Source organism: Haliotis rufescens, unplaced genomic scaffold (genome assembly GCF_023055435.1).
Source record: "Haliotis rufescens isolate VD_foot unplaced genomic scaffold, xgHalRufe1.0.p SCAF_12, whole genome shotgun sequence".
Lineage (NCBI taxonomy): Eukaryota > Metazoa > Mollusca > Gastropoda > Lepetellida > Haliotidae > Haliotis > Haliotis rufescens.
The window spans coordinates 12,483,275-12,609,554 of record NW_025963802.1 but is presented as its reverse complement, the minus strand read 5'-3'; the positions used below and the strand labels follow the sequence as shown (position 1 = coordinate 12,609,554).

At 38.6% G+C, this 126,280-nt stretch overlaps 1 protein-coding gene across 6 annotated transcripts; it reads right to left on the bottom strand.

Moving 5' to 3' along the window:
• Window positions 1-5,358: 5,358 nt before the first annotated feature.
• On the bottom strand, window positions 5,359-112,990 carry LOC124143390 (leucine zipper putative tumor suppressor 2 homolog). Of its 6 annotated transcripts, none has more exons than XM_046512358.2 (3): window positions 112,899-112,990; window positions 43,095-43,717; window positions 5,359-8,804 (listed from the first exon to the last, which is right to left on the bottom strand). In XM_046512358.2, the coding sequence occupies exons 2-3, from the start codon at window positions 43,695-43,697 to the stop codon at window positions 7,497-7,499; spliced, it is 1,911 nt and encodes a 636-aa protein (XP_046368314.1). In that variant the 5' UTR covers window positions 43,698-43,717; window positions 112,899-112,990; the 3' UTR covers window positions 5,359-7,496. The 6 variants fall into 6 exon arrangements, with proteins under 6 accessions (XP_046368314.1, XP_046368312.1, XP_046368311.1 ...); XM_046512356.2 differs by lacking the exon at window positions 112,899-112,990 and adding an exon at window positions 108,767-109,546; XM_046512355.2 differs by lacking the exon at window positions 112,899-112,990 and adding an exon at window positions 95,013-95,142.
• Between the last annotated feature and the right edge of the window lie 13,290 nt (window positions 112,991-126,280).

The following is a 126,280-nucleotide window of genomic DNA, read 5'->3' as shown; positions in this document are numbered from 1 at the left end:
GCACATAAACGGCACACAAACAGCACACAAACACGCTTATGGACCCAGTTTGGCCAACTTGAAGTTGAATTGACTAATTGTAGGAGCCCCTGGGAGCAATGTTGGGCAAAACAAGGTCACCGGTGTACCAAGTTGTAGTAAATAATGATTGTGTTTACTGTCCTTGTCCATTAATGGCATGACCTGTGGTATCAACCACTGGTTTTCTAGACAAGACTAATAAGTGCCGAAAAAACAGTATTATACTTGTTAAACAACATGCACACTCTTTTGTAAATCCAGTCTACCGAGACAAAACTAGCTGATTTCAGTTTTTCAAGACCAACTGTTATATGTCAGCGGGCTCATTCCAGTCTCTCCAGACCAACTGTTATATGTCAGCGGGCTCATTCCAGTCTCTCCAGACCAACTGTTATATGTCAGCGGGCTCATTCCAGTCTCTCCAGACCAACTGTTATACGTCACCGGGCTCATTCCAGTCTCTCCAGACCAACTGTTATATGTCAGCGGGCTCATTCCAGTCTCTCCAGACCAACTGTTATATGTCACCGGGCTCATTCCAGTCTCTCCAGACCAACTGTTATATGTCAGCGGGCACATTCCAGTCTCTCCAGACCAACTGTTATATGTCACCGGGCTCATTCCAGTCTCTCCAGACCAACTGTTAACCGTGATGGATGATACAGAGATGTGATTGTTACAGTTAATGCTAGAAACAGGATACTTTTTGTCACTTCTAAGTATGCAATTATTTGCTGTGAAGCCAATGTTTTCTGGATTTCAACTTGACGCTCAAGTCGAGTCCCTTCTAATATCGCATCAGCGACACTACGACTTAACATAACCTGCAAAAATAATGAATAACACACTGTTTCATGTTTCAATTATTGTCAGATGTTTTTACTGATGTTTTATTGTTATAATTAGGCCCCTTTCAAGATTGTTGAAGCAGAGCTATGATTCTACCATTGAGCCAAAATGGCAGAAATGCGATGCCATGATTCGGAGTGCGAAAACAATAAAATATTTATTTCAGAATGACATCTGAGAGGGCCATGCAGAGAGAATCAGATTACTATTCCCTTGACAAATTAATGAGCCTAGTGAAACGAGCAGTTATTGGAGATGGATCAAAGATTCATAGCAGGCGACAGAGCACAGCAAGGGAGGTAACTCTTGACACCATAATGTATAATTTTACCCAAGAATGAATCCATATATTCATATTTTTTTCATTTTGTGAAAATATAAATGTGTTGTGAGATTGGTCAAGAGCATTTATAAACGATTGCACATCAGAATGATGTCATGTTATACTGTGGCATGGTATCTCTGGGCTAGCAGTATAAAACCAGCACAAATCTGGACCAAGACGAGCAGCCACACACACACATGCAGGCTGCTATATGAGTGAAATTATCATGAACGCAACAACATTTCACTTGACCTGATGCTGATGCTGGAACAAGGTGTTTTCACTAATTATGCATATCCACGCAGTTCAGTTGTCTTCAGCAACCCTTGCTTGTCGTAAGAGGCGACTAATGGGATCAGGTGGTCATCTCATCCCAATTGCGTGGTCCAGACTATTATTTACAGACCGTAGTCAAATAGCTGGTATATTGCTGAGTGCGGCATTAAGATCAAACAAACAATTGTCAGGTTGCGATTGTGCTACGTTGTTTAACAGAAGCCCAGTTGTATTGCATACCCATACCTTCAGCCTGGTTGTATTGCATACCCAGGCATTTAGTGTGGTTGTATTGCATACCCATACCTTCAGCCTGGTTGTATTGCATACCCAGACCATTCTGGTTGTATTGCATACCCAGACCTTCAGCCTGGTTGTATTGCAAACCCGGACAGTGTCGGTTGAATTGCATACCTGGACCTTCGGTCTAGTTGTATTGCATACCCAGACCATTCTGGTAGTAATGCATAAACCTTCAGCCTGTTTGTATTGCAAACCCGGACAGTATCGGTTGAATTGCATACCTGGACCTTCGGTCTAGTTGTATTGCATACCCAGACCATTCTTGTAGTGATGCTAAACCCGACCTTCAGCCTGGTTGTATTGCATACACAGGCATTTAGTGTGGTTGTATTGCATACCTATACCTTCATTCTAGTTGTATTGCATACCCAGACCTTCATTCTAGTTGTATTGCATACCTAGACCTTCATTCTAGTTGTATTGCATACCCAGACCTTCATTCTAGTTGTATTGCATACCTAGACCTTCATTCTAGATGTATTGCATACCCAGACTTTCATTCTGGTCGTATTGCATACCTAGACCTTCATTCTAGTTGTATTGCATACCTAGACCTTCATTCTAGTTGTATTGCATACCCAGCCCTTAATCCTGGTTGTATTGCTTACCCAGACCTTTAGTGTGGTTGTATTGCATACCCAGACCTTCGGCTTGGTTGTATTGCATACCCAGATCTTAAGTGTGGTTGTATTGCATACCCAGACCTTCGGCTTGGTTGTATTGCATACCCAGATCTTAAGTGTGGTTGTATTGCATACCCAGATCTTAAGTGTGGTTGTATTGCATACCCAGACCTTCGGCTTGGTTGTATTGCATACCCAGATCTTAAGTGTGGTTGTATTGCATACCCAGACCTTCGGCTTGGTTGTATTGCATACCCAGATCTTAAGTGTGGTTGTAATGCATACCCAGACCTTCGGCTTGGTTGCATTGCATACCCAGACCTTCGGCTTGGTTGCATTGCATACCCAGACTGTGGTTGTATTGCATACCCAGACCTTTAGTGTGGTTCTATTGCATACCCAGATCTTAAGTGTGGTTGTATTGCATACCCAGACCTTCAGCTTGGTTGCATTTCATACCCAGACTGTGGTTGTATTGCTGTGGTTGTATTGCATACCCAGACCTTGTGTGACAGCTTGATGTGGGAGGAAAGCCCGAAGTGATGCAGGTCTCGGATATCTCGACTTGCAGGAGGTGGGTTAATCTGGGATTCAAACCCACCATTTGCACAGAAATCTGTGTGCAACTCGCATGATTTAAGATGGGATGGAAAGCACGAATCTGATAAAATCATGTAAAGGATAGAATTAAATCAGTGGTAATTCAACTGCATTCAATACCTTTGTACCAGCAGCCCTGAGACAAAGGGATAGTTTATACATCACTATATATAATAAGAAGACCTATATATAAAGGCTAAGGTTGACCGGAGGGAGTGTTTGTCAATTTCTGGCAGGGAGGCACCAAACTGACATGCACACAATATACCCATGTGGAGAACTGAACCAATACCATTAGTGTAATTGTGTAAACGCCTCAGCTCCCAGTCCCGTCCCCCCAGCCCAGTAGTGATGTTTTGTATGCAATTATTCCATATGCTATTGTACCACGGCGTGGAGTCATCCCAAAGCTTGCTGCCAGGGTCTATATCTCTGGGAGGGACGGTCGGGTAGCCTAGTGGTTAAAAGCGTTCAATTGTCACGCCGAAGACCTGTGTTCGAATCCCGACATGGGTACAATGTGTGAAGCCCATTTCTGCTGTCCCCCGCCGTGATATTGCTGGAATATTGCTAAAAGCGGCGTAAAACCATACTCACTCACTCACCACTTTTATGACCAGTGGAATCTCTTTCGTCAGATAGTCGAGAGTGACTATTCTCTGGCGTCAATATTTGATATTTGCTGTGCATCTCTGCTTCATTGCACAAGTCTCACTTGATTGTGTCGCGTCTGTATAGTGCGCGCATTCTTGAGCAGCTTCAGTCCAGAATTCACACACGCAGGTTACTGGGAAATACTAGACTGTTCCTTTCACTTGTGACTTGAGGTGATGTCTAATGAGGGTTAACATGTTAAAGATTATTGGGGCGGTGAGGTAGTCTGGTGGTTAAAGCGTCCACTCGTCAAGCAGAAGGCTCGGGTTTGATTTCTAACATGGGTGCAATGTGTGTAGCCCATTACTGGTGTCCCCCGCCGATTTTGCTGGAATATTGCTAAAAGCAGAGTAAAACCATACTCACTCATTCAAGATTATTGCACTTATATAGCAAAATGCATGCATGTGTGTGTGTGGTTGCTTGTACTAGTCTGAACTAATGCTGGTTTTATAGAGCTAGCCCACTGAGATACCATGCTACAGTTTAACATGGATACCCCACTCAGACACAGTGTACTGACTCCAAGCCGACCAATCCTTGTTTTAGCCACTTAATGCCTTATACAATTTTTCAGTCAGTCAAAACCGGTAGTGAAAGTCACTCACTCACTCACTATATCTCTGGTCATGTGGACAAGGTGTCCAACCTCGAATCAGAAGGTCCATTGTTCTAATCCCATCAACGTGGGGCTGAGCATGTTCATATTAAATCGGAGCAAAATAAGTCTCAGTAACCTACTATTGGCCCCGGGACGTGCCTTCTGTTGATGGGGAAGTATGTAGCAGGGCGTGGAGTGATCTCACAGATGACAATTTCACCTCCTCAGCTTGCTAGAGTTACCCTCTTGTCATGTGGACAAGGCATCCAAACCTCGGATCAGAAGGACCTGTGAAGATCCGGGTTAGAATAGGTCTTCGGCAACCCATGCTTGTCACAAGAGGCGCTTAATGGGCCCGGGTGGTCAGGCTCGCTGACTCGGTTGATGCATGTCACTTATCCCAATTGTGTGGATTGATGCTCATGGTATCAATCACTGGATTGTCTGGTCCAGACTTGAATATTTACTGACCACCGTCATATACATGTAGCTTGAATATTGCTGAGTGCGGCGTAAAACAACAAACATTGGATCAGAAGGTTTGAATCCCATCACAGGACTTGCAAATTTTGTGGCAGCGATACTATTTTCATCACATTTCCATTCTTTTATTCTTAGCTAGCAGACAGTTTTGAATTGACGGTGTGTCAAATTAATATTCATAATCTTGGCAATCAATGACATGCAACAACTGGGTATACCGTATTTGACGTAATAAGCGCCCAGGGCGCTCTCAAAATTAGAAATAGGGGGCTCTTATTATTATTTTGGTAAAAAAAAAAAAAACAGAGTTAAAAGATAAATTTCGTGGTTTATGCTGACAGCCTGAAATGTTTATATACGACAGGTATATTTTTCCAGAATTAAATTGCCCATAATTAAGGGTGCATATAACACATGAGTGCGTATTATACAAGAATAAATAAGTCTTGCGTACATTGATCAATTGGGATTTTCACTAGCCAATATATTAGCAAATGTTGCCGTGGGCGCTTATTACGTTGAATACGGTAATTCAAGTTATCCATACATATATACCAAAGTTGCAACAAACACTGTTCAATATTACTTGTGGTTCATACATTATCAAGAAACAAGACCAGTTCGATCGTAAATCTATTTTATTTTGTGTATGAAACTGTACATATCTGACTAGTATTTCTTTGGGAAATGCAAATGTACATTACATTGTGATACTAACCGCCGTCGTTGAATATCAATACACTGTACATGGCCTCTACAGGCGACATCTGCATCCAGCACACGGATGCTAAGGCACAAATCCAACATTAGGCATGTCTGGTCCACCTATTCTTGAAATGGATTAGCATCAATTGCAATCAATTTCAAAGGAAACTTTCCTTGTTAAAACCTGATGTACCTGTTAGTACAGCGACAAGCAAGCAGGGAATCTATTGTTAGTTGAATAAATATGGATAAACGTTAAATCTATTGACATTTAGTTGAGTCTTCTATACTTTTATATCTATAGCATATCTAAATGAAGGAAGATTCTGAATGTCGAAAATTCCCCATTTCTAGCAAAATTGTGAGTGACATCCAAAATTTTTCGAATTTTGAATTATTATTTTTACAAAATTTTAACCAAAACAAACAAGTCTCCAAGAATATAAATTTGAAAATGTACACCAGACATGCTTAATGTTTTCAGTCCAGGCCAATAGTTGCTAATCACAAAGTAATGTGACAGATAGACTTCACAGTACACATTACTGGTCATTTGAAAGCTGATTCATTTCATGAAATCAACATCGTCAATAGCGAAATCAACATTTCGTGACAAGATGTATTTCAAAATGCCTCAATACAAATCTATAATTTTATTATTATTATTTAAACACACTGACTGTTAGTCTAAATAATTGATAATATTTTTTGTAATATATAAACAATAATTAGACCCAAATAACAAATCTCCAAAAGACGAACTCTGTTGCCATTGTTGTGAATGCACCACAATGGACACAACATTACTACTCAAATTGTTTCTTTTAATTTTTAATTGTTTAATAAATGCCATTTATATGATAAAAGGCAATGTAACAAACTAACAGAGACTATAATCCTTAAGGAAAAAGACAATAATAACCCTTATCAAAATAATGATCCATGAAAACAGGCAATAAATGTTCAACTAAATACAAATATGATGAAGTTCACCAAATATGTCAAGTAACACCTGTATATATGTTTAATGTTTTTGAAATCTTTAACATTACATACTGAAGTACAATGAACCAAGGCACTTTATCAAGAATTCATAAACACATTTATAAAGAGCACTAAAAAGCCATGGATAAGAATATGAAAATGTAACAATTATTTAAGATCAAGTCAAAATGCGCAAGCAATAATCATTTAAAAATAATATACTTGCTACTTTCAATGATAAACAAAAACCAAATGTACATTTTTACTGAGAGATTCAAATATAAGGTTCTGCAAAACTCTTTTAAACAGCTTGACAACTGAAAGAAATACCTTATGAACAGAAGTAATTAAAAGTGATACTGAATCTAAAAAAGACATACAAATTTGAAAGGTCCATCAAAATTAAAATTTAGTGAAAAAATACATTAAATGTTTAAAATTTTGAATTAAATTTACTATTTGGTAGATTATACTGAGGCAGACTCCCAAAAGTCACATACAAACAGTATGCATTCACAGATTGTTGTCGATTGGCAACAACATAAATTACATTTCAAATCTTGATTAAAATACATTAAAATCAACTAATAGTAATAAGTTTCATCAATACACTAGGAATCAAGTGGGGTATTTATCATAAATGTGGAAATGTTAATGCAAGTTGTATTCCAGCAGTATGAGATGTGAGCACCACATATATGTCTATATATATATCGGTAGCCAATCTTGCACAAATCTAAAAAGTCACATCATTGTGGCAGTTCCTTTGAAATAAACAATGGTTGGATGAGGAAGATGAAAAAAAGGCACATTTCTACACTCTTTGCACGCAATGTTATTTTTCATCCATTTTTCTCTCTGAAATGATAATAGTTGTCTGTACAATATTACCTATTTTCCAATTTTGCCCAAATTGCTTAAATCCAGATTGTGAATATTCCGTACACATTTCACTTAACGTCATTCATATAAATGCATCTTCAATCATCTACAAATTCACTTTGGCACATTCGACAAGGGCGAATTCACATAGCACCCATAGACTTCAACACACAAATAGCGCACCTACGCTTCAACACACTGATTCCTCACCGTTCATAGCCATTAGTTTTAAATCTCGACTTTCGAGTTCTAGAGTTAGCTGTTCAACTTCAGCTTCGAGTGTTCGGTTTTTCCGGTACATCTGTACATAGTTGAGCTGTAATTGTTTCTGGTAGCGAATCACTTTGTTCTTCTCATCCAACCATGTTTCTTTGTCCTTTTCGAAATTTGAACGGTGTACGAGGATTTCGTCTCGTAACCTATCCACCTCGTCTTTCAATTCCGCTATTTTTCTGTCCCTGGCGGAAACGATGGAAGGTTTGAGCAATTCCGGCTCCGTGTCACACACTGTGTCATCCAAATCAGATTGCACACCGGCATCACAAAATTCCGGCTCTTCAGCCGATAATTTTCCAAGTTCATTTTTCAGAGATTTTAACTCTTCCGTCTTGGAGAGAATTTCTCGGAATTTTTCCGATAATTCTTTATTCTTCTTATCCATTTCCGACTCGTGTGAGTGAAGTTGAGTTCTTAGAGTAATCACCTCACGGCTCTTTTGAGTCACTTCCTGGTTCAAATCTCGAACTTGCTGTCGTAGTTCTGAAGTTTCGTTAATTTCCGTTGTAGGATGTCCATTAGTCTGCAGACCTCCCAGCCTCAGTTTCATATCTCGGACTTCGTCTTGGTAAGAGCTGCATTCTTTTCGAAGAATATCCTTCTCAAGGTACAGTTTGTCATATTCGTCCTTCAAAGATTTCTTCTCTTGTTGAAGTTTATATACCTGCAGCGACAACACTTGTTCTGTTTTGTAATTTTTACGCTGCTGAATTTTGAATTTGCGTTCATATTCCTCTCGCAGTTCACGCATTTCTTTCATCCACCCAGATTTCTTTTCCTCATAGACTTGAAATATTGCTCTTTCGTTTCTGTCCATGACATCGCGCAATGTATTCAACTCAGCATCCTTTTCTTTCAACATGGCTTCCAGTTCACCAACTCCGCTGTCGCTTGGTGAAGGCGTCTGAACAGGAAATACCTCCATGTTGTTTGAAGACACCCGGCTGACATTAAGGGATGGCAGCGACTCAGGTCTGTCAAGAGGTCGCGAGAAGTCACTTGAGAAACTTGTAGACCTCTCACTGCCATCATGATGAGAACTATGCGAGGAGTTCATCGTCTTGCTACTTGTCATACTGCCTGTCATGTGATTATAGTCATGTGACCCATACCCTTCATCCTGATTGGATAGTCGTCTCTTTGCTCCTTGGGGCGGACTAATGTGCTTCGCACTGTTCACAGGCTTAAAAGCGATTGGTCGCACAATGCTTCGGCCCACATTCTGAAAACAAAAGATGCAAAATCAGCACAAATTTTCTAAAAAAACAAACTTGGATAAAAAACACAATTATGTGTATAAACAGTAATCTGAAGTGATCAAATGATAAAAATAATTCTTAATTGGAAAAATAATAGGACACAAACAACAACCTTGTCAAACTCCAACAATAACTTTGAATACACCACTTTGTATGCAACATGGCCACAAAAGCACACAACATACCTATGTACCTAAATACCATGCTGCATACATTACACAGACAGTCGTGTAGGCACACATTGTGTGAAATGCCCTGGTGTGTGACAAGTTGCCTCATTAAGTTGCAGTGGTCTTAATAATTCAGACACTCCACAATATGGCTTCCCGTCAGACTCGCCACAGTGACGTTGGTTGGGATTATTATTACTTGCTTCCAAGTTCTCCTTCCGGACAAACATGACACTTGGGTGCCTAACAGCAATAGGCCAACTGTCTATAATAACCCTAGCTTAATTGCTTGTTGGAATTGACCAAGTGCCTGCCCACTGCACATGCACATATGCATTCACCATTGGTAACCTTTTTATAATTAGCTGCTTGTTGCTAGCAAAGCCAATGAAAAATGTTTATGAATAATTTGGATCACTCTTCATGAAAGTACACTATTCAACTGAGCTACACTATTCAACTGTAGCTACACTATTCAACTGGAGCTACACTATTCAACTGGAGCTACACTATTCAACTGTAGCTACACTATCCAACTGTAGCTACACTATCCAACTGGAGCTACATTATTCAACTGAAGCTACACTTTTCAACTAACTTTAATATCAACTGTAGCTACACTATTCAACTGTAGCTACACTATTCAACTGGAGCTACACTATTCAACTGGAGCTACACTATTCAACTAACTTTAATATCAACTGTAGCTACACTATTCAACTGTAGCTACACTATTCAACTGTAGCTACAATATCAACTGTAGCTACACTACTCAACTAGCTACACTATTCAACTGTAGCTACACTATTCAACTGTATCTACACTATTCAACTGTAGCTACATTATCCAACTGTAGCTACACTATTCAACATTTAGAAATAATCAGTATGGAGCATCATGGACATCAGAATTGTCCAGAAAAGTTTAGTTGTAAACTTAGTTGTAAACTTAGTTGTAAACAAGAACAAGTACATCATGTACTGTGCCATGTCAGAATCAAACCACATGTAACATTGTTAACTTTTAGGCCACATCAATTTTCACCCTTATTAACAGATTATGCTATTCAAATGCAGCAACGACTATCACAATGTTCATTTCAAACCCATATAGTCACATGTGGTTATGTTGTAACATTTCAGTGTAAGAGGTAACGGAATCAATTTCAAAATTACCCCAAAAATACTTCTTTTCTTGTCATAACCCTAATGGTAAAAAGTTGCAAGGGGCTAAAGACCCTAAGGGCCCACTTGCACAAAACGATCTTAGCGCTAAGACTAATGTAAGCCTATGCTAAAGTATGGGAGTTACGATCATCTTAGCGCTAAGAATGCTTTGTGCATGTGGGCCCAGATCTGCAGCAGAAAATCTCAAGGGTACCAGGCCTACCCTAAATTTCTGACCATATCCTATGTTATTAGCTATCCTATGTTATTATCCTATGTGAGATATCACAACACTAAGACCTGATAAGCAATAAAAAAAAAATTGCCTAGCCTTATTAAAAAAGACATTTAACAAGGCGTAAAGAGACCCTCACACAAAAGTATGTGGATGTTAAAGCCCTCAAGATCTGTAGTGTCACAAGCTGAGTCCAAGTTTGAAAAACAAGAACCACCTATCTAACACTTAAAGAAGAAAGCATGATTTAATTCCCTCTCCCAGACACTTTATATACACTCAAGATTCTGCACAACAAAGACATACTGTGCGCTTCTTTATGGGAGTAAACTAGGCTGACACGTCAGGCTCCGATGTCAGTCTAAACTGCCTTGTATATCTTTCTGGGGAGATGTGGGTTGGGTACCACTGGAGCTTGCAGTGTTTGATCCCTGAACCTGGCCACCTATCTTAAACCTCTTGGGCAAGGCTGTGTTACAGATAATTATTACATTGCCGACAGTGACAAAGCACAGGATGAAAATCAAAGAGGATTCCATTGGAAATTGTATACACTTGAATATTTTTGTGAGCAGAGCTTTAAGATTTCGGATACTGTTGGGAGATACTGACATCACGATGATGACAATGCTGATAACAGAGACAAGAGATGGAAAGAGTTTTTGGAAGCAAACAGGAAAAGCGTGAGCGAGTGAGTGAGTTGGGTTTAACGCCGCTTTTAACAGTATTCCAGTTATATCACGGCGTGTCAGCTTAATGTGGGAGGAAAGCCCAAAGTGATGCAGGTCTCAGACGTTTACCACTTCGGTGAAACCCACGAGCACGGGTATGGTGCTGACAAACCTAGAAACATAATCGGGGCGAGCCAGGATTTGAACCCACAATCATAGGTTTCTGGCATGCCCAAGGGATGCAACTCTGCACGGCGAATCGCGGCGCCTTAGACGACTGGGCCACCCAAACAGGAAAAGAAGCTCTGAAGATTAGGGCTGTTATGATTCACTTGTGTATTCGGTAAAATGAACCGTATCCATTCATGAATTGAATTTGTTAGTCGTGGCCACTAGAATCGAATATTTGTGTACATGCAAGCATGTGCATTTAAATAAAAATATCCATAAGAACATATGATATGCAAACATTTCTTCAAAAGACAACACTCTTATACTATTTAATTTGACAGTATTGTGGTCACAGGTCATTGTCACATTTGAGCAGATACTAGAAACTGGATAAGTGCAGTATATAAATGTATAATATATTAATAATTAACAAACCATGTCATATAATTTATGTTGTTATTGCTTCACTGAATATAACAAATTATACATCAGCTTCTGACTTGTTATTGTATTCATTAATTAATATTTGTATTCTTTACCCTATATAATGTGATACAAATCGTATTCGCCTCGTGTATTCATGGCAGCCCTACTGAAGATGATCCTTGAGTGAGTGAGTGAGTATTACATTACAGGTAGTCACAAAACACAGGAAGAAAATCAAAGGGCATTCAATCAGAAATTATATACACTTGAATATTTTTATGAGCAGAGCTTTTAAATACTAGAATGTGTAAGTGAGGGAGCTGGGTACAACCTTGACTGAACTTTAGCTTTAGCTACAGCTTAGGCTTTATCTTTGCGGTAGATCAACCTCACTGATATCATACAGCTACTTTCTGCATCAGTATATATTGTTTCATAACTTAATCATGTCCACAACAGATGCTCTACAAGCTGGCAGACCGCCTCCGTGGTCTTGTGGTAGAGCGTCCGCCCGGAGAGCGGAAGGTCCAGGGTTCGATCCCGGGCCGCGTCATACAAAAAGACGTTAAAAGATTGTACTTGTTGTTACCCTGTCTGGCGCTCGGCATTAAGGGGCTAAAACAAGGACTGGTCGGCTCGGAGTCAGTATACTGTGTCTGAGTGGGGTATTCATGTTAAACTGCGGCATGGTATCTCAGTGAGCTAGCACTATAAATCGGCATCAGTCCGGACTAGTACAAGCAGCCACACACACACATACACGTGCATGCACGTCGCCATATAAGTGCAATAATCTTTGACGCGACATTAAACCCAATTTCACCTCAACAAGCTGGCACTGACAAGTCATAGTCAAAATCTGATGCCTATATATAATCTGAACACAAAGTGCTGACTTGACACCTTTTATTACATATTGTATACATTTAATATCTCCCCCCCCCCCCCCCCCAGTATCTTGGCCACACAATGTAACAAGATATATGACATCATACACAATGTGAGTGAGTGAGTGAGTGAGTGACGGTCTTCACACATTGTACCCATATGAGGAATCAAACCCATGCCATGGGTATCATTAAGCACTGACTTAACCACTAGGCTACCCTACCTGCCAGAGCATAGCATTGCAAAGAGCATATATAATTAAGTCTTAAAAATATAGCATGTTGTCTATTAATGTCAAGTTCAAAACAAAAACGTAAATTTTTTAATGGTCATACCGACAAATATCTATAACACAACATCAAATATACCCAATCTACAAACTACCTCACCTGGATAATCTCATATAACCACAAACTTATGGTTAACATGAACTGAAAAATCCTCCATCTGTATTCCGAAATCACAAACCCCCACTAGGTGCCGATACACACGGTCTACATCTGTCATCAAAAGACGACTGGAAACCCAAATGACTCCGAATAATCAATCTAATCCTATACCTCGTGTCTATTTCCAGGTTCACAATAGGCGATAACAGAGCCTAATGATTGGAACAGCTTTACCACTGTTTGAACAGGCAAGTGCTGACTTGTAAAAAGACAATGCTTCGATCATAGCCAGGCTCCCTGCTTAGACATTCTCAAGACATAAGTCACACACAATAGTCGCGGAGGTATTTCAGATGAAAATTACAGATAAAGCCAAACTGACAGAAATCTGATACAAGATACCGCGTTAACTTGCAGACCAGTTTGTTTATCGTTCTTGGACATTAGGTTAAATACAAGTTAAGGACTTACTAATCTTTATTACGGTGATGATGAAATGGGATTTGCGTGTCTCCCCACCGATATCTTTATTCCTATATTTAGTTATGCAGTCTTTGTGTGCACTCTTTGTGGCTAGAAATGTTCACTGGGTGAATTACTGGTAGGGGATTACGTGGGTGTTACTTCATAATTGGGGATAACGATCGGGGTAAGTAGCGTTAAAGCTTTGTTGGAGTAGGAACAATTACTAGTCCATGTAAGTGGGGTTTCAACCAGGGGGGAATTTACACTTTATTCACTTTGTGACTGTGATTTCGTAAGAAAGAAGATCAATTCAAACATATGAGCAGGTGAGTGATTACTGCTTAACACGGAATCAGCAAAGCTATTTCTGGAAATAGAAACATTGATAAATTATGTTATTTAAGACTTCAAATTGAGCCAAACCATTTTATTTTGAGGGTTGATGGATTTTTTGTATCAATTTGCCAGAATACAAAAAGAAAAAAAGAGAGGTAATACTGTCAGGGTAGTTTTGATGCTTATTTCCTTGAAACTACTCTTGAAGGGAACATCTCAATATAAACCAAAATAAGCATATTTTAAATAACACACAGTATCATTCTGTACTGTTTATGTGTATAATCTTGTACTTTTCCAAACTTCAGAGCAGACTCTTCCCCGATATAATAAGAAAGTTACATAGTCTTATCATTAATATGTGTCAGCCATAGTTTAATTGCAATTTGTAAACCCCATATGCCATAAGCTATAAACAACAAACAACTACCATAAAAAACAGTGTAAATGCAATTGACACTGCTTGACCCCTTTGATCAATCAAGCCTTCCGCTGACACACATATTTCAAATATACCCTTATCTCTTAGATTGCTTGATAAGATTCCACTTGGTGACACCTACCTGTAATCTTATCCTTAAGGTAAAATATACACAACGCCTAAATATCAAGGCCACAGTGGAGTCATTGTCTTATGAGGATTAGTTGTATGAGTAATACTATCGGTGTATAACAGTATTTACCAACAGAGTCAAATTTACCTGAATATTTATGTGGGTGTAAGGTACAGTCATACACATGTGATGAACATATTATTACAATGAAAATAAGATAAACATCTGGCATATGAGATAAATACTTTCAAAGTCAGCTGATTAATCAAGTAATTATCCATATGGGTGGAGTAGTGAACAGATTCAACATAAATAAAGAATTGTTGAAAAATTCTAATAAACTAACCAAAAAATATTCAACTTCAATCACATCTAAGAAATTAAATATATGTATTCATGGGAAGTTTTTTCACCAATATTTATTAAAACTAAATTTAATATTCAATATATAGTATGTCATTTTAGTTAAAATCAAGTAAACCTGACATAAGAAATGCTCCTTGTATATATATATAATAAAACATATTGAAAAAAAATCCTAGATATATCAAGTAAAACTTGGGGAAAAATGATATTATTTTGTTCACAAATACACAGGAACACCATCACATTTATAGACAGGTACTGACAACAACACATACTTCCTCTAGGAGATAGGGGCGCTTTCTCAAGCACTACGCATAAATATACCTTATATTCTCATCAATCAGTGGGTGAACAGTCTACTTGTACATAACGTGTAATCAGGCGAAATGTATCTGACTTTTGTGACAATCAAATGCTGCTATTCCAATAGAATCATCAGTCGGTATAATCTAGTCGCAGACAGACTTACTGGTGTTGGTATTTTGGGTTTAACAGACTTTCCAAGTGTCAGAGCATTCATAATGAAATATGTGTGTCAATTGAAATGAAGTTCAGTGTGTCCAAATACCTTCAGGTCAGTGGGAGTCCATTGACGATGAAATGTACACTGATACATATTGTTCCTATTGACACTTTGAAATGGACATGTCATGTGGGATATACCATACAAAGTTCACTTATTTGGAATTCATGATCAAGGGAAGAAACCTAGACTGTCTTACAGTCCCTGAACCATATTATTTTCCCTTATGCCCAGACCTCACTGTAATGCAGGAGCCCTAAATGAAGCAAGTCTAGATTTTCTCACCTTTTGAATTTATCTCACTGGGGCTCTTTTTCAATTAAATGTAGTTGCTTGTTTCAATCAAAATTATATATTTCCAGAGACTAAGCGTTAGTCCAGGAATAGACCCTAACCTGTTTATTTCTTTTTTAATGCTGTAGTCATCAATAGTCCATCCATTTCAATCAGTTCGGAAATGACTGAACTAGAACCAGGCAAACTAGTGATTGATATTATGACCAACATCCTACATCGTCAAGGGACGATGACATACAATCAACCAAGTCACCATCATTGGCATCAAATCTCCAGCAATACTATGGAGGCCTGTGATAAATGAGTCTGGACAAGACAAACCAGTGATCTATATTATGAGCAATGATCAACGTTGTTAGGGTACAATCACACACAATCAACCAAGTCACCGAGCCTGACCACCCATGGTGTCGCCAGATCCCCCTAGGTTTGCTTTTTGTCACTTAAAACACACTCAGCAATATCCCAGCTGTATGACAGAGGCCTATAATAATCAAGACAGGACAAGACAATCCAGTGATTGATATTGTGAACAACCATCCATGCTGTTGGGGTACGTGAGTGAGTTTGGTCTAACGCCGCTTTTAACAGTATTCCAGTGATATCACGGCGTGTCAGCTTTATGTGGGAGGAAAGCCCGAAGTGATGCAGGTCTCAGACGTTTACCACTTAGGTCAAATCCATGAGCACGGGTATGGTGCTGACAAACCTAGAAACATAATCGGGGCGAACCGGGATTCCAACCAACAATCATAGGTTTCTGGTGTGCCCAAGGGACGTAACTCTGCACAGCGAATCATGGTGCCTTAGATGAATGGGCCACCCGTGCCCCCCTGTTGCAATCAAGAAAGTCACCAAGTCTGAACATCCGATCCATTTGGTGGCCTCTAACGATCAGCAAAGGTTGCTGGGGAACTATTTCAACCCAGAATCCCCACAGGGTCACAGGTTAGTGAGTCGTGCTACACATAAATTAAGAAACACACATTGATAACAACCTGTTAATATTATTCAAAACCCTCCTTCACTGTTAAACTAAAAAGTTTTTAAATGTTCATAAACAAATATGGAAGCAAATACCCACCGTCATGTATAAAGACGAAGTATATGTTTGTTTAGCCATTTTCTCTCCAAGTTCCATCAAAACTAATCATCTGGTAATCTAGTCACATCTAAAGGCGGAGTTCCATAAGTTCAGTCACGACTTCCTCAGTGATGTGAATGCGAAATGTGCAACAGTTTGGCAATACAGCACTCAGGCAAGAAATGAAATGTGCATCGTTTTCTGCATAATGCATGTCAATAGCACATGGACTCTCTAGTACCGCAATCAATTACACAACAATTCTGGTCCTAGGTTATGTGCATTTCATCTTGTATGACACAATCGAACAGCATCAAAGCAGTTGAGTCATCTCTCGTTGCTAATCTTACCACCACACATCACTGTTTATTGCTGTAGTGATGCTAATTTCACCAGTGTATCATCAAACCGAACATACTTCACCGACGACACACGCAAACTTCCTGCACGCTGATCCCTCTCCAGATACTGTTCCGCAAAGCACACATATATGATGCTCATGTTTTTATAGCAAAATTAAATCCAAATGTAATCAAATCTGAATGTTGCTGTGAAACGGAGATGCTCCAAACACCGAAATCAAATTACATCCTCTTTCACAGTTTTCCTTGTCAATCAAAATTTGGATCTTTGATAACGGTATCGCCACAGCAGAATACCACACCTTTGTTCAAATGGCAATCACGTCCATGTAGATGTCATGAAATTGACATTTATCTAATGAAATCGACGCGTGGTGTTCATTTCACGGCGTGACACGTTCCTACCAGGTGCACAAGTAATTACCATCAGATAATCCACAGTAAACAAGACATGACCTCACAACATGTATCGACTGTAAAGACTATTTGCATATGTTGGTAATACAACTTTGCTCTGGTGAAATGTTGGTGTACCTTGCGGTAAGTGACAAGCATGTGGGGCCTGTACACTTGGGAAACAGGCCAGTGGGAACAGATGTCTCCCCGGAGTGACAGGAATCAATAGCAGTATGTTGCTAATCAATATCCCATATACATCCCACGGTCATATTGAATTCTTTTGTCATCCGCAATCCTGGGAACAGTGTGGAGAGTACTTGTATACTCGTATTAATTTACGGAACAGATGCGTTGCTTATACAATGTCAGTTAGAGTTATTTCAACCGTAATTTGGTATTCAATGTTGTCTATATTGTCTATATTGTCAAAATGTACAAAATTTCTTTCTAGCTTAATTGTACTAAATAATTTGAGTTCATTAATATTTTCTTTTGTAATGCAAAAGTAGGTATTGGAGCATTGCAAAGATAATTTGAATATGAAACATAAATATCTGAATACATTCCAAACCATTCTATTAGTGGAATGGATGTTTGATTCAAGAACATTTCATATTATTCAATGTATCACTTTTATTATTATTATATTTTTTATTAATTCAAACTTACTTACAAATGCCATCATCATATTTCTACATATACTGATGAAACAGAAACAAAGATGACTTGGAGTGAGTGAGTGAGTGGGTGAGTGGGTGAGTGGGTGAGTGGGAGTGAGTGAGTGAGTGAGTGAGTGAGTGAGTGAGTGAGTAAGAACAGAAAAAAAAGAAACACATGGGAAACACTAAAATTTCTTTCTTACACTTTCTTCTGCCTTACTGCAATGCATTCCCTTATTTTATTTCATCAGTATATTGCACTACTACTACTACTACTACTACTACTACTACTACTAGTACTACTACTAAAGTACATTTATAAAGCTCCAAATTCCACCCACAAAGTGATTGCTCCTAGCACCACATGATGGCAAGGTAAGAAATAAAACCCAAGAAAATATTGAGAGAATTTCTCTACTGTTAGGCATACAGACATTTCGTCAAGGAAAAATGGTCAATTTCTAGTCCTAATCCTAATTCAACTGACCTACCTCCACCTTATCAGATAACAAAGTCTTTCATCACTTGTCAGCCTTGTCCAATATTTGACCACCAAGGTGCTAAAGGTTAATGCCATTACTGTAAATACTACTCCCAAGACAACTGTTTTCAGCATTGTAATGAAAGTCCCCAAATTGATTGTAAATTCGGACACCTGTGTTTGCTCAAAACAGCCCTTTTGTCTAAAAGTCACGGGCTAATCTTGTCCAGTTTAAGAACAATACATTCAACTCAAACTTCCATTGTTGAAATGAACCAATTGCACCCTAGTGACCCTTTTACCAACAGAATAATTCAACAAAGATAACAGTGAATCATGGAAGATTGTTCAACAATTAATGTGCATGAATTCCCGAATTAAAAAGATCCAAATCACTTGTGTTCAAATACTTTCAGTGACATATTTATGTCTAACCACCATATCTTGATTTGGAAATTAGCAACATCACTTTTTAATTTAAATATATCTGAAACTTAAGTCAAAGATAAATGTTTCACGCCTTATCTTTACCATTAGTTCAGCTTCATTAATTCAACAATCTTCTTCAAATGCAAAACCCAAAGGAACCGAACAAAAGATATAAGATATAAAATATTAAAACTATATAAAAAAGCTGCCTCAGCATTTCGAGGCCAGTTACCCCCCCTTAGCTACACATCCCAAACAAGCTGTGAGTGTTCATATAATTGCATCAGAAAACTATGATGACTGACAACTATTCACAATTAAGATATTATCACAGAAGTTCAACACAATATTTCTAGAGTGTTATTTCCCCAAATCCCATTTTTTCTTTTCCATTTAAGTATGTGAGTGAGTGAGTACGGTTTTACACCGCTTTTAGCAATATTCCAGCAATATCACAGTGGGGGACACCAGAAATGGGCTTCACACATCATACCCATGTCGGGAATCGAACCCGGGCCTTCGACGTGATGAGCGAACGCTTTAACCACCAGGCTACCCGGCCATCCCACCTTAGACTGTGTATCGTTGCACTAGGCAGTAAAACAAGACTAAACGCTAACACCTGTGTCTGAGGCCATACACCATAAAGTCTTTACACTAGAGGACAGAAGCCTGCTCTTAAAACAGTCCAACAAAACAGCTATCTCTACATGCCCTCATAAATAGGGAAAGACCAACTGGAAGATGTCTGTTTCATCTCCTTTCATGTCAATTTCATGCACAAGCTCAACCTCAAGTTCATCTAGTACTGTCATTGTCTATATCTTACAGTAAGGAATACTATTTCCTACACTCAACACAAAGCTGATTGATAATCAAAGACCTATTAATAAAACATATGTATATTTCAAACTTATTCATAGTGTATGAAGGCCTCAGCAGTATTGTCAATTCCTGTTAGAATTGCTTTCTAACCGTTTTTAAATCTTTATATTCCCTTTATAAAAATTACACCTCACTTTTTCATTTGCTGATACCATTATTACCCAAAGTTATACATATTTTTTCACAATACATCATAATAGATGGCCTCACTTTTCAATAATAGACGTTTTCCCTTTGAAAAACACAGAAAAATATTATCCCAATTTTCAATTGACAAATTGATTGACATCTACATAAACAATGCACTTATTACCTTTGCTATAGTTATTGATTGATCACAAACTGCTGACTTAACACAATCCCAAGATAAATGAACTGAGTTGTCATTAAGTGAATTAGGTCAGGCTCCGTACTTCAAGATGTAAGTTGTTGTAACAAAGGATCTATTTCCAGTGAACGGAGGATGTCGGGTGTTAGGTGTATGAACTTAGGGAAACTAATGGTACGCGGAATACTTTAATTGCTTACTTTTAATACAACATAAAACTATATAACTACAACAAATTCTGTACAATATATGGATATGGATACACATTCATCCACGAACAGATCTTGGAGAAACTTGGGAAAAGTTTCAGTATGATATAATTTGATCGCTGATGCAATACATATTTCAAAGTGAAATGTAAAGATATTCAATTCAAGCATACTTCAACAATATATAGTTATATGTTTGTATGCATTAATTCATCTGCAAAATTTTCATATATTTTTATATTTTTTTAATCAAATTTGTAACAAAGAGTGTCAGCTTTTTTGAGCCAATTGAACAAATTTACCAAAGAAATGTCTGAAATGCTTTTCAAGATTCATAAAACAAAATATCAATGACAATACACAGCATCTATGAGAATATAAGCAAATATCTCTCATGTACTAATCACATCAACCAACACTCACATGAAACTAACAGTTTTTGTCCACTTGTCCTTATAATGATAACATATAGCAAAACCCTTAAAATGGGCCAATTTCTACTAGTCCTTAGGATACCTTTACTATTGGGCAGTTTGGTAAGGACTGCAGGACTAGTGCCAATTTCTAACGCTGATGTACATTTCAGTGAATATACGACAGTGAAATCTCCTAATTACTCACATGGAAGTCCAGGGACATTGTTATCTTACATCCCACGGCCACCAACAAACACCTGTAACACTCTCATGACCCTCAGTTCTCCGTCAAAAACAAGGAAAAAGGGAATGTATCCATCGAGGCACAATGGCTGTGTAACACTTCGACAAGACGGCACAGAAATCCAAAAACAAACACTCCCAAAGTAATGCAAATGTCAGTCAAATTTCCTTTAAGAAATGAGGCAACCCACTCGGGAGATAATTATCAGGAAATGAACTTGACTAATGTACGCTACAAGCGTGTCGAGGGTTGCTTGTCAGAGCCGAGTGGGCCTACCTGTACACATATCTACCTGAGCTAACGAGAATTCAGCCAGCTATGTAGGTAAGAGATAGGTATACTATGACTGTGACCCCAACGTGACACATGGGTTATGGCTGGATCAAGCCGTGCTCATTGCAAAGAAGGCAACCGGAAAATGACTATAAATAATGGAATGTTTGAAATAAACATGCGTACATATACAATTGTGAAATGAACATGTGTATTTAAGAAATTGGCATTGTCTTACTTCTTTTTGCTTCAGGGGACAAGTAGGTCTGGGAATTAACTTATTTCAAAGGTATGTTCATTTGTTGTTTAACGCAACACTCAGCAATATTCCAGCTATATGACGGTGGTCTGTAAATAACTGAGTCTGGACCAGACAATCCAATGATTAACATCATGAGTTGAAAGACAGAAGCTGTCAAGGGGAGACAGGTGTATGAAATGTACACGGTGTACATCACATGGTTACACCCTGATGGAAACAACCCCAGGGGGTGGGGGCTGTAGGTTGGGGGTGGGGGCTGTAGGTTGGGGATGGGGGCTGTAGGTTGGGGGTGGGGGCTGTAGGTTGGGGGTGGGGGCTGTAGGTAGGGGGTGGGGGCTGTAGGTTGGGGGTGGGGGCTGTAGGTTGGGGATGGGGGCTGTAGGTTGGGGGTGGGGGCTGTAGGTTGGGGGTGGGGGCTGTAGGTAGGGGGTGGGGGCTGTAGGTTGGGGGTGGGGGCTGTAGGTTGGGGGTGGGGGCTGTAGGTTGGGGGTGGGGGCTGAAGGTTGGGGGTGGGGGCTGTAGGTTGGGGGTGGGGGCTGAAGGTTGGGAGGTAATGGATATGAGTAGGGGTGGGGAAAATCACCAGGGTCTTCTGAAACCTTTTGTAGTATATTTCATAGACACCTTTGTCAATTTCTGTATCAGGCTGGCAATTTGGAATGTAATAGAAATGGTTAGATATCCACTGTATGGTTTTAATATCATGTACTGAAATATACAATGGTCCCTTAATGACTTTCACTACCGGTTTTGTCTGAATGAAAAATTGTATGAGGCATTAAGGGAACAAAACAGGGACTGGTCGGCTTGGAGTCAGTACACTGTGTCTGAGTGGGGTATCCATGTTAAACTGTGACATGGTGTCTCAGTGGACTAGCTCTATAAAACCAGCATTAGTTCAGATTAGTTCAGACAAGTACAAGCAACCACACACACACACACATGCATTTTGCTATATAAGTGCAATAATCTTGAATGAATGAGTGAGTTTGGTTTTTCTCCGCTTTTAGCAATATTCCAGCAATGTCAGGGCAGGGGACACCTGAAATGAGCTTCACATATTGCACCCATGTGGGGAATCAAACCCAAGCCTTCTCCGTGACGAGTGGACGCTTTAACCACTAGACTACCAGACCGCCCCCATAATCTTTAACATGTTAACCCTCATTAGACATCACCTCAAGTCACAAGTGAAAGGAACAGTCTAGTATTTCCCAGTAACCTGCGTGTGTGAATTCTGGACTGAAGCTGCACAAGAATGCGCACACTATACAGACGCGACACAATCAAGTGAGACTTGTGCAATGAAGCAGAGATGCACAGCAAATATCAAATATTGACGCCAAGGAATAGTCACTCTCGAATATCTGACGAAAGAGATTCCACTGGTCATAAAAGGCAATAAAGTGGTGAGTGAGTGAGTATGGTTTTACGCCGCTTTTAGCAATATTCCAGCAATATCACGGCGGGGGACACCAGAAATGGGCTTCACACATTGTACCCATGTCGGGAATCAAACCCGGGTCTTCGGCGTGACGAGCGAACACTTTAACCACTAGGCTACCCGACCGCCCCCAATAAAGTGGTGAAAATTATATGAATGGATCACTGAAATTCAATGATGACATCAGGTGTTTCTCGAAAAGAGAAAGCAAGTCCTCCTCACCAGTAGCACCCGCCACTCACACCATTTGCACAAAAGGCTATGTGTTTGTTTGTTGTCTAAATCACAGCAGTGCTGCTTCCATATGAAGGCAGCCTGTAAACAATCAGGTCTTGACCAGACAATAGCGTGTCTACTGATTCTGTTGAAACTAAAAATGACATGTGAACTTTGAATTACCTATACCCTGTACAAGTGCAGAGATTCCGCTGCTTACAAGTAAAGAGAAACATTGAAGAGAATGTTCGTTTTGCAATACAGTTGGGGGCAGTCTGAATCTCTTGGACCAAACATATACTGGCCTAGTGACACACACCGTATTCAACAAAATAAGCACCCAGGTCGCTCTCAACATTAGAAATAGGATTAGAATATTATTCTGGTGAAAAACAACAGAGTTGAAAGATCGTAAATTTCATGGTTTATGCTTGAAATGTTTATATATACAGATATATTTTTCCAGAATTTAGTTTCCCATAACTAAGGATGCATATAACACATGTATTATACACGAATAAATAAGTCTTGTGTACATTGATCAACTGGAAGGGGTGCTAATTGGGATTGTTCACTAGCCAATATATTAGCAAATATCACTGTGGGCGCTTATTAAGTTGAATACGGTACGTACGTTTCCATTCCTCTGAATTTTTTCAGAAGACTCATCCAAACATTATCAACATTTTCTTTTTGACAAAATGTAAATTTAATGTGATGAATATTACTTTCAACCTTTCCAAACTTTCAATCTTCAGATTAATTTCATTATTAAGATAGTAGATATACCCCAGACAGCAATACATATTTAATCATCACTTATTTGGTTTATTGTCTGAATTGTTAGCATTTTGTGAAATATATCAGCAATGAAAAGGTTGTAGATAATCTTGATCTGTCTGAATGATATCGACATGTATAATTTGAAATGTACATCATCTCAAATGACTGATAAAGAAATATACAAATTGAAATCCATATTGTTTCAATTTCAAATTTTGATAAACCCACTGTTGCCTAATATGAAGGTCATGCCAGCTTTTGAAGTCAACCACTTTGGTTGGAAAGAAATATGATTTGTAACTGATAGGGCTGTTTCAAAGATGCTACTCAAGAAAAGTTGAAGACATTATCTATGGTAATATGAAAGAATTGGTCGGACCTTAATGTCTTTGAGTAGTGTACATCATAATCAACACATATCCTATTTTCGTTCTGAATAGAATCATTTCAAAAATACTTCGATTGTACATTTAATAAATACACAAATAAATGGAAACAAATCCAGTGAGTCACCTGAATCTTTTCACTTGACTTCCTGATCATGGCAATGAAAGGTCAAATATATCCCAAGTCACAACAGTGACCATAGTCCAGAAAGTGGTCAGTCACTCACACAATTATCCAAACCACACAGTGACCACCCATCTCCTGCATCGGTCAAGCCATGTAGGTATAAGCATGTCTAACACCACTCCCTGACCCAGGGTAAGGCATAATTGCCCTGTAATGTCCAGTCCGAGCATGGACAGGGCTAACTATGTACACCGGTCAGCTGATGGATTACCCCTACAGCCTTTAGTGGGTTAGGTAACGAGTCCATTATGACCGCTACAAGGACTAAGCCCCCAGATGACCGCTGTATGAGCAATGGAACAAGGGGGGGGGGTCAGTATGGCCTGTTGCCGGACTGTGGCATGTACCGTATTCGACGTATTAAGCGCCCTGGGCGCTCTCAAAATAAGAAAAAGGGGGCTCTTATTAGAATATTATTTTGGTGGAAAAAAGAGAGTTGAAAGATAAATTTCGTGGTTTATGCTGACACACTGAAATGTTATATGCGAGAGATACATTTTTCTAGAAATTTAATCGCCCATAATTAAGAATGCATATAACACACGAGTGCATATGATATGCGAATAAATAAGTCTTGCGTACATTGATCAATCGGAAGGGATGCCAATTGGGATTGTTCACTAGCCGATATATTAGCAAATATCGCCGTGGGAGCTTATTAGAGCGGGGCGCTTATTGCGTCGAATACGGTATTGCTGAAGTGATTGTGGTTTAGATTTCAATAATTCATGAAATATTTTGTCATAAAACTAAAATAACATTTTTTTCTGTTTTGTGCTCATTATTGAAGTACAATGATCAATGGGAACCACTTTCCTATTGACTTCTTACTATGTAGTTGTACACCAATGAGTTTTCTGTTTGTGTCATTTTAATTACCTTAATAAAATATACCACTCAAAACAAGTCAAGGAACGACCACCAGCCATGATTAACAGTAGTCATATGGCAAAAGTAAGGTGTTCTTTAACTCCTTTTAGCAGTATATATGGGAATAGTGAAGCCTTAGTCATTGTTTGAATTCTTTTGTAACTTTAATTAATTAACGTTTGTAATAGCATTCCCTTATATACAGCAACATTTTTACTTGAATGATGTGAAGTTTAATTAATTTGGCATTTTCACGACCATGAGTAAATGTGCAAGTATTATGAGAAAGTATAATGAGAAAGTAGTTTGTAAAACTTGGCTCTATACTGTATAAATGTAAATATTTTTGTCTTGAATCTCTTATAATTTCACGTTTTCATTCCCATATTTATTTCGAGACCAAATCATTGAAGTTTGAGAAGAGTATTTGCTTTCAAACGTAAAAAGGATATGTTTCATGTGAATCAGAGCCAAGTGTGTTTGAAACTGCTGGTATCAAGAAATGACATATTTTTTTACAGATTTTTAATTCTAGTGTTTGAATGAGGTATATTTGCTGATGGGAGTTTGACAAATGAATCACGGTTTATGTATGTGTGAAAATACCCCAGGTTAGCATGTAGAGGGCACATACGCTACCCCTTAAAGGTTTAAGGTGACTTAGAAATGCTTACTGACAAGTGGTGTGGTATGTAGGACACAATAGACCTGGGGGCGGTGGGGACGCTCAGCCTTGGGGGAGGGGGTGTTGGAGTTTATGAGGCAGGCTATCAATACCTGGTTGAGGTTGTAGCTACATGAGTGAGACATAATGGTGATAGGGCATGGGGCTGGGGTAGGGGTTGGGGGTAAGGTTTGGGGGTAAGGGTTGGGGGTAAGGGTTGGGGTAAGGGTTGGAGTAAGGGTTGGGGTAAGGGTTGGGATAAGGGGAGGGGTAAAGGTTGGGGTAAGGGTTGGAGTAAGGGGAGGGGTAAGGGTTGGGGTAAGGGTTGGGGTAAGGGGAGGGGTAAGGGTTAGGGTAAGGGGTGGGGTAAGGGTTGGAGTAAGGGTTGGGGTAAGGGTTGTGGTAAGGGTTGGGGTAAGGGTTGGGGTGAGGGTTGGGGTAAGGGTTGGGGTAAGGGTTGGGGTAGAGGTTGGGATAAGGGTTGGGGTAAGGGTTGGGGTAAGGGGTGGGGTTAGGGGTGGGGTAAGGGGTGCTGCTAGGGTAAGTTTGGAATAATACTTGTTAAATCCAGGACAGTTAAGTTTGTTTGCTTGTTTGTTGTTTAACACTGCACTCTGCAATATTCCAGCTTATGACGGCGGTCTGTAAATAATCGAGTCTGGACCAGATAATCTAGTGATTGACATCATGAGCATTGATCTACGCAATTGGGATACGATGACATGCACCAACCATTTCAGCAAGTCCGACCACCCGGTCCCGTTAGTCGTCTCTTACAACAAGTGTAGTCACCACTTACGACAAGCATGGGTTGCTGAAGACCTTTTCTACCCTGCATCTTCACAGGCTGACAAATAAGAAAGGGGGAGGGCTGTAGGAGGGGTGAGAAGGATGGGGTGAGGGGCGAGGGAGACAGGTTGGGGGTAAGAGTAGATGAAACAGTTTGGGAGGAGGATTATGATGGAGTGGGATGGGATGTGGCATTAAATAGGATTGGGGTGGTGGTGGGGGTGGGGACCACTCAGCCTTGGGGAGGGTGATGTAGGGGTTAATGATACAGAGTGGGATTACACCTATTTCAGCCAGGGAGGTTGAGAAATGGGATGAGGCTAATAGTCAGTGAGGATGGTTTTATGCTACTTTTAACAATACTCCATGGATATCATGGTAGGGAAAACCAGAAAATCCCTTCACACATTGTACCCTTTAGGAAATCCAAGATGAGGGTTCGGGGGGGTTTGGGGGGGTTTGGGGTGGAGGGATCAGAGGTTCAGTTTCATCTCTGGGGATCATTGGCTAAGATGGGGGTTCGGGGGTTCGGGGGTTCGGGGTGGAGGGATCAGAGGTTCAGTTTCATCTCTGGGGATCATTGGCTAAGATGGGGCTGAGGTGGTTCGGGATAGAGGGATCAGGGCTTCAGTTTCATCTCTGGGGATCATTGGCTAAGATGGGGGTGAGGGGTTGAGGGATAGAGGGATCAGGGCTTCAGTTTCATCTCTGGGGATCATTGGCTAAGATGGGGGAGAAGGGGTGAGGGGGTTCAGGATGGAGGGATCAGAGGATCAGAGGTTCAGTTTCATCTCTGGGGATCATCAGCTAAGATGGGGGTGAGGTGGTTCGGGATAGAGGGATCAGGGCTTCAGTTTCATCTCTGGGGATCATTGGCTAAGATGGGGGTGAGGTGGTTCGGGATAGAGGGATCAGGGCTTCAGTTTCATCTCTGGGGATCATTGGCTAAGATGGGGGTGAGGGGGAGAAGGGGTGAGGGGGTTCAGGATGGAGGGAACAGGGCTCCAGTTTCATCTCCGGGGATCATCATCGAGTTGAAAAGTGTAGCTGACAGCCCCGCGGACAAAGACAGGTCACCCGGGGCATGCATGAATAATAGCAGAAGACGGGTAGGAATTCCAGAGTGTGGGTAGATGTATTAACTTAATCAGCTGTAGAAACACAGGGGACTTGACAAAATTTATAGATCCCAGCAGTCTGTCACAAGTGGGCGTGTCTCTCAATCACAACGTCATGTACATCCTTCAGAAACACCTACTCAGGTCACCAAAGGTCAACAAAAACAATCATAGGTCATCGAAGAAGTCAATAAAAATGATTGTCCACATTAACCCCCTGCTGAGACAGGAGGAATGGACAATCTCAAATACATTATCAACAGGGTGGGGATACCACACACAGCAGATAATACACCTGAGGAAATTCACGCCTTTCGTGGCACCCTTGTGGAAGCAGTGAGTGATATTGACGTCCAACACGTCTATATCCAGCTGCTAACTACAAAGACATATGAAGGGACTTGTTCCTATAATCTGAAGCTGTCAAAGTGGCTAGCTGATTGGCTGATAGGGTTATGTAATGCTATTTACTCTCAGATTAGATGCGAATGACCTCCGGCTGACTCTTTGGTTGTGAATGCGTAATTAGCATCTCACCCAACAAATATGATTATTGTAATTTCATTATTGTTAGTTTCAGTTCATTATAAGTGTATGATTTACGCTCTGCTTATTAAACACCATCAAGCTGATAACTCAAAACTCATAATTTGAAATGATAAAAGAAAGAATAAATTCTACAAAATTATAAAATTAAATATTATTATTAATACAAAAATACTTTTTCAAAAGGGTGTTGTATTCTTATGGTTTGTACAAGTATAAACACTGCTACTTTCGCTAATTATCAGTTTGAGAATATGTTTTCTCATGAGTTTTTCTTAAATTAAAACGTTATTTTCGAATATAAATTTTTTTAAGAATAATTAATCAAACCAAGGCAGATTTAAAACCTCCAACTGAGGCAACTTTGGAACATTCTCATCTCGGCATGACAAAGCGTCACACTGTTAACAGTTAATTTATTCCCAATCATGAACATGGCCTTTGAGCGTCACGTTCCTGCTATTCACGTCTCTAACACATTTCAGGCTTTGTGTTGTTTATTTCAAGATGAAACGCCACACATCCACACAAGCAGGTCAGAGGGTATGTGCGAATCAGCATTTATTTCACCTTTATTTCCAGACAAAGCTGTCCACCTGTGACGCCCCTATCATTCGGGGTCAAACGTCCTGCTGGAGACGGGCTCACTGTGTGACATTGTTCGTGACAATAGCTAGGTATAACACCTCAGCAACACTTCCTACAGGCAGAGTCGGGTACTTGAAGCAATCATTTCACTAATAGGTTTCATGAAATTGACGTAAGCGGAGGATGGCTTGCAACTTTAAATAAATACATACAGTAAACTATGGTTATAACAAACTCAAGGGGACCACTTATTTTAGTTTGTAATAACCGTAGTTCGTTATAAGCATATATACAGTATATATATGACAAATGGCCAGGACTAAAAAAGAAGTTTGTTATATCGGTCAGTTTGTTATAAACATATTTTACTGTACACATCTTTTTGTGTAAAAAAAGGATGATAAATATGAAAATACTACTTTCATGAAATGAATTTGATTTTTTGATTTGATGAAATGAAATATAAATGGTTAGTCCAACATTCAAAGGTAAAAAACGAGAATGGGATAAGAAAAAAAACCAGTGGTCGACAGAATGAACAACAACATACGTTGCTAGGATACAATGTCACCCAATCAGGCAAGCCACATGTTGTCATGACACGATCTGGAGTTTAGTTAGTGTTTACAAATATCCCACCTATTAAATTACCTTTCATAATTAAACCCGATATGTCCTTAATGTGAATAAAGTTTGATTGACCTGACCTAACACTAAGGTCATGTTGTGTGATGTCGAACTCTGAAGGATGCAGTATTTGATATACAACAGTTGTATTGTCAGTAGCATCAGCAGGTCATATACAACTGATATGAACACCTGCCAGTCACTGTCGTCCACTCCTCCACTGATTGTTATCTCCTCTCACAAGGGGGGAAATAAACAATGCCATAGACAAGCAATAAATAACCGGGGAATATGTCAAGAGATTTATGAATTGAAATCAACAATGGTACTACAAATTGTAATAAATTGTTATGGCTTGTTTCTGATAAATAATTATGTACCTAAAAAATGCTTTACCATAAGTACCCACTTGTAAAATGTTGGAGTTTGCTGAATTTATTTACCATTCTCTTGACAAAATTAATGCCTTAAGGCTGACTTAAGAAAATAAACCATTTCCGGATATATCTGCCCCAAATATTGTTAAAATTGATATTTTTTATTACAGCATGTATCTTGATATAAACATTTGATGAAGTTTAGGTAAGTTTTTAAACATTTCGAGGACGCATATAGTGTGAATTTTAATAATCCTGCAAAGGGCATACAGAAACAAATTAAATAAACAAATATACATACAGAGAGAGCCATCTTTGCATCCATCTTTTCGACAAAGTCTGGTGCCTACATTTCAAGAGAAATATCCAGGAGAGAAAAGTAAACTGCCATCATAAACCATTTCATTTGAGGAAATACACCTGTTAATTACAGGTATGTTCAAAAGTTGTTGTCTTCGTCACAGGTAAGTCGTCAGTACTGGGACAGGTAACAAGCCTGAAGGTGTGTTGTCAATTGCATTCCTGGTATCTGATCCACCTGACACGTTTATCAATGGAGGTGGGGACTCCCAAACCCTGCCAATCAATCGTTCATTGCACGGGATGTCAATTTCACGTTTGTGTATTTCTCTGAGTCATCACTTGTTATTGAATATCCAAAATCCCAAATGATTCCCGAATGGCATCTGATGTAAATAGGACGAGTGAGATCTCTACTGTGATCATTTCACAATTTGTCTTCATACAAGTCGAGAATCTCCAGGAAATTAAAACGATTGTCAGTAGATGATTTTCAAACAAATCGGTATCACATCCATCTGATGGAAATCACTTCAAATGACGTCAATGTGAGCCTGATCACTGACCCTTGTCAACTGCATGTACATTTCAATCCCAGGAACAACGCTTGTGTCAGCTGTTACACTTTCATCTTGCTTCCAATACCTTGTCAATATCACCCTGACCTCCTTATTGCCATTGACACCCATCACCATCGTATGTCCATCATGTGTGCATTGCACACCCGACCACACATAGACCCAGCTTTAAAGTACCTCCACTTTGTCTATACCAAAGTTAAACTCCCACAGGACAATGCCGACCAGATTCACCTACAGTCAAACCAAACTATAACAGCCCAACTCTCACGATTTCATCACAATTTAAAAGGCAATTTAAATAAATTTGAACCATATTATCAAACACAATAAAAAAGAAGAAAATATTTCCCAATTTTACAAAAATGCAATATATATCACAATCAAAAGTAAAAGGGACCCAGTACCTGCATCCATTGCAGGTGGGAGCGACTGTATCTACAGAAAACTCATTATCCGGAATTGGAGGCTGTCGGTACCTGATCGAATGGGAAAAAATCAATGGATATCTTTGTTTGCTCAAGCGTGGCTGCTAGTTTATGCATGCCAGGTGATGTTAAAAACTCGTCAGAACACTATGCTGTATTTTCCGTTATGAGTGATGCTGCCTTGATAAATGAGATTTTAACCCCAGCAATTTTGGATGATAAATGTTTACTCAAAATTGACACATCTGGATCATATAATGATAGGTGTGAAAGAGCATATTAACATGGTCTTACCTGATGCTGATAAAGCACAAATTGCAACTCAATATCTGCTAAGTATTTGATCGTATTTATTGATTAGTCAATACTAAACAATGAACATTTCTTTTTTGAATGAGGTCTTAATGAAAATTCTTTTGTGCTCTGTAAAAACTTAAATTCAAATACAGTTTAAAGAATAAATAAATTAAAAATGAAATAGTTTTAAAAGAATGGGAAACAGCTGTGTCAATTAAATTTTTTGGTTTTGGTATGTCTAAACATGACCTCAGCCAACTTGGTGCATGTATATTTGTTTCAAGATTATTTTTTGTATTTAAAGCTGTTTGAAATAACTGACAAGGGAGGTTAATAATTAACCAAAATAATAAAGTGATTCAAAGAAAAAAATAATCACAGAAATTATTGAGACATAAACAGTATCTTTTCTTCAAGTCCTATAATATAATATTTTTGATGAATCGACAGGAAATTAAATATTCTGCTGGCACCTACCCACAACTTTGACTTGAAACAGAGACTCCTCATGGTGAAATGAACAGTTCTCCATCGGCAAGACTGTTTTAACAGGCCATTAACAAAGACAATGACCCCGCTAATGAGGGATGATCACCTGGTCCCCCACCCCCACGGTGACATGTGACATGCCCCGGGGGGTCAAGCATGTGTTTGTTGTCAATGAGCATCACTTTCTTACTATAATATGTAAATAAAGGATTAGGAGTGAAATCTACAACTGAAATATACATGACATGCCTTTAATGAGATTAAGAAATAATCATAATGCTCTTATCATTCAATTTAAACTCAGGAAATCAGGTTGATTTGATAGATAAACCATTTACCAGATGAAAAAAGATTGAAACTAAATTAATCTGACTAGACATATATATTTCTGAAATCAACATGGATGACATTGTACTAAAAATGTTCTACAGAACATGTTTAAATTTTAATATTGTTTAGAATTTGTTGAAACATAAGATATGTTGATTATTAGTTTATGTATTCAAATATTGATATCAAAACTTTATAACTTAAAAAACTCACTGACTTAAAAAAGACTCACTTCATAAAGGACAAATACTTTTCACATATGCTTACATATTTTACAAGAATATTTATTTTCATTTATTTTCATTTTTTTTCTAAACCCCTTAAGCAAAATAAATACATCTCCATATAACACCATATGGGTTAAATAAATATTTGCAGGGTCAAAAAGAAACTCTATTCCCCATAATAAACTCAGAAATCTCATAATATTGACACAAACTATTCATGAATGCTACAAAACTCCCCAAACTACCGCAAGTATGTATCACCCCAAGCTCTACTGACAAGCATATTTTTATAAACCAAGAGCTGAATGACAGTTTTCAATTGAGATGATGCTTCAGACCAGTTATGTGAAAGGTAAACATACAAGTCTCCAGTATACAAAACTGAAGAAAGGAAAAACTCAGGTGCCTTGCTACTCTGTCTTACAGACCCTGATACAAATATATCAAATACAGCCCATGCGAGTCTATAATGTTTGGCAAGTCTAGATTTCTGCAGTGTCTGAAAATGAAGAGAGTCTCTGAGCTCCTTTTTATTAATATTTTTAAAAGATAATTTAACAACTGTTTTTTTTCTGAATGGTATGTTCATTTCAGAGACTAGATATTAGTCTAGTGCCTTGCTAAAGTTCATGTATAGCGCAAGGATGGCAGGAATACAATATTTCACACAAGTTTTTTTCTAATTCTATATTTTTGGATAACCACGAATAACATTTCCTGTTGACATTTGTGTTTCAGGAAGTTTTACCTTGTTTCCAGCAAAATTGCACCAATATTTTGTCAAGAAACACCAACATTAAACTATGAAAATGTTTCTAAAGAGGTACTTTTTTAACAATAAGCAAGCACAGACAGACAGACAGACAGACAGACAGACAGACAGACAGACAGACAGAGACAGAGACAGACATATAGAGCAGTGGGCCATCATATAGGCATCACAAAATTTGTTGAAACATAAACAGGAACTTTTCCTCGGAGTGCAAAAATTACTTTCTATGAATCTAAAGGAAATTAAGTAGTCTGTTTGGACCTGCCCATGATTTGAAACAGGGACATGTTGGACTTAATTCCTCACATGGGTACCATACCTGAAGCTTGTGACTTGAGCATGTTTGACAATAATAACATTTCATAATTTCTTAACAATATTTCATTTAACACTAATAACTCAGTAATAATCATTTAGAAATATTGAAATCCCTGTCTCCAACTAGAAGCCAGTAACTACTTGTTAAAGGTCACACAACTACAAATAAGTGGTACATTTGGGCAATTAGGTTGAGCAATTGTGTCGTAGATTTCGGTGCAATATACGACATGGGTCCTGGCAGATATGCCCCAAGGCAATCAGCATACCCACGTCATTGTTTGAGGACTCACTCACCTAGAACTAAGTTACAATGACCCCATCAAAACACGATAAGGAGATTTTGTCTGACTTTAACCAGGCAAAAACCAATCGTTATTTCCAATAAAAGATCTTTCTCCTGCCATAAAGAATGATGAGATTAGAATTTAATGGAAATTAATCGGTACGTATGTAGATTTGAAGTTTGATAATGGAAAGGATTTGCCCCCTGAATCCTTATCTCTTTTCAGCTCAATTTATCAGAGGAATCTAAGAACATACATCACCGAGATAGACGAACCATTCATCCCCCTCACGGGACAAACTTGTAACGGACGTCCTTTTTAATAAACTCAGTGTAGGAGATACTTGGCATAATCATATAGGGCCATGAATTGTAGTTGTCTGTAGATCCGTTGGTTGGTTTGTTGTTTAATGCAGCACTCAGCAATATTCCAGCTATATGACGGCGGTCTCAATAATTGAGTCTGGACCAGACAATCCAGTGATTGATATCATGAGCATCAATCCACACAATTTGGATCAATGACATGCACCAACCAAGTCAGCGAGCCTGACTACCCAATCCCGATAGTCGCCTTTTACAACAAGCATAGTCACCTTTTACGGCATGGGTTGCTGAAGACCTATTTTACAACGGAATCTTCACAGGTCCCTTGTCTGTAGAGCAGTGGGACTTTACATTCTTGATAAGCATGATAAGGAGGACATCTCATTGGTAGATATTCATACTGGGGCAGATACACTCACATAGACATCATTTACTCCAGTCTTGGATATGTCTTGTTTGTCTGGGATCTCGAGTGAGGAAGGACTGTTTGACAATTAGGTTCTATGTAGAACAATATGCTTGATAATTATGTCTTATGTAGAACAATAATATGCTTAGCTGCTGTTAAATGGTGAATGATATGCTTGACTGTTAGTTCTATGCAGAATATGCTTGACTGTTAGTTCTATGCAGAATATGCTTGACTGTTAGTTCTATGCAGAATATGCTTGACTGTTTGTTCTATGCAGAATATGTTTGACTGTTAGTTCTATGCAGAATATGCTTGACTGTTAGTTCTATGCAGAATATGCTTGACTGTTTGTTCTATGCAGAATATGCTTGACTGTTAGTTCTATGCAGAATATGCTTGACTGTTTGTTCTATGCAGAATATGCTTGACTGTTGATCTATGCAGAATATGCTTGACTGGTGTTCTATGCATAATATGCTTGACTGTTGATCTATGCAGAATATGCTTGACTGGTGTTCTATGCAGAATATGCTTGACTGTTGATCTATGCAGAATATGCTTGACTGGTGTTCTATGCAGAATATGCTTGACTGTTAGTTCTATGCAGAATATGCTTGACTGTTAGTTCTACATATGCTTGACTGTTAGTTCTATGCAGAATATGCTTGACTGGTGTTCTATGCAGAATATGCTTGACTGTTAGTTCTATGCAGAATATGCTTGACTGTTAGTTCTACATATGCTTGACTGTTAGTTCTATGCAGAATATGCTTGACTGTTAGTTCTATGCAGAACAATATGCTTGGCTGCTGCTCTTTGTAAATCAGCATGACGGACACAAGAAGGACAGCATGAAGGACACACATACTGATACAACACACAGCTCAGTGGTGGGAAACCTTCACCTTGAAATGAACATTTTACACTGACACACAAATGTCCTTCCTTCAAATCCACCCAGTGTGAATTCGAGGTGAAAATGAATCCCCATCAACCTATGCTAACCATGAGAGGTGACCAAATGGATCGATCGGGAGGTCTGCCTCACCAAGTATAAACAATATCTATGTATTGTCTGGACCAGACTAAATTATTTACAGGTCGTCATCAAACAGCCGGAACAGTGCAGTGTTAAACATCAAACAGACATCTTACAGACCCATCTTAACAAAACTCATAACTACCAAACATGTCTTCAATCCTTTGTCAAGACTAGATCTTGGGCTTTTTCTATAATATATAATTTAAGACAATTCTGCAAAATATTTTCATTTCAGAGACTCAAGATTATCTTTCCTTGACCACTAAGGACCGGCAGATAAAAGCGCATAGCCAGGAACCCTATATAACTCTTCCACTGTACACGATGTCCCAGTAAGCCTCATCACCATCCCTGCGCATGACGGGGCTGCAAGTGAAGTGCGCACTTCAAAGATCACTGCGGGTCTACATGCGGCTTTGATGTAGGTCATGTGACCCAGGTAGAAAAACAGATTGAGAATCCTGAACATGTCGTGGGATCTGGATGCGATCCCATGAAGGTCATGGGACTGACCCCTGTTGCCTTGGCTACAGCTGACTCTACTTACTTAACCTGGGTATGCTGATCTTTTTTTAAAAGTAAAACAACTTCATCTGTTTTACAAGCATCATGGAAATGTGGGATTTCATGTCTGCCAAAAAGAATTAACTTAGAAAAGGTACGCAATTATTTACAAAGACACGTAAATGGTAAGTGATATGCTTGTTTAGTTCAATGAGAATATTTTCTCATACGGACCCAACCAAAATATATAAAAATCCCCTGAAAGTCTACACTAGTTTTTCAAGTCAAGGCCGTTCATGAGTGGGAAGGATGAAAATATTCTGGTCTTAAGTTTTATTGTTTGGTTGTTGTTTAACGCTGCACTCAGCAAAATTCCAGCTATATGACGGCGGTCTGTAAATAATCGAATCTGGACCAGACAATCCAGGGATTGACATCATAAGCATCAATTGACGCAATTGGGATCGATGACATGCATCAACCAAGTCAGCAAACCTGACCACCCGATCCCGTTAGTCACCTCTTACAACAAGCATAGTAACCTTTTACGGCAAGCATGGGTTGCTGATGACCTATTCTACCCTGGATATTCACAGGTCTCTGGTCTGAAGTATCAATACTAACATTGAAGTATGAATGCTACCATTGTTTCATCAAAATGAGCTCGTTTATTTGAAATACTTGGTAAAATTTTCTTCTAAAATATGCAAATACCACTGTTGAAATAAAAGAGCTGAAAATGTACCTCATCTTCCCCCGTTGCATGGATACTTGCTCATGCTATCAACCACTAGTTTGTTGAGTCAGCAGAATTTACAGACCAACACGTTATAGCTGTACTGTTGCTGATAGTAGCTGTACAGAATATCCCTAGCTCATTCTTACATAATCATTCAATTTAATTTATTGGCTGATATTTGAGTGATGTTACAAAAACTTAATACCTGGGCTATCCTCGGAAATGAGCAACAGATATCTGTTGGTATGTGAAATGGTATACTTGTGTGATTGTCCGACCTCATGTGGCCTTGAGTTACTGGCTAACTATTCATGACCAAGAGCTGCTGCCACACATCAATATCCCACTGCCATTTGTTGTGAAAACTGATACTTCTTTTACAGCACAATTAACCAAGCATGCAAATTGTGAACAGATGAAGTATTGATAAAGCAATTTTTTTAACATTAGGCAAAATATTCATTGTGTTAACGAACAAACACATTTCTAAATTTTTCATTCTGTATCAGTTGTATTTTAGATTCTGCAGTTCAAGTTTCAACAAGAGCTCATTTTAGGTGGCTGAGTTTTCACATCCGGCGATAGATCTGACATTATCAGCCCTAAAATTACACATTTCATAACCTACAAGAGATGCAGGAGTCTAATGTGATATAAACGAGACGATCAGCAGCGGAATCACTTACAAACCCTGTACTTATACCTCCAGTGAGCTGGCATAATGTGCAATTACGATGACACCCAGTCTCAGGCTATGCTATTAACAAGTACACATTTCAAACCCATCCCACTGTCGTCCCTACACTCCGTCACACACAAATGTCGTAAATTGCAAATTGACACAGACGTGCTGTAAGTGCCAGACGTAGGTGAACAAAACAAGCGGCTTCCCCCCTCCGCTCTACCCTCAATAACCCCCTTGTATTTCCTCCTCATAGTTTATATTGCCTAGACAGCGATATAGATTTCAGAGTCGATTGAGATATGTACAAGCAAGGCTGCGCAGCATGAATAAGGATGGATACATATCTGAAATAATTCGACAGTGGGGGCCTTGACTCCTCCATGAACCAGTCCCTGTTTTGAGGAAAGTGGATAAAGATCGTCTTTCTCTTTATTTTGGGTTCAAAGGAATACTATACAGCCTACGTTGTTTAGGTTACATAAAGCCCATGAAGTAATGCTGAGATCCCTATTATTTCTTCTCTTTAAAACATTTTTCAGTACGCTTCTTATTTCATTCAAGGATTTCTTTTACTCTTCTTTTGTTGGTGTAAAGTGATCAACTTGGTCATAAATAATTCTTTTATCACAAAAGTTCATCAGGGATAGAAACTAACAGTTTTAGACCACTATAGTCCTTATAATGATAGCATATAGCAAAACCATTAAACATGGCAAATTTCTACTGGTCCTTATGATACCTTTACCATTGGGCAGTTTGGCAAGGACTATAGGACCAGTGCCAATTTCTAATCCTGTTCATATCTAAATATTGTTCACAATGTATAAATTTCTATAACTAAGCTTTATCATTAATCCTATGAATTTCAAATTTGAACTGCAATGCCGTAAACCAATGAAACTGGTTAGAAAGACAACAGTTTTGTAATATGTGACACAGTGACCCCCTGAAATCAACATCCGCCAATCAAACAGCAATTTCTTTGCTAGCATCCAAGGACAAAGGAGAGGAAGATGTGAATTTCACCACCCATGGCCTGAAGCCCTTGTACCAAGCTCCTCGTGATACCTGCAGCCAACGCCAATGTCAAAACTAGATGTCAACAACGAGATAACACAGGAGCTTTCATGTGACCCTCATGAAATTAACAAGCGTAATCAATAGCGTTACTGCTGCAATGTACACACTATACACGCCCATCAGTCACTGATAGGGGATGAGTAGGCCAGGTTTAGGAGGACAATAGAACATAGGTATGATGTTACTATAGCTTTGACATCAATTAGCTATCGATTTCAGAAAGGACCAGTGCCATGTACATTTATTTGAAAGGAGTAAAATCGGACACTGGTGTCTTGTGACATTGATATAATTCACTGACCTGATACTCCCATACCCAGGGTCGTACATATCAGTACAACACAATTAAAATTTTATTGAAACATCTTAGTTGGGCATCACTAGTGATTCAGGGCAGAACAGGCCCCAAGTTTCCCAGACCCAGAGAATGACTTCCTATATTGCCTCAGCTCCTGTCCAGGACTTGATTTGGATTTTATTTCATATTTTGTAGATATATATCTATAAATAACATAACATTATTTCTGGGACCAGTTGTTAGTGCAGTCCCAACCCATGTTTGCTGTAAGAGTCGACTGACATGCGCCTCAGATGGATTCAATATGTGGCTGGGTGATTGTGCAGTATTACACTCTGGCAGGGTATATCGTTTCTCATGCGCCCAACCACTTTGCCAGGCCCGGCCTGATGACTTACAGGCCGCCGTGATGTAACTGTAATATAGCTGACTGAGGTGTACTACTAGTCTGTCTTACAGACCCTGATACAAATATATATCAAATACAGCCCATGCAAGTCTATAATGTTTGGCAAGTCTAGATTACTGCAGTATCAGGCAAATGAAGAGAGTCACTGGGCTCCCTTTTATTATATTTTTATTAAGATAACTGAACAACTGTTTTTTCTGTACGATATGTTCATTTCAGAGACTAGATGTTAGTCTAGTGTACTACATTCTTTCACACTAGCAATTTCAGATTTTGAATAAACTCCTCAAATGTTCAAATAACCAACACTAAATTCATTCATATTAGCATAAACAATATATCTGAGACATAATTTCAAGCACAAATGCCAGAAGATTACTTCAGTGATGGGAAACAATATATTACACATATTCATACTTTGGAGAACATATTCAAAGTTCACGAAATGAAACTGAAAATAAAAACTCCAACACAACTAAATTCTGTGCAAGAACAAAAAGTTATGTCAGGACTTAAAAACTATTGGTATGGACATGGAAAGGTTGGAAATGAAAGAAGCACTCATACAATCTCAATCATCATGTCATATTGGGAAATGCAGTCAAAGGGAGATAACTGTTCCATGAATATGCTACAATACATTCCCTCCACACTCTCAATCAAATACTACATTAAAGACATCACTTTCTGTAACTGACAATACTTCTTGAATGTTTCTACACCAACCATCCCAAGTTTTCTGATCACCATTAACTGATGTGAATCTGGGGTTAAGATAGATGCCCAGAATCCAATGCTCTCCATAAGATTCAGCTTCAGATTTGACAATGTCTTGTCACCAGGGTGCCGCTCCACAAAGAGATCTTAGCGTTAAGGTGATCATAACTCCCATACTTTAACATGGGCTTACAATGGTCTCAGTGCTAAAACCACTTTGTGGGACAGAGCCCAGGTTGATTGTGTGTCCCAGCACGACCACAGCACGGTTCCCAACACCTGGTTGGTCTGGCCAACAACATTTATTTCTGAGGGTCACCATGACAAAGTTGTGATACTGATAACGACAATCTTACAATCTTACCTTGGTCACTACAAGGTCACGCAAAGATGAATCCAACATGATCGAAAACATGTCAGACTACTTTGATAACAACTGTGGGTGAACCAAATATGATGCACTTCCTAAACAATAAAGAACACCACTCCTCTACGATAGCACAAACTGAATAGCCACAGGGTTTTATGCGAAACAAATCATTCCAAACTGTTATACAAATGGAGAATGGATGCTAAAGAGCTGTAAATAATTTACACTGCGACGCCAAAAAAACTAGGGCTGTTTGAATCATTAAATTTATCAAAATTAGTAGATTTCATAATATATAAACAATTGTATTGAAGTGAGAAACACTCAAAGATTTTCACCAATCTCACACTGAAATCACCATCAAGTTGGCTTAGGCTTCTGGGACCCGTTCCACAAAGCGATCTTAGCGCTACGACTACCGTAAGTATGTGAGTTACGATCGTCATAGCACTAAGATCACCCTGAGGAATGAGGCCCTGGGCATGTGCAATGAGTGAGTGAGTAAGTTTGGGTTTAACGCCGCTTTTAACAGTATTCAAGTTATATCACGGCGTGTCAGCTTAATATGGGAGGAAAGCCCCAAGTGATGCAGGTCTCGGACGTTTATCACTTCGGTGGGTATGGTGCTGACAAACCTAGAAACATAATCGGGGCGAACCGGGATTCGAACCCACCATCATAGGTTTCTGGAGTGTCACAGCGAATTGCGGCGCCTTAGATTACTGGGCCACCTGTGCCCCCGCATGTGCAATTATATGACATCAGTAGAATTTTTGGAAATCAAGTGAAGGATACCGCATATCGCATGATCATGTTTTGGTCCCCCCCAAATTTAATACTAAGAGCCCCTGGACTCAATAGAGAGAACTAGGTCATCGTTCATCCTGATTTACACAGAGATCAAAGAATCTCTTAATCCTCTGAATTTGTTATCAAATTCCTATCCTAACACATTACCTATCTTACAATATACATGAATAAAAAAAATTCAAATCAGAAATATCCCTATTCGACATTAGCCTTAAATGTTATCAATGGAATTCCTTCGCACAAAATATTTCAAACATCTAACACCAATTTTAACAACCAATCTTCCACAATATAACACAGTTATATCCCTCTATACAAATACGAAGTCAATAAAGGTTCGCAGCAGACAAATCGCACCCAGCCCTACCACTACTTCAACAACAAACACCTAATCCTGGTACTAATGGACACTGCTCTTGGATATGAATGCCAATTGACAAAGAGATGGGGACAAGTCAAGCAAATAAACGATTCTGTATACAACACTAGCCAAGTGTGACTAGCATAGAGGGCTAGTTCCTGACCTACTGCACCAATAGGCCACCTGTGACTTCGTTCTAACCCTATTATCAATGTTTAAATCATATTCATACTCTGGTACTTCAGTCTTCTTTCAAGTCTACCATTATTTAACCCACAAATAGACCAAAAATCATTTTTTCATGTATTTTTCCATAAAATCATATCATATGCCTGAGGAAATTGAAGTTTTATGAGGATCTTTTATAATAAGGATCGTTTCTATAACAAGAACTACATGAAAGATAATGTGATGTTATCAATTCTGCTTGCAGATTTTCCGAAATGACATGTGAATTTTTAATTCCGTATAAAATAACTTGAAGCTATTATTACCAGGTTTGTATCCATGTCATGCCTTTGCTAAATAAATGGAACAATATTAGAACTATATGGTTCTGGTAGGGTTGACTATTGGTCTGGAAATCACTATTGCAATAACTATTGATATCAAAAGCAACTACTGCGATAACTATTGATATTGCAAGCAACCATTGCGATAAATATCAATAGTTTTCAGTGTATCATTTTAGATGGATTTTAGAGTTGAATTAAACCTTGGCACTGAATTTGATAACCATAACAACAAATAAAAAGTAAAGTTTGAGATATGACTGATTTTTTTTCTTCTTTACCCTAATAATCTAAGAAAAAGAAACTTCAACATTACCATGAGTAAATTACTACCACTCATGAACAAAAGAAAAACAAATTTGAACATCATTGCATGTAAAATCGAAACTATTGATATTCCTAATTGAAATCAACACTATTGATTGGAAACTGATTTAACAATCGATTTATTGACTTTAAGTGCTTACCAATAGCAATATATCGATATTTTGATTTATTGTGACACCCCTAGCTTCTGCTAATGAAAATCTGTCATTATTCCTGAAAATCAATGTGCAAAAATAAAACTTTGTTGTAAGATAAAATAATTATTCCCATTTTCCCCACTTAGCAACAAAATAAATTCCCATCCTGAAGGGAGACTACTCTAAATGCATAAAAACAAAGGGACATTACTCACCAGTGGTGAATGAAACACTCCACTCAATGGTGCAAGTTTTGGTGGTCCTCGGTCGCAGTCTTCGTAAATATTGTCCAACTGCATATCAACTTCCAAATTTGTGTTGCTATGGCAACTACGCATGGATTGCATACCGCTAGCAATGCTGTACTTGAGTGCTAGGGGGGACCAAGTTTTTCTACGAACATCTTCATGGGGGTAAGGGTATGGGTACACGGAATGGCTGACGTCCAAGGGGGCACTGTTTTCTTTATTGGAATGATCAGAATGGCAAGAAGACGTGCTATACGTCCTACGATACAGCTGTGACGACGATGACGTGCGCTGCTGCGATGATAACGTCCTTGGTGTCGAATGCTGTGACAGATGCGACATGGACTGCGTCATGAGTTGTTGCTGCGATGCCGACTTGTTCCTGGGTGGGATGATGGTGTAATCGGACTCTCCACTGTCGTCTGGTATTGGTTCAAAGATGTACTTGACCTCGTGCGAATATGTGGAATAGTTGGAAAGGGGACTGTATACGTCATCCTGACTTGGGTGGCTTGAGAGGTCATCATCATGGAGACAAAGTTCTGACCCTGAATGACTGTGGGCAGCCATCTTTATGTTTTACTGCATGGCTGAAAGATAAGGACAAAAATTAACTATTGTGTAAGATTTGATTACACTGATTCTAAGAAATTATATACATTGAGAGTTGAAATCAGACAAAAAGGTTTGACCTGACAGCTTTCTTCTAAGGAGAAGGAAGAAAGCACATTTATGTATAAAATCAACCAATGCTGTAAACTAAAAATAATTTAAAACGGTTTCATTTTGTTCAACACCTAGATATCAGTTTCAAATAGAAAGTATATCCCAGCTCAGAAAAGAACAGGAGAATACAGGCTTGAAGGATAACCAAGTATTATAGATAGCAGTCATAAATTGAATGACTGAGACGCTATTTAAAGTTTTTTAACAACAATATCAAATCATGGATTCTTTACCAAATGAGTGGTCTGTTATAAACAAGACGAGCATTAACATTGACATTTAAAACTCATTAATATCCTCCCAGCATCCCAGAAGTTGTAATTTCATGCTGATTTCATGTTAAGTTCATTAACTCAATCAAAACCACATCATCAACTACAGCTGTATCGAGACACACACCAGATCACCCACTACATCCATGTCCTGTCAACCCAGAGACACAATGCAACACAGTGTATCAAATCAGTGCATTACAATCAATAGACTACCTACATCATGTACATTAATGTGTACATGGGAATCTGATCTTGTATCGCCATAACAACAGTGCATATTCCAAACAATGCGTAAATGCAACGGCTCCCAGTCATATATAGCTCGCTCAATATAAATCACACACCTGTGAATAAGATACATTTATTTACAACTTCAGTTGATTGCACGTTCAAGGGCATAATCATTGTTCCTGATAGCAACCAACCCCGTATTATCCACATTTAAACACCATAAAATAGTGTACTTTGAAATCGACATGTCGCTGAGTGCAATGTACACATGTGTGTAGCAGGTGTCATGTAACATGGCAGAAATCTACGATGATCAGCGTGAAATACCTCACATCAACACTCAACTGAAGGATTTAATCTAATGCGCAACCAATTCAGATACCTCAACGATAAGATGAAAATGTTTAGCAGGCATGGAAAATGTGATAAATGGTTGTTCTTTTTCAATTTTAATTTAAATCAAAACGCGAGCCCCAAACTTTGAAACCGACGTACCTGTGAAGATCTGAAACTTGTTACGAACAACAAACACATACCTGAATGCTTGTACATTTCACTGCTGCCAATCACACCCAACACATATGTAAATTGCAAGAGTCTTCAATCTAACATTTTCCTCATAGTTTCAAATATTTGACTACAAAGGTTGCTACCAAAATTGAAAGTCATGTCGCTTTCATCACATAATTGTGCCTCGGAAATCCACGGAATTTGTGAGGTCCTCCTATCAAAATGATCTTATAGTGAGGTTATTCCACTTGGTTGGGCATCACGTCAGTTCAATGATAATTTGATTCATAATTCATGATTCTCATAAACCCATCCACTGCAACAGTGAAGATGATCTGTCAATTCGATGAAGCATAGCTGAGAATTACGGGGCTTCAAATGTCAACTATGTAACCACTTTGTGCTCATTATTGTAGAATAATGTCATTGAAAACCTGCTTTGTGTTTGAAGAAAAAAATAAATTGAAACATAATGTCAAAATTACCAAGTGAAGTAAAAACGACTTTGACAGCTGCCTTTCAACCCTGAGCACTTCCTATGTGAAATGTCCCACCCAAAAATAATTGTAGCAAAATTATTTTGTGTAAATAAAGGTTTAGGTTTTTTTTGTCAGTATTCAACAGTAATGATGCACCCTTATTCTTGATAAATCCTCCTAGATTGCCTGTTGGCAGGAAAATGACACCACAATGAAAGAAAATAATTATTTTTAGATAATATTTTGTTGTTGTTGTCAATATGTCCCAAAGAGAGAGACCCGTGAAGATCTGGGGTAGAATAGGTCTTCAGCAACCCATGCTTGCCGTAAAAGGTGACTATGCTTGTCGTAAAAGGCGACTAATGGGATCGGGTGGTCAGGCTCTCTGACTTGGTTGATGCATGTCATCGATCCCAATTGCGTGGATCGATGCTCATGATGTCAACACTGGTCCAGACTCAAATATTTACAGACCACCGTCATATAGCTGGAATATTGCTGAGTGCAGCGTTAAACAACAAACAAACTTACTTGTCTCATTGTATTCAATTGTTTGATTGTAAAGCTGAAACTGTTTGTTTCAAAATAATTTATTGATTATTTATTGATCTTGTGTATTATTTACTGATTTAAAAATTTAGTTCTGAATGTACTGATTTCCGGGTTAAATCAGACCTCAAGTATGTTGTACTGGAGACATATTCCGTCCTTGAATACCTACAGGGACTTATAATACCAATAAAATCTTGCCCCCTTATAAACCATCTTCTAAATTGACAAAATACCGGTAAACACCACCTTGATCATGTCGATAGATATATGATTTGTTTGTTTGTTTGTTGTTTAACGCCGCACTCAGCAATATTACAGCTATATGACGGCGGTCTGTAAAATAATCGAGTCTGGACCAGACAATCCAGTGATTGACATCATGAGCATCGATCCATGCAATTGGGATTGATGACATGTATCAACCAAGTCAGCGAGCCCGACCACCCAATCCCATCGGTCACCTTTTATGACAGCATAGTCGCCTTTTACGGCAAGTAAGGGTTGCTGAAGACCTATTCTACCTCGGAATCTTCACGGGTCCGATAGATATATGAGAGCATTCAAACACATATATAACATGGACCAATTATTCATAATGTCAATAATCATCAAATCGAATATTATACATTGAGCTAAAATTGCCCAAAATTGTAATAAGAAAACCCGGCCCACAAGGCGGCACGGCAGATGACATGTCCCCGAGGTCACTTATACTGTCCAACCCTTTGTCAACCTTGTCCAGTCTGTCAGGTATCTCCTGTCGGTCTGGGTCGCCCATAAATACAACACTTATGTACAACCCGTACTTTATCTTTTTCAGCTAATACAACACAGTCCTCGACCTCTATCAGCTTTGTTGACAAACCCGCGGAGACAACAACCACATGAAGACAGCTCGTTTTGTTCCTCTAAGATAACACGCTCTCATCGTCAGATCTCACAGCCCCTCTTTAGAAGTGACCACGTCCAACAATACAATAGCCACACTGACCATGGGCTAACATTGTTATTGAGGTGTTACCCATTTCCACATAGTCGGTTTCATTCGTGTACGGATCTGGCAACATTTTCAGAATGCAGATGCGGAGTTGGTATGATTCTTAACATAGGAAACGTAACTCACAAGGCTGAACTGACATACATGTGTGTCTTGTATTTACCCTCTTGGCCTGTTTGTAGATTTGGTATTTACTGCTGGTCTTTAAGTTGTAGGGAAATTGATTTGTGAGCGGTGGGCGCTGCTGTGGTCAAGCTAGGGTCACTGCAGGTGAAGGGACACTTTTAGGACAATGGCCACTCCTAGGCTTAACTCTCGTAATTAGAACCATACATGTGATCAATAAAACTGTATTGTGTGTCATCTCAAACTCCGGATGGACTTATTGGCGATATTGACATGGGAAATTGACATGACAAACTTGTAGATTTAATTATCAGGCATTGTATATCTCTATTCTTGTCAGGAAGGCTGAGCCTAAGTCAGAATTAACAATCGAAAGGGCACAAAGATATATAATAATGGTGAATCTAAGAACTGTTTGAAAAACTTGACATTAAATATACTTATCCTGATTGAACATACTAGTCAAAGAGCTACAAACAAGTTGTGTGATTGACAGGCGCTTGATTTCAAGTGTATGCTCGTGAGAAGAAACGTTAGTTCAATTGCCCAACTCTAGAACATGTTATAAAACACTGACAACATTTGAAAGGTTATCAATCTTTGAAATAAAGTGAATATCTCACTGGTTATTCTCCATTATTATGCTAGCATTATACTGAATTACAGATTGCTTGTTTTTATCGTTTGCTGTGATGCTATTGTCAAAAGCGATTACCGAAGGCTCTGCCCATGAGAATAATGACACAAAATTTAAAAAATGTTTCTTTGTTTTTTTATGACGTACTCGGCAATATTTCAGCAATAAAATGCATCATCAAGTATCTTCTGAAACATTTGTACCCATTTTGTGAAACTATCCATAAAATAAACAAGATTACATGTGAAAACAATTACCCAAAATTCTCACAATGACTCAATTATTTTTTGGCAAACAGCCATGTGAAATACGCTGCCAACAGCAGACTGCTGACATGTATATACGAAGATCCGAATGCCTGCTTGTATAAATAATGCATGTTTATAGCATCTTCTGTCCCTGTACGAAGGTGTTGACAGGAGTGATGACAATGACGTCGTTGCTGCTAAATGACACGCTATAACTGGAGCTGATGAAATGTACACCTGCAGTCTGTGGACTACATGACATATATACAACATGGTAGCCTTGCTCCAAGGCTGTACTGAAAGAAAAGTCCATGTATATGTAGTGATTCTATCTTCCTAATAGGCAAGTCTAGATAAGGACTCCAGTCTCACATGACTCCAGGCACAACTTGTTCTTATAAGTAACATAATCTAGAAATAATGATCTAATAATTATTGACTTAGAGACTTGTGCAAGTCTAACAACATGGCAGATGAAACTGATTACACTAAAATTACCCCACAAGCTTGAACCAAGCAATCACTTTTTAATATACTAATGAAAACAAATAACGCAACATACCCTTACACACTGTAATGCTATGACAAATCAACTTTAGTTTCATGAAAGAATAGGGTGGCCCTTAACTTCTTTTAAGTAGTATATCTCAATATATACAAGAAAATACTGACCCGTGAAGATCCGGGGTAGAATAGGTTTTCAGCAACGCATGCTTGCCGTAAAAGGCGACTAACAGCGGTTATGTAATTTCCAGATTAACTAATCTTAGGTAGAGCCCCTTTAATTACAAAGATTTCCAAACACTGATTGCCCAGACAATTTGTGTTTCACTGTAACCTTGAAAAATCTGTAGTTGAAGTAACAAATCAAAACAACATTTAACCATTAATAATTTAGCAACACGAACAGTTTGTTTAGATGAAAGATATTTCAACAGAAACACCTGTGAATCAACTTCTTGAAAAGACTATTTGAAAAGATATACCACATGTAGTGGTATCTGACTCACACTACTTTTTAAAAAAATGTGAAAACCTTTGACAACTCAACATCTACATGTTAAAGATTCTGGGTCAGGTTAACAGACTGATCGTAGGGCTACGTAACTGCTATACCTGCACATGTACAGCAGCAAAAACTGAATCGTAAGACAGGACTTTCACACACAAAATAACCTCTTAAAAACTAAAATAGCTATAAAGTTCTAGCGCAAGTTTCTCAATTTTTTAAAGTAAAAATAGTGGTACAACTGTTGAACGCAGAGCTACAGATAACTTTGGGAGCAATTGAGTTTTTACTCTTGGGTTTCTATTTTATTTGGGTTATAACAATTTTCATTGGGTAACCAGTATTATTTGACTCATCCATTCATCACTCTTTTGGGTTTTAACTGTTCTAAATATATAGGCTAGACTCAGAAAGTAAATTAGCTCGCAATTGTGTTTCGGAAATTAGCTACGTTGTAAGCTTGCTAAAAAAGCTTCATTTGGTATTTACGCGTGCTGCTTTTATACATTTGAGTTTTTCTGTTAACGCACACGTTTTTGTACGCAAGATAATTGAAAGTAAATGGGTTTTGAATACTTTGGGGGAGTATTTTACGCAAATACGCAGCTTATCTGTAGCTCTGTGGACATTTTGGGCGTCTACTGTTGATGACGACTGTATCACTGATACATAAATAATTACACCATTGTCATGATTATAACTGAAAAGTTTCAATGAAAGTTTCAAGTGAATGTAGCACGACGACAATGTAAATTCTACACCATCACGTACACATACAACAGTACCAGTAAGACTGCAGAGGGAGACATGGCTCTCATAAAAAAAACCTTAAAAACTAAAAAAATCTCGAAACCTTCTCAAAATGCTTGTAGCCAGAGGACATCGCAACATCTACATCTACATCCACATCTACATACACATACACATACACATCTATGTACACATACACATACACATACACATACACATACACATCTACGTACACATACACATACACATACACATCTACGTACACATGCACATACACATACACATACACATACACATACACATACACACATACAACATTACTGCTTGGATCACTTTGGGGGATAAGCCTTGTACATAACAATAAATCATAAAGAACAAAAGGTTCCAGGGCAATTTCATAAAAACAATTGTAGAACTGGGACTAGTTACTTCTACACTGTATCAGTTAGTTATGGCAAACTGCTTAGAACGCTTTTGGCGATAATCTTTCAGGTGTGTGATGTGCACCTGCCTCCTCAATCTGCTCTGACATGTCGGCTATTTTAGTAGTTGACGTCAACCTTGGGCCTTTTGACAGGATGTGGCAAAATATACGATAGATCTAGTGATAACATATTTACCTAAAGCTGACGTTTATTTGAAGGTTTGAAGCTGATTGAAAGCAACTGTTATGTTTCAATTAAACAATGACATCAGGTCTGACAGTGAATCATTTTGGTGTTAGAACTTGTAACATAATTTAGCATCAATGGTTTCTTGTAACAGACACAGACATTAATGACTGGCTGTGTAAACAGTGTGTCTCTGTAACCAGTAGTAAATAGCTGGGCTACTAGTAGAAGCAATTAACAGGAGCTGATGTACAACAGTCTCCCCTGTTTCATAAACCACCAAATGATTGATGATTGAGCGTATTTGCTACTGCCTGGCAATGATTGATGTCGGTTTCTGTAAGGTGAGGTAAGATGAAATGGCTTCAAGATTGTTCCATTATATAGCGACATGTGTGCGTACCTGTGTTCCTGCACATGTGTGTGAAGCCCATTTCTGGTGTCCCCCGCCGTGATATTGCTGGAATATTGCTAAAAGCGGCATTAAACCAAACTCACTCACTCCTGCACATGTACTAGTCCAAACTAATGCTGATTTTATAGTGCTGGACCACTGACAACCAGTTTAACATGACCACCCCACTCCGACAGTATGCTGACTCCGAGACAACCATTCCTTGTCTTATTCCCTTAATCCTGAGAGCTAGGCAAGGTAACAACAAGTACCATCTTTTAACTTCTTTTGGTATGATGCGGCCGGGGGATGGAACCACCAACATTTTGCTCTCCGGACAGGTGCAATTTCTGTGTAAATCTGTAGTGAGTGTGGATCGGGGTCTACTCACACTCATATGGACAAACCAACAAAAAACCTTCATATTGATTACTGAAATACAAGTGTACACCCTCTCCAGCCGTATCACTGATTTAGCCCAGTATTTCTCACTCTCATGGTTGTAATCTGATTGGTTGACTAATTCTAGTGGCGTGTATTTCAAACATGTTTCAAAACGGAGGTGTGGTAGCGAAGGGTTCCAGGTTGTTATCACAACAGTTGTGATATTATACCCTGCATAATCGAAGATGAGCTGCTTTTACAGTTATTATTCCTTTCTTATCAGAATAAATAGTGTATTAACAATATGTTGACCAAAGGAGATGTATACTAATTATCCTGATTTGAAATATTTCCATAACAAAATGAATAAGATTCATAACATGTGCTGCATATTTGTTAAAAAGTGCATACACAAGAAAATGTACTTTCAACAGAAGAGTAAAATCTTCACTAACAAAATACAATTATGTCCATCAGTCCAGAACATTTTTACAGATGTCATAACAAAAATCATTTTCTTTGTAATACTCAACACACTAAAAATGCTAAATATCCTGCTGTTCCATGTTCCAAAATACTAAACTAAATCCAAATGCTATGTACAACAATCAAACCACACCGACCTTGTACATCATGTACATAGCACACCTTGTGAAATGTACATCCTTTTTCAAACCTCTCACTGAACTGATTCTCAAATAACCAGGCAAAAAAAATCAGTCTTTTCAGATTCTCCCTGGGAGAGTACCCTCGGCAGTTTGCCATGTCTCAAGCTGGTTAGACAGTCCTCTATCTTTTAAACAGAGATAACATTTTGAACAAGATGGAGATATCTTGACACCCAATAGTGTGTGAGTGTAATTTGTTAATAAAACCAAGTACAAAACATGTCTACCCTATCATACCGTAACATGTGCTGCAACCTGGATTAAGTAAGCTTTGTCTTATTCTAACATTATTCTAGAACATTTCTACAATCTTAAAACTACAGTTTTAATGTTGGTCTTGTTATCCCTAAAATTAATGTATTACAAACATCATATTTAAGTCATGTCTCAAGTGGACTTTTATCACTTTACAAATGTAATGTTATATATTTATTACTTCCAGGTATAATTCCAACAGGTGATAAGGAAACTCTGGTCCTTGTGTAGGCTTGTCCTCCAAACATAAATAAATCATACAATTTGATCAAACACAAAATAGTTTTCAACAGCAAAAGTTAAGAAATAATGAAAATTGTCTTCCTGTAATTACACATGCACCGTGTTGAGGGTGGAAATCTTGGTAAAACTTCCACCTGTAACCTCTGCTTTGAAAATCTTGAAAATGATAACCCTGTTTAGAAGTATTGATAATTATTTATGTTGGGTTAGAGTCCCTGTTTAGAAGTATTATGTTGGGTTAGAGTCCCTGTTTAGAAGTATTATGTTGGGTTAGAGTCAGGGTTAGGTTGCCCTAACCCTGGCAAAATCTGAAGCAGGATTTCCATGTGGAAATCTTTCCGCATTGTCATATTAACCTCTGTAAGTCCATTTTATGAAGTGGCTACTTCGGTGTTTCAAATTTGACATTATAACAACCAGAACAACTTAATGATCAATAGTTTACAGTAACAGTATCATATTCTACAAACAAAAATAATTCCTATATTAAAAACAAATAAGGGAGATAAATATTTAGACCCAAAAATTGTCACCTGTAGAAAGCATGACAGTAATGGAAAAGTGGATTTACCCGACTGAGCTCCTAATGGAAATGCGTAACCTCACTCTGGGTATGTGCCTTCACTTATTTCACATGGGTCCCAGCTAGTACAACTCCACCACTGGCAGCTGTGAAATGCCTGCCAGCTATCTACAAGCGTGTATGCACTGGTGTCGATTTCACCCCACAACACCTGAATCTGACTGCTTTTTCTACCCCAAGTTACTTACCTCCTTGTAAACAAGCTTACAGCTTCCCAAACAAACAAAGACCAAGCCTAGCTCATCAAATGACCACAAAGGCCAGCCCTGCTTGTCTAATGACCACAGAGATTAGCCTGCCTCGTCCAATGACCACTCAGGCCCAGCTGACCAATAATTCAATCAAAGCTCAACAACGGATTAACGGAAGACCACGGAGGTGTTTGTACTATCACCTATTAAACCCCAACCAACACACAAAGGGAGATTGTGTTTGGTCTGAATCCTTTTAAGTGATGTATGCTGTATCCTTAAACTGATGCACTAAGCCCTGTGGTCATGCTGTGTGTTGTAATAAGGTAGATGTGGTAATGTAAGCATGGTCATGAAATACAAGGATTATTGGTCATGCTGTGACCCCCATGCCTTGGTCTTCAACAGATAATCCGTCTAATGAATCATTTACATGTGTTGGTAGGGTCTGGACTAGGGGTGTTGATGTCCAACTGACAGGCAATTAATTACACTGCCATTCCCCCAACCCCCTCCACACACACCACCCCATCTGCAGTTTCCACAAGAATAATTACAGGGATATATTTCACCATCCAAGATAACTGCTATTACATTCAGTATGTAAGAAATAATATATAATTAAAAACAGAAGGCCCCAGGCAGGGTGATGTAAACTATTTTGTTGTGATATGCTGTCTATTTTAACATGCATACACTGCTGGACACTATAATAACATATTTTCTTCTTCTTTATTCTTCATTCTAATTTACAAACAGCTACTATATAAAAAAAATAGCAGAACCCTGAACTGTAAAAATAACAAGAACAAATAAGGGAGGTAAATATTTAGACCCAAAAATTGACACCTGTAGAAAGCATGACAGTAATGGAAAAGTGGAATTACCCGACTGAGCTCCTAAAGGTAATGCGTAACCTCACTCTGGGTATGTGCCTTCACTTATTTCACATGGGTCACAGCTAGTACAACATGCTGTTTGATAATGTTTTCTGACAAGGTCTTCACATCATGACTGTCAAAATCAAAATATGCCTACAGAAACCATGAATGAAACTCGACCCTATTTCAACACCCAAGCAATGAACCCTTGTACCCAGTGATTAATCAATGGTTTACAAATAGTATGCTTGAATAGTGTATTTCAAAATACAAGTAATTTATTTTTCTCTCACAGAACCAATCATGTGGTAAATTAAAGTCCATTCATGTCAAACTTACAGTGGTCAGTCTTATTATGTATAATAACAAATTCCAACAGTGGTCAGTTCAGCCGAGAGCTTCATCACACTGCCCTGCTAAGCCTTCCGTTGTCCTCTCAACAGCCCCTCCCACACAAAATAATCCACCTCCCTCCTTCACATGTGACTCACTAGATTGGACAACAAATAGACTTTGTTGGTAGGTATACATCTACTAATGGCCTCTTCCCTATTATGCATTTGTCAATTCTGACACAGGGGTACTGCAAGGTGGCTCTCTAATCCCTAGTCTTTTCTGCATATTTGCTCAAGTGGAATACAATCAGCATGCTGGTGAAGGGTGACTGAAGAGCATAGCCAGTGGGGAATTTAGCTCTGTTAATTACACATTGTGAATCTGTACATTAAATATTTAGTATTCAGATCATTAAGCGTCCAGCCTGTCGAATTAGAATGTTGTCTTTGTTGTGTGTTCTGACTACACTATTGTCACTTCAAATGCATGTCACATGCTGCTTAATAATGCCATAAGATATGCATAAACCACAGACTGTAAGCCACATGTTATGAGAAACTCACCAAATACAATTCACACCGAAGTGTCAGGATTAAGCTTTTGATTCAAAAGGAATACACCCTTTTATGAGATGTTTTTAACATTTTCCCAAATTAATGTATTAAATTACCAACCAATCACTAAATAATGCTGTAAACATCCACATTTTCTTTAGAAGAATATTTAGAAACAGAAAGTATTCAACTAAATAAGTTTAGTACTCCAGCGTACACATTTTTCTGTTATCCATCACAAAGGAAATAATTCATCTAGGATATGTCTTGAAAAAAGTAGTTTAGGAAATTGTTCAGTTGCAACAGAAACACGAGACTTCCTGAGTGATGAAATCAGCTGGTTATGTTCGCTGCTGTGGTAATCATTTCAGTGGCAGTTCAAACCTTAAATGTGTTTCACATATTTCTTTTTACCCCATGCTGGAACTTCAGGTCAGAGCCAAAAAAAATTAGGCTATTAGAATGATATACGACTCCATTTAGGCTCAAGGAGCATAAACATTTCAAGATATATGTTTCCACATGTGTAACTTAATGGGCAGCTAAGTAATCTAGGCTGTAAGAAAGATATACAATTCCAACTTTGTTACTGAGGATAAATATTTCATTTTTAATGGTTTCATTTGTCACACATTTAACTGAATAATTTAAAAAATTCTAAAATTTCTACATCCTTTACCAAGCATAGTGTTTCTGAATTCACAGTCGTACTGAATTTAGAAAGTGATTGAGTGAGTGAGTTGTGTTTAACGCTGCTTTTAACAGTATTCCAGTCATATCACGGCGTGTCAGCTTAATGTGGGAAGAAAGTCCGAAGTGATGCAGGTCTCAGACGTTTACCACTTCGGTGAAACCCACGAGCACGGGTATGGTGCTGACAAAGCTAGAAACATAATCGGCGTGAACCGGGATTCGAACCCACAATCATAGGTTTCTGGCGTGCCTAAAGGACGCAACTCTGCACAGCGAATCGCGGAGCCTTAGATGACAGGGCTACCCTTGCCCCCGAATTTAGAAAGTGAGTTTGGTTAAACACTGCATTTGACAGTACAATTGTTCTTTCACAGTGTGTCAATTGATGTGTGTGGGTGGGGAGGACCCAAAGTGATGCAGGTCTTAACGTTAACCCCTTTGGTTAGTCTGTCTTATAGACCCTGATACAAATGTATATCAAATACAGCCCATGCAAGTCTATAATGTTTGGCAAGTCTAGATTACTGCAGTATCTGAAAATGAAGAGAGTCTCTGGGCTCCTTTTTATTATTTTTTTTTAAAGATAATTTAACTGGTTTTTTTTCGGTACGATATGTTCATTTCAGAGACTAGATGTTAGTCTACCCTTTGGTGAAAACATAAGTACGGGTATGGTGCTGAAAAACCAAGAATCAGAATGTACCCATGATCATAGTGCCTGGAGCACCTAGGCATGCAACTTGTATGCAGCAAATTGCAGCACTTGAGATGACTGGGACACCCATGGCCCTCCAGAAAGTGAAGTGTCAGAAGTACACTATAGCTAGACAAACATCTAGTCTCTGAAATGAACATATTTTACAGAAAAAAAGTTGTTAAATTATAGTTATAAAATATAACAAAAAGGAGCCCCGAGACTTTCTTCATTTTCAGATACTGCAGTAATCTAGACTTGCCAAACATTATAGACTTGCATGGGCTGTATTTGATTTATTTGTTTAAGGGTCTGTATGGCAGACTAGAAATACACTGTCTTGAAACTAAACATTACACCACAAATTGTACCCATCTATCCTACATTAGCAATTCACATCTTATAGGAATATTGTTGTGGCAGTCATGCCTCAAACATCCTAAAAGTTATGTAGAATGTTAATTCTAACTATTCATAATAAGCTTGTCTTGATTTTTCATCTCATACTTACTTAAAATAGATTTTCATTAAAGAAATAATACGTATCAAACAAATTTGTCATTTGAAATGTACTTAGTTGTTCATAGTATGTTGACAATAGTACCGGTCAGACAACTGGTCATGACCACATGAACGTGTCGATAAAGGAAGTCAGGTTTTACTTTTCAGTCCCATATGGATGGTTGTTATACTAATGAAATAAAAGCACCATAAACAGAAGCAAGAATACTTGGTCAGCACCTTATTGTATTTGTGATATGATGCATCAAGAAAAAGAACAATGGCAAACTGTAAACACTTGTGTATTTCTCTCTACTCCATGATGCCCTTTGCGAGCCCCAAGCATGACCCTTGCTCTAAAGCCAGATTGACAGCAGGTGAAATTGACAATGAAATCAACATGATGACCTGCTGACATTTGCAAATATCTAACATTTTGCTGGGTGCATGTTCATAGCAGTCAGCTTTGGAAATGTGGGTTGGAATTGCTCGAAGTTGCTTCCCACTCACAGTTTTACAATTCTCTCAGTTCAAAGTCAATAAACATGTCAAATGGCTGCACTTTATTTGAAATTTTGTCTGTTAAAGAACACAGTGTTTGAAGTCACAAACTGACAAAAAAATTCAAAACATCAAACATTTTCTGTTTCACACATAAAACAGTACACAACATTATGGACATTAACTTTGAATGTTTTTCAGTGTTATTTTCACTTTTAACAAAAGGAATCGAAAATTTGATTTTAAAAGCTAATGAAGAAATATGACATCATGAAAACATAATTATCAACTAATTTGAAAAATAAGTGCATTCAACAAATAGAAAAGGTGGAAAGCAACAACCCTGTGTGACTGACTCCATCATCATATGGTATTTTCCCACAGGAGAATTCGCTCCACTAACTTACCACTCAGCAGGATGAAGTCAATCACACTGATCAGTATTTTAAGCATATACTTACCTACACATCTAAACCTGCAGTTAGCCAACCCATTTGAAATAAATTGCACATTTCTCCGGTGTAGACGAAAACAAGCCTTGTGAGAGTGAAGCTGGTCATCCATATAAGTGAGCTCATTCAGCACCCTAGACACAATGTGGGCCTAAAACATTCCAATCTGTCATTTTCACCTGTAGACCAGCTATTTTCTTTTTAAATTCTGAGATTCCAAAGAAGTCAGAATAGAGGTGAAGCAGGTTATTCACACAGAAATGTAGTCACCCATATCTGCAAATTACTTCATTCAAAATCATAGATATGAGTTTTGATAATGAAATATTTAAACCTGCAATTTATCCCTTGGCTCACTCGCACACTGTCGAATCAATGACCTGTAGAAAGATGTATGCTGCTCATCAGGAATCATGGGTAAATATGCAGAGAATGAGAACCGTATAATTGTAAATCAAGCCACTGTCCAAGTACCTTGGCTTGATTGATTTTCAGAATTCAGTAGATATATATAAATATATAATGATATAATTATACATTTATAAATCGCTGATTTCCACTTGATCATAACTGCTCAGAAGTGCTTTGGAGCAATGAATTGCCCTGAGTATGGTTAAAAATCTAAGGTGAGGTGAGGTGAAATGGGGTTTAACGTCGCGTCCAAGATTATTGCACTTATATAGCGACGTGTATGTGTGTGTGTGTGGCTGCTTGCACTAGTCCGGACTGATGCCGATTTATAGTGCTAGCACACTGAGATACCATGCCGCAGTTTAACATGAATACCCCACTCAGACACAGTATACTGACTCCGAGCCGACCAGTCCTTGTTTTAGCCCCTTAATGCCGAGCGCCAGACAGGGTAACAACAAGTACCATCTTTTAACGTCTTTTGGTATGACGCGGCCGGGGATCGAACCCCGGACCTTCCGCTCTCCGGGCGCCCGCTCTACCATTAGACCCCGGAGGCGGTCTAAAAATTTAAGGAATGTAATATCATATGAGACACAATAAAGAGGTGGGTCTTCAGTTTTGCAAGAACTTACAAAAAGTGAGTTTTCAGAAGAGATCTTAAAGTTTCTGAGTTTTGTAAACTTCAGATTTCAATAGGGAGTGAGTTCCATGGCATTGGGGCTGACTTTCCAAAGTATCTGTCACCAAGCGATGAGCGTGACGAGGGTACTGCATGCATGTGTTCGTGCATACGTGGCTGCTTGTACGAATCTGGACTAATGCTGGTTTTATAGTGAAAGCTTACTGAGACACCATATCACAGTTTAACATGAATACCCCACTCAGACACAGTATACTGACTCTGAGCTGACCAGTTTATATTTTGTTACCTCAATACCAAGCCCCAAGCAGGCTGACACCAAAGTTGGGTTCAACAGTTTGTAACCACGATTTAACCAGTATGCTAACCAGCAACCACCCGTATGAAATTGAAAAATAAATTATCAGTTGTTGCCATAGTGATAGCTGTTTCCCAGTACTACAGTCCTTATTCAGCATAATCCTGGTTTACAAAGGCGTTTCCTGTACTGACTGAATCAAAAGAATATATAAAAGCTCAAATCAATCATAACATGTAGAATACCAGAGTGACGCTTCTGAAGTTCAAATTCTGTATGAGGACACTGCCTTAATACCAGTACGTCTATGTAAAACAGTAGCCACAAATAAAGAAAGGCATCTTTTTCAAAGTAGGACGGTACAAACGGGACAAGTCTACCAAATTGATTTTTGTCTCGTAAGTGTTGATACGAACTGAAATGTGCCATTTCCGAACAATACTTGTGAGCTGGTGGAAATAATTGATCAGATAGGCTAGGGTACATACTCACAGAACACAGTACGAAACGTTCATATTGACGAGCTATGTACAAGACATGACAACATGTGACATGCTTGATGGGTGTCAGATGGCAATATCCATACATGGTTGTCAATTTCGTACAGAAATAACACAATATATGAAAAATTGAATTAATTTTTGTACTTTTACAGATTATTATTATACAGTTTATACGAATATTCTCATAGCTCATTATTAGTACCGTATTCGACGTAATAAGCGCCCGAGGTGTTTTCAAAATTAGAAATAGGGGGCTCTTATTAGAATATTATTTTGGTGAAAAAAACATAGTTGAAAGATAAATTTCGTTGTTTATGCTGACAGCCTGAAATGTTTATGTACGACAGATATATTTTTCCAGATTTTAATTGCCCATAAATAAGGGTGCATATAACACACGTGTGCGTATTATACCGAATAAATAAGTCTTGTGTACATTGATCAATCGGAAGGGATGCAAATTGGGCTTGTTCACTAGCCAGTATATCAGCAAATATCGCCGTGGGCGCTTATTAGAACGGGGCGCTTATTACGTCGAATACGGTAATATAAAAACCTGTCTGTGGTATCTAATAGTAATACAATTTCTATACAGGTACAACAATTGATTTGGTGATGATTTTTATTTAACAGATTTATGGATTCTACTGACTGGAGCTAAAAGTCATGATCAGAATATAAAATTAAAATTTATAAATTTATAATCATTGTCCAACTGCTCTATCTTTGATGGACTACATTATAACTACAAAATCTTAAATGAAAGCAACTATTAATTTTGTATTATTTGTTAGTTTGTTGTTTACTGCTGCACTCAGCAAAATATTCCTGCCATAAAACAGAGGCCTATAAACAATTGAGTCTTGGCCAGACAATCCAATGATTGATATTATGAGCATCCATCCATGCCATCTGGGTATGAGGACACGCTATCGAGCAAGTCACCGATCAACTTATTTGCCCAGGGACCAATTCTGACCTGGAATACCGACAGGGATTTAATTATGTAAACAGTAATTCATTAAATGCATCAGGTATCTGGCTACTGAAAAACCCTTAAGATAACAATGCCTTAAAAAAGTAAATATGTACAAACTGTACTTCAAGAAAACCTAAACATGCCAAACATACTCCACTTCATACACAATTACCGGTAGCAATTATTTTGTCTCACTAAATGGCCGACCCAAACAAACCGCATGCCACATGACATTTTTTAATTAATCCACACAAATATATTTTTATTTTGACAGACCAAAGCTAATTGGTTAGCAAAAACCTGTCAACTCGAAAATCAATAAAGTGCTGCCTAAGCCTAACCATGCCACTCAGTCATTTACGGTGTAACTTCTGATCCTACCAATTTCGTTAACCATGTTAACCGCTTGACTAGTTATAGCCTTGATTGACTAAGAGACCAATAGAGAGCCTTTCATGAAACTATGTACAGATTTGCATCAACTGCTAGCTCAAATTTCACACCTTCAGAATAAACTGCCGTCATACATGAAAGAAATACCAACACCAAAACAGCATGAAATAATAACCATTCACATTCAATAAATAAAACCACGTAATAATTGCACTTTTGTTCATTCAAATGAGTGAGTGAGTGAGTGAGTTGTGTTTAACGCTGCTTTTAACAGTATTCCAGTTATATCACGGCATGTCAGCTTAATGTGGGAGGAAAGCCCGAAGTGATGCAGGTCTCAGACGTTTACCACTTCGGTGAAACCCAGAGCACAGGTATGGTGCTGACAAACCTAGAAACATAATCATGGCGAACCGACATTCGAACCCACAATCATAGGTTTCTGGCGTACCCAAGGGACGCAACTCTGCACAGCGAATCGCGGCGCCTTAGACGACTGGGCCACCCGTGCCCCCTGTTCATTCAAACCTTATAGATGTTGTCAAAAACAAAACCTGCGTTGTTCACCTGTAATATTCTTCGTCACACCTGTGTAATATAATCAACACAATACCTTGCACTGGTCCCAAAATAGTGTCATTCATCACTTTGGAATGTAAACCCAGGTCTCACAGACAAAAGTATATACGCCACGAATGGCATTTTGTATGAAAATATACCGTATTCGACGTAATAAGCGCCCCGCTCTAATAAGCGCCCACGATGTCATTTGCTGATATATTGGCTGGTGAACAATCCCAATTAGCACCTCTTCTGATTGATCAATGTACACAAGACTAATTTATTCGCGTATAATACGCAATTCGTGTGCTATATGCACCCTTAATTATGGGCAATAAAATTCTGGAAAAATATATCTGTCGTACGAAAACATTTCGGGCTGTCAGCATAACCATGAAATTTATCTTTCAACTCTGTTTTTTTCCACCAAAATAATATTCTAATAAGAGCCCCATATTTCTCATTTTGAGAGCGCCCTGGGCGCTTATTACGTCGAATACGGTACCTACTTTGTAATTTTACATGCTATCAATTTCACCTGACAAGACTCTTGACAGAGGCACATTTCATGTGTACATGGGGCCCTCCGTGGGGGTCACACATTAAGGGTGTGGAGACGTCATGGAGTCCTGTCACTGTCCCCAAAACTACCCATTACGAGGAAATGTACATGCAATGGACTATGATGGATGACAGGCGGGGCCACGTTAATATCATTTCAAGTTTTTATACAATTGTCACCATTTTGATCAATTGTATGATTGGAATAATTTCTTTTATTGTCTCAATAATGATTAATGATTTTTTTAAATGTTGTTTGAATATAGGAATAATCTTTTGATATTGAATACATGTTTTTAATGATATTGACATGATAATGATCAACATGATCAAGGCAATATTCTTTGATTTATTGAAATAATTTCTTTTAAAGAGATTGAATAGGAATATGGTTAAAATTCTGCTGAGTGCAGCATTACACAACAAACAAACAAACAAACAAACAAACAAACAAAATACCCTTATCAACATAGATATGTTAAAAGTTCTTTCAGAAACAGAATATGCATTTGGAAGGAAGGAAGGAATTTCTTGGTTCCTTTGATTGATGACAAGGGCTGAACAAACTAACAAGACTTTATTTCCCTGACAGCATTTACATAGATAGTTTAGTTTTCCTTTTTACCAATTAATGTCAAACATGACATTTGGAGTGTGTGGGTTAAACGGTCTGATCATGATTGCATGTTTTTCCGAAAGACAAATGTCTTCAATTACAGGTAGGGGGATTTGTCTTGACAAGCAGTAATGGAAGCAGATGACTTATGAAAGATGATATCAGCCAGAAAACTATTGTCTGAACAGCTGATGAAAACCACATGCACACACATTGCTGTGCCTATCTTCAAGCTTCACCACTGCACTCATCTACAGGAACATGCAAGTGCATCTGGCAATGAAGATGGAAAATGGCGTGAACAGCTAAACATCAGCATATTCTTGGAAGTCTGATTACATGCCTGATTTGACGTGCTTATACGAGAATTGACAGCTCACCGAAAACAGACAAGGGTGAGATCAAGGTTATTAACCTGAAGATGAACAGTGTATAAGCAGATCCTGTAAGAACATTTGTCACCACTCACCCCTTTCCGTAACCTGCAAGGAGACTCGTCCCACTATTGATGAATGTTATGTGCGAAAATACAACAAACCAATCAGAATGCGTGTATGATTTCAAGTTGTTCATCAAAGAATCCAACAGAAATAATTTTTGATTTTACATATGTCTTGCATATAGAAATATACCCAAGACACAGTTAAATGTGTTCAATCATACTGTATAATTCTGCATCTCCAGATGTGCTTTAAATTGCATCTGAAATATATATAATATATGGGGAAATATACGTGAACCATTACGCAACGAGTTGACAATTGTTTTAGGTATGCCCGTTTGCGCTAAGATGGTACCTGGTCGCAAAAATGGCCATGAGAGGAGCACGAGTCGCTATTCCGCTTGTCCCGGAATCACACGAGTTGGTCACGAATGCCTGTAAGAAGTGTAACAAAACTGACATTCAAATGAATGTTTTTGTCGCGTTTTTCTTTATTTGTTAGTTGTTTAACAACACTCAGCAATATTCCAGCTACAAGACAGCGGTCTGTAAATAATTGAGTCTGGACAAGACAATCCAGTGATTCATATCGTGAGCACCGATCTATGCAATTGGGATCAATGACATGTATCAACCATGTCAGTGAACCTGACCAACCAATCCTGGTAGTCGCCTCTCATTTTTTGTTGAGTGTGTCAGTTTGGCTTAATGCTGCTTTGGACAGTATATTTAGACCAGGGTCCCGTTCCACAAAGCAATCGTAGCGCTACGACAGTCGTAAGTCAATGTTAAAGTATTTAAGTTACGATCGTCTTAGTGCTACAATCGCTTTGTGGAACGGGGCCCAGAGCATGTCAGCTTGATTTGGGAAGAACTAACTAAACTACAACAATGTCTGTCACACAGTCCATAATCCATATTATTTTCCTTTCTGCCCAGCCCTTACTTATATTGTAAATCTATAGCCCTAAATGAAGCAGGTCTAGATTTTCCACAGGCTCTGATTCTGAATCTCCCATCTCATTCGGGCTCCTTTTAATTTTAAATGTAGTTGCTTGCTTTAAAAATTGAATATTTTTTAAGACTAAACGTCAGCATATAGACAACCATGAGATGACAAGGCACCTACACGGTAAAGAAATTGACACACAGCTCTTGACTAAACAAGCAGGGAATAGGTTGGGCTAGTCTGTCTTACAGACCCTGATACAAATATATATCAATTACAGCCCATGCAAGTCTATAATGTTTGGCAAGTCTAGATTACTGCAGTATCAGGCAAATGAAGAGTCACTGGGCTCCCTTTTATTATATTTTTATTAAGATAACTGAACAACTGTTTTTTCTGTACGATATGTTCATTTCAGAGACTAGATGCTAGTCTAAGGTTGGGCCACTGTGTGAGAAACCGACAACCGACATGAAACAGCCGACACATGTGCAGTGTATTACCTGTTGGCTCTGCTTGCTACCGTGATGTACATTGCATGGGTGGCTGTCATGTACAGTGCACGCCTCACATAGCTGGGTGTAACAGTTTCATGTTCATTGCACATGTGAGTGAAATAGACAAATGAGCATGTGTACAGCAGATTAATCAAGTGAAATACATAACAGGGTAAACTGTGCGTCATACATCAACAAAAGCTCATATTACCGTATTCGACCCAATAAGCGCCCATGTCCCAATAAGCGCCCCCCACTCCTCCCGGATGCCCAAGTAAGATTTACACACCTGTTTTTTACATACGGTCAAGAATCTTCTGTAGTCGGTTAATGAGGAGATGTTCACCAGTAAAACGTAAGTAACAGTTTATCTCTAGCCCCCCAGCAACAGAAGAATATCGATAGGCTTACTGATGCATTTACGCCAATTTGACTCTGAATTGGTCCCAATAAGCGCCCATCCCTTCTGTCTTTATTTTAAGCGCCTTATTGGGTCGAATACGGTATCTGGAGTTTCTGGAATTAATCTGAAAATCAGAATGTGCGACCATAGCAACAGGTTAAGGAAATTCAGTTGCCACTGTTTTGAAATCATGGACACATCAGTGTTCCCAACGTGAGAGAAAAATCACCTCTGCGTTTCTGCCGCTTTGTCAATCAATTTCTAAGGAAAAATTTCAAAATTAATTTTTGGGTAGATTTGAGGTTAAACGAGAAAATAATAATGAAACATTATTATTAGCATTATGAGTTTTTTACTCAATATAACGGCAAAGAGAAAAAAGTTTTGCAGGACGTATAGACGTATATCGGTTATCATGATAATACCGAGCGTCGTAATGTCTATGTCATAACGCATCTAGCTATACATTCCAAAAATAAAACATGTTTCTTATCTTCACAGTAACAAGGAAATTCATCACTTCATTTAAAAATTCATAGCATCACATGGCAGTACATGATGAAATGTACATGTGTACATTTCATGGTATCACGATTAATTATTCTCCTTCTTCCTGAACCACCAGTTATGTACGTGCGTACATTGCAACGACATGCTTCATCCATCACAGCTGATCACTATCTCCTCCCTCACGACGTAGTTGTAGATGATCACAGCTGATGTCACACCTGGTGGGTGGAGACTGATGGACAGGTACAGTCGTGATCATTGACGACATTGTCACGCCTGACAAGACAGCTTCATCTTCATCATGTTCATACAACCATGTACTATAATGGATGAACAGGGAAGGTGAGTCAGACAACTAGTTTGACTTACAAGTATACGTCTATATTTGGTCATCACCACCCTAGTGGTGTACCCGCATATTTCATAACCGACCACAACAGTGGGTTTGTTGCTGAACGCCCCTCGGCTATATGCAGAACCTGTGAATAAACAAGTCTGGACCAGACAATCCAGTGTTTTATATTGTAAACCACAGGTACGATGACACGCTATCAACCAAGTGACCAAGCCTGACCACACGACCCCTTTAGTCACCTCTTACGACCAGCAAAGGTTCCTGCCGACTTACTGGGGACCTATATTCTTACCTGTATTGTCCACGGGAAAAGCTTTTAAATTATCCACACATCTAATAACTGTTAAAACTTATAATGTCGGACAGTATACTGGTTTCAATACTATATAAAACCTATCAAGGCATCCATATATATTTTCTGATCCTAAAATATATTTTTGTGAATTTCAAACAATAAATTAATTTTTTGTTTCAAGGAACCTGTCATTCCACCTAAAATTCAAATTGTAAAGTATCAAATCTTTATACTTTCAAAACATGACTGTATTTGTAACAACTAACACCCTGGGAGATGAGATGGGTTTTACACAGCTTTTAGCAATATTCCAGCAATATCACGGCAAGGGGCAACAGAAATGGGCTTCATGCAATGTACCCATGTGGGGAAATCAAACCTAGGCCATCTGCTTCAAAAGCAAGCACATTTACCACTGGGCTATTCCAACTCCCCCCTCACCCACCCACCCCCCAAAAATAATAGAAAATAAACAACAAAAAACAAACAAACCAAACCAAAACCCTTTGAGTATACTTAAGAAATGAATGTGTCACCTTAACTTCAAGTGTGACAGGGGCGGTCGGGTAGCCTAGTGGTTAAAGCGTTCGCTCTTCACGCGGAAGACCCGGGTTCGATTCCCGACATGGGTACAATGTGTGAAGCCCATTTCTGGTGTTCCCCGGCCATGATATTGCTGAAATATTGCTAAAAGCGGCGTAAAACCATACTCACTCACTCACTCAAGTGTGACACATGTTGATTTCATGTGTGATGTTAATTTCAACATCTGATAGCAAAAGGACAATTTGATTAAGACTGTCACCAGTACATAAAGTTAAGAATTTACAATCTTACCAATCAACATCACACATCAATGACACACCCAGCACAAAACACTGACCCAAGACTCACCCAACTGAGCAGATGGCCCCACAATGAAACCTACATCCACCCATCAAACATTGACAGCTTGTCACACTTGACCCGAAACCTAGACAGTCTGTATCTCCGAGGGACAGCAACAATGCATAACACAGAACACAAAGGATATTCAAAAGCAATTCAGTCTTCCCTCTACTTTGGGTACCTACACATTCCGGGGGAATATATCTGCTGAACCCATGGAATATGGTCATGACAGTAGCGCCATTCACAACACTAGGCAGTTAGGAAACTGGGTGATCTAGATTAAGAGGTTGGGTGAATCTGGAGGTTTTTAACCCCATCATGCCCATTAGACATAAGTAATGAGAAAAAGGGATTAGGATTTCCATGTACCCAGTGGATAATGGTGTCAATCATGTTTAAAAGTAGGTCACTCGATATAAGTATCACAGAAATATGTAAATACCGTTTTGAATACTTTCTTGTAGAGTTTTTCTAAAACAATTTCTTCATAGCTTCCGTTTGACAAAGATAACTGTATCAGTTAGTGGCAACATCTAAACAGCCTTGTCCTTGTAATCACATGCACCTCTATAGTTTTACAAATAACTTTTTTATAATCTCTGTTCATTGCTGTCATCACATTCATATATTTTATTGATATTAATGAGGTGGTTAAATTGGGTTTAACGTCGTATCCAAGATAATTGTATTTACATAGGGACGTGCATGCACATGTGTGTGTGTGGCTGCTTGTACTAGTCCAGACTAATGCCGATTTAATAGTGCTAGCCCACCAAGATAATATGCCTCAGTTTAACATGAATACCCCACTTAAACACAGCATACTGACTCCGATCCCCTTTATCCCGAGGGCCAGGCAGGGTAACAACAAGTACCAACTTTCAATGTCATTTGTATGACGCAGCCTGGGGATCAAACCCCAAACCTTCCTCCCTCCAGGCGGATGCTCTACCACCTGACCACGGAGGCGTTCTCATCATAATGAATAACAAATGGTTCTATCAACTTATCATCTGACATAACCAATGATTGAACTAAAAGCGCAATATTTTTGTTTGGATTTTTCTACACAGCTTTGAGAACCAGACGAGATATCCCCCTCGTATCATTTCAAAAGTTTACTTGGGCAACGTGTTCGTCTGGTGCATAATTAATATTTCCTGACACTGCATATGTAACAATAGTCAATTTTGCTTATCCTGTTCAGAAATAAGTTTCACTTTTTTTTAATATGGCAAACGTAAAATGAGTCATGAACATGCATACACGAAAACAGGATGTTTGCAACATCTAGACACTAGCCAGTAGAGAAAGCAGAAATTATTTTTTTCAAAGTGCAATAACATGCTATTCATTGTCATTTTAAGAGAGAAAAGCTGACACTTTGAGAAACTGGAAGAATCAAGCTCTGTTCCATGACTAATATTAGCAGGTAGTGGTCATGTCAACAGTGGATCAGGTCTCTTTGAAAAGTTTTTCACAATCTTGTTATTCAACTTCGTTTTTGCTTCCTGTTGTTGAGAGAACAGTACAGTTTCAAGTGACCATTGTAATCTGCCTTGTGAAATGCCCAAATGCACATAAGCAAATACTGAAAAGCAATTCAACCTGATTTTTCAACCTAATTGCTAAGATGCAATGATAATTGGCAGGAACATGTTTTAAGAATGAAGGATATATAAATGTCTTTAAACCACAAGCCTTAAGCTATCTATGACAGAACACATTAATAAGAACTTTTAATACTACTAATGTTTCGACAGTTTCTCAATCTCAGTGAGTGAGTGAGTGAGTTGGGTGTAACACCGCTTTTAACAGTATTCCAGTTATATATGACTGGGTGTCAGCTTAATGTGGGAAGAAAGCCCGAAGGGATGCAGGTCTCAGACGTTTACCCCGGATATGGTGCTGACAAACCTAGAAACGTAATTGGGGCAAACTGGGATTCGAACCCACAATCATAGGTTTCTGGCGTGCCCAAGGGATGAAACTCTGCACAACAAAGTGTGGTGCCTACGATGACTGAGCCACAAAGTAAGATGTCAGTGTTGGAACACCTTTTGTAAGCAAACCATAACTTACCATAGTGTGTACAGTTTCTAAAACAAACCTACCCCTATTTGATAGAACTCAACTCCTACAGAAATCCTCCAAAGCTTCTGTTAGTGACCTGTAAACACATACCCTAAGTACGATCTTCTCAGACAATGAACCTGGACGTGGACTGCACCCTTATCAACAGAAGTCTCCGCCCCTTTCTCCACGTGTAGAGATACAAGATTGTTCCAAGCCTCGATCACACGATTCACTTCCCTCGATCAAATCTTTATAATGAACACAAAGAAACGAATTCAATCCTTGTTCCTTTACTTTAAGACCGGCCCTTATCCACAAGACTTGAAACTGTCTCACAAAATCTTAAGTGTCCCTTGAGCCATCTTAGAGTCCCTGTCCAGCTAAAAAAGTAAATTTGAATGAATCTGAAATAGTTTCCTTACATCTCAAGCTACCAGGTCAATACAAATGTTCTAAGCATGCCTAGGAAAAAATAAGGGATGATAAAAATTGAACATGAAATATTAATTAACCACAACCTGTGCATTTTTCAGCTGCCAGTTCTTAACATTGATCTCATTCTAGTGCGAATCAATAGCCTTTCATTTTAAACACTCCCAAATCTATTTCACAAACAAAGACACCATTATGAAATATACAGCCCCATTGTGAGCTGCTCTAGGACCCAATTACATACAACGTCCAGCCCTGCTGGTCAGATCAAACAAATGGACATTAGAATCCCATTTGTGCCACGTGGTCAGTTGATTCTCTCAGTGGGGGTGACCAGTGTCCAGCTACACGGACATTAATCTTCCACATCCCAGGCCTCCCTGCTCAATAAATCAAGCCGATTGTCTCCACATGCTTATCAGGCCATTATGGTCAAACACCCATTTTGGCCACCTGGAAGTGACCACAGATTGGGGCGATAGGATCAACAGATACTTCTGGTTAAATACGACCAAACACTTTGCAGGACTTCCTGTGAATGAAAAAACAACTTTGTGATTGCTGTCAATGATTTTAGACAATGACAGGTGGTTGAGTGAGTGAGGTTTTGTAGTGTATTTTTTGTGAGAGCTGGCCAGGTGAAGAGAAACCAATAAGTCATTGATCAGCAAGGCAACCTTAGTGTCAAGATGATTGTTGTGCCACGCTTCAATATTGACATGTGTGTGATTGATTTATTTGTTCACTGAAAATATTGCAAATGTACCATTGGACCTCAACCTACAGCAGAATATTGTCCAATAACAGAACATCGTCCAATAACAGAACATTGTCCTATAACTAAACATCAACCTAGGACAGAACATTAAACTACAACAGCTATAGCACTAAGATGTAGGGAGGCACGTACTGTGTGCCAGATGAGAACCTGTCTCCCAAGGTCATCTTCAACATGAACTCACTCAACAACCTCTCTACCTACATACCTAACTTTCTTCTTGCTCCTTCTATGACAAGTTAGTCATAGACCACAGAGGATATATTTAATCAAACATTCATCCCCATTCCAAACACATCCCCCTTCTCAGTTCTAGCAGCCCATACTCATCACCTTCCCAGCTCCAGGAAATTAAGAGACAATTCTTGAGAATACTCCTTAATACTTGAGAGTTCCCTTATAGAATGATATAACATAAGCTATACATAACCATATTTCAGGGACTATAAGTTTGTGCAACCAAACCTGCAAAAGGCAAACATTGCGAGTTCTATCTGGAATCCCCACATGGATTCAGTTGAAAGCTATACCTTAATAATTGATACCACAGACATTAGATGGACAAAATACATTGCAATACAATCAATTTTGTTCTGCACATGAGCCTTTGTTCTGTGTCAAGCTTGGCTGGTTTTTAGTCAGAACATAGAGGATACTTGAGGAGTCTCTGAATAATTGTTGTAAAAGTAATTACTTGTATCCACATTTATCGTATGATTTGTTACTTGTATCCACATTTATGGTATAATTTGTTACTTGTATCCACATGTATCTATAATTTGTTACTTGTATCCACATTTATGGTATAATTTGTTACTTGTATCCACATTTATCGATAATTTGTTACTTGTATCCACATTTATCTATAATTTGTTACTTGTATCCACATTTATCGTATAATTTGTTACTTGTATCCACATTTATCGTATAATTTGTTACTTGTATCCACATTTATCGTATAATTTGTTACTTGTATCCAGATTTATCGTATAACTTGTTACTTGTATCCACATTTATCGTATAATTTGTTACTTGTCCCCACATTTATCATATAATTTGTTACTTGTATCACATTTATCTATAATTTGTTACTTGTATCCAGATTTATCGTATAATTTGTTACTTGTATCCACATTTATCGTATAATTTGTTACTTGTATCCACATTTATCTATAATCTGTTACTTGTATCCACATTTATCTATAATTTGTTACTTGTATCCACATTTATCTATAATTTGTTACTTGTATCCACATTTATCTATAATTTGTTACTTGTATCCAGATTTATCGTATAATTTGTTACTTGTATCCACATTTATCTATAATTTGTTACTTGTATCCACATTTATCGTATAATTTGTTACTTGTATCCACATTTATCTATAATTTGTTACTTGTATCCACATTTATCTATAATTTGTTACTTGTATCCAGATTTATCGTATAATTTGTTACTTGTATCCACATTTATCTATAATTTGTTACTTGTATCCAGATTTATCGTATAATTTGTTACTTGTATCCACATTTATCTATAATTTGTTACTTGTATCCACATTTATCGTATAATTTGTTACTTGTATCCACATTTATCGTATAATTTGTTACTTGTATCCACATTTATCTATAATTTGTTACTTGTATCCACATTTATCGTATAATTTGTTACTTGTATCCACATTTATCTATAATTTGTTACTTGTATCCACATTTATCGTATAATTTGTTACTTGTATCCACATTTATCTATATTTGATACACTTTTTGTCTATCTCCAATACCACAAACGCAGATCAGATTATAAATATATTTCACATGTCAATTAAATATTTTAAAATCCAATAACAACAGTTCCACCCATTTCATTGAAATAACCTACGTTCGTTTCCCTCATCTTGAAAGACTTTCCTTATGTTTCTTTATGTAAATGAGTCACAGAACTGCAAATGAGGATTCAGTGATAAATTCTCTGTCATGATTCAAGATCAAGATTCTATACCCCCTAAAAGGCCATTTTAGTTTGTGTACATTTCCTTCAAACTGAAATTGACACTTGCTAATAGCCATCAATTTCAGGGAAAGGCTTACAGACTTCACACAAACTACAATGCAACCTTGATGGACTCTAGGCAATTCAACACAAGCTCGGTGTCATATAGCTACCAGATAAAGGGACCGGAAACACCTCCTAAACCTGACCCTGAGCAATACAGAGGTTACCACTATCAAACTAGGTTACCTGTTGATTTAGAAAGGAGCACCTGTCAGGGGTTGAACTGACCTGTGTGTGTAAACAGGGTCCAGGTACACCAAGAGGGGGGTTTGGGGGTGGGTGGGAGGGGCATTTTGGCATGTTAGGGGGGGTTGGTGTCAGGACACTAGGATGCAAGTGTGAGCAAGTGATGTTTAAGTGATATATAACATTAAGGGGTATCATGTAGCCTTGCTCCAAGGCTGTACTGATGAAATGTCCTTGGATGAGAAGTAAGCTTCTCATAGGCAAGTCTAGATGTGTGGAAAGGACTCTGGTATCTTATAGGGACAAGTTGTTCTTATTATTTACATATTATAGAAATTATGATTTTACAATAATAATTATTGCCTTATAGACTTGTTCAAGTCTAGGTATCATGGTACATGTCACTTAGTGTCTGTGTCTTTAATGTTGTGGTGCTTGGTGGTGTCAGGTACAAGGAGGAAGGACAATGGGGCGGAATAAATGGAATAAATACCTAGATGGCGTGATAAACATGATAAACACAAGGAAAAATAATCAAGTGGAAGTAAAAGAAGAACTGAAAGGAAGAATAAAGCAAAGGAATCAAGGAAAGAAGTGTAAAAAAAGAGGAAGGACGTGTGAAAGAAAAACTGCGAATTTTGAGAATATAGGGCAAAAGTAACTACCTTGAGGAATCAGTAATTGAGTTGGGCTTTACGCCACCTAAACAATAACAGTAATATTTAGTCCCATCACGGCGAGGGGACACCAGAAATGGGCCTTGTACACATGGGGTGAAGAACACTTAGTGTTTTCTGTGTGACTAGTTTACAACTGGGGGTGAAACGATACAGCAAGGTCAAGATACGATACGTTACGATACAATACATATCGGGATACACATATTAATGCCAAAATGCGTGGAAACTTCTTGACTGTATATATTTCGGAGCCTGTTCTAAATGAAAAGCTAGCTGTAGACACGTGTGTAGCTGCTATTTTCAGTAGTGAACTTGGAATGCTAATAACAACACATTTTGTAATATTTAACTGACAAAATTGCTGGGGTATTAAACGAGTAGTATATATTAGGGCTGATAGATTCACTTGGGTATTTGGTGAATCGAACCATATCCATTTATGAATTGAATTCGGTAATCGTGGCCACTAGAATCAAATATTTATGAATATGCAAGCATATGCATTTACATATAAAAAACACCCATAAGAACATATTTTATGCATAGATTTCTTCAAAAGACAACACTCTTATACTATTTAATTTGATGGTATTGTGGTCACTGGTCATTGTTGCATTTGAGCAGATACAAGTACCTGGATAAATGCAGTATATAAATGAATAATATATTAACAATATATTAAAAATTAACAAACCATGTCAAATAATTCATGTTGTTGTTGCCTCACTGAACATGCTGAAAATGACAAATAATACATCAACTGCTGACTTGTTATTGTATTCGTGAATTATTATTCGTATTCGTTACCCTATATTCATGATACGAATTGTATTCGCCTCATAGTGTATCCGTTGCAGCCCTAGTATATATATTATTAATACATTTTAGCAAGTGTATCGTCTTGTCTTGATTCAGAATAAAATGTATTGTGTATCGTATCATCGCATGAAAACTACGATGCACAGATGTATCATTTCACCCATACTTACAACTAGGCCATCCCTCTCTCATTCCAACGACAGGGGAAGTTGGTAGTATACAGATAAAGCTGAGCATGCAATATCACAAACAGAGACAGGAAAGGAGGAATTGACATTTGCAAAATGTCTATGTAGTATGTAGTCAACTGTTCTAAATTTGATACATATTAATTTTACACAATTTCTTGTTATTTTACACTGAAAATAAATGCCGAAACAGCTGCCACAAAAAGACAAAGATTGATCATCTCAGCATCCATCAACAAACAACTGGGTCATACAGCTTCTACAAATGTGTTAAGTACATATTCATCGACTAACATTTCCTGGACACACAACTGCTATAAACATGGAAATATACACGTCCTGAACTTAACTGTTCCCTATCCTGCCTCTCAGTAGTAAATCTAGTAAATCTATTTCCTTGCCTGTTCATGACTATTCAATTACAACTATCACCACAATCAACATATTGAATTCCTATTGGTAGCTGCACATGTTTACAGGACACCTACAAAATCTGTACATTGTCAATACGTTTCATGATCAATATCAGCACAACAGCTGTTGCTATAGACATCGTCTATTTCATTGATTTGGTAATCAGCGAGTGTCGGATTAATCATAAGAGGAAATGACTGACTGAGACATTGATGTCGTTAAGTGGTACAAACTGATGGCAGATAATATACTGTTATACGATGGGGGGCAGGATACGCTCACCTTTTCGTGAACACCTGGTATCATTACTGTTATATAGTGATTCATAAACACATGCTCATGATATAGTCGGAATTGTAAATCGACTCTGCTTTATGCAGAGATTTCATTTGATATGGAAAGGGTTTTGTCGCTTTATTTATTTAGATAGAAAATGCATATTTTATTTTTACAGCTTTTCAAAATTTGTATTTGTATTTCGGTTCAATTCGAAATAAGAAAAACGATTAAAAGAATTGACATTATTACCTGTCAGGTGCAAAGATATTTGGTCACACAAGAAAGTCCCAACATGCTGTCAGCTAAAACAGCTTGCTAAATGTATACAACTTAAAACAAGTTAAGGACCACACAATTGTTTCAGATCAACTATTGTAATATGAAAGAAGCAAGTTGTCCTTTACTTCTTTTGAGTAGTACAGATTTAGACAAAATCCATGTCTCACATAAAGGGGATGCAGAGCATAAACAGCCATGAACCAGGCTAAAAGAAAAGGGCTTGTTCGCAACACAAGACACATGCATTTTTAAAATTAGATTTCATATAAACTAGATTGCAGGCTATGGTGACCACCATGACATCACGGTTTAACTCACATGACAAGGTGAATATATCTTGTATTACGGGCTCCCCAAGAGCTATGCTGGTTTGCCCATAGACCTGCTGTTTAAGTGAGTGAGTGAGTTTGGTTTTACGCCGCTTTTAGCAATATTCCAGCAATATCACGGCAGGGGACACCAGAAATGGGCTTCACACATTGTACCCATGTTGGGAATCGAACCCGGGTCTTCGGCGTGACGAGCGAACGGTTTAACCACTAGGCTACCCGACCGCCCCTCCTGCTGTTTAAGATTTGGGTAGGTAAGATAAAATGTGTTACCGGTCGGCTTGGAGTCAGTATACTGGAGAGGGGTATTCGTGTTAAACTGTGCCATGGTACCTCAGTGAGCTGGCAGTATAAAACTGCTATTGGCCAAGACCAGTATTCACACACTTGCAAAGGAACATTCACGTCACTATATATAAAAGTGCAATCATCTTGAACATGTTGAACGCACTGTAAAACCCCATTTCACTACACCTCAGCTACATTTTATCACATTTACAAGGTACCTCAGTGAGCTAGCACTATAAAACTGCCATTGGTCAGACCAGTATACACACACATGCATAGTGCAATAATCTTGAACATGTTGAACGCAATGTAAAACCCCATTTCTCTTCACCTCAGCCACATGGCTCTCTCTCCTCCCGGGGATTGTATACAAATACCAATACAAAAGTTAAAGTAACCCAGATTTCTCAAAATAAAGCTCCTTGTTTCCGTAGACCTTTAATGTCAATACCTTCCTGAAGAAATCCAGAGGCCTTAAGTGTCAATACCATCCAGAAGTCTACAGAAACTGCACAGGTCAAACAAACTACCTGAGTTGCTGTAGTCACTTGTCAACTACTTTAAGGAATTTAACACTCCCTCGGAATTCATTACATCCCTTGTACCAATAGATTGACACAATTAAAGCATGTGTCACTGCCAGAGTGACATTTACATGTCATTAGCATAAACAAACACCTGAGACAAACAAAAGAAATTCATAACTTAGACTGGACAGTTTGGAAATATCGTTTACAAATTGCTGAGTGTGGCTAAAATCCGCCATGCCGTCTATCAAATGAGTTTAGAGACCGTTAACTTGAAAATTTATAATCAAAATGTCAGAATGTAGACTTTGTGACACCGTCAGTGGGAGTGACACATTGAACCCATATGTCAAATTGAACCATGACCTGTGGTTTGATGAAAAACGCATTAACCACAAGGCTACCCTGACAACACATCACATGAAGTGAACATTGGGAAGTGAACCCATATCTTCAGCGAGACAGTGAACACTTCAACCACTAGCCCAGAAGTTTTCAGTATACATCACTGTTTCGTTGTCCTACTTTATCAACAGCTTTTTCTGAAAACATAACATCATGACGTTTGAATAATAATTTCAAAATGTGAATTAACTTGCTCTGGCCATTCAGAGAATCAAAATGAAATTAACAGAGACTTCACTTTTACCATGGAACTTGATCAGTGCTTCAGAATTACAATCCATTCCCTCCAGTAAAACCCATCTTCCCGAGGCAAGAGAGTAAACTGACTATAAAAGTCCAGTTTCCACCCTTGCCGAACTAGGCTGGTATTATGGAGTTACATTTTCGCTGGACTAACGTGTCTATGCATAGTCCAATCAAAATTGCGCACCGAAATCGAAATCCGGTTCGTAAACCGTCGTGCAGATTTCGGTCGATTGCAGGATTTGCAAAGCATGTGCACCACCAACTCGTTGTCAGCAGATATTTTCCAAATCTTATCATGTTTTTAATCAAGGTGCTCACGTGATTAGATGCATTTCGCGATGTAAGACCCGTTTTATCACAATATAGATCTTGATTATTGATCAGATCGTCCTGACTGGGTGCCACCAGTTTGTGTGAAGCAAATGCAAGTGATACGAGAGGTGGAATCTGATTGGTCCATAAGAGAGGCTTAGAAGGGACATAGCTGATAATAGACACTGGTGGCGCTACGATCGAGCCCCGTAATTCCAGCCTAGTTCGCCAAGGGTGGAAAGTGGACTTTAAAAGTCAGTTAACTCTCTTGCCTCGGGAAGATGGTAAAACTAAGTTGTAATACAAAGCTTCTGATATATATATTAAGGTTTGCTATAAGAGCCACTCTTCTCAAATGAGTCTAGTCATATCATGAGAAAATAGCTGTCCGGATATTTCCGATAAAAAGAAAAGTCTGGGCTATTAAGCTGATACAGTGCTATGAATTGGGATATGATAAAAGTGAAAAAAAGTCCCACAAGAAATTTTCACCCAATAACAAATTTTTTACAAACTTCTATAAAATCGAACTTCATAGAACACAGCCAAATATCACCAACAAAGGCATATGAATCAGTTTTCCGACAGTGTCAATCAAGGGTTAAATGGCAGCCAAGATAATTAGATGCAGTCCCAGACATCCCATCATAATAAGGCGTCTCAGACAGCATCAGTCTGTCTTTTCTTCACAGGGACCATCAAAATCAATCCCTTCATCAAATATTTTCCTTCACGGATTATGTCACATTTCATCCCCTCTGATTAACTTACGCATAATTTAATGAGCGTCCTTGTCGTTTGGATATTTCTCTTCTCGTATACTAATCAAAAAAAGTTAAGGGCCACCAGATTCTTTCATAATAAAACATTACCATAGTTATTAAATCTGTCATGCCATGACAGATAAACTATAGTAATCATGGTAATATGAAAGACCTGGGCAGTCCTTAACTTTTTCTGAGTAGCATATAACAAATTACCATGCTGAGGACAGGGTGAAATTGATATGGTTACAAACTGCTTTGAGTAAGCTTTTTATAGACCAAATAATTCACATAGTTTTGATCTAAAAAGAAACAGCCTTTATAATTAAATTCAAATAGAATCTTCTCTAACATATTTCATCCATGTTTTCATATTTTTGTTCATACACTTCTGTCTCCATCTTGAGGCTTGGTTAAAGCGTTCGCTCGTCACGCTGAAGACCCGGGTTCGATTTCCGACATGGGTACAATGTGTGAAGACCATTTCTGGTGTCCCCCACCCTGATATTGCTGGAATATTGTTAAAAGTGACATGAAACCATACTCACTCACTCACTCACTCTGTCTCCATCTTAACAGTAAACAAAATCATCATCCCCGTTTATCAATGTCCTGCCAACTGTTCACACCTCATACAATTCAGCAAAACTTAATTCTTTATCCATTAATCTGAAAAAAGAATCACAGATGTATCAAGGGAATAATTTCATCGATCAATGACAACTACAAATTTACTTCAATTTCACTCAGCACACATCTTTAAACTTCAAATTCAACCTTTTACCTCACAACTCTCTTATACTGAGTGCTTAAAATGAATCATCAATTCTCTAAGCCAGCTGTTTAAGGAATGAAATCTCCCATAATCCAGTGTTCAAGAATAGTCTGCAAAATTAGTCACTTCTCATTTCAGACAAGTTCTCCATTTTGAACTGGTTCTCAAACCCAACATGTGACTTTCTTTTCACGCCTTCAAACTGCAGGGTATTGAATAGCTCATGCCTTACCCCATCTGTCAAAAGAATAAAATCTGTCAAGAATCAAGTCCTGCAATGTCTCCTAAAGATCCCAGTCTCTTCTGCTTCAAACCCCTGAGGCAACCTCACTCCGATACAAAAGATCAATGTCTGCTGACAAGACCCTATGGGTACATTTGGGGTCTTTAAGTCAGACAATCCACTTTATTTCCTAGCATCGTCTTGTAAGAACAAAAGGCAAACATGCCTTAAGGAATATTATGCGCTTAATCTGAGAAGAAATTAAATGTTCACCCAACAATCAGTGTTATCTCTGTAGATTAATGAGGCAATTTATTCTCGTAATCAATCAAACATTTCAATTTGGATTGTTATTTGAATGTTTTGCTATTAAACTTTTGAAATAAAAAGTTCTAAAAATCATCAAATTTTATATTGATTCTATGTTGACAAATGTCACTTTGACATTTAGTGAAATGTAGGAGTCAATGACACTGAAAATGTGTTGAATACATTTAAAACTAGTGTGGGAAAATGTTGGATAATAAATTTCAAGCATATAAAAAATTCCACATGCTAAGCCTCCACAATGACAAGAATCTGACAACACTGTTGACGCAGGAAAAGCAGGAGTAATCGATACAAACAACGGCAAACGACAGGTGAAATCTGACAGCCATGTACATGTCGTTGTTGTTCCATCATAATTCATAAGCCTTGCACAGTCACAAACCAGTGAATCTGAACTCACAGATGAGAGGCCTGCCTGGCTGTCCAGGGAGAGAGAGCACAGGCCTGACAGAATTTCAACAACAGACCACCAACTTTCTACTAGGTACTTACCACTGTAACGAAAGCTGCAGCTATAGTACAAAAGTCCAGACAGGTTTGTCACACAATAAAACAGTCCTCAGCCACACTACACAACTTTTTTTCCACTTTACACCCCAAATTTTGATGTTCGTCTAAGTATCCATGCTCACAGCCTCTCAAGACAGAGCCTGACTTCACAATGCCTGCCTGACCTACTTCAACCCCTGAAGGTTCAATGTCATTAACTTGCACCCAGCTGAACCAATCAATAGATAGGGTTGTGAGCTTTGGACTGGTCCATGTTGGTGTGGAGGGATGGTGGGTGGTGATTGAACCTCAGGCTAAACACAACACAGTACACTTGTTTTCTTGTGAAGGCTCTTCTCTGCTTTATGGGCTGAGCCAGACAGACGGATTTGAGAGATGAAATGATTTTCTCCATGGTTGAATCTCACTGGACACCTTACTTAAGGGATAATGTATTCAATTTGTGTTCCATAATTTTTTAAAATCTTTTACACCTACATGAGTTGGGTTACTTATCCTGGACTTAATCAACAATATGTATGTTAATATATGGTAAGTAAAATGTGTCTAGTCAGCAAAATAATTGTAACATGATCGGGTTATGAATGACACAAAACAAACAAATTTACCAATATTCTTTTTTAGTTAAATTTATCAGTAATATTTAATAAAATATAGTCTAACACTTATCGTTTATGGCAAAAGAGATTTTTAAAAAAACAAACCAGATTATTTTTCGGGGAAAAGTTGCAAAACAGAATTTTTGAAAAGAGTGACATGTATCAGACTGATGACAAGCTTGAGTCAATGCCAATTTGGATTAAGAGTGTCCGGACTCGTACAATATCTGGCTGTTTTCCATATCGACAGTGTTTACATTTTTACGTCAGCGAATTCCATAAAAACACATGTTGAAGCAGAACAGGATCACTTCCAGCAACAAATTCAAACATATTTATCCTAAGAATGTTCACATCTCAGAAATCAAGTTTTTAAACATTTGGTCTCCAATTTTTGAAAAGGGATTATTTGCATTCTGAACAATCCCTTGTCAGCAATGCATTCATGGCTCCGAGGCCACAAGACAAATGTCTGAAACAGAAAGGTTGAAGTGAACTTGATCCATTTATGACTACCACACTTGTTTAAATTTATGATAATTGACACATAGTTTAATTAATTGATTAAATAACAATGCCATGATGTTTTTCAAAACATTTCTCTGTTAGAAGAAAAGAAACAAAACGTCACTAAAAACTGACACACTGAAATTTACAACAACTCGATGCAATGTACGTTTATCAAAATCCTTTTGGTCAAGATTCTTAATGGCATGTGATGAATGTACATCCTTAGCGTTTCCTGTACTAGGTCTCTAGTCTGTTTCCTGGGCGAGAAAGAATAAAGTAATAAAGGAACCCAACTCAAGTCTAGATTGCTTCAGCTTCTGAAATTCAACATTGTTCTGGGCTCATTTGTATTTTATTTTATACTTTGTAGAAAAATATTTTTTTTAAAAAGATAACTTTATTTCTGGACAATATGTTAGTCCACTAGGTCTCCTGAACACAGCTGTATATAAATATGTAATGGGTATTTCTCGCAGTTAATCATTTCTCAAGCTTCATTTCACAATGAAATAGGTCCCTTGTGTGTTGGAGTTAACTGTACTGGGCCTTTGTTTCATTCATTACAAGACGGAAACATGATACCTTACGTATTCGCTGGTATCCTAAACACTCACTGGAGCCTGATGCAGTGACCCAATTATTTACATAAACACAAACTCCCAAACAAACAATTGGGTCATTACCTTGTGTTATCTTGTTTGTTCTTGGATCATAATTATTTACACAAGGGTAATCAAGCATTGTGATGTTAAAGTGACCAGTGAGAGACACTGTGAGGAGTTCTAAACTGTTTAGACAGGTCACAAGGGAGACATATATATTTCACAGCCTCAAGCTTAATAAAATAGGACCTAGCATACACCCCTGCTCAAAACCATTATGATTAGCTTCTAGGTATTTGAGAACCCTAATATTTACTTTAAAATTAGAGCACTGCTAATTAAGTAATCTCCATTAATTAACACATGCATTTGTTAATTATACTGGTCAAAGAAACAACCAAATTCACTTACAGTTGTTAATACTTTATATTTAACATAAAGGAAAAATATTAGTAGGAGTGTTTGACGTATACACAGCACTTACAGTTCAGTGATTCAAAGTAAAGCCCATGAAACAGCTTAGTCTTTGTCTTCAACATAAGCGCAAACATAAATACACAATATCAGGCTTTAATGTAATAAGGAACTCACTTGCAAGGAAAAATAAATAAACATGACCTACCCTTTGGATGTCCACAAACGTGTAGTACCCTAACAAGTAGGCACACTGATAAATACACTGGGTATTAGGGTGTAGTGGTAACCAATTATCTAGCGCTTGTCCTACCCAGTCTTTCACAAGATGAAAGGTTCCTTCAGCGTTGTATAAGCACTGACTCAAGAGTTAATCCGCGGAAAAAAGATTGCGTGCAGGCCGTTATTCAGATTATGTGTGTGTAATATATGACTTGACACTCTGACATATATTCAATTTCATGTAGTTAATTATGTCCCTTGAATAGTCACTTGATATACAAATTGACATTTTGAAGAAAATCGTGCACCTGCATAGAAATGGCCCATAATTCCTGAGATCTGTAATGGATTTGTGAGTCAATGTGGGCTTGGTGTTTCAATAAATAGAACTTCCAACATGATTTCCCATTCCAGGGTTGTTTGTAACAAAGATGTGATCAGCTTGTTAAGGAAATAGATTGATGTTAAAATTATGAGGTGAAATGGGGTTTTGCATTGTGTTAAATTACATTCCATACCACAGTTCATGCATGTATGTGTGTATGTATATGTGTGCGTGGGCGTGCAGTCCAGGATAATGCTGCTTTTATGGATTAAGGGTGCTAGCACATTGACATACCATTTTGAGCACCAGGCAGGGTAACAACAAGTACCATCTTTTTAACGTCTTTTGGTATGACACAGCCCGGGGTTAGAACCACCAACTTTCTGCTCTCAGGGCAAACACTCTATCCACTACACCCAGGGGATGGTCTGTTAAAACTAAAAAGCCACTGCAACATCGGGACAGACCATGTAATAAAGGATACCTGAGACAAAATTGTTTTCTAAGGATTCCAGAACACAAAATCTGGTTCTTGTACTATGAAGCAGGCTATTGTGTTAGCTTGCAGGAGATTAAAATGAAATGAGACGGGTGAAAGATTCAAACTCAAGTCTCTGTCACAATTCAGTGAATAAAGTCTCAATTATCAGATGAAACAGATTCCATTGGGCACTAAAGGCAAAATAGAGGTGAAAAATATATGAATGCAGCACTGAAAGTCAGTGATGACACCAGGTTTTCATGAAAAGTCACTCAACCAATTTACATAGAAAACGAAGAAATACTTTTTAATTTTTTTTTACGGTTCCTGTGAAATAAAATGAAAATTTAAAAATAATTCCACTATTTTTTTTATTCTACCAACTTCACACTTACATTAAGAGCCCAGCTTTATGAACAATGAGGTACCAGTTAGCAAAAGGAAATTACCGTATTCGATGTAATAAGCGCCCAAGGCGATATTTGCTAATACATTGGCTAGTGAACAATCCCAATTAGCACTCCTTCCGATCGATCAATGTACACAAGACTTATTTATTCGCGTATAATACGCACTCGTGTGTTATATGCATTCTTAATTAGGGGCAATTTAATTCCGGAAAAATGTATCTGTTGCATATAAACAATTCAGTGTGTCAGCATAAACCACGAAATGTATCTTTTAACTCTCTTTTTCCACCAAAATAATATTCTAATAAGAGCCCTCTATGTCTAATTTTTAGAGCGCTTACGTCGAATACGGTATACAGAAAGTATCGGAGTACTTACACGCAGAGTTCAGAGACCTGTTCTGTTCAAATTTCAACCTAACTGAACGCAGGTCTGTGCAGAATGTTTGTAGCACACAACATACCGATATATACAGCCTGGTTTCAGGTAAGCTGACATTACCTGTCTGTCAGCAGGCAATAGACAGGCAGAGATTTCAGTTGAAATTTACATGTATCAGATATCAAAGGGATAGATTTAATCTGACCTGTGCGTACAATAGTGGGTGACATGAGCACATTACAGTGAAATCAACCGCTCAATGGTTCTAATTAAAGGTTGAGGGGACATTCTGTGTCCTTTATTTGTACATAAGTCCCTGAATTTTTACTGATTAATGATTTGTTTTAATAGTCATTGCGACAATATTTTCTTTGATTTTATCATATGCAAGTTTTGATAGTGTCTGTGGGTTTCAGATGTCTTAAAGAATGTTTCATTAAGGCAGAAACCATACTCAAGGAACACATTTCTATAATTATGGCTAGATCCCTTGATAAGAAATGCTGAAATGAGATTTTTATGTGTATTGCTTGTAAAAATGTTTGGCACCTCTGCTAAAGTATATTTGATCTTTTAACAAAGTTTGTAGAAACTGAGCCTTGAATACATTTTTTAAGATGTAATGCATAGCTCCAGCCTCCAAATTAAGCATGCTTTTTCGCTAATCATGTTTATGCGTAAACTAAATTTTTTTTAAACCATTCATTTCATTACAATAAGAATGTAAGAGACTGTTCATAATTTTTTACACACTGACAAAGAATTTGGTCAATTCCAATTTTGATCACAAAACCTTCATCTTTGATTCATATTTCATGGAAAATATTTAACAAAATATGAAGAAAGAGATACTGTTTTGGGTTACAAAAATACTCACAATGACAACTCTTAATCCTTAACCCCCTTCAAAATTCATTCCAATCAAATTTATGATATCATATTCAAACAATATGCTCATAAGCTATTTTCATCATGGAACTGTCATTTGGAAAGAAGACAAAACAGTTATTCACATCTTTTTTGTCTCTGCACATACGAACCTCTACTTAGCAAATGATGGCAACATGCACACATCTATACTGTGAGCAAATCTCTAGCCACACAAGGCCAACAATATTTGTTTTAACCCTTGTCTAATACAAATGCTCAGACTGCATCAGAATTGAAAAAGATTAAAATTAAACAATACCTAGGCATGTGTGATATCATATGAAAGGTTTTTCTTTCCTCTATCAAACAAGTACTCACTTTCCTAAGTTTGTTTCATTTTAAAAAAACACAAAAGTGTGACTTTGGAAAAAAATATATTTTCTCAGTGTTAATAGAGTTAACTTGTCATCAGCTTCTCAGCGACAGCGGTGCTTTGCAATATCTGTTGGGACAGGTCTAACATTCCGTAAAATTAAATAGAGGTGTTCAGCAAGGTAAATAATTGCATCCATTGTATTTTTACATTTGCTGTAACATACAACAATTGGCTTGCATGCTGCAGTTGACATTTCACAGCCTGTATGATATGTTAGATTTTTATGCTTGTACGGGTTAAAAGGACATTGAAGTTTTCACACCTGATCATAGGAAAGATAACCTCATTGACTTCTTATTACAATATGCAGGAAGTTAGAATTGTTTCTTTGTTGACCTTAGACTGCAAGTACTTTTCTCACCAGGGAACCTATCAGTTTCAGGTGGCATTTATAAATTTAAAAAATACTTTCTTTTGATATGAGCTACTCAGCCTTAACATTACATGGACACTTTGTGTAATGGAAAACGAGAGCTTCCTTGACTTGCATCTGTTACAAAAATGTCACTTAGAAAAATTATTCCCTTGTAACTTCGTCACGTCTCTTGTTATATTTATCACTCAGCGTCACGCCTTATTATAAAACATCAATTAAATTGTTTGTTTCATGTAGAACTCTGCATTCAACTCTATTCCAGCTATGCAGATGTGGCCTGAAAATAATCAAGCCGGAACGAGAAATGAAACAAAAGTGATTGATATTATGAACAACGTCCTACATCGTTGGGGTATGATGATACACACAGAACCAAGTCACTGAGCATGGCCACCTGTTCTAAGTTGTTGCCTTGTGTGATAAGCATTATTGCCTGGGGCCTGAAATCTCCATGGGTTGCATCAATACAAGACATACAAGAACCTCTTTAATGTATTCAGTATAGCTGATGCTAGTCCTGCACCATGACCGTGGAATGTATTTATTTTATGAAAAATAATAATATAGAAATGCATACAAAAGCAAGTCTAGCCAGCTCAAGCTAGCTCTATTCCACAGCATAGGGATTTTTTTTATATATTTATAGAGTCAAGAAGGATATTGTGTAATATAAGATTTCAGAGACTAAATGTTAGTCTAAGCTGATCCAATCAGGACCCAATCTCATGGAGCCCTCTTGTATGATAAGCATTATTGCTGAGGACGTAATATCTTCATGGGTTGCATCAATAAACACCTTCAGTATAGCTGATCCAATCAGGACCCAATCTCATAGAACCCTCTTGTATGATAAGCATTATTGCTGAGGACGTAATATCTTCATGGGTTGCATCAATAAACACCTTCAGTATAGCTGATCCAATCAGGACCCAATCTCATGGAACCCTCTTGTATGATAAGCATTATTGCTGAGGACGTAATATCTTCATGGGTTGCATCAATAAACACCTTCAGTATAGCTGATCCAATCAGGACCCAATCTCATGGAGCCCTCTTGTATGATAAGCATTATTGCTGAGGACGTTATATCTTCATGGGTTGCATCAATAAACACCTTCAGTATAGCTGATCCAATCAGGACCCAATCTCATGGAACCCTCTTGTATGATAAGCATTATTGCTGAGGACGTAATATCTTCATGGGTTGCATCAATAAACACCTTCAGTATAGCTGATCCAATCAGGACCCAATCTCATGGAACCCTCTTGTATGATAAGCATTATTGCTGAGGACGTAATATCTTCATGGGTTGCATCAATAAACACCTTCAGTATAGCTGATCCAATCAGGACTCACACACAAATTCAATTTAGAATGCAAAATATTATGGACAATGAAGGCATAAATACATTTTGTGAGATTATTTTATCCATACTTTACCACCCAATTCTAAAGTAATATGAAAGAGTCGGGTGGTCCTTAATTGTTTTCATCTTCCTGATGCAAGGGAATTAACTGACTAAAAACATCCAGTTTCAACCTTTGTTGAACTAAGGCTGGAAATACGGAGTTATATTTTGCCTGACTATGCTTGTCGTAAGAGGCGACTAACGGGATCAGGTGGTCAGGCTCTCTGACTTGGTTGAAGCATGTCATCGATCCCAATTGTGTGGGTCGATGCTCATGATATTTATCACTGGATTGTCTGGTCCGGACTCGATTATTTACAGACCGACGTCATAGAGCTGGATTATTGCTGAGTGAGGCGTTAAACAACAAACCAACCAACCAACTATGCATACTCCAATTGAAATTGAGTAACAAAATTGATATCTGGTTCGTAAACTGCCATTCAGATTTTGGTCAATTGCAGATTTGCAAAGCATGTGTACTGACAACTTTGAGTCAACAGATATTTTCCAAATCTTGCTATGTTTTTTTATGAAGGTGCTCACGTGATTGGATGCACTTTGCGAAGTAAGACCAGATACATTATAGATCTTGATCATCGATCAGATATTCTTCACTGGGCAACACCATTTAATTTAAAGCATATGCAAGCGATATGAGAGGTGGAATCTGATAGGTCAATAGGAGGGACATAGAAGGAACATAACTTGTAATAACCACTGGTGGCGCTACGATCAAGCTCAGAAATTCAAGCCAAGTTCGGCAAAGGTGGAAACTGGACATTTACGGTCAGTTAACTCCCTTGCCTTGGGAAGATGAATTGATTTGAATATTTTATAATCTTTTGAACATCAACAAAAGCCTGGCAGATGTACTGCACACTGCAGACACTGCACTGCACAGCACTGTGTGCTGCACTTGCATCACATGCACAATGTGATAAGTGTGAGATAAAGAAGTTGCCAAAGTACATTATCAGGATGTTTGTAGGTACACTTGACTGTGGCATGTAAAACATTGTCTGTATCACATCATTGTCAGTGCGAGTTCGCAATAACATAACGTCACTCTTCCAGTACTGTTTTCTCAAATGGGCACAGGCTCGGGACAGATGGCAGAGGTTCAAAACTTTCTTTGTTTGTCTTTCAAACAAATTCAATAATGGAGATTCATCTAAGAGTTCGTCTTTTTGGTTTGGTTTGGGCACACTCAGCAATATTCAAGCTATATGACGGCGGTTTGTAAATAATCGAGCCTGGACCAGACAATCAAGTGATTGACATCATGAGCATTGATCCACGTAATTGGGATACAATGACATGCATCAACCAAGTCAGCGAGCCTGACCACCCAATCCCGTTAGTCGCCTTTTACGACAAGCATAGTCGCCTTTTACGACAAGCATAGTCGCCTTTTATGACAAGCACAGTCACCTTTTACGGCAAGCATTGGTTGCTGAAGACCTATTCTACCCCGGATCTTCAAGGGTCTCGAAGAGTTCATGATAACCCTAGTTCCACAGAGACAATTCATATAATTTTCACTGCTATTTTGACCTTAACGCATAATGGAATCTATTGTGTTGGAAAATCGAAACTGGATATTCTCTGGCACTAACGGTTTATATTTTATTCACAAGGAGAATCTATACAGTCTAGAATTCCACAAGCCAGAGCCTATATTTCCATGACACAGCTTCTCAGTATATCAAAGTACTTGCGGTATCTCCTGGAGGTAAAATACCAGCCTGACTTTCCCTCCTCCCTGTTTGCCACCAAGCCTTGCATCATTCACACATACCAGACCAGACTTTAAGGGGAGATGTGGTTAGTAATATGTTTATATGGCTGGGAGCTAGACCCAGCTGACAGCTGACCTTCCCAATCACATGGGCTGAACTGTGTTGGGTTGATAGGGTGAGCTTTCATTAAGTTATGCACATGTACCAGGTACTTCCATATGGATTAAAATGCTTGAACAGGGCCCTTTGATATATGGTGCCAGCCCTGGTGAAGGCTTGAATGTTTTGTACTGTTAAGCGGACATATGTAAAAGTGGTGGTGTTATACAGAAAACAGATCCTTGAGTAGCCTTGAGATATGATAAATATAGAAAATGTAATTCAGTTCTGAAGTTTGATGTTTTTTATTATTCAACTTTGATCTTTTCATCGTAAAGTATGAAAATTTTATGGTGGAAGTAACTTCAAATTGTTTGATAAGCATTACTTAGAAATTGATGGATGACAGTGGAGACAATTTATGGATAACAACTTCTTTAATTACTGTAAATGTGACGTTTCGGTATTGATCCTGATACGATTGGGACCCCCTCTGTGGTCTAGTGGTAGAGCGTCTGCCCGGAGAGCAAAAGGTCTGGAGTTTGATCCCCACACGCGTCATACCAAGAGACGTTAAATGGTGGTACTTGTTGTTACCCTGTCTGGCGCTCGGCATAAGGGGCTGAAATGAGGACTGGTCGGCTTGGAGTCAGTATACTGTGTCTGAGTGGGGTGTTCATGTTAAACTGCGGCATGATATCTCAGTGGGCTCGTACTATAAATCGGCATGAGTCCGGACTAGTACTAGCAGCCACGCACACACACATGTGCATGCACGTTGCAATATAAGTGCAATAATCTTGGACGCGATGTTAAACCCCATTTCACCTGACCTGACCTGACCTCACCTCGTGATGATATCACTGTATTATAGTGAACACTTGCTGTATCAGAAGCTTCCCTAGACTAACACTTAGTCAATGAAAATATGTCCTGAAAATAATTGTAAAAAATTGTTGAAAGAACCTTTCCTTTTCTGCTGTTTTCAAAGCGAGAGAGTGAGCATGGTTTTACGCCTCTTTTATCGAATGAACACTTTAACCACTAGGCTACTTGACCGCCCCTGTTTTCAAAGACTGTGGAATCAAGAAAACTAGACTTGGTTAGTTTGATCTAGTCTTGCCTAGGCTTTTAGTAAAAAAAATACCTAAAAACTATACATTCCACAGTCATGGTGCAGAACTAAAGCTTCCCCTGCTGTGTTATAGCTTGGGGCAGGGTGTGGTGGATCCTTCAGTCACTGCTCAAGGAAATTACTGAAGCTACTTTTGAAGGCCTCTTTAACCTGTGTTTACTGTCAGCCATATTCCCAATAAACATCTCCTGTGTCTACCACAGACAGAAAGGACGGACATTTGTGGCATTGAGCTACTCTAGAGGGTGTATCAGTTTTCGTATCATTCTTTTTTATAAGACTACACATATGACATGACTTTCCCGGACAACACCCAGCCTTTGGTACGATACAAGTACATTATCAGTGTGTTACTTTAGCCACTCTTCCTAAGCCTGAATCTTGCCAAACTTTGTTCGTTTATAAAGCGACAAAACCTTTTCCATATCCAATAGAAATCTCTGCAGAGTTGACAGTACTATTCCGACCATACCATTTATGAATCACTATTAAACAGTGATGATACCAGGTGTTTGCGTAAAGGTGAGCGTATCCTGACCCACCAATGGCACTATCACAAACACATGCAAAGGTAAGTCAGTTGTTCTGAAAAAAGCGCTGGTTTTAACATTTACACTTCCTTAAATGCAAAAACATATTGAAGTCAATTCTGATAAATAAATATGTCAACAATCATATCTTCACAGACGACTTATTTAATCATTGAAACAAATAAACCCATTGACAACAGTCAGAAATCACAAACATTGTTCAGTGCAATAATACGACACAAGCCTCGCCCACTCTTATCAGCTGATCAGGAAACAGTAGAAGTGGGTGTGGCCTAATTTGTTTTCAGTTAATGGAAACATAAACACATTTATTTTGCTTTGTTAGTCAATCACAAGTCACAGAATCACTAGGAATATATTTGTATATTTATACACACTAAAATCATCTGAAAATGATACAATGAGACATGTTTGGGCTAGAAAACTTAAACATTATCCACGGACAGGATTCTAAATGAAACATCCAAGGTAAATATCATTCTTAAGTTTTATTCACCTGAATTGGCTTTTTACCAGGTCCTCTATTCCAAATTTTTTATAATGTAAAAAGTTATGCAATGCAAAAACAACCAGGAACCAGTCTCTTTGAGGAGAGATTCATTGCAGCATATTAAAGATTTGTTACGCTCACAGTCGGGAACGACATATCAATCAGCAGATGTTGGGGACATTTGTGTGCACACACAAACGTGTGATGATGCTCTTTCACAATAAGAGTTCTAACATTACACTAGGGCCCATGTTCCACAAAGCGAACGTAGCGCTATGACTGTTGTAAGCTAATGTTAAAATATGGGAGTTACGATCACCTTAGCACTACGATCGCTTTGTGGAACGGGGCCCAGGGCCAGTTTTAACAGGGCCAGACTATCAAAGCACAACCTTTGAAAAGTTTTCACAGCATATGCGCCAGTGTGTCCTGTAGTTAAAGAATTTTGTTTTACACCAAACCTCAGATTATGTATTTTCAATTTCTGTATGGAAACAAGCTTCTTCATAATTTGCATCTTCAAAGCACCAACAACATAAATATTCAACAAATTGATGTTATTGGTATTTGTTGCTAAAGCAATAAACCAGTTTCTCCCTGTAAAACTATTCAAATATTATGCTTGGAAATATAATTTTTTGTTCACTAACTTTCCAGTTTTAATCATATTCTTTAGGTAGCCCGAATTGAACAACTGACAACGGCAGCCCAGTTTGAAATCATTCAATATTATGCTTGGCAAATGCCATTAAGCTTGCTAAAAATTGCTATTTCAAGTAGCACTTACCTAACAACTATAATTTGGAACAAGACCTCTCAGCATGGTATTGCAGCCATTATAACCATTACACTACCATGATACTATCTACCAACAACTAATCATGTGTCAGTTCCTGGAACTATCGCCTTACCATTCCGCAGGCCTCCCCATGCCAAATGACCAGGTCAGTATTTATCAGTGACCGGTGGGGAGTGGAAAGGTCACAGACTTGTTTACTTGTTTCTCACCAGGTGGCTCTACCAGAGCTCTCATTTCGGTTCTTGGACCTTTGATTAAAACGTGCAGGGCTTCGTTCGGGGTTTCCAATTAAGACCTAAGTGGCATCAGTAACAGGAATAATATTGAATTTGGACCATGGTTAAGTCTGGAAGAACGGCTTGTAATGTAAGCAAATGGAACTGAAGACTGTTTGTAGTGTAATAAGACTGTGAGAAACATTGTGAGAAATATTGCTTTGATTAAAGGTCTTGATAAAAACAAGTCTATATCTAGCCAGTATCAGGAAACATATTTTTAGAGGATAGCAATGTATTGTGTAAAACAAATAAAATAAAAGATTTCATAGCTTTCATAGATTTCATAACTTAATGTTAGTTACTAAGATGCTTTGCTTAAAGATGAAAGGCGCTGACTGTAATTTATCCTGCGATAAAGTACACTTTTTGAGTTATGTCATAATTGATTGACGTCTTGGCGCTGTTCAAATTACCTCCCTGTGATCGAACGTATCCTTGGTAACATCATTCTTTCATTACTGTCAAGCAAGATGGCGCATCCACATCAATTTTGGGTGAAATAGTTTCTTTAAACTTGTTTAATATTTGAATATTATTAAGTCGGAAGAAATAAGGAAAGATGATGTGAGGATTCTCTCTCATGCTGCAGACTTATCACAAACATATTCAAACCAGACTGTCTGTGTCACAGCAGTCGCAAACTTGTCTGTGGCAGGCGCTGGTGCCTCCAAATTATGTCTGTCTCTAGGAAAAAGGAACGGGTCAACTGCAGTCTACCCCAAAGGAATAAGCAATCCTAGAAAAGTTTCATAACCACACTCAATCCAAAAAAAGTACGAGAATCGGTACTTTGCCAAGAAAGTGTTTTCCGAACTATAACATTTGTTAACATGCTACAGTCAAACAAATTGCCTGCAATATTGCTCTTCCATAGACACACTGAGTGCAGGGCTACGTCAGTCACAACCTTGATGAAGGGGGAGATAACTGTGACAGTGATCAATGTGGGAGCCAACGGTGTGTTGTGTTGTGTTGTGTTGTGGTGTGGTGTGGTGTGGTGTGGTGTGGTGTGGTGTGGTGTGGTGTGGTGTGGTGTAGAATAGTGTAGTGGTGTGGTGTAGTAGTGTAGTGGTTTGGTGTAGTAGTGTTGTGTTTTGTGGTGTATAGAATAGTGTAATGGTGTGGTGTGGTGTGGTGTGGTGTGGTGTGGTGTGGTGTGGTGTAGAATAGTGTAGTGGTGTGGTGTAGTAGTGTAGTGGTGTGGTGTAGTAGTGTTGTGTTTTGTGGTGTGGTGTGGTGTGGTGTGGTGTGGTGTGGTGTTTTGTGGTGTGGTGTGGTGTGGTGTGGTGTGGTGTGGTGTGGTGTGGTGTGGTGTGGTGTGGTGTGGTGTGGTGTGGTGTGGTGTTGTGTTGTGTTGTGTTGTGTTGTGTTGTGTTGTGTTGTGGTGTGGTGTGGTGTAGTGTAGTGTAGTGGTTTGGTGTGGTGTGGTGTGGTGTGGTGTGGTGTGGTGTGGTGTAGTGTAATATTAAGATGGTTGGTCCAGATACAATAATTTACAGACTGCTGTCATACTGCTGGAATATTGCCTAAAGTGTGTCTTAAAAGACATACAAACAAAACAAACTACTGCAACTACTACCACTACTACTGCAACTACTACTACTACTACTACTACTACTACTACTATCACTACTAATACTAATACATGTACTACCAAATTTCAAATCAACAAGAAAATAAATGAGAAGTCGTTCATGAATGAATAAAAAGCATACTGTCTGTTTTTATCCCATCAGAGATGCCATGTCTCCCAGAGATGCTCGAGTGAAGCACCAGTCACCCTACCCCTCATTTGCCCCAGCACGGATCACCTCCCTATGTCTCCCAGTGATTCGGCTGCTGACTCATCCTCATGTTCCCCATCTCACAGCTAACACAATTAGAGAAATAATGGCACTTAAAAACTAATTAGTGTCTGTCTCAGCTCCAAAATACCATGTCTGGTTCTACTGGTCAAATTTCAAACATAATGAATTTACAGTCTGCTTCATCAAAGGGATGTGCCATATTAATGTATTTTCTCAATTTTAAGGAAACAAATACGATCGGTCTTGACCTTCGGGTATTCCAAATGGATACTATGATGGATGGGCGTTAATACAAAACAAATAAATATTCATGTGTAAACTGATTTATATGGTTCCCCGTTACATTTGTATAAAGGTATAACAGCGATTAAGTGAAAATTGCAGTGACTCATATTAGGCGTCTTAGTCATGCTGTGATTCAACTAATCTTGGGCTATTTCTTTTTTAACTTTTTAAAAAAAAATTCTGGTTGATTTGAAGTGGAGGTTATCATCTAAATCGGACATCTGCACTTAAAAAGACGGAACAAAGACAATTAACGTCCAATCAGCAAATCGTCATGGCGAATGATTGACCTTGAGAAGATTTACACAATTTGGTTCAGTGTACGATTAAAATTAGTTAAGGATTAAAATGTGCTATTTCAATATCAGCCAAAGTGGAATATGTTAAAAATATGTCAGTTAAATTTAGCATTCATGCTTTTTAATTTTCTTTTACTTTGTCATGGTAAACAAGCCCATGCACAAAAACAAGCTCTAATACTTATTGGCACAATGCAAGATAAGCGTCAAGTTAGATGGAAACTCGACAAATAGATGCTTCTCTTAAGGTTTATCAGAAGGGCATCTTTCAGGGGTAACAGAATCTTATCTGTATCACCCCAATCAGAGGCCTGACATTCTCCAACATTTTGACATGGAAAACATTGAAAATAAATGAGGATTTCATCAACCCGTAAGTCCAAACTACAAGTTTACAACAGCTTGTCATGAACTAAACAATCTCCTGACAAATGCAGCACCCTTAATCCAATAAAAATGGCAAGAAGCAAAGAAAAATTGGGCTGAAAAATATCTGCCAGGATTTATGACAATCTGCCAAGATGGCTACCATTCCAATATCAACATGACTGCTCCTGTTCCCAAAGCAAGGTAACTCTGTCAGAGGTAACAATTCACGTTGTTTCGATACTCTCCACATATATCTATCATCACTCAACTATAGATTGCAACCGTAGGATGTGACATTAAAGCTCCCTTACCTTCGAAATAGCACAGAGGTTTCCATAGCCCGAGGCTGGCATTTTGGCGAAAGTTGGGTCTAGCCCTGAGAAAAGTTCTCAAAGAGTTTTGCTTGATATGGTTCAACCGAACCTGTATATTGCATGTGGGTGTATTGGGAGTTTGTCCTTGTTAATTTGGTTGAGCTGTGTTTTCAAGGGGGTGAGAAAAAAACAAGGTGAAAATTACACTTTCCCCTATCCCTGTTTCTGTCATTTGTAAACATATTCTGTTATAAAACAATTATTTTCCACACAACAAACCATAAATAATAACACCTGCAATGAAATTCATCGTCTTGAAATTTGTGTTACATTTGCAGCCGGAAAATTCTTCGTCAACTTTAAACATTTTATTCAGAAAATACACCTATACCCAATAATGTCGTTATACAGAGGAATTCAGCAGTATCTACAGCCTTGGTCTGTTTGGAATATTCTCTGATCTTCCTGCATGGGTCAAACTGTATACTAATCAACCACACCAAAACAACACTAAACAATATCCTATTTTCAGCCATCTTGCCTGGTTGAATGGTACACTTGTCCATATGTTTCTTAAATCATCACTGAACATCACCATGCCAAACCAAAATGGCTGACTGATTCTGGTACCATATTCCCTTCTTGTTTTGGTGGAACTGTAGACTCAGGGCATATTCCAAGAGTTTTTTGCTGTTAGTGCATATGGTATGAATCAAGGAGGTTATTTTCAAGGCTCTGGTTTCAAGCCTACAAAACAATATTGGTTTCAAGAGAATAGTGGGAACATAAATAAGCAATTCTTTGTCACAGGTTTTAGAAGCAGAAGTTAAATAATATGGGCATAGAATTTGTTTGTTGTGAATTGTTATCTTTTTGCTGTGTCGAGTTTCCTTTCTGGAAAATATGAAAAAATAGTTTTTTCAGACCACGTGGGAAAGTTATTAACGCCTCATGAGAAAATTTATAAAAACTGTAAACGTATTTACAAAGACATCTTTGTCAGCTATAATTGATGAAACATCATAAAAATGTATCTCTCACACTTTTGATGGAATCTGACTGTGAACTTTCACACTTTAAAAATCTTTCAAGACAATAAAACAATGGTTCCATTCTGCCACAATTACCATTATTACATCCGTTTTCAAAAGTAACAGCATCAATTACATACATCTGACTTCTAGCAGATAATGAAGGAAGAGATTGCAGCACAACAATACGGGATGTGTTTTGAAGGTATCAGCATACAATGTGTTCATTAATTGGTAAATCTGTCTTGGGTTCATATTGTCTCCATCCGATACTCCCAGTTGAGATAAGTCTTCAAGATAGTAGTTTTTCATGCATACTTATTGTGTGGAGTATCTTGGTGATTAGTTCTTGTGTCAAAAGGGACATAGTCTTTATGTTATGAGTGGGTGTGTTGGGTTTAACGCTGCTTCAAACAGTATTCCAGTTACATCATGGCGTGTGATGTGTGAGGAAAGCCCCAAGTAATGCAGGTCTAAGATGTTTACCACTTTGGTGAAAGCAAAGAGCATGGTATGGTGCCGGCAATCGGGATGATCACAGGTTTCTGGCATGCCCAAGGGACGCTACTCTGCATCGCGAATTGCGGCGCCATAAATGACTCAGAGTCACCTGTGTGCCCCAATGTTTTAGGTATTCATGTAGGAATGTTGACTAAATACATGTGGCAGGTTGAAAATGTGGCAAATGCATTTACTATACTTTAGATTCTGTTGACTGCAATGTCCAATGTCAAGGTCGAATAATAAGCAAACAGCTATTTGGGTAATCTAAAACCTTACTGTGAGAATTTTTACCTTGACAAGAAACTGCAGTCTGCAATAATGAGCTCTTTGCCTCAAAACAGAAGGGAAACCCAAAAATGTAAAATCATTAAATATTATCTTATCAGTTTATGAGTTACTATTATGTGCCACAAGATAAATAGAGGATATCATATGAGTGTTCATGTTATACTATGTTTACGACACAAGTGTCTTAATTTGGTGAATGAATATAATTTGGAATTTGGGCATGAATATAATGTTCTAATTATTGTGAAGATGTCTACATACAGAGACGATTTTTAGTGTTTACCAATAAGGACAGAAAGTTGCAACAGCAGCAGAACCACAATTTGTCAAATGACAACAATCTTCAGCTATGATGTCGTTTCTTGTGTGACATCATTCTGACCTCACATCACAATAAGATTTGAATGACATCATCAATGCTGTCTGGATGACTGAAACAATACACTGTTGTCTCGTGACGTGATATGACCCTAGGGCACACATGATTTCTATGAGTTAGTGAGTGAGTTGGGTTTAACGCCGCTTTTAACACTATTCCAGTTATATCACGGCGTGTCAGATTAATGTGGGAGGAAAGCCCGAAGTGATGCAGGTCTCAGACGTTTACCACTTCGGTGAAACCCACGAGCACAGGTATGGTGCTGACAAACCTAGAAACATAATCGGGGCAAACCGGGATTCGAACCCACAATCATAGGTTTCTGGCGTGCCCAAGGGACGCAACTCTGCACAGCGAATCGCGGCGCCTTAGACGACTGGGCCACCCATGCCCCCTGATTTCTATGAACCCTGATATGTTTGCCCTCATGGGTAATAATACTGATTATTTTCTGTAATCATAAAAAATAACAGTGTTGGCAGTGATGACTCTTAAACCAGTGTAATTGAACTTGGATTACAATGTCTGGATCTGGTCAAAATGAATAACAGACCGTGGAATAGTCTGTCTTACAGACCCTGATACAAATATATATCAAATACAGCCCATGCAAGTCTATAATGTTTGGCAAGTCTAGATTACTGCAGTATTAGGAAATGAAGAGAGTCTCTGGGCTCCCTTTTATTATATTTTTATTAAGATAATTGAACAACTGTCTTTTTCTATACGATATGTTCATTTCAGAGACTAGAGGTTAGTCTAACCATGGAATAGTCCCTGCATTTAATTCAACATGTGTCCTCTCTCTTTTACACTTAAAATTAATGTTGCCCAAATGTCATGATTTTTTCGGTCCCAAGTCAACCAACACGGTTCCTTTGGCACAGTGCATTCTGTGTAGTATAACATTCTAATTGCTGTTTGAGAAAAAGTGTCTGCTAATATCATATTACATCAGCAAGATATCAAACAGTGTAACCAAAATGTTTACATTGAAATGAAGGTTCTAAATAATTGCTTCAAAATGTCAACACCAGAGATTATTATGAGTCTCAAATATCTTCTCAAACAGATTCCCTAGGGTGTAAAAGGTAAAGATGTGTCCCGCTCTACCTGCAGCACCCGCCATTCACACAAGTTTCATTAAAAAGTTCAGTGACCCTGAGGAAGGGGTGTGAACACATATTTTGTTAAATGTCTGGATCGTCTAAATACTCCTGAATGGATCACTGGACCAAAGTCAAGTCCATAGGGATTTACCTGGGTCCGTCTAGTTTCATGTCCTTAAAGGGCATGCCAGAAACCTATGATTTGGGGTTTGAATCCCAGTTCAGCCTGATCATGTTTCTAGGTTTGTCAGCACCATACCCCTGTTCGCGGGTTTCACCGAAGTGGTAAAACGTCTGAGACCTGCATCACTTCGGGCTTTCCACCCACATTAAGCTGACAATCTGTGATATAACTGGAATACTGTTTAAAGCAGTGTTAAACCCAACTCACTCACTAACTCTAGTCCTTAAGACTTTCAGGACTAGATGGGGACCAAGACATGAACATGGGGGTCCTGAGGCTGGCTGGCGACATGTTACAGTTTCACTTGATTACAAGGAATTATAATAATGTCAGATCGATGCCTCACGTCTTTTATAGATGGGGATTTCAAGAAGAAAATCAACTACCATCACCCTTAAAATTAACACCTGGTATCATTACTATTTTATAGTGATTCATAAACACATGCTCATGATATAGTCGGAATTGTACAATCGACTCTGCTTTATGCAGTATCAGTACTATATTACATGCAATCTACAATTTTGATATTATTATTATGATTCAAACAGCCATATTTGCATCCCAAGGAACTCCCTATGAGAATTATTAGGTCAATTTGTAGGAATATAGGTAAAACTGTGTACAAGTAATAGACTGATCTGTAACTATTTTGCCATATTTTAAAAATTTTATGCTTAAAACATGTTTGTTTACCAACTTATCCGTCGTCTACATGGAGACGTGGCAATCAACACCATCAACATCCGTACCCAACTAGAGAAGAACCCTTGCTTGACAGCGGTATCAGACAAAAACATCACCTTTACAGTAATTAAAGAAGTTGTTGTCAATAAATTGTGTCTACTATGTTTGTTTACCAATTAGCTTTGGTTAATGAAAAAGATTTGCTCAATTTTCTTTTATTCTTTTTGGACATGAAGTTGTATTGTGAATTGGTTTAATTTGAGCAAAAAACCCTGATATTGCTTAAAGAGCATGATGTATGGCATGTTTTCAGTACTATGTACAGTCAAACACTGTTGTGTCAGAATTGGATGTGTTGAACTTACGGTTGTCTCGAAGTAAAAGCATGGAGCTCGCATATTCCTCCTGTAGTCATCATTTTTGGTTGTGTTAACTTCGGATAACTCGAAGTATTCATGCTAGTCTTTTCAACTTCGACACATGGTGTTTGACTGTTCTGTAATTGCTTCATAAGAAGACACCAATGGGACTCCAGGTGTGAGTGAGTGAGTGAGTGAGTGAGTGAGTGAGTGAGTGAGTGAGTGAGTGAGTGAGTTGGGTTTAACGCCGCTTTTAACAGTATTCCAGTTATATCACGGCGTGTCAGCTTAATGTGGGAGGAAAGCCCGAAGTGATGCAGGTGTCAGACGTTTACCACTTCGGTGAAACCCACGAGCACGGGTATGGTGCTGACAAACCTAGAAACATAATCAGGGTGAACCGGGATTCGAACCCACAATCATAGGTTTCTGGCGTCTCCAAGGGACGCAACTCTGCACAGTGAATCGCTGCGCCTTAGACGACTGGGCCACCCGTGCCCCCTCTCCAGGTTAGAACTGGTACCCGTCAAACCATACTTGTTGTATTCATGAGTTGACTAAATGTATCAGGTGGTCAGGCTCAGTGCGTTTTGTAATAAGTGTGTCCTCAAACCCAAGGCAAGACTAGACTTTTCCTTTGAAAGAACCTCTTCAGCTGTTATGTGGAATGAAGCAAACTAGACATTTGTTAATTTGATCTAGATTTCCTAGGGTTTTAGTAAAAAAAATGCCTAAAAAACATAAATTCCACAGTCATGGCGCACGACTAACCCTAGGCGGGAAGTTGATCATATCAATAACTGGATTGTCTCTTCCAAACTCAATAATTTACAGACCCCCATCATATAGCTGGAATATTGCTGAGTGCATTAAAAAAAAACACAAAACAAAATAGAAAATCATGAGAAGGCTTTGTTTGCTTTTTAAGAAATTCGTTTGATCAATAATTTCTTGAAAAGTTAATATTTACCTTCATTTTGAAAGATTTGTTTAGTTGTATCTTTTTGCTTTCTAATATATCAAAGATGGAGTGGTCTGAAAATACCCATCAATTTGAATATATTGATTTTATGTGTGATATTGGCTCAGTCAAATCCATAAACTAAAAAATAAAGTTTCGCTTTCCTGTGGATGGGTATAGAGCAATGGTAACAACCCCTGAAGAACTTTCCTGGAAAATAGAAGGGATACCGTATTCAACGTAATAAGCGCCCCGCTCTAATAAGCGCCCACGGCTAGTGAACAATCCCAATTAGCACCCCATCCGATTGATCGATGTTCACAAGACTTATTTATTAGCGTATGATACGCCCTCTTGTGTTATATGCAACCTTAATTATGGGCAATTATATTCTGGAAAAATATATCTGTCGTACATCAACACGAAATTTATCTTTCAACTGTTTTTTTCCCACCAAAATAATATTTTAACAAGAGCCCCCTATTTCTAATTTTGAGAGCGCCCTGGGCGCTTATTACGTCGAATACGGTATACTAAATAAGATAGCTCACTAACACCTCATGGTGATTAGATACTTACAGATCCTGAGTGTGTAGCACTGTCTGAGCATCAATGTTTGAGTCCTTGCCAAAGAATGGCTATCACAAATATTCAGACACTCTTATATAAACAAGAATTAATGATATCATTATCACCCTAAATCCTCGTCTATTAACTATATTTGGTTACAATATTTGCACGTCAGACTCAAAGACCTATTCATCAATTATTAATATAAGCTGCTGAAACAGGTCTTCATGAACTACATAAAGATGAAACATCTTGCTGTGATTATCAGCTCTTTTCGTTGGTACAGCCACCATTACGAAACATCTTGTGATTTGTTTCAGGAATCCAGACATGGTCATATACTGAGGGAAACAATTGATGCAACAATATTGAGTGAGTGGGTATGGTTTTATGCTGCTTTTAGCAATATTCCAGCAATATCACGGGGGGGAAACCAGAAATGGGCTTCACACATTGTACCCATGTCAGGAATCAAACCCGGGTCTTCGGCGCGACGAGCCAATGCTTTAACCACTAGGCTACCCCACCGCCCCGAGGCAACAATAACAAATATAAGGAAAGAAGCTATTGAAGTAACATGCATACAAAACCAAATGTTGAGATGTGTTTGTGTGCATTTCCAACGTGTATTTGGTAGACAAGCCTGACAACACAATTTACTGTGTCTAAAACTAAGTGTTACCTTATTTATTTCCATCAGTATATTTCCATTTGAGGAACTAATCAGAATTGAAGCATTAAATTACAACTTGCCCTCAGGCAATTTTCTTAACCACTTGGTTTACAGATCTGCTGACCCCAAATCCTGCAGGAATTAACACTGACTCTGAGAAAAGATATCCGCCATTCCAAGAATGTAAAGCATAAAGACTATCTTCTTTTGACCATGTGAAATGGAAATAAATGTGCAGTGAGGGAAGGTGTAATGACTGTTTGGACTATCAATACGGAAGCCATGCAGATCTGGTGGCAATGTATCAATAGCATGTCAAAATATTAAAGGTTATATTGATGCCATACTGCACAATTGACAGAATCAATAGACATAATAAAAATGAAAAAAAAACAAAAAACGATCAAAATGAAACAAGACTTACAACTACACTTACCTGGATACAAACTCTAAAAACACGAAATACTTTAGAAAATGAGGATACAATTGTTTTAATTGGTACAGGCCTTAATTAGATTTTTACTTAGCAATTTGTCTCTGATACAGACCCTGAATCCTAAATTTCCTAAATATAATGCTACAATACTTTGGCAAGTCAAGATTTCTTCAGTTTTAGAGTGAGTGAGTGAGTATGGTTTTACGCCACTTTTAGCAATATTCCAACAATATCATGGCGGGGGACACAAGAAATTGGCTTTACACATTGTACACATGTCGGGAATCGAACCCGGGTCTTCGGCATGACAAGCGAATGCTTTAACCACCTGGCTACCACCATTGCCCCTACAGTTTCACTGAAGTGATTTCCTGGGCTTCTTTCTGCTATATAAAACATCAACGCAGAGAATAATCAGCCTCAATTATCTGCTGAAACAGATTCCATTGGATGTAAAAGGAAGTTTAACAAAACAAATGTTAAATACTTTCACTTCAGAGACTAAATGTTAGTCTACCAGTATGTTAGTCTTCCTTGAATAAAACAAACTTTCAAGGAGACCAAGCATTTCACCACACATTTTCAAGGAGACCAAGCATTTCACCACACATTTTCAAGGAGACCAAGCATTTCACCACACATTTTCAAGAAGACCAAGAATTTCATCACACATTTTCAAGGAGGCCAAGCATTTCACCACACATTTTCAAGGAGGCCAAGCATTTCATCACAAATTTTCAAGGAGACCAAGCATTTCACCACACATTTTCAAGGAGACCAAGCATTTCACCACACATTTTCAAGGAGGCCAAGCATTTCACCACACATTTTCAAGGAGACCAAGCATTTCACCACACATTTTCAAGGAGGCCAAGCATTTCACCATACATTTTCAAGGAGGCCAAGCATTTCACCACAAACTCTCAAGGAGACCAAGCATTTCACCACACATTTTCAAGGAGACCAAGCATTTCACCACACATTTTCAAGGAGGCCAAGCATTTCACCACACATTTTCAAGGAGGCCAAGCATTTCACCACACATTTTCAAGGAGACCAAGCATTTCACCACAAACTCTCAAGGAGATCAAGTATTTACACATGTTTTCAAGGAGAGCAAGCATTTCACCACAAATTTTCAAGGAGACCAAGCATTTTCACTACAAATTTTCAAGGAGACAAAGCTTTTCACCACACATTTTCAAGGAGACCAAGCATTTCACCACACATTTTCAAGGAGACCAAGCATTTCACCACAAACTCTCAAGGAGACCAAGCATTTACACATGTTTTCAAGGAGACCAAGCATTTCACCACACATTTTCAAGGAGACCAAGCATTTCACCACACATTTTCAAGGAGACCAAGCATTTACACTACAAATTTTCTAGGAGACCAAGCATTTCACCACAAATTTTCAAGGAGACCAAGCATTTCACCACACATTTTCAAGGAGACCAAGCATTTCACCACCCATTTTCAAGGAGACCAAGCATTTTCACTACAAATTTTCTAGGAGAACAAGCATTTCACCACACATTTTCAAGGAGACCAAGCATTTTACCACAAATTTTCAAGGAGACCAAGCATTTCACCACACATTTTCAAGGAGACCAAGCATTTCACCACACATTTTCAAGGAGACCAAGCATTTCACCACACATTTTCAAGGAGACCAAGCATTTCACCACACATTTTCAAGGAGACCAAGCATTTCACCACACATTTTCAAGGAGACCAAGCATTTCACCACACATTTTCAAGGAGACCAAGCATTTCACCACACATTTTCAAGGAGGCCAAGCATTTCACCACACATTTTCAAGGAGGCCAAGCATTTCACCACAAACTCTCAAGGAGACCAAGCATTCCACCACACATTTTCAAGGAGACCAAGCATTTCACCACACATTTTCAAGGAGGCCAAGCATTTCACCACACATTTTCAAGGAGACCAAGCATTTTCACCACACATTTTCAAGGAGACCAAGCATTTCACCACAAACTCTCAAGGAGATCAAGTATTTACACATGTTTTCAAGGAGACCAAGCATTTCACCACAAATTTTCAAGGAGGCCAAGCATTTCACCACACATTTTCAAGGAGACCAAGCATTTCACCACAAACTCTCAGAAGACCAAGCATTTACACATGTTTTCAAGGAGACCAAGCATTTCAACACACATTTTCAAGGAGACCAATCATTTCACAACAAATTTTCAAGGAGACCAAGCATTTTCACCACACATTTTCTAGGAGACCAAGCATTTCACCACAAATTTTCAAGGAGACCAAGCATTTTCACTACAAATTTTCAAGGAGACAAAGCTTTTCACCACACATTTTCAAGGAGACAAAGCATTTCACCACACATTTTCAAGGAGACCAAGCATTTCACCACAAACTCTCAAGGAGACCAAGCATTTACACATGTTTTCAAGGAGACCAAGCATTTCACCACACATTTTCAAGGAGACCAAGCATTTCACCACACATTTTCAAGGAGACCAAGCATTTACACTACAAATTTTCTAGGAGACCAAGCATTTCACCACAAATTTTCAAGGAGACCAAGCATTTCACCACACATTTTCAAGGAGACCAAGCATTTCACCACCCATTTTCAAGGAGACCAAGCATTTTCACTACAAATTTTCTAGGAGAACAAGCATTTCACCACACATTTTCAAGGAGACCAAGCATTTTACCACAAATTTTCAAGGAGACCAAGCATTTCACCACACATTTTCAAGGAGACCAAGCATTTCACCACACATTTTCAAGGAGACCAAGCATTTCACCACACATTTTCAAGGAGACCAAGCATTTCACCACACATTTTCAAGGAGACCAAGCATTTCACCACACATTTTCAAGGAGACCAAGCATTTCACCACACATTTTCAAGGAGGCCAAGCATTTCACCACACATTTTCAAGGAGGCCAAGCATTTCACCACAAACTCTCAAGGAGACCAAGCATTCCACCACACATTTTCAAGGAGACCAAGCATTTCACCACACATTTTCAAGGAGGCCAAGCATTTCACCACACATTTTCAAGGAGACCAAGCATTTTCACCACACATTTTCAAGGAGACCAAGCATTTCACCACAAACTCTCAAGGAGATCAAGTATTTACACATGTTTTCAAGGAGACCAAGCATTTCACCACAAATTTTCAAGGAGGCCAAGCATTTCACCACACATTTTCAAGGAGACCAAGCATTTCACCACAAACTCTCAAGGAGACCAAGCATTTACACATGTTTTCAAGGAGACCAAGCATTTCACCACACATTTTCAAGGAGACCAATCATTTCACAACAAATTTTCAAGGAGACCAAGCATTTTCACCACACATTTTCTAGGAGACCAAGCATTTCACCACAAATTTTCAAGGAGACCAAGCATTTTCACTACAAATTTTCAAGGAGACAAAGCTTTTCACCACACATTTTCAAGGAGACAAAGCATTTCACCACACATTTTCAAGGAGACAAAGCATTTCACCACACATTTTCTAGGAGACCAAGCATTTCACCACAAATTTTCAAGGAGACCAAGCATTTTCACTACAAATTTTCAAGGAGACAAAGCTTTTCACCACACATTTTCAAGGAGACAAAGCATTTCACCACACATTTTCAAGGAGACCAAGCATTTCACCACCCATTTTCAAGGAGACCAAGCATTTTCACTACAAATTTTCTAGGAGAACAAGCATTTCACCACACATTTTCAAGGAGACCAAGCATTTTACCACAAATTTTCAAGGAGACCAAGCATTTCACCACACATTTTCAAGGAGACCAAGCATTTCACCACACATTTTCAAGGAGACCAAGCATTTCACCACACATTTTCAAGGAGACCAAGCATTTCACCACACATTTTCAAGGAGACCAAGCATTTCACCACACATTTTCAAGGAGACCAAGCATTTCACCACACATTTTCAAGGAGACCAAGCATTTCACCACACATTTTCAAGGAGGCCAAGCATTTCACCACACATTTTCAAGGAGGCCAAGCATTTCACCACAAACTCTCAAGGAGACCAAGCATTCCACCACACATTTTCAAGGAGACCAAGCATTTCACCACACATTTTCAAGGAGGCCAAGCATTTCACCACACATTTTCAAGGAGACCAAGCATTTTCACCACACATTTTCAAGGAGACCAAGCATTTCACCACAAACTCTCAAGGAGATCAAGTATTTACACATGTTTTCAAGGAGACCAAGCATTTCACCACAAATTTTCAAGGAGGCCAAGCATTTCACCACACATTTTCAAGGAGACCAAGCATTTCACCACAAACTCTCAAGGAGACCAAGCATTTACACATGTTTTCAAGGAGACCAAGCATTTCACCACACATTTTCAAGGAGACCAATCATTTCACAACAAATTTTCAAGGAGACCAAGCATTTTCACCACACATTTTCTAGGAGACCAAGCATTTCACCACAAATTTTCAAGGAGACCAAGCATTTTCACTACAAATTTTCAAGGAGACAAAGCTTTTCACCACACATTTTCAAGGAGACAAAGCATTTCACCACACATTTTCAAGGAGACCAAGCATTTCACCACAAACTCTCAAGGAGACCAAGCATTTACACATGTTTTCAAGGAGACCAAGCATTTCACCACACATTTTCAAGGAGACCAATCATTTCACAACAAATTTTCAAGGAGACCAAGCATTTTCACCACACATTTTCTAGGAGACCAAGCATTTCACCACAAATTTTCAAGGAGACCAAGCATTTTCACTACAAATTTTCAAGGAGACAAAGCTTTTCACCACACATTTTCAAGGAGACAAAGCATTTCACCACACATTTTCAAGGAGACAAAGCATTTCACCACACATTTTCTAGGAGACCAAGCATTTCACCACAAATTTTCAAGGAGACCAAGCATTTTCACTACAAATTTTCAAGGAGACAAAGCTTTTCACCACACATTTTCAAGGAGACAAAGCATTTCACCACACATTTTCAAGGAGACCAAGCATTTCACCACACATTTTCAAGGAGACCAAGCATTTTCACTACAAATTTTCTAGGAGAACAAGCATTTCACCACACATTTTCAAGGAGACCAAGCATTTTACCACAAATTTTCAAGGAGACCAAGCATTTCACCACACATTTTCAAGGAGACCAAGCATTTCACCACACATTTTCAAGGAGACCAAGCATTTCACCACACATTTTCAAGGAGACCAAGCATTTCACCACACATTTTCAAGGAGACCAAGCATTTCACCACACATTTTCAAGGAGACCAAGCATTTCACCACACATTTTCAAGGAGGCCAAGCATTTCACCACACATTTTCAAGGAGGCCAAGCATTTCACCACAAACTCTCAAGGAGACCAAGCATTCCACCACACATTTTCAAGGAGACCAAGCATTTCACCACACATTTTCAAGGAGGCCAAGCATTTCACCACACATTTTCAAGGAGACCAAGCATTTTCACCACACATTTTCAAGGAGACCAAGCATTTCACCACAAACTCTCAAGGAGATCAAGTATTTACACATGTTTTCAAGGAGACCAAGCATTTCACCACAAATTTTCAAGGAGGCCAAGCATTTCACCACACATTTTCAAGGAGACCAAGCATTTCACCACAAACTCTCAAGGAGACCAAGCATTTACACATGTTTTCAAGGAGACCAAGCATTTCACCACACATTTTCAAGGAGACCAATCATTTCACAACAAATTTTCAAGGAGACCAAGCATTTTCACCACACATTTTCTAGGAGACCAAGCATTTCACCACAAATTTTCAAGGAGACCAAGCATTTTCACTACAAATTTTCAAGGAGACAAAGCTTTTCACCACACATTTTCAAGGAGACAAAGCATTTCACCACACATTTTCAAGGAGACCAAGCATTTCACCACAAACTCTCAAGGAGACCAAGCATTTACACATGTTTTCAAGGAGACCAAGCATTTCACCACACATTTTCAAGGAGACCAAGCATTTCACCACAAATTTTCAAGGAGACCCATCATTTTCACTACAAATTTTCTAGGAGAACAAGCATTTCACCACAAATTTTCAAGGAGACCAAGCATTTTACCACAAATTTTCAAGGAGACCAAGCATTTCACCACACATTTTCAAGGAGAACAAGCATTTTACCACAAATTTTCAAGGAGACCAAGCATTTTAACTACAAATTTTCAAGGAGACCAAGCATTTCACCACACATTTTCAAGGACACGAAGAATTTCACCACCCATTTTCAAGGAGACCAAGATTTCACCACAAATTTTCAAGGAGATCAAGCATTTACTCATGTTTCCAAGACCAAAATCACAGAAACTGGGTTCAGTATGTAAAACCTAGTTGGCATCAAGAGGTCTTTACATGAGGTAGAATTTCATGAGAAATCATGAGTGCCAAATAGAGAATTTGGATGCTTATCACTAAAAATGACAGCCAAACAGAACCTGGAGGTTATGAACAATATGATCCAATCCTGATGATTCAGTGAGCTTTAGATCAGATCTAGACCAATAATTTCTTACCTCCTCTGCTTTAGACTTTCAAATTTCCTTCCATCTCCAGTCAAAGACGCACGGTGCCCATGTACACAATAAGATAGTCTTCAGACCTATATTAGCTTTGAAAGGTTTCCGTCTTCGTAATACTATCACTGTGTACTGCTTTCACAACTTGCAGCGCCTTGCAATAAGATTTCTGTTATGAAAGAGTACTGGAATCCTTCTCAAAGAAATCAATGACTTATTTCCAAGTCTTGTGAAATTCTCTATCCTTTGAATGAGTAAATGACAAGCTTTTGAAATTACAAAATTGAATATTCACAAGAAATCCTGTCAAATGAAGATGGCTTCTCACCAAGAAAATTCTTTATAAAGCACAAACTGAATTCTTCTTCAACACTGCAAAACTTTCATGAAATCAACTGAAGCCACAGCACCAAAACATTCACATATTGTCGAAAATGACAACAATTCTACAAATTATCAGTTACCAATGTTTCAAAACCTGAAACAAGTATTGTTAAAAAAGAGAGTAACTTTGATACCATAAATTGTTAGTCCAGAAGTAAAATCAATCAAAATTCAGAAGTAAACTCCAACAGAAGATTCTTCAAAATCCTGCAACCGAATTTTCCAAAATCCAAATAGAAATTTTGCAAAATCTTGTTTTTCAACTCTTCAAAAGTTTGATAAACTCACAAACATAAATCAAACATTGAAGAACACATGAAAACTTCAAATTCTTCTTCAAAGTGTTCAAAAACCAGAAGAGGAATCTTCAAATCTCGTTGATGAATTCTGTGTCCTGTCCCAATATTCTGTATAATGTTTATCCAACGAGAACCTCACTCTGAATAAACCACTAGCTTCCCTTCACGCATAGGCACAGCCTGCAAAAAATGTGGGTGCTTTAATCTCTTATCGCTGCTGGCACTTGGGCCGAGTAGTTAAAGCACCCCCCTCTCCAATAATTCACCTGTCCCCCTCCATTACGGTGTTTACCTAGAAATATACTATTTACATTCAAACAAATGTTGTATACATCTCCAGACCTCAACTGGTTCAAGTAAATCAATTTCTGACAAAAAGATAAGTCTTTATATACTTCGTTCCTATTTTTTATAGTTTGTAATTATCATGTCTATATTAACATTGCCACTAGATATATACAGTTTATGTCCAACCTAAACACAGACAAATCATAAATATATATGTCATTAAACATAGATATGTGTTGTAAGTTTTCTGTTTATTTGTACGTACTAGCTTTGCGGGTATGCTTTAAATAGAAAGAAAAAACAATTCTTAAAAACATGAATTGTTCAACACAAACTAGATCAAATCCAAAATAAACAAAATGTTAAATATCTTTAAGATAAAATTCCATTGACTAACCTATTTTTTTCTTTTCAAGAGATTTCATTTTTATTTAACTTTTAATTTTTTTTACAGCAATGTTCTTCCTGCATGTGACCTTTTTGATCTATAAATTGAATTTTTTTACTATTTTTGAAGACCAGGTGTGAGTATTGGCTTGGGTTTATGTAACTGTTGAGCCTTACCTACCGTATTCGACGTAATAAGCGCCAAGGGCTCTCTCAAAATTAGAAATAGGGGGCTCTTATCAGAATAAAATTTTGGTGAAAAGAAAACAGAGTTGAAAGATCGTAAATTTCGTGGTTTAATATGCTGACAGCCTGAAATGATACAAAAGAAAAGTCTGTGTGTATTATACACGACAGATATAGTTTTCCTAAATTTAAATGCCAATAATTAAGGGTTCATATAACACACAAGTGCATATTATACACGAATAAATAAGTCTTGTGTACATTGATCAATCGAAAGGGGTGCTAATTGGGATTGTTCAATAACCAATATATTAGCAAATATCGCCGTGGGCGCTTATTAGAGCGGAGTGCTTATTACTTCGAATACAGTAATTTAGTTTTGAACAATTATGTCAGAGAATTTTTAAAAGGGTGCAATGAAAAAGCAGGAATTTAGAATTCTAATTAAATATTCTGCTAATGGTTATATAGACCAAATTATTCCCAAAATGTTATACCTTTCATTGAAAAATTAACTTCTACAGATATGCTCCTCAAAACATTACATAATCTTATCCTGCCAATCATATTGAAGAAAATTCAATTTCAAAATGATTCCTTTGAAATTTACACTAATTTAACAAAATTTCATTCCAAATTTCTCACACAGACCAATCACCTTTAAATTTCGTGCAACACATTCTGTAACTACTTGTGATTAATTATCTCGTAACTGAACATCACTGCACTTAATATACTGTATACCAGCATGCCATAATGGTCTTATCAGGCCTACAGCGAAATATACAAACATCAATTGCACCAATGTGCGCAAAGCAAAGATTACGCCTTGCTGTGAGAAATTGGCATCATATTCGTTTATTATGTAATAGCTGCCAAGCAGATAATGATGCTAATCAAATGCAATTTACATGAAATTATGAACAGAAAACTGTCTGGAAGCAAGTATTCCAAGTGTTTATGAAGTCTTGGCTTGTCGATTTCTAAATGCTTTGGTGAATTTTAAAGTCTGGCTATGAACTTTGATCATACCATCTGTCAAACATATTTTCATCATAATGTATAGCAACATAAATTGCCTTCAAGGATTTTTTTCTTTGAAGCTACAGAAGCCATCATTCGATGATTCACTCAATTCTTGCGTACATTAATATCTCTGAATTACTCTCTTGTTGACAGTTATTGCTGAATTCTTTTAATGATTCAGGAAATTGCTCATCGTTTTTCTTACTGTCTCAATGATGCATGACAATACTGATGACAAATGTTCTATTCATGAAATCTTTTCTTTAATCTGAGGAAACTTTCTCGTTTCATAGTTTTAAGTTTCAACAGTTCATAGAAGTATTTTCAAAAGTGAGTGAGTCAGTAAGTGAGTGAGTCAGTCAGTGAGTTGTCTTTAACGCCACTTTTAACAGTATTCCAGTTATATCTCGGCGTGTCAGCTTAATGTGGCAGGAAAGCCGGAAGTGATGCAGGTCTTAGACGTTTACCACTTCGGTGAAACTCAAGAGCACGGGTATGGTGCTGACAAACCTAGAAACATAATCGGGGCGATACGGGATTCAAACCTACAATCACAGGTTTCTGGCGTGCCCAAGGGATGCAACTCTTGACAGCGAATTGCCACGCCTTAGACGACTGGGCCACAGGTGCCCCTATTTTCAAAAGACATTTGACACATTTTATTGAGAAAAATCAAATGGATTAGGCCATCTATGTTGTCTTCTATTACATACATTTCACCCCTGAAGATCCGAATAGGTCTTCAGCAGCTCATGTTTGTTGTAAGAGGTGACTAACAGGATCAGGTGGTCAGGCTAGCTGACTTGGTTGATGTATGTCATCGTATCCCAATTGCATGGATCGATGCTCATGATATCAATCACTGGATTATCTGGTCTAGACTCGATTATTTACAGACCACCATCATATAGCTGGAATATTGCTGAGTGCAGCATTAAACAACAAACAAACATACATTTCATTACATTGTGATATAAATAATGTATATTGTACATTTGTGAATAATGTTTGTGCAGGCTGTATGTCTAGTGTAGAAGTCTACTTATAGCAACACAACAATCATAAATCCCTTCATCAAAACCTTGAACAAAAAACTTTAATTACGTTATCTAAAATGAAATCCAATTTTTACCTACAAATGGTTTCATATACCATACGAACAAAATAACAGAAAAAAATAAAGAAAATTAATCCATAACAACTTAAACAAAACTGTGACAAATCAACGGTGGCTCTAAACCGACTGGGAACAGCACACACTAACATCTGTCAAATTGTTAACTCTTAGCTTCAGGTACAAAAGATCGTCTTACCCCACAAATAAATCCATCTCGAGATGAGGCTACAAAAGAAGGCATATTCTTTCCCCATACTCACTATTCCAGTGCTTCTTGCCCGGTATGGATACGACAGGGGTCTAGGTGCAACTATGAATCGCCCGACATCTTTTGTTTGTCGGAGGCTTCTGTGAAGAGAGCTTGCCAACCAACTGGGCAAACATCATGTTACAAGTCAAATATGTCCTTTTGTGACATCAACAAGCTTTTTTGTACACTTACTGTTATTTTGAGTGGGGAACGAGTCTGAGGATTACGGAGGTCCACTTCGACAGCGGCAGCCGTGAACTGTGAGCTTGTCAATTGCGACCCTCATACTGTAACATTTAAGTGTGACATTTGAAATGGACATCCTTTTGTGATTGCAAATAATGGATTTGCTATTAGGTTTTTTATAAAAAGGATGCAAAGATTGAATTTCATGTTAAATTGTACCAGTGGTAGAATTTAAATGTCAGTAGAAACTTCATTATTCTGTATGAAAGGTTTCTGGGGAAATTTGATAAAGGACAAATTTTAGTGTCAAAGAATCTGAAACAGTCTGAACTTTGGCATGATTACAAAAAAAAGGGTTTTTTTGCAGCTTGAATAAAACTAGTTATGTGACTGCAAAGATCATTTGAAATCATGCCTCCTTGACAATTTCACCCTAATCTTTTATCAAAGATAACATTCATTCCTTACAAACATGTTTACTTATATATATATGCCGGGATACTGATTCCTAACAACTATCAATACATAATAAGACTTTTTGACATGAATACCCTATTATTTGCTGATCTGTACAAATCACATTGTTGATGAGCTGATAAACACGACATATGGGTGGTTGTATATTACAGTGGTTAGATTACACCACTGACAACCAGGATTGCTCGTTCAGTTCACCAAGGAATGTCACAAGGACCTCTACTGATGGTTTTGTCGTTATGTAAAGTGAGAGACAGCAGCTGCAATTAACGTAAACAATGAAAGGTGAAGGTCACATGCTAATTGATGTCTTATCACTGATACACCTTCCAGAATGAATGATAGGACAACATAATTACGACAAGATTTCACCGACTTGCAGATTACGATATTTCTACATAATCACATATTATATATATTTATACACACATGGTGAGGTGATGTGAAATAGGGTTTAAAGGCTGTCGCATTAGAGATTATTGCACTGTTATAGCAACATGTGTATGTATGTGTGTGTGTGTCTTTCTGTCTGTCTGCATTTTCCAGAGGCAAGGGAGTTAACTGACTAAAAAAGTCCAGTTTCCATCCTAGCTGAACTAGGCTGGACAAACAAGTTTATGCATAGCCCTATCAAAATCGCATAACGAAATCGACAACAGGTTTGTTTAACTGCCATGCAGATTTCGGTTGCAAAGCATATGTACTGTCAACTGGGCGTTGACAGATATTTCCCAAATCTTTTCATGTTTGTAATCAAGGTTTGATTTGATGCACTTCGCGAAGCAAGACCTGTTTTATTACAATATAGATCTTGATTATCGACCAGATTGTCTTCACTGGGCGACGGCATGTTATTTGAAGCAAATGTATATGATATGAGGTGGAATCTGATTGGTAAACAGGAGGAACATGAATGGACATAACTTAAAATAGCCACTGGTGGCGCTACCATCGAATCCAGAAATTCCAACCTAAGTTCGGCAAGGGTGAAAAGTGGACTTTTACAGTCAGTTAACTCCCTTGCCTCGGGAAGATGATCTGTCTGTGTAAGTCAGTGTGTAAGTGAGTGTGTGACTACTCATCCAGGCTTATGATGATTTTATAGTGCTTAAGTCCACTGAGATACCATGTTGCACTTTAACATGGATGCTCCACTCAGACACAGCAAACTGACTCTGAGCCGGCCAGTCCTTGATTTATCCCTTATGTCAAGCGCCAGGCAGGAAAACAACAAGTACCATCTTTTAATGTATTTTAGTATGACATGGCTGGGGATAGAACCAATGACCTTTTGCTCAATGAGCAGCCGCTCCCACCACAAGAGCACAGGGCGTTCCCATACATTTACAAAAAGGATTTGAGTTGAATAGAATATTACCTTCATGGATATATGATTGACTTGATGGGGGACCAGTTTTTATCAGTGACTACTGAGGAAGATTTTAGATGATTATTATTAGTGCAAGACTAGGTAAAAGATGACCGCCTCCGTGGTCTAGTGGTAGAGCGTCCGCCTGGAGAGTGGAAGGTCCGGGGTTCAATCCCCGGCCGCGTCATACCAAAAGACGTTAAAAGATGGTACTTGATGTTACCCTGTCTGGCGCTTGGCATTAAGGGGCTTAAACAAGGACTGGTTGGCTCGGAGTCAGTATACTGTGTCTGAGTGGGGTATTCATGTTAAACTGCAGCATGGTATCTCAGTGAGTTAGCACTATAAATCGGCATCAGTCCTGACTATTACAAGCAGCCACACACACACACATACACATGCATGCATGTCGCTATATAAGTGCGATAATCTTGGATGCGACGTTAAACCCCATTTCACCTCACCTCACCTAGGTAACAGATAAAGGTGCTGAGAACATTGCATGGCTTTGTTTGTTCTTTCACTACACAGGCATCAATACTCCAGCTACATCCCTACAGCCAGTAAGTAATCAAGTCTGGACCACACAAACAGGTGATTGATAGCATGAGCAGTGGAGACAAGGTAATACTGCTATGCATGGGTTAGTGTCTTCTTCAAGGGCGATATGGACTCTTTAAATGAGTGAGTATGGTTTTAAGCCGCTTTAAGCAATATTCCAGCAATATCACGGCGGGGGACACCAGAAATGGGCTTCACGCATTGTACCCATGAGGGGAATCGAACCCGGGTCTTCGGCGTGACGAGCGAACGCTTTAACCACTAGGCTACCAGACCGCCCCAGGGACTCTTTAAATGCTTGAGGCGTGTGCCAAAACAATGAAGTCCACTTTGCCGGCGGAGAGGGACGCTAACTGACATATCACATGGGCCAGGAACACGTTGTGCTTTGCGTGATAATGCAAAACCGTGAAAAACCCTCTTGTCCAAATCAAATCATCTGATCTTGGTGCACTGTGCCTGCTGGGGCATATGAAAAATAATGACCCATCAAAATGGTAACACTGTTATAAACATAGCAACACATGGTAACACCACTATGGACATAGCAACACATGGTAACAGTCATAAACACATTAACACATGGTAACACCACTATGGACATAGCAACACATGGTAACACTGTTATAAACACATTAACACATGGTAACACTTGCATAAACACAGTAACACTGTTTTGGACATGGTAACTCTCAGTGTCAGTGATATAAGCATAATATCAAACAGTATGAACTGTACTTTTAGAATGATAAATGTATCAAAATTAGCATCACTAGATGAGCATATGGTCAGTGCATTGGCTTGTCCTTATTGAGCAATTTATGAGCAAATTTTGTTGATAACCTAATCACTTGACAGCTGAACTCCAGCTGACTGTCAAGTGTTGGGACATAGTTTACTCTGCTTGTTCAGTCCGGCACAGCAAATTATCTACGACACAAAATCAATGAAATAAACATTGACAAGGTGTGAAAATCGATGACGGACAGAGGACACTGTCAATAGGGTTGACACACATGGGAATCCCCTTGAGAAATTGGGAGGATCAAGGCTGGGCTTCAGTGTCTATGGACATTCTGGAACAACCTTTACATGGCATGTCCTCCTATTATGTTCACTGAGGAGAAGTCTTAAAATGTTTTAGCTGGTTTACAGGAAGTTTTACCGAACAGTTTTAGTGAGGTGAGGTGAGATGGGGTGAGATGGGGTGAGGTGAGGTGAGGTGAGGTGAGATGATTTGAGGTGCAGTGAGATGGGGTGAGGTGAGGTTGGGTGAGGTGATAATTTGTAGACATAAGCAGCCACAGTACAAGATCTGGCCATAATAAATGAAATAAGCATAAGATAAAAATTAACTCATAAAAATTACTTTTTGAGCCGAGATCATAATTTATGATTTTGGTAAGTATGTTTCTGAATAGTTTTTGATGTCATTTTTTAAATATTACAGCCTGGGCCATCAAGAATAGACTGTTATTAAAGTCAATGTTTCGTTCAAGCTGATAGAAACTGATAGAAGAATTCCTACCCCTCTACCGGCTTGTTCCATATCCCAACCCCATCCTCTCTACAGTGCAAGCTTTTGTCCCCACCCTGAACAAATACCCCACCCTCCAACCACTTGAGTTCTTCATTTCCCTGTCCATATATCCACCCCAAGAACTCTCTAGTTCTTTTTCCTTCCTGAAGCATCCACCCCGATCCCTTCCTGATCCCTTATCCCCTAAGTTAAAAAAACTGTTCCCATCCAAAACTTCTTATTTATCACCCCATTGACAGTTCAAGTTTTGCTCTCACCCCAAATTTCCAACCAACTCTTTCTTGAACCCCACCAGTGGGTGAAATAAAACAACCAGGCTGCCATCAGGACCTACAGACTTTAGAAGCTGCAGGCCCTGACTAAACTCTTCAGAACCTCAGTTTAAAAACTGCAGCTTATCGTAACAAAAATTATTTTCAGGCTGTAAGGACCCATACAAGTTTGAAACTACAGACCCGAGGCGAGGTCTACTTGCCACAGGCCAACAGGCAGGAGCTTATTTCGAACACAGCTCCCCACCAAAATTCCACCCACCTCTGTAAAAACTCTTCTCCCTCCTACTTCATCCCCTACTTAACTACCCCACCCCTCATCCACCCAGGTTCTTCCTCACTCCTCAAACCTCAATCCCAACTCAGAAATATAGCTATTTATAAGGTTTAATAAAAAAAACTTCTATTAAGACAATATAAAGAAACCCTCATTAGATCAAATCTGTTTACTTCCTTGACTGACTGAGTATGGTTTTACGCCGCTTTTAGCAATATTCCAGCAATATGACGGCGGGGGACACCAGAAATGGGCTTCACACATTGTACCCATGTTTACTTCCTTGAAATGAAAAGAGGCTGATAATGGAATTGGGCATGTTTTATAAAGTATATGCTCTAGGGAATTAAGAGAGACTATCCCATATTTAGCCACATTTGTTAGCCATATTTGTTTAACGCCGCACTCAACAATATTCCAGCTAAATGACGGCGGTCTGTAAATAATGAAGTCTGGACCAGACAATCCAGTGATTGACATCATGAGCATCAATCCACGCAATTGGGATACGATGACATGCATCAACCAAGTCACCTGATCCTGTTAGTCACCTCTTACTGCGAAAGTTATTGGGGTCTGACATTACCGTGTGATGTAGGGTCATGTCTCGACTGTCGGACCCCAACATGGCTCTCAGCTAACCCCACCCCCTTCTTGAACCCTTCCCCCCAACTGGCCCAAGTAGTTGTTACCTTGTTTTTGACCCCCACCCCCTCCAAACACCAGCTCAATTAAGGAGGAATTTCATTATCACCTGCTCCACACACTCCAGCCTGCATTCTTTACCCCACTGAACTCTCCAGGTTTTCATTAGAACAACTGTTAACATTCTCGCATCCAAATGAGGAAATGGATTCTTCAGATTTCCGGCAATAAACCAGCGAATTTACTGTTAACCTCTTCATTTACTCAGTTGGCTAGGTGTAATGGGTTTAACCCTGTGTAGACTTCAGATCTTCCAGAGCATGGAACAAGTGTAATGGCAGCCATTCAGGTTTGGGCTAATTCACACAAATAGCTTATTGAGAATTCTCTAGCAAGCTCTGCCTTCAAATAGAAGGCTTTGAGGGTCTCTAGATAAGGATTTCCCTTGTGCTTGCCAGCTTGGGGAAGTGACCTCTGTTCATACTTTGGAGACCTTGGAGATTTGGGGTAGACTTTGACAAAGGTTTTAAGAATGACTCTCAGGTCCCTAGGTCCTGATCCACAAAGGGGTGGTGTGGTGAGGTAAAATGGGGTTTAAAATTGCATCCCAGATTATTGCACTTATAGAGTGATGTGGGTACCCTATTCAGACACAGTATACTGACTCCGAGTCGACCAGTCCTTGTTTTAGCCCCTTAATGCCGAGAGCCAGGCAGGGTAACAATGAGTGCCATTTCTGAACGTCTTTTGGTATTATGCGTCTGGGAATTGAACCCCAACATTCCGCACTCTGGGCAGACGCCTCTACCTCTAGACCAAGAAGGCGGTCTCCACAAAGGGTTCCTAGCGCTGCGACTGTTGTAATTCCACACTCTCGATAACACGGACTTATGAAAGTTGTAGTATACAGTGGGATAGAGCCCAGATATGTTTGCATGTTCTTGTACCCTAAAGGGATGCTGGCGGCTCACTTGTCGGAGAAGCTGCACTTCCCTGTGCAGAGTTGCATCCCTTAGGTGTGCCAGTAGCCTATGATCATGAGTTTGAATTCCAGATTCGTCCTGAATATGTTTCTAGGTTCGTCAGCACCATACCAGTGCTTATGGGTTTTACCAAAGTGGTAAACGTCTGAGACCTGCATCATTTTGGGCTTTCCGCCCACATCAAGCTGACTGAGTGTGATATACCGTATACCGTAATAAGCGCCCAGGGCGCTCTCAAAATTAGAAAGAGGGGGTTCTTATTAGAATATTATTTTGGTGAAAAAAACAGATTTGAAAGATAAATTTCGTGGTTTATGCTGACAGCCTGAAATGTTAACGTATGACAGATATATTTTTCAAGAATTTAATTGCCCATAATTGAGGGTGCATATAACACACGAGTGCGTATTATATGCGAAAAAATAAGTCTTGTGTACATTGATTAATCGGAAGGGGTGCCAATTGGGATTGTTCACTAGCCAATATATTAGCAAATATTGCCGTGGGCGCTTATTAGAGCGTGGCGCTTTTTACGTCGAATATGGTAACTGGAATACTGTTAAAAGTGGCATAAAACACAACTCACCCACTCTTGTACCCCAAAAATCCTACATGAATGCTCACACTTCTACTTGCAATACATCTGGTTGCCTATTCAGCTATAATACAACTGTGACAATGTTGACGTAAAACCAGATTCATTGGTATCTGGATTTAGTCTCAGTCCTATTCTGGAATATATGCTTGAATTAAATCTAATTGGATGGTCCTAAACGTTTTTTTGGTAAAGATTTTTAAAAAAAGGACTGCAGTGATATGAAAAATTTGGGTGGTTCATAATTGTTTTAGAGTTGTATATATAAATGAAGCCTGTTTTCAGTTGTTTTAGAAAATTAATACACTGACCACTGACAATAAAACATATGGACAAACTTTTTTACAATTTCATCATTGGAATGTGTAAATAAAGCGACAAAACCCTTTCCATATGCAATAGAAATCTCTGCACAAAGCAGAGTCGATTGTACAATTCCGACTATATTATGAGCATGTGTGTATGAATCACTATCAAATGGGGATGATACCAGGTGTTCGTGAAAAGGTGAGCGTATCCTGCCCCACCGGTGGCACCTGTCACAAGCAATCTGATTTACAGCTGTCTGGAGGACTCATACAAGATGATAGCTTCTAAAATTATTAGACTAACACATCTAGTCTCTGAAATGAACATATCGTACAGGAAAATTTTTTTGGTTAAATTATCTTAATAAAAATTTAATAAATAGGAGCCCAGAGACTCTCTTCATTTTTCTGACACTGCAGAAATCTAGACTTGCCAAACATTATAGACTTGCATGGGCTGTATTTGATATATTTGTAATAGGGTCTGTCAGACTAAAAACTACTCTACAGTCCTCAATCTGAAGCCAGATCAACACACTGGCTAATGTTCTCCTTGACTTTATCTGCAAATATTTGCGTGTTTTCACCAAGATGCTGCTGAAACTAGTGTCACACCATGAAGAACTGACACTACCAACATCAAACACGATGTCCTGCCAAGGTGAGGTGAAGTGAAATGGCGTTTAACGTCGCGTCCAAGATTATTGCACTTACATAGTGACGTGCATGTACATGTGTGTGTTTGTGTGGCTGCTTGTACTAGTCCGGACTGATGTCGATTTATAGTGCTAGCTCACTGAGATACCATGCCGCAGTTTAACATGAATACCCCACTCAGACACAGTATACTGACTCCAAGCCGACCAGTCCTTGTTTTAGCCCCTTAATGCCGAGCGCCAGACAGGGTAACAACAAGTACCATCTTTTAACCTTCCGCTCTCCGGGCAGACACTCTACCACTAGACCAGGGAGGCGGTCTCCTGCCAAGGGGATTTACTAAGTACTGTGCAGGCTAATTGACAGTTCAGTTACTTTGAGTCAAGACCAAGTTTCTCACATTGGACTAATTACAGCATCTGAAACTACACAGAAAATGGGCACCAGATTGTGGAATATGATACCCTTCAAAACTTGTTTGTTTTTCATTAATTAGGGGTGTTTGGAAGTTGTAAATGAAGGCGACAAAATCCTTTCCTAAGATTGTACGATTGTATGATTCCGACTACATCATGAGCATATGTTCATGAATCACCAACAAATAGTGATGATGCCAGGGTCCACTTGCACAAAGCGATCTTAGCGCGAAGATGATCTTAACTCCCATACTTTAAAATAGGCTTACAATAGTCTTAGCGCTAAGCTCGTTTTGTGCAAGTGGGCCCAGGTGTTTGCAAAAAGGTGAGTGTATCCTGCCCCACCGATGGCACTGTCACAAACACATGCAAAGGCAAGTCAATTGTTCACCTGAAAAAACACAGGAACATGTGAGACAAGCCAAAATAGGGAATTGTAAACAACTCATAAAATAAAAGGCCTAAGATATTATAAACACTGATACAGGCTGGTTTGTTGGGGAGCACCTATACAGCAACATAAAGCAAGGGGCAAAGACTGCGTGTTCAAAGTGTCATGGCTTCCTTTCTCCTAAACAGGGGAACACATGAAAATTTTGGGGGTCCTTAGAATTATTTGGATATCCATAGTTAGTGCATACATTAATATATTTCCAACACAGGCAAAATGAATAACCAAATTGTGATATGACAGTGACAGCATTTGTGTTTGGCCTTCAATGAGAAATAATAATAACTGCTTTGATTTGGAAATTTATTCATTTGTCCAACAGATAATAATCTTTATGGTTTAGAATAGCCTTGCTCCAAGGCTGTACTGAAAGAAAAGTCCATGGATGTGTAGTAATTCTACCCTCCTAATAGTCAAGTCTAGATATGAGGACAGTTAGGACTCCAGTTCTCTTATAGGGACAACTTGTTCTAATAATTTACATAATCTAGAACTTATGATTTCAACAAAAAATCATTGCCTTAGAGACTTGTGCAAGTCTAGTTTTAGAAATCCAAGTCCCCCTGGAATGAGGTAGGCACTACAATACCCAGGACGTCTGAGCTGTGGATTCAGACAATAAAACAACTCACAAGTCAAAGCAATTCAACAACTGATAAAATCTCCCATAAAACCCGATTTCAAAAGACCACAACCATGACCCAGAGTCCATCCTTGACCAATTTGCCCAGGGATCAACAAAGTCTGTCCACATAGCTGAGCCAGGTAACATCAAACATGGCCATAAAGCCACAGGTGGACACTGTCCACTGACAGAGGTTACGTCACGTTGGCTAACTGGACTGTCCGAGCACCAGATGGACACACACAGGCCTACTTAGGAACATTGTACCGTGGAGGTGTAAATATGGTCGGGAAATGTCAGGGTGTAATCCCAGTGTGTGGAGTGTCAGGGCTGTGTGATGGGGGATGGTTTAAGAGCAGGAAGACCTGTGGGGATGACTTAGTGCTTCTGGAGCTTGTTGGATGTCAAAAGATGCAGGGTTTAGTTGGTGTTGGTGATGAAGATCATGATAACAATTTTATGGCTGGAGGGAGGAGAAACTATGTGATGTATGGGGACACATATATGCATGCATGGACTTATGGACATAAGGATAATACAGTAAACTATAGTCATAATGAGGTGAGGTTAAATGAGGTTTAACGTCGCGTCCAAGATTATTGCACTTATATAGCGACGTGCATGCACGTGTGTGTGTTTATGTGGCTGCTTGTACTAGTCTGGACTGATGCCGATTTATAGTGCTAGCTCACTGAGATACCATGCCGCAGTTTAACATGAATAACCCACTCAGACACAGTATACTGACTCCGAGCCGACCAGTCCTTGTTTTAGCCCCTTAATGCCGAGCGCAGGCAGGGTTACAACAAGTACCATCTTTAAACATCTTTTGGTATGACGCGGTCGGGGATTGAACCCTGGACCTTCCGCTTTCTGGGCGGACGCTCTACCACTAGACCAGGGAGGCGGTCTCCTGCCAAGTGGTCTGGTCATAATGAACTCAAAGGGACCACTAATATTAGTTTGTTATAACCGTATAAGCATATGTACAGCATATATACAGTAAATGGCTTGGACCAAAACATAAGTTTGTTATATCTGTTGGTTCATTATAAGTGTGTTCGCTATAAACGTAGTTTACTGTATCGACAAAAGGGTAAAAACAGTTAAACATTGTAGTGTCGAACTTTAATGTGTTGACCTTACATTTGTCTCGAAGTAAAAGCTTGGTCCCTGCATGTTCCTTCGTTATTCATCTTTTTCACTTGTGTTGAACCTCGGATAAATTGAAGCACAGAGCTCCAGATAAGCTGCGTATCTGCGTAAAATACGCATCAGAAATGCAGAAATACACATTAAAATAAAATACGCAACGAACATTACAGATACGCTACAAAAATAAAACTTGTGCGTATCATCAAAATATTGTGAAGTAACCCTGCGTATTCGATTAGCAAATCAGCAACTTATTTTGAAATTATAAACTGGCATTCCGTCAACCTTGCCAAACTTCATGATGACAGTTACATCATGATCATTTGCCATCACACTTTCTTGTGGAAGTATCGTGGTATTTTTTAGGCCTAAAAAGCTCTCGAACCCACACGACACCAGTTTGCAGGGACTAGATGAATAGTGTTTTTAAATATTTAACTTAAATACCCACATGTGTAAAAACTAGTGGGTAACAGAAATTTGAATACCCAGATAGAATTACTGATACCCAATGATTTTAAAATGCATGGGTAAAATACCCACAACACCAAAAGCTTATCTGGAGCTCTGAAGCATTACGTAGGTCCCCACAACTTCGGTGAGGTGAAATTGGGTTTAATGTCGCGTCCAAGACTATAGCACTTATATAGCAACGTGCATGCGTGTGTGTGTGGCTGCTTGTACTTGTCTGGACTGATGCCAATTGTATAGTGCTAGCTCACTGAGATACCATGCTGCAGTTTAACATGAATACCCCACTAAGTCACAGTATACTGACTCCGAGCCGACCAGTCCTTGTTTTAGCCCTTTAATGCTGAACGCCAGACAGGGTAACATCAAGTACTATCTATTAACATCTTTTGGTAAGACGCACCAGGGATCAAACCCCAGACGTTCAGCTCTCCTGGCGGATGTTCTACCACTAGACCACGGAGGCGGTCTCCCTCAACTTCGACACAATGCATTCCAGCTATATGACAGCGGTCTGTTAATAATCGAGTCTAGACCAGACAATCCAGTGATTAATATCAGGAGCATTAATCCACGCATTGGGATCAATGACAAATTTATGTGTCATCATTGATGGGAACATGTATGTGAAGATTCACCTTTCAATCTGGTGAACTATAAATTGGAGAATTAAAATTTAAAACACACTTGATCAGTTTTGAGTTGACAGATAGCCCAACAAATACCTATCTGCTTTGTGTACACAGCTGATCAAGAAAAATGAACCCAAACAAAAAATTGAAATTAGATATCCACAAAAAAAAGCCCAAAGATAAACCCCAGAATAATCTGTAATGTATTGTTATTAGAAAATCTATCACAGCAAGACACCCACTCACAATCTCCAGCATATTACCAGTCATGTACATATCATTGGCTACACGTCAATCACTTGTCAAACATAAGCTGCAATGAACAATAGACTTAATCTCACATTATTCATAATAGTAGCTAATAACACGTACACAAAGAAAGTGTAGGAGGAAATGATTTGACATGGATTACCACACATTTCCTTGATGTGATATCCACACAATGGCAATACATCAATGAGATTTGATACGGACCAGTGTACATTTCACGGGAAATGGACATCGAACACTTAGGATTAACAAAACAGGTGCTATGTTGAAGGCATACCATAGGAAGTGGTGATTTCACGTTCCTTGTGGGAGTGAGTGTGAGTGAGTGAGTTGGGTTTAACATGGCTTTTAACAGTATTCCAGTCATATCGTGGCATGTCAGCTTAATGTGGGAGGAAAGCCCGAAGTGATGCAGGCCTCAGATGTTTACCACTTCGGTGAAACCCACGAGCACGGGTATGGTGCTGACAAACCTAGAAACATAACTGGGGCGAACCGGGATTCGAACCCGCAATCAAAGTTTTCTGGCGTGCCCAAGGGACACAACTCTGCACAGCGAATCGTGGCGCCTTAGAAGACTGGGCCACCCGTGCCCCCCGTTCCTTGTAGGAATGTTTGAAATACTTTCAACATAAACTATATACATTACTGTCTTAAAATGCAATGTTTGAAAAGATTTTCCTCAAATGATGATTTCATTCAGGTCGTAAAAGTATTACTTTATTGGATTACATCCCTGACTACTACAGATGAAGACACTGTGCAGAGTTGCGTCCCTTGGGCACGCTAGGAAGCTATGACTGTAGTTTCGTATCCCGGTTCATTTGATAAGGTTCTAGATTTGTCAGCACCAAACCCGTTCTTGTAGGTTTTGCCGAAGTGATAAACGTCTAAGACCTGCTTCACTTTGGGCTTTCCTCCCACATCAAGGTGACATGCTGAGAAATAACTGGAATACTGTTCAAAGCAGTGTTGAACCAAACTTACTCACTCACAGATGAAGAAACCTGCTGTATTCCATTATTTCTTTACTCTATGAGAAAATTACACAATATGCATAACCAATTCATGTTTCATGTGAATCACATCAAAAGACACATACTGTTCGTGGGGTGGCTGAAAAGTTCTGATGGACATGCCATGAATTATTAACTATAGTGTTAGGAAAGAATCTGGTGGTCCTTAACTTCTTTTGAGTAGTATAGGTCCAATATGGCTTTTGCCAGTGTTGGCCAAGGCTCTATTGGACTGACATGAGCTGATTGGTTGGACGCACAGTAATTTACTGTGGTGTCCCTTAGCAGTACCAGGATCCAGTCAAGTAATCAAATCCCAGAGCCACCCTGATCCCATTCTTTGGTCTGTTCGCTGCATACCTGTACCCCTAGACCAACTTGCACAAAGCGATCTTAGTGCTAAGATGATCCTAACTCCCATACTTTAACATAGGCTTACGATAGTCTTAGCGCTAAGATCACTTTGTACAAGCAGGCCCAGGTTTCACCAAAGTGGTGCTCATCCATCACCTACATCTTGTTTACCTTTCCTCCCACATTAGTGAGTGAGTGAGTTGGGTTTAACGCCACTTTTAACAGTATTCCAGTTATATCACAGTGTGTCAGCTTAATGTGGGAGGAAAGCTCGAAGTGATGCAGGTCTCAGACGTTTACCACTTCGGTGAAAC

Coding starts and splice junctions, on each gene's coding strand:
- LOC124143390 (XM_046512358.2), bottom strand. CDS start 43,697: ATGGCTGCCCACAGTCATTCAGGGTCAGAACTTTGTCTCCATGATGAT. Junction 8,805..43,094: donor GAGTGTTTCATTCACCACTG/GTGAGTAATGTC, acceptor TTTTGTTTTCAG/AATGTGGGCCGAAGCATTGT.